General features: G+C 54.8%; 1 protein-coding gene across 2 annotated transcripts; it reads left to right on the top strand.

Annotated features, from left to right (window-relative positions):
* Positions 1-30,710: 30,710 nt before the first annotated feature.
* Positions 30,711-107,218, top strand: ETS1 (ETS proto-oncogene 1, transcription factor). 2 transcript variants are annotated; one of them, XM_010403971.4, is made up of 10 exons: positions 30,711-30,808; positions 37,554-37,636; positions 40,130-40,274; positions 82,813-82,932; positions 83,433-83,633; positions 86,864-86,941; positions 88,019-88,264; positions 92,199-92,459; positions 101,489-101,607; positions 102,507-107,218. In XM_010403971.4, exons 2-10 carry the CDS (start codon positions 37,565-37,567, stop codon positions 102,720-102,722), a joined length of 1,458 nt encoding a protein of 485 aa, XP_010402273.3. In that variant the 5' UTR covers positions 30,711-30,808; positions 37,554-37,564; the 3' UTR covers positions 102,723-107,218. The 2 variants fall into 2 exon arrangements, with proteins under 2 accessions (XP_010402273.3, XP_039420789.1); XM_039564855.1 differs by lacking the exons at positions 30,711-30,808; positions 37,554-37,636; positions 40,130-40,274 and adding an exon at positions 60,485-60,646 and having other exon boundaries at positions 102,507-102,722.
* The last annotated feature ends 26,614 nt before the right edge of the window (positions 107,219-133,832 follow it).

Here is a 133,832-nt window from a genome sequence, read left to right as displayed (position 1 = left end):
GCTTAAGGAAAAGGAAATGTGCCTGTGTGTGTTGGGGGGCAGCAGGAGGGGAGGGGGAAGAGGAAGGGAGCTGCTTCAGAGACCAAAGTGGGGCACACGAGAGGGAGGATTCATGGAGATTGATGAGGGAGGTTCAGCGAAGGTCCCGGTGCAACAGGCCCTTGGAAGCCCTGTGCTCCCGTTATCCTGCCCTGTTCCCAAACATCGGGCCATTCCCAAAGGGAGGGGATTCTGCAGCAGAGCCCTGGGATGAGCATCTCCCTCCAGGCTCTCCAGGGCCGGGTTTGGCTGGAGTGACACCCAGTTCCTCAAGCCTTGGGAAGGATTTTGGGCTGCACCCACATGAGAGGAGTTCTGCCAAGTCCTGTGGTGGGACTCGATCCCTAAACCAGTAAAAATTGCAGTGCAAACACATTTATACCCAGTGCTCAAACTGGGACGGTAGGAAACAGCTATCCCTGCAATCTGTCATCCATGATGAAAAATGCTCTTTATTCCATGTCCCTGCAGCGCTGGGTGATGCCTTGTCACTTGTTCTCATCAGCAGAATGGACTTATTTCACTTCCCAGGTCCAGAGCAGCTCAGGACTCACTGCAGGATTTGGGAAGCACAGGAGGAGCTCAGGACCCGTGATATCCTCATTTCCGTGGATCAGATAACAGCTCAGGGCCCGAGGCAGCCCAGGGCTGAAGGGAATGATAAAGGGAGTTGGTGAGCTCTGCATAGGAAGTGCTGGGTTAATTTATGGATTGATCTCCTGAAGGTGCTGAAGTCAACAAACCCCGCTGCTGTCTGCACTGGGTGCAAGTTTTAGACCCTTTTTGGGGATAAATTTGGAGATACAGATGGATATGTATTTCCTGAGAAGCTGGGATACAGCTGGGATGCAACCAGCACAGGGAAACCTGAGGGGCTGATCCTCCTCTCTGGACACACGTAAGATCCAGGCCTGAGGTGCAGGGAACACCCACATTTTACACAGCTTTGGAAACAACCAACCAGAAACGGGGAAATTATAATGGAATCCCAGAATCCCTGAATGGTTTGGGTTGGAAGAGACCTTAAAGCCCATCTCGTTCCAACCCCTGCCATGGGCAGCAACACCTTGCACACCTCATCCATTATGGGGCCTAAGAAAGCAAAGAAGAAATTGGGCTGGCCCTTGATGCCTTCCTTATCAATGGGCCGGGCACGCCTCATTTGGAAAACTCATTTCCTGGGATCAGAGAGGCTCTGATGAAGCTCTAGGAGCTGGGAGGCGGATGTGAGCTGCGGACTGAGCTGGCAACCATGCAGCAGCTCCTCAACCTGTGTGCAAAGGAAAGTCTGAACCTCTGGAAGCTGAGGGGTCCTGGTGGGACTGACAGAAGCCCCTGGATGCAGGGAATGGCTGTGGGAAGGAAGCGCTGATGTGCTTTGTCCCAGGCAGTTTTGGTTCTGCCTCACAGAATGTTCTGTCCCTCTGCAGACTGGAGATGAGAGCAGCGCTCCATTCCCGAATCCCTGTGGGTATAACTGTGCCCAGTGCCACGGCAAGCACAGCGGAGTGCTGCTGGATGTGGGAATGCTGAGGGCAGAGCTGGGAAAGGATGGAGGGAACAGCAGAGCCCCCCTGCTCTGTGCTTTCCCAGAGCAAGTGGCCAGGTCTCACACAGGGGGTGCCTGGAGCATCACCTGGCGTTATTTTAGGAAGGAAGAGCAGCTCAGACCATGGGGATTCTCTGCTCCATCACCTCCCCGCACCATCTCTGGCCTCCCCAGGAAAATCCTTCACCTGCTTGCGCTTCCACAGTGCCACTGAAGGAGAAGGGCAATGAGAACAGATGGCAGGTGCAAACTCCCAGCTTGTATGGCTGAGCCATCAAAAAATGGCCTCAAAAACCCCCAGGTGGAATTCTGAAGGGCTGGGGAGCTGCTGAAATACCACCCTGAGTCCCTGGGTGGGGACAGGTGAGGTCTGTCCGGGTTTCCCTGGCCCGACCCTCCGTGGCAGAGGGGTTCCAGCTCCTGTTCTCTGTCCTGGCCATTTCTTGCTCCCACTCCCACACTTTGATTCACGGTGCCCGGCCACCCGTGACCAGCCAGGGAAATGGGAGCTGGCCCAGGCAGCCAGGACCCATCATTGTCCCTGCAGGGGGAGGAACAGAGGCCACGATAACATCGCTTCATTTCAGCCACAGCCCATTTGTCACTGGCCCGTTCCCGAGTGATCCCTGCGGGAGGAGCTGCCACTGTCCCCAGCACGGTCAGCACCCAAACAGGGGGGAGAAGGGGCCCTCAGAGCCACCTTCCCTTGGCTGGACTCCCAGGTTCTTCCTGGGGATCAGGACATTCAGCTGTGCCAAAGACCTGTGCCTCAGTTTCTCCATCCCTGTTCATCGGGACCTTTGAGGTACAAAGAGTTTCCCGTTGTCTGAGCAGCCTTGCAGAGAGCTCCTCCTCAGCCTGGCACCAGCCAGGCTCTGTCCCACTTCCCACCCCACTACCCTCCTCATGCAAACGAGCTCTCCTCTGGCCCATTTCCCGATGTTTGGGTTTGGTTTGCTGCTGTAGTCCCCAGCAACGAGCAGCAGCCAGATGGCAAAGGCAGCCTGAGCCAGCTCTCTGAGGAATTTCCCCAGGAGCTTCCCAAGGTCCTGGCTAAGACCATGACACAATCGAGGACAAATAAACAGAACCAGAGGAGCTGAACATCAGCGAGAGCAGAGCCCCAGGGCATGGGAGCAGCAGGGCCCAGCCTGGATTTGGGATCAAAGAGGAGGATGCAGCCTGGTCCTGGTCCTTGCCCACCCCAGCTCCCGGCAGGAGATGCTTCAGGAAAGGGTTCCAGGAGTGCCCTGGAGAAATAGGAACAGCATTGCATGGCCATTGCTTTTTGGATTCTTTCTCTGTTACAGATGTTCTGTGGACAGTGAAATGAATAAAGCCTGTGTTCCTGTGGGATCATATTCCTTGTCCCCCACTAATCCCCTTCCTTCCACCACCCAGGGCTCAGCTGGCCCTGCTGAGCCAAGCACAGGGTGGCACACCAGAGCCCTGCCTGGCTCTCCCCTCCACCCAGCTGCTGATTTTTATAAAATTTCTAGAAATTTAATCATGACTGGGACAGACTTTCGAGTGTGGCTGGAGTCGGTCGAGGAGGTGGAGAGGAGGGGGAGTTAAAGCAGATGGGTGAGCAGGGAGATTGCTCGAGGTTCAGGAGCCCAACTTGGCTTCTGTGCAGCTCTGAAATGCCTCACAAATATCGCTCCATTTCAGACTTTCTTCCCAGTGTTTTCAAACCTGAGGTGTCCTGATTTGATAGGTGTCAAATGCTTATATTTTTATTTCCATCCTGAGAACCATTTGGTTTTAAAAAGTCCTTTAATTCCACGTCAAACGACACCACAGCTCAGGATTTAGGTGGTTTGAGTCTGTCAAAAATATTTTTATTTTCATGATTCCTTCCCTGCTTTATTTTTTTTTAAATCTGGGAAAGTCAAAGCTTCAAAACCACTGACGAATCAGAAAGTTCATTTTTCACCCTGCTTGGTGGAGCTGCCTGTCTGGAATTGGCCCGTGGCTGCTCCCTCTCCTGCTCCCAGGACCAGGACACATCCAGGTGTCAGGCAGCGGGGTCTGGAAGCTCAGGGATGGTGACACTGCTGCCACAAATACAAAGATTTACCAAATGTGCTTTGTTTCCGAGGCATCCTCGGTGTCAGAGGGCTTGGCAAGGGTTGGGGTGAGGGATGAGGTTTGCCTGGGGTGAGCCTCGGGCAGGGCAGGGCACTGTGGGCATCCTGTCTGCCTGGAAATTCTGGAATACAGCCCTGGTGTCAGCCAGGGTGGGCATTTGCGTCTGGCAGCAGGAGATTTCTCCTGGGCAGCACCACAGGGACGGGTCTGTGAGGGAAACCAGCATCTCCCACCCCACACCTCTCCTTTCCATTCCTCTCCAAAGCCAAGCCCCAGGTTTTGCCCTGGAATGAACCCAGATCCCCTGAGGGTTCATTCCCTACCTGCACCAGGAAAACAGGCACAGCTCCCAGCTGGGCTGACCTCGATGAGTGCCCCACTGAAACTGCAACACTTAAGGAAAAAAGTGACCCCTCCACTTTAGGGCTACCTCAAACCTATGAAAATCCAGATTTCCCAGCATCACTGGGATCACAGCTGTTTCCTTTTCAAGTTTCCCCACCCATTCATGCACTCTAAATTCAGATCCCCTGCCCAGGTTCACCCTCCCTGACGAGGCTGATCCCAGCTCCAGAGATGTTCCTGTCCCCGCACAGGGCCACAGCCAGCTCCTCTAGAATCAGATTTTTCTTCCTATTGACAGAAATTCAGTCACCACAAGCAGGGTTCTGCACTTGGTGATGTGTGGAAATACTGGGAAACGCCTTCAGTGAGGCCAGGAACTGGGGCTGATCCCTACCTTGGTCAGACTCCTGCTCCACTCGCGGCACTTCCACAGGAATCCCTTCCAGCTGCTGGAGGTTATTCACCGCACCCCAAACTGCCAGGGAAAGATGCACCCCGTGATATGTTCCACTTGGCTGGGCAGCATCAGATGGGCCTGGCTGGAGCTGAGGAGATGAGGAGAGGGATGTGAAACTCCCCACGTGGGGCAGGGACAGGACAGCAGCACCCAGAGGAAGAAATGTTCTTTGTGCCAAGAAGCCAATTTCTGCTTCCTGAACATCATAACTCTGATTTTCCTTATTTATTTTACCCAACCCCTCACTCCAGGGGACTTCAGTGATGCACAGAGGAGAGTTCTGACCAGGGCAGAGTGGCAAGGAAATCGGGTTTGCTGGGGCACAGAAATCTCTGTGCATTTCTGCCTGGGCCTTTTCAAATCCCTGTGCAGGAATGGGCAGGGCAGGCTCCAGAGGGGCTGGTGGGAAGGCTCCAGGGGAATACCTGGGTGTGCTTCGGCTGGAAGCAGCTCTGCTGTCACCTCTCCACTGCCCACTGAGGTCACCTGTGCAGCCTGCGACTCCTGGTGGCTCTGGTGTGTTGGGGAAGATGAAACAGGAAAGCCTTATAAATATGATTGCCTGACAAAAGATTTTGGGAATATGAAAACTACAGGCGACATCGAAATGAAAGCCACTTTTGAAATACCAAGTCTTAGTTACTGAACAACTAGAAAACAATGGTATGGCCGACTGAAGGTAATCCCCTCTTGATTGAACAATACCCTCTGCTTGCAGGCAGGTCCAAGGGTCAGAGCAGACCCTACTAGCTCAGCAGAAGGGGTCCAAAGAGTAGTTTTTAGAAGTTAAGATGTAACACTCTATGGTAATATAAGAACTCTTATAGGCTGTATGTAAATGCTATAGGATTTGTATCTTGTATTAGATTGGTTAGTGACAATTAGAATATTCAGTACAGAAGATGATTTATTGTATTGTAACCAAGATTCTATTCCATTCCACTCTCATACTCGCTCTCTCTCTCTCTCTCTCTCTTACCCGCTTGCTCTCTTGCTCTCCTGGGCCTGCTCCGAGCTGAGTCTGGCAGCTCTGAGCAGTGCCCCTGTACCCACGCCCTTTGCAATAAACCACATGTTCCAAGATCTGACTACAGAGATCTCCGTCCGTCCGAACCCACCAGAGTCCCTACACTGGTGCCCATGGGAGGGGTTTTGCTCGGCATCAGCAGGCCTTGGTCTATCCAGGAGAGCTGCTGGAAAGCCAGAGCAGAGCTCCACCTCTGCCAAAGGATCCATTTCTCCTGACTCCAGACATGAAATGCATTTACAGATGGATATTTACAGACGTCAAACCCACCACCACAGTGGCCGGGGGGTGTGAGTGTCCTGCTGTCCCCTGGCTCTGCTCCAGGGGTCCCAGTTCCCAGCCAGGGCTGCGATGGGGCTCCTGCTCCTGGGTTCAAATCCCAGCTGCGGCAGAGCTCAGCCCAAGCAAGACAAAACCTCCCCTCCCCTGCCCCCAGCCCTACGCACACAGAGCCCAACACCCACTGGGGTGTGAACATCAGGCAGGAGGATCCAGACCCTCCAAAGGCTTTTCCAATGTGAATGATTCCATGATTCCGTGAGTCTGTGACCCAACCCCAACCTTCCAGCTGTGGTTGCTGGGCTGTCTTTAACCAGCCCCGTGCCCTGACACGAAAACTGAGAGCAGAATCAGGCTCCTGAGGTGGCCAGGGGTGCTGTGAGCACACGGAGGCAGGGGCTGGATTGGGGTTTAATGTCCTGGGACTTGTTACTGGCTTGGGAAAAGATGGGAATTTTCCTATGGATTTACACCCAGATGGCTCAGGGACTGAGCTTAAATCGGTGAGTTTGAGCCAGGGCAGGAGCTGGGCTGGGGGTGAGGCTGGGAACAGGCCCCATTTCAGTAGGGCTGAGGTCACCTGGGGAGAGCACCAGGTCAGGATGTCCCCATGGGGGGGGACACCAGGTCAGGATGTCCCCAGAGAGGAGAGCACCAGCCCAGGGTGTCCCCACAGGGGATTGCCCCAGAGCTGGTGTCACCCAGCGTTGTTTTCCTCTCTGGGGCTGTGTCCTCCTGCCTCCAGATTGGGGTTTGTTGTTTTTAGGGCTGCCAAGGCAGCGGTGTTTCCCGGCGGGCTTGGGGACACCCGTGGTGTTGTCCTGTGCTCAGAGCATCCTGGATCATCCCAGCAGGACCCAAGGCTTGGCTGGACACTCCTGGTTTTCCATTCATCATGGGTGATCCTGGGCGAGGTTTGGGCCAGGGGCCACCAAGGCCCTGTTGATCCCCAAACGACATTTCCCTGGAGCAGCAGCGCTGAGCACGGGGCCTGTTTGCGCTTTGGGATCAGCCTGCAGGAGGGGATGAGGACACGTCCTCAGCCCAGGGTCGCTGTAAATCCAGACCTCATTATGGCATGTGCCCATGGAAGGGGCCCTGAGTGTCCATCCGGGACTCACAGGCAGCAGGAGGGATGCAGATCCCCATGGATGGTCCCAATCCCCCTGGAGGGACGCAGATCCCATGGATTGTCCCAATCCCCCTGGAGGGATGCAGATCCCATGGATGGTCCCAATCCCCCTGGAGGGACGCAGATCCCATGGATTGTCCCAATCCCCCTGGAGGGATGCAGATCCCATGGATGGTCCCAATCCCCCTGGAGGGATGCAGATCCCCATGGATTGTCCCAATCCCCCTGGAGGGACGCAGATCCCCATGGATGGTCCCAATCCCCCTGGAGGGACGCAGATCCCATGGATTGTCCCAATCCCCCTGGAGGGACGCAGATCCCCATGGATTGTCCCAATCCCCCTGGAGGGATGCAGATCCCCATGGAGCCACCCTCTGGAGTGTCCCAATCCCCCTGGACTCCATGGCCTGTCACAGGGCTGCAAGTGCTGTCCCTGGGAGCAGGGATGTCACTCCCAGCTGAGCTGTCGCTGTGCCACCAGCCTTTCCTGGGAAGCCCCAGCACGTCAGACACATCCTGCACCCTGCAGCATCCATGGATGCGCCTCCTTACCCCTTTTTTCCAGTTATTTGTTGTTGTTTTCGCTCTGTTGGGGCGAGCAGATGTTCTGCACATCTGGCCACAGCGTGCTTGCTCGGCAGGCTCGTCTGCGCTGGGCTGGAGACACAGCAGCAGGGGAAGGAGCAGGAATGGCTCTGCCACATCTCCTGCCGCACAACCCAGAGGTTTTGGTGCCTTTGCTGCTGCCCAGGGGTTAAACTGGGCAGCCTCCAGGATTCCCAGTGCCAGGCAGCCTGGCTTGGGGGTGTGCTACTGAATGATCAGTGTGGTGAGGGCTGAGGTTTGCTCTGAGGTGTCTCTCCAACTTGCCACGCACCAAAGCTGTGGCTGGAAGTTTTCCCTGAGGAAAGGTGATGATGAAATCCTCCTTTATTTTCTGAGTGCAAAGACTTCTCAGTCTCAGCTTCAGAATGGAAATATTACCAGGAAGCCCCAAATCAATAATTTTGGGTTGCTTAAAGAAAGAGATAAGTTGCTCTCTAACAAAAATAAATTAGGAGCAGACAGTAAAACATTTGGTTTTCCACTCTGGAACAGAGAAGTCCATTTTATGTGAGTGTGTGTGGAAAAAAGATCCATGTCTGAGCATCCCTGTGTGCCACAGGCCAGCCCTCGCTGGCAGCTCCAGCTGAGGCTTTGAACCTGTGGTGAGCAGGAAAGGAATTGTTCCACAGCCCCATTCCACAGCTCTCCTTTATGGAGACAGCATTGTCTGGAAGCAGTGTCTGCTCCCTTAAATATTCCCTGATAAAGCTGGGGCTCGCTGCTGCAGGAGTGAAACAGGAAATTTATCCAACACCTCTGTGGAGCTGTGGAAAGCAGAGTTCTGGGAGACTGGGAAATGTAAAAATCATGGCAAAGTACAAAAAGTCCTTGGCCTGGGCTCCAGGCTGTGCAAATTGAGTTCCTTGCTGACATCAATCCCGATTTGCTGCAGAGAGGTGAGGAATTTCGTGATTGCAAAGGCAAATTCCCAAGGAAAATTGTCCTCCTGTGCTGTGGTCTGGGCAATAAAGCTCCAAAGCAGCTGGCTGCCCTCAAAGCAAACAGGGATTTGGGTTTTTAGTGTATTATCCATCAGCTCCAATTATCTGCCTTATCCCTCTGGGTGGGAAAGGAGATCTGTGAAGCGAGAAAAAACAGGAATGGAATACATTTATTTATAGAAACAAAGGTGTTAATTGTCCCATCTCCACATCTCCGGGGGAATGGACAGAAAAGGGGATCAGGATCTTATTGGAGAGCTTTTGAGGGGTGCTGAGGGGTGTCCTGCAGCCCACTGCCGCTGTGGATGGAGCTGTCAAGGAGTCACAGAGGAATTGTGGAGCCCCGAGGGTTTCAGCTGCCGTGGACAGGTTCCTGCTCCCCCTTTCCCAGCAGAAGGGAGGGGCTGGGAAGGCCCACACGGGCTTTGGGATGTTTTTAGGATTAGGGGAATTACCCGAGGCTTGCAGGGGGCTGATGGTGAACAAGGGGGGTCAGCAGGTTATCGGCGTGAGGGAGGAGCTGTATTTCTTCCATGTCTTTCCACAGGAGGCAAAAAGCTCATCCGAGTTGGGAAAGCCCCGTCAGCTGCTCCTTCTCAGTGGCACTCTCAGGTTTAGGGACATCCAGGAGTTTTGTGACTCCTGAAGGAGAGCTGGGCCCACAAAGTCGTTCTTCTCCTGCTGGAGGTGGAGCAGGTGGGGCAGGAACAGAACTGAAAGAGAGCTGGGAGCTCCCCAGGGATAACTGCCAGGGATAACTGATACGAGAAAATGGGGAACTGCCTCCTTTGGCTCTCTCTGTTTGGGGAAGTGAGGGAAAACTCCCACTGCGAGTGCCTGGGGATGCTGAGGGAGAGGTCCAGAGCAGCACGTGCACGGTTCAGGAGGAGGAGGGGGAGGATTCCTTTGAGCCCCCAGGCTCAGGGTGTCCTTCCCTGCACCCCTGAACCCCGGGATGTGCCCCAGAACTGGGGAGCCAAGGGCTGGGCACCGCCAGGGAGCTGCAGAGCTGCTGAGCCTGCTCTGCCTGCAGCCCAGACAGCCACGGCTTCCACCTCCCAGGAGGGGGTTTTCCTCCATCTCCCGAGGTGCTTTCCTCCATCTCCCCGGGAAGATGTTTTCCCTCATGTTTCTCCCATGGAGATTCTCCCCTCACCTCCCACAAAAATCCTTTTCCTGCACCTCCAATGAAGGTTCTTCCCCCCACGTCCCACGGAGACGCTTCCCTCCACCTTCCCCATCCTCGTCCCCTCTCCCTGAGGAGCCGGAGGGGCACCGTGACATCCCGGGCGGAGCTGGAGGAGCAGAGGACTCTCCCGGAGCTGCGCTCCCTCCGCCCGGCTCGCGGCTCAGGAACTCTCTGAAATGCTGGCACCTTGTGGCAGCTTGGGAAAACAGCATTGCTGCCGAGGCCAGAGCTGCTGCTTTGAGAAATCCCTGATTGTTTCGGACCCCGATGGATGGGGAGGGAATTCTGGTCAGCAAAGAGAGAAACTGGGTGCATTTGTTGGGGGAGAAGAGGGGATGTGGCACTCCTGCTCCTCCCACCCCCCCATTTCTGCAGCAGCCCTGGCCCCTTCAGAGGATGTGGTTATCCAACATCGAAATTCCCAGATGGATTTTGACTCCCATTCTTCCTCCGTGCCATATTTTGCCCTGCCTGTGTTCTCTGGGCTGGGGGGTTGTGTCAATCAGCCGAGGAGCCGAGACCACATGAGATATTTTCCCTCATCCTGGAGGTCTCCCTCATCTGATTTTGGGAGATATGAGGGAGCTGAGATTTGGTGGCAGCTCCGTCCTCTCCAGCCAGAGCCAGAGAGGGGTGAAAAATCTCTGCGGGTTTGGCTCAGATCTTCCCCAACTCCTTTTGCCAGATGGACTCTCAGCCAAGCCCAGCTGCAGTGCTGGGAATCCTCATCCGGCAGGGGAAGGGTTCTTCAATCCATTGGAGGAAGGGAGTTCCCACAGCTGCCGTTTCAGGTGGATTCACCCAGGTGCTCAGTGGGTGCCAAATCCCCTCCCTCAGAGCTCTCCTGGACACACGGATTCTCATCTCAGAGCATGAAATCACCAAGAGCAGCTCCCACCCCTCCCTCCCTCCCGCTCCTGGCAGGGAGATGCTCTGGGATGCTCCAGGAGCTCCTGGGGCCCTCGCTGCTTTGAGAAATGTCTTGGGGACCTGAAGCGCTTTAATGAAACAGGAAACATCAATTATTCCAGGGATATAAATAACCCGGGAAAAGCGGGCTACGGGAACATCTGGTTCTGCATGGTCTGATGGCACCAGGACAGGAGCTGGGAGAGCTCCCGGCTCTGGTCCATAGCAGGACGCTTCAGGCTGTCAGCAGGGTCCTCTGGATTAGTCCAAGCACAATTCCCTGTCGGCTCCAACGGGAATCCAGGATTAAGGATGAGTCCAAGGCAGTAGCACAGCGAGAGGACACAGTCCCACTTGTCATCAGCTCTCCCAAACCCTTTTCCTGACCCTTTTCCTGCTGCCCCATGCTCAGCGTCCTGTCCAGGTGAGCTGAGCCATGGCCAGGGGCTGTCCCTCTCCGGTGCTGAGGGACGTGAGCTCAGAAAACCTGGAAAGGAGGGGGCAGACGCAGGTGTCCATGTCTGCCCTGATAACCCAGCGGGGCTGTGAGTGGTGGGCTCTTCCCTGCTCCTCCAGGAGGGTGGGAAAGGGCTGTGGATTCACAGGGACTGGGGGAGCCTTGGGGGTGTTTTCTGCAGAACTGCTGCTGCTCTGGCAGCCCGGGGGGGCTGGAAGGACCAGGGTGGCTGAAGGCTCCCGGGGAGGATTCCTTGTGTGCATTGGCAAAACGTGCTGGGATTTTTTCTCAGAGAAATAAGCAGCTTCTAAGGAACGTGCTGAGGGAATGTTTTCACAGCCACAGTGGGCTTCAGAAGATGATGCTTGTAGAGAGAAGACCAACTTAAGATACATCAGCTGCGACATTGGGGAGAACAGACACCCTTGGGGGCAAATCCTTCTTCCGTGAGTGCTCTGCGCCTTTATTTGAGGGGAGGCAGCCTGGGAGCCATCCCATACCCACAGAGGCTTCTGACATGCGAGCCCAGCTCTAAATTGCTTCCTCCTTTATTAGGAATAACCATTGGCACGAGCTGCCATGGGAAGTGATGGATTCTCCATCTCTTGAAGTCTTTAAATCAAGACCGGATGCTGTTCTGGAAGAGATGTGGAGCCAGGCAGGAATGCTCGGGCTCAGGGCAGGAATAAGGGGATGCACTCATCTGGCCTGCGTTAGATGGGAAGTCAGCCTGGATAATCTATGGTCCTCCCTGGCTCTGAGATGTGTGGAAGTTCAGATCTGCAGCCAAAGTGGGGGGCTCCTCACGTGTCTCTGACAGAGCAGCGCCCTGGGGTGCAGGAAAGCCTCTGAACTGCCTGGAAAGCTCCCAGTGCCTGTGGATTTATCCTTGCTGGCACCTGAGGCAGTGCCATGTTCCAGGAAGTCTCTTCTCTGGGCTTAACTTGGTTCATTCTACCCCAAAACCCTCCAAGTGTTCCCAGCTTCCTGCTGCCAGCTTGGGCACTCAAAGGTTCTCCACCATCCATCCCCTTCCCAGCTTTTCAGCACTTGGAGGTGGCTCTCCTTTGCCCTCTCATCCCAAGCAAACTCATGATAATTAAACTTGAGCTAATTACAGCAGCAGGGGAGGCCGGTGCAACTCCCCCAGCCCTGCAATAGAAGTGGCCAAAAGGAGCCAAGCTCAGAGAATTTATTTTTGGCTCCTTCTAGCGCTCTGGAGATGGATGTGGAAAACAAGCCAGGAAAGCCAGGAGAGAGGGAATCCTTTGAGCTCAAAATGAAGATGAAAAGCTCAGCCCAGGCCTGTTAACAGCGACTTTGTGCTCCAGGTCTTGTACGGGTGAAGTGAAAAGCACAGAGGCCCAAGTCTGGGAGTTTGGGAGATTTAACCCTTGGACATGTTTGCCATGATTTAATAGGAAAAAAGCGTCTCACTTGGGACTTCTGCCTCCCTGGAGGAGAAAAGGGGAGAGCAAAGGAGTCTTTATTCAGCCCCAAGACCGTCTGCACCTGCCAGACCTCGTGATGGAAGGTGGCTTGTGCTGTCCTTGGCTGGGCTCGCTCATCCCTGACCTTCCATGGGAGCGGGGGGCTCCATCCCCATCCCTGCCTTTCCTGGGAATTCGGGCTCCATCCCCACTCCTGCCCTTCCTGGGAATTCGGGCTCCATCCTCACCCCTGCCCTTATTGGGAATTCGGGCTCCATCCCCATCCCTGCCATTCCCCAGGAGCACGGGGCTCCATCCCCATCCCTGCCCTTCCCGGGAGTTCGGGCTCCAGCCCTGGCGCGCAGTGCGGCCGGACAGCGGCAGGCGGCTCCCAGGGGTGCTGCTGGATGCAGGCTTAAAACGAGCCCAGAAACACAGGGGAGCGGAGAGTGTTACTGAGAGAAAAGCAAAATGTGAAGTCTCTGCATACATTTAGCCCTGGAAAAAAAAGGAAAATACAGCAAAACGTAACGAGAGATGCCGGGAAATGCTGCAAGTGATGAGACGCACCCGGGGCGCTCCCGGCTTTGCCGCTGCTCTGAGGTTTTTCAGGTAGGATTAAGGCTTTTAAGTGAAGTCGACAGTTTAAAACTGCCTTAAAGAGCTCAGATCCACCTGAACCTCCCAAACAAGCTGCTCCATCAGCGGAGAAATGCCTCAACATTTCCTCCTCTCTTTCTGTTAATTTAAACAAAACCATAACTCTGTAAGGCAAGCGCTCGTGCTGATGGATGAGAGCTTGGAAGTGGCACTGACGGAATGTTGGGAACAAGGGGAAGTGAGAGGGGGTAAAATGTGTTCTTTCATTAGCCAGGCAGAGAGAAAAAGGGAGAAAGGGAGAAAGGGAGAAAGGGAGAAAGGGAGGGAGGGAGGGAGGGAGGAAGGAAGGGAGGAAGGAAGGGAGGAAGGAAGGGAGGAGGAAGGAAGGAAGGAAGGAAGGAAGGAAGGAAGGAAGGAAGGAAGGAAGGAAGGAAGGAAGGAAGGAAGGAAGGAAGGAAGGAAGGAAGGAAGGAAGGAAGGAAGGAAGGAAGGAAGGAAGGAAGGAAGGAAGGAAGGAAATGATTTTTAGGTGTAGGAATGGAGGGGCTTTGCTGTAACACCGGTGGGGATTTTATTTGCTCTTGCTTTGAGCTGGAAAATGGGCTTTTAACACAATTTAAGTAAATATCAGCAGTGTGTGTTTGCTGGAGGGGCAGCACTGGCAGCATCCTGCACTGAGCCTGGGGGGGTTTGCTGAGCTCAGGGAACTCAGCAGTGACTCTGCCAAGCAATGGGTGATGGTGGACAAAGCCTCCCTTTCCTTGTGCTCCAGTTTCCAGCTGAATAAAGGGGATAACAAAATCCATAAAGGAGCCGCTGGCCTGTGCTGGGGGTGAGAATTGGGCAGACCTGGGGCTTTGTCCTGCGCTGTCCCCATGGGTTCTGCTGTGGATGGATACCCTGCATGGGGCGGGTTGGTGACCCTGGCCAGGTCAGTGAATCCTGCTGCGGGGGGGATCCCTGGCAGTGTCCAAGGCCAGGCTGGACGGGGCTTGAAGCACCCTGGGACAGTGGAAGGTGTCCCTGCCCATGGCAGGAGGAATGAGATGGGCGTCAAGGTCTCTCCCAACCCAAACTCTTCTGGGACTCTGACCCCTCGATGTGCTGGGATGCTCCAGCGCTGCTCCCTGGAGGTGCCTGCCCTTGCACTGCTGGTTTCGGAGCCAGGCTCTTGACCTCTCCCTGCAGCTCAGCTCCCGACCTTCGCAAAGTCAATCTCCTCCTTTCCAACTTCCCTGCCCTACAGATGCGCTGCGGAGATAAACAGCCCGCAGGCTCTGAGCTTCTCCAGATGCTGCCAGGGGGACAAAAATAACTCAGCAGAGCGGGACAAACCCCACCTGGGCGCTCCCGACCCATCCCCGGGAGCACAAACCTCACGGCAGCACGGGATCGGCTTGGGCACAATAGACTTGTTCTGTCGGAGGAGTGCGGAGCCTCCTTGTTCGGCCCCGGGGAGCTCAGGGGGGGAAGCCTGGGCAAGGATCGCCTTCAGGAGGCGTCCTTGTGCTTCCCGAGCTGCTCGGGAGGCGCGGCGGGGACGCGATGATCGCTGCTGGTCGGAGCGAAGCCTCTGCCGAGCGCGGCAGCTGCGGCGTTCAGGGAGGCGCTGCGGCCCCGCCGCCGCGAATTCAGCTGAAGGAGCGCTTTTGGTGGGAGCTACAGAGGCTTGGGGCCTGGAAGATGCGAACCCAACTTTTAGGATGCCAAACTCCAGGCTGTCAATAACTGCACTGAGGGTCTGAGCTCGCTGCCTGTGGGGTGTGGGGTCCCCAAAAGCGTGTTCTTTCCTCATTGGGATGGAGGCTGAGGTCATGGGGTGGTTTGCAGGGCTGTGGGTCACTCTGGGTGCCCTCTCCTCACCTGCACCGTGGCCTCGGCAGCGGAGGGAACACCTGGTCTGAGTGGAGGGAGGGAGTGCCTGGGAAGGACTGAAGGAAAAATAAAAATAACTTGGCGAAAGTTTAAGTCTCAGCCCCAAATCCCCTTATTTCTTTCTCCAGGGCTGCATTCCTTCTTTGCATCCCCTTCTCCAGCCTGGGAAGCAGTTCTGCCAGTGCTGGGATCCATGCTTGAGACTTATAAATTTGTGATGTCTCTGAGCAGGACCATGGAATTCCAGAAAGATTTTGGTTGGAAGGGAATTAAAGCTCATCCAGTTTCACCCCCTGCCATGGGACAGGGGCAGGGATACCTCCCACTATCCCAGGCTGCTCCAAGCCCCATCCAGCCTGGCCTTGGACACTGCCAGGGATCCAAGGGCAGCCACAGCTGTTCTGGGCACCCTGTGCCAGGGCCTGCCCACCCTCCCAGGGAAGAATTTCCTCCTGATTTCCAATCTGAGCCTCCTCTCTCTCAGTTTCAGGATCACTGGAACCAGATGGAGCTGGGGGCACACGGCTCTGATTGGACTCTGCCCTTGATGAGGAGCAGTGGGGTTCTCACCCATGGGGCAGACTGAAAGCAGGGCCTCAGTGCTGGCTCCTCGTTATTAAATTGCTTTTGGTTCTCGGCAGTGACCCAAGGCCTGCCAGGGGCTGCGTCCATCACACAATAAAATCCCGGCCATCAGAATTAATAAACTCTAATGGGAAGGCACAGAAGCCAGAGCACAGGTGAAGGACAGGGGCACAGGAGCCTTTGAACATCCCCAGGACTCGCCCTTCACTGCCCTCAAAGCCAAATGCACCACAGGTATTTTCATAAAATCCAGGAATGGGCCTTAAATCCCATCCCACCACTGCCATGGGCAGGGACACCTTCCACTGTCCCAGGATGCTCCAAGCCACGTCCAACCTGGCCTTGGGCACTGCCAGGGATCCAGGGGCAGCCACAGCTGCTCTGGGCACCCTGTGCCAGGGCCTGCCCACCCTCCCAGGGAACAATTCCTTCCCAATTTCCCATCCAGCCCTGCCCTCTGGCACTGGGAAGCCATTCCCTGGGTCCTGTCCCTCCATGCCTTGTCCCCAGTCCCTCTGCAGCTCTCCTGGAGCCCCTTTAGGCCCTGCAAGGGGCTCTGAGCTCTCCCTGGAGCCTTTTCTTCTCCAGGCTGAGCAATTCTCTCAGCCTCTCCTTCCAGGAACACCATTCCACATTCCTGGCTTATCCCTTGCACTGCATCCCCACACAAACAGGGCAGCTGAGATTCCCAGGGCTGCCATGCTGGCAGCATCCACGGATTTGCTGTTCCAGGTTAGCCTGGAATGGGCCAAGATCCCACTGTGGTGCCAGGTTGTCCTCTCCTTTCCTACCAACCGCAGCCCAGAGCACCCCTGGCTTTGGTACCAGGGTGAACACGGCCAGAGGAGATGGGGAGGGTGGGAGGGCTGGTGGCCGCTGGGACTGGGAGAAAAGGGACATTCAGGGCACTGGAAATAACCCCAAATGCACAGTGAGTGTTATTGCAGCCGTGCCGGGTGAGGCCGGGGCTGTGTCCCTGGAGAGGAGCGCTGGCTGCCAGCGAAAATCCTCTTAACAACAATTAATGGCACCTAATTACTCTTTCTTTTGTCTTCTATTTAGCAGCGGGGCTCAGCCCGGGAAGCCCCAGCTTCCACTGCCACAGTGTTTTGACTCTGGGCTGCAAAGGGCTCATTTCTTGCACAAACAAGGTCCCCAAGCTCCTGCTGGTGCCCTCCTGTCCCCCAGGGGGTCACAGGGACATATCCTGCACTATCAGCACCCCCTCCACTGCCTCGTGTCTTGCCATGGAAAAATTCCCTGCCCAGATCCCTTTTTCCCAGAGGTCTGTGTCTATCCCAGGGAAGGAAGCCCCCAGCTCAGAAGTGTGCGGGGAAACGGTTCTGTTCAGCCAAACCAGTGGCTCCACTCTTGGCTCCTACTGGGAACCAGGGATAAAAGCAGGAGAAAAGGGCCTGATCCATCCCAGGGATCCTCTCCGAGCTCCAAGAGCCACAGCACTGGGATTTCCTGACCCAAAGCTCGTTTCTTTAGTAGCCCTGGGCAGCTTTCTCTTCCTTGAATTTCTTGAGCTGGTTCCTGGTCCCATGTCAGCCTTTCATCTCTCCCGGCAGTTTCCAGTGGCATCTGTTTTGTTGTCCTCCTGGGGTGGACAAACGGCCTCGTGGGCGGGATCCAGCCAGATCTGGCTCCTGGCTGCTGGCACAGCATCACTGCAGGTCAGGGATGAAGGACTGGGAGCAGAGGACCACAGGGATCTGTTAAAACTGCTCGGAAGTTTAGGCTGAGCATCAGTGCAGCTGGCACGAGCAGGAAGAGGTTTCAGGGATGCAGAAATGGGTTTTTTGGGAAATGGTGAGGGATAACCACAAGCCAATCCATTCCAGAGGAAAAGGCTGCAGGGGCTCCCCACGCCCGGCAGCGTGTGTGGAAAAGGGGACACGGGGCTTTGGGGTGAAGCCATGTTTGGGGAGGATGGGGGGGGCAGAATGGGGATGAAAACGCGGCCAAACTCTGCCCTGGAGCTGAGGGCAAGACGGTGACCCCTCCTCTGCCACGGACAGGGCATGGGAGGGGACCAGGGCAGGGCAGCGGCCACACGAGCCGGCAGGAAGAGGCAGCTAAAATAAGCAGAGGGGTGGAAAAAGGAGGAGAGAGTATCAGGGAGATAACAGAAAGGTTAGCGAGGAAAGGCAGAGGAAATGAGCTGAAAACAGCCCGAATGTCATGGAAAGGTGAAGCTGCGCCTCCCGCCCAGCGCCGTGATCAGCCCAGCCCTGTCGTGATGCTCGGGGCTGCGTCAGACGCACCGAAATCTGCCCTCTGCCCTCCCCCTCCCCCCGGCAGCGACCCGGGGGCACCTGGAAATCATCCGGGCTGTCCCCGGGGCTGCCGGGGGCAGGAGGCGGGCAGGGGCACCGCCTGTGCCGGGCAGGCTGCTCCTCTCCCGAGGGAATGCCTGTTTGCTCCCTCCAAAGGACACGCAGTGTGCCACTGGCATTTGGGAACGATTCCCAAATTAACGATTGGCTCCAATCCTTTCTGCGTGGGATGGTTTTTATTTCCACGGCTCATCCCGGTGTGGGAACAGAGCGGCTGCAAACTTTGCCGCTCCTTCCACCTGATCGTGAGCCAGTGAAATCCTCGGGGGGGATTTTGTGTTTCCAAATGCGGAGCAGGCTCAGGGCTCGGCCCCAGGTGCCATTACCTCATGGCTGTTTGCTCGGGCTGGGAATAACCCGGCAGATTTTGGCGTCAGAGCCCTGCCAGACACCTTTTCCCTGGCTGCGATCCCGGCAGCAGCACCCCAGCGCTGGGATGGAGGAGGGAGGAGGGAGAAGGGAGGACGGAGAAAGGAGGATGGAAGGAGAATGGAGGATGGAGGGTGGAGGATGGAGGATGGAGGGAGAAGGGAGGATGGAGGGAGAAGGGAGGATGGAGGGAGAAGGGAGGATGGAGGATGGAGGATGGAGGATGGAAAGTGGTGGACAGAGGATTGAGGGTGGAGAGTGGAGGGTGGAGGGTGGAGGATGGAGGGAGAAGGGAGGATGGAGGATGGAGGATGGAGGATGGAAAGTGGTGGACAGAGGATTGAGGGTGGAGAGTGGAGGATGGAGGGTGGAGGATGGAAGGAGAATGGAGGATGGAGGGAGAAGGGAGGATGGAGGATGGAGGATGGAGGATGGAAGGTGGAGGACAGAGGATTGAGGGTGGAGAGTGGAGGATGGAGGGTGGATGATGCTCTTTGGCCCCCATGCTTTACTCCCATTTCCTGGTTGCCAATCTTGATTTAACTCCTCATCACGACACGGCCGGGGGGGATGAGCCTCGTGAGCTCGGAGAGGGGCTGGAGCTGCAGCAGCTGGAGGGAAAGGAAGGGGAGAGATAAAGCCCCCTCCCCAGCAAGGCTGCGCTGCAGCTGATAAGAGCCCTGGCGGGCTGTAATGGGAGCCCTGGCTGGCTGCTTCCTCACAAAGTCATGACTCAGGGATAATGTTCACATCCTCCGAACGGCGAGGGAGCTAAAAATAAAGCCAGGAAAATGAGAATGAGCGAGCGAGCATGAATGAGAGCGTGAGTGAGAAATGCACTGGGGAAAAGAGAGAGGAAGCATGAATGAAAGAGCCTGGGAGAGGGAGAGGGAGGGAGAGAGTGAAAACAGCCGGAGCCGGCCAAGTTTCCAAGCTGCGAAGCTTTGCCTGCAATCAGCGCTCTGGCAGAGGCAGCGCGCGGGAATGGAAACCCAGCCCGGGAATTGCAACACTCCTGGCATCACCTCCCGAGGCCAGGGGCACGGGACACCCCACCCGATCCCGGGGGACACCCACGGGACCCCTCATGCCACCCACGCCCCAGCTTTGGGGTGTCCTGCCCGCTGGGGTGCCCTTGAAGACACAAGGACACATTTGTGTGTCCGTGCACAGATCCAAACTCGTGGCCAGTTCTCCCAGGGATCCTGGGTAGGTTCCTTGGGAAGCAGGGATGCACCTCTGCCCTCGCTGAGGCTCCTCAGTGGGGTGCGGGGGCCCTGGGGAGCCCCACTGCTCCCCCAGCCGTTTCTCCCTCAGTTCCTGTGGTTTTTCCCAATATTGCTGTGAGTCCCTGCCCTCCCCCTGTGCGAGCCCCAGCACCTGCACACAGCCCCGAGCTCATTGTCCTGGAAAGACAAATGATTTTGCCCCCCACCGCTGCCCTCTCATCTCACAGACATCCCTTTGGAGCTGAAATGTGTTTTACAGATTTATCCCGGTGCTGGGGTTCCACCACAGCCCCCCTGGCACGGGGCACTTGGCCCCATCCCCTAGAGCTCCCCTGTGGCAGAGCCACGGTGGATAAAGGGGCCTGGGAGCAGGTCTTTAGGGTCTGGAGACCCCTCTTGTCTGGAGGAGAAGGTGCATTCCGGAGCACGAGGATAAGAGGTGGTTCTGGGTGCTTGGGAAGTGCTGAAACGCTCTTTTCTCTCTGGTTTTGGTGGGATTGAGAGGAATCTCCTGGGGAAAGCTAAGCCCCTTCCATGCAGACTGAGGATTCAGTCACAGAGAGGTTTCTCCACCAAAATGCATTTTCTGGTGTCTCCCCTCCCTCACCCTCTCGTGGGCTGGGGCAGGGGAGTGGCTGCTCCTGCCTGCAGTGCCCGGAGAGAGCTGGAAGGGAATGTCCCCTGGCACATCCCATCCCCCGGCACGTGCCGGGGCCTTGTTCCAATTATTTCCTCCTGAGGATCCGGCTGATCCGACACAGGCCCTCGCCTGCCACTTCCCCACTCCGGGATTCTGTTCTGAGCTTCTTTTGTCCGAGGTTTCCTCGGCTGGGCTGGGCTGGGCTGGCAGAGGGATGCTGAGGGATGCTGCTGGATGGCGCTGGGAGCAGCGGCTGTGCAGAGCCCGGGGGAGGAGCCCAGGGTCTGCCCAGGATCTGCCAGAGCCACAGCCCTGATGGTGTTTGATACATCCCTGGGAGCAGCTCTGCAGTGTTGCAGGGCTGCTGGGATCAGGGGGCTAAAATACGGGGGAAAAGGCTCATGGCTGATGGGAACGTGTCACCCCAGTCCCTGGTGCTGCTACAGCGGCTTTGTGGCACAGCCCCTCAGGAAAGGACCAAATGTGAAAAGAAATCCCACGGGACAGGAGGGGCTCTGCCACCACCTCACTGGGATTTACCTTAAAGGAGCAAATCCAGCCCAGCCTGTGCTAAATCCATAAAAAAAGCGGAATTCTTGCCCCTCCTCCCCAGCCCGCGCAGGAATAGGGATGTATGCTCCCGAGCAGCTTTTTTAGGGGGATAAATAAAACGGGGGTGCTGGCTCCGGACTCACAGGGTTCCTACAGGCAGTGCAGGCTCCGGCCAGCGGGAAGTCGCTCCCGGCCGCTGTCCGGGCGCTGGATGCCCGCGGGTCACGGAGGGACGGGCACGGCCGGGTTAATCCAAGCCCGATCCCAGATGGGAAGCGAGATTAGCTCCTTCTCCGTCACCGCTGCCGGGCCCGGCGCTCCTGACAAAGGCCCGGGGGGTGAGCCTGGTGCTGATCCAAGGAGCCAATTTTAGAGCCCGCTCTCCGCAGACAATCTCCGATTGTTTGGGCTGGTTTGAAGCTTTTCCCAGCCGCGCCGTCATCGCATCCTGTGACTTGGCAGGAAGGGCCTCTGTGCACAGACCCCGCTGCCAAGGAGCCCGCGAGGTGTGACAGCGTGGGCTGCACGTCCCCCCGGGGGCTGCACGTCCCCGCCCGTGGGCTCTGTGTCCCCCCCGGGGGCTGCATGCCCCCTGGGGAAGGGGCTCCGTGGTCTCGGTGGAAAAGGGAAAAGCAGGGAACAGCAGGGAAGAGCGGGGAAGAGCAGGGAAAAGCAGGGAAGAGCAGGGAAAAGCAGGGAAGAGCAGGGAAAAGCGCGTTTCTCCAGGCAGGGATTGGCCTGAGACTGGCAGGGGCCCAAGCACAGATGTGGCAGCTCAGGGCCACCCACCCTGGTGCTGGCGATGCTGCAGGTGGGTGGAGGTGGCCGCAGCTGCGGGACACCCCGAGGAGCTCAGCTGGACCATGGGATGCTGGAAGGAGCAGGGAATTTTCTCCTGGGTGGGGGGGAAAAGCCAGCACATTCGAGCACAGCTCCTCTTTCTTCTTCCTGCTAAATAACTTTGGTTTTCCTCCTCCACGACTTCCCTGTGCACCCCCTTCTATCCCCCCTTCACCCAGGCAGATCCAGCCCTGCCCGTGGCTTTCCCTCGGCTGTCAGCTCCCTCTCGGAATGGGAAGCGGCCAAAGCAAGCAGAGATACCTGAACCTGCCATCCACCCACTCCTTGTCTGGACTCAAGATGTTTCAAAGCTCCCCCTTTCTATTTCTATCCTCATTGTCATCCTCCTTTGAGAGGAAGGTCTATTATTCCCCTCCTCCTTTTCTCTCTACAAAAATGGGACATTGTTTCTTCTTTCTTTGATTTAAAAGCCAAAAACAGTTATAGGAAACTGTTCAGCAGATGTTTTACAGTACGAACCTAGAGAAAAAAAAAATAAAGAAAAAATAAAAGCTCTCGGATTTTGCATGAGGGGCTAAATTTAGCCTAATGCTTCCTCCCATTCAGGGTTTGTGTTGGCACAGGCAAGGCATAGGTTTGAGCACTTTGATTGTAGCATTTATTTTATTTCTCTCATTTGCTGCATCCATGAAAAGCTGGAGCTAGTGAAGCTCACTGGGGAAGGAGGTGAATCCAGCCTGAGCTGGGGCTCAGCACGCAGGATGGGACTGAAACAAAATAATTCCTCATCCCGTTTGCACTGGGATAAGCAAGGCTGTGTCCTCCCCCATGGCAGTGTCCAGCAGGCCAAATGAGATAAAACTCCCAGCTGATGCTGATGAAGTCTCAGGGGGAGATTTCCAGGCACTGAAGGAGCTGGTGGTGGAGCCTGGGCTCGTCTCGGTGTGCTGGAAACGGCACTCGCTGATTTCTGGAAACAGCTCCAGTCAGCACAGCCACAACTCTCCCCACAAACCTGCCCCAGGCCGGGCTCCTGCTGACTGCAAAAGGGCCAGGACGGTTCCAGCTGAGCCCTTCTGGATAAGGACAAGGACAATGTCTCCAGCTGGGTGTGCTCCTCCTGCACCCAGGAGCAACGGGACAAACCTCGGCTCTGCACCCGGAGCTGGGGCTGTGGGTGGGACACAAAGCAGCCATCTGCTCCCTGCAGGGATGGGAAAGGCTGGCCGAGGACGGCATTTCCCCTGGGAAATCCTTTCCCTGCCATCCACGGGCACCACCATCCCCAGGGCTCACAGGGCCACTTGATGTGGCAGATCCAGTGGAAAAAGGGAGGAAAAGCAAGTCTGGATCTCTCCCACGGGACAGAGAGGAAGCTGATGCTGTGTTATCACTGCCTGGTGATGGCTGGGGCGTTTTCCAGCTGGGAAAAGCCTTTGGAGCAGGAGTGACAGCCCGGTGATGCTGCTCCATGGTTCTCTCCATCACCCTTCCTGTGAGCTGGGCTCCCCTTCTCGCCCACTCTCAGCCTGAACCAAAATTTCCATATCCTGCTGCAGGGCATCCAGCTGGAGCTGCTGACTGTGCCTGGGAACATCCAGGGAAAACCTGGGGAAAACCTGCAGGATTCCACAGGCTGGCACCCCGGATATGTGCCCAGGGGTTTGGGTTTGGGCAGAGAGCCTGCAGGCAGGGAAAGATGGATAAAGCTTTGGAGTTATGGATCAGGCTGCCCCATCCCTGGAAGTGTCCCAGGCCAGGCTGGACAGGGCTTGGAGCACCCTGGGACAGTGGAAGGTGTCCCTGTCCATGGCAGGGGATGGCTCTGGATGGGATTTAAGGTCCCTTCCATCCCAAACCATTCTGGGAGTCTGTGACTTGCCAGCAGAAGAAACCAGGGGTTATTCAAGGCACAGAGGATTCCTGTTAATGAAGATCCAGCAATTAGCCCAGAAATCCTCTGCAAACTCCCTTATCCCAGGGAGAGCCAAAAGGGGTCAAAAGCAAAGCCTGTGCTTGCTCCCTATTGGAAGTTTTCCATCAGGAAAAGGCACAGTGGGATCTCATTTGCAGAGCTGTGAGCCCGGAGTGTCTCCACTGGGATGGGAGGTGGAGGTGGGCAGGGAGGGATTAGTGAGCCCTGGGATGTGGGATTGAACATGGCACTGGGCATCCCGCAGGGATCTGAGCTGTGCATGGGGAGTGGGAACCCAGGCTGTGCTCCCAGACATTAATGGCTTGTTTGTTGTCTAAGAGGGTGGAAAACCAGAGAAAATCCGAGGCCCAAAGGACCTGTTTGATTGCAATAGGGCACTGTTGGTCCGGCCTGTGCTGGAGAGCCGGGCAATTACCAAGGGGAATTCTCCCAAATCCATGGGCTCGGCTCTGGGGGGCTGGCAGGATAAAGCTCCGATTCATGGGCACGTCTTTGGCTCCTTTCTTTGGGATCTCTGTACGTTGCACATGCAGACAAGCAGGAATGTCATTTTTTCCAGACTGCTTTTTGCATAAATTAGGATTGTTTGCTGTTCATCAGCTCACCCCGCCGTGACCCCTGCCTTCAGCCTTCAGCCTCCACCCTTCCCTGCTAGAACCCCACGGATCCACGCTGGCTCTGGGAAGTGGGGAAAGCAGCCTGGGGCATTCCCAGCTGGCTTTTTTGGGAGCTGCGCTGAGGATGGGCAGGTAAAGGGAGCACTCAGAGCAGGTTGTAGGACAACGGGAAGGGTTTTCCCTCTCCAGGGTGGGTGTGCCTGCCCCTGCCATCGCCGAGGATGGATCTGGGATAAGATCGTGCCCTTGGGGTTCTGCAGCACGGCCTGGGAGATGTGAAGTGCTCCATGAGGCAGCCTGGATCCAGGAAAGCTGCTCGGCCTCGGGAGCGCTGATAAATGGGATGCTGCTGCTTCCCCTCCCACCCACACACTTCCACTTTCACTTCACATGTGGGACCCAGCCCTGCAATTCCCAGCCCGGCCATAAATAACCCCCGCGGCACCAGGCAGCCACGGGGACAGTGTGGAACGTGCCTTATTTATCTCCTTTCTTCCTCTGGAGCTCTGGGTGTCCTTCACGGAGGGGACGTCACACTCTGGGGATGTCACCTGTGTCCTGTTATCCCTGACCACCGACAGAGGAGACAAAGGAGAATCTGTCCAAACACCCTTGGTGCAGCTCAGGAATCAAATATGAAAAGCCACAGCTGTTCCCAAAGCCTAATTCTTGTCACAGACAAACTTCCCTTGACCTGGAACCGTGTGGAAAATAAACAGAGAGGTAAAGGACACGTTAATAACTCATTTCCACAAAGCCCAGCCCCACTGCTCTGCTACTGGAATTTTTCCCTCTGCTGCTCGCTCCCGTAACAAAAAGTGTTTATTAAGGTATAGATCATTTTGCATTGGTTTAGATGTGCACATAAAGCATTGAAAAATGTCCTGTTCCACTGGGATCATCTCACACCTTCCCTGCCCTAGGGGAAAACCAGGATAACTTTTCCTTAGCTGAGCATGTCCCTGGCATTCCTGGCCCGATGGTGGGACCCAGGAGGGCTCAGCTCCCACCTCGGCCCTGCTGAGGCCATGGCACCAACCACGGAACCCTCACTGTCCCTTGTGCCCGTCAGCTGATGGAGAACACAAAGGTCACTTTGAGACTGGGAAAAGGCCTCGGGAAAAGGAGAATTTCCCAGGTTTATCAGCTCCCCGTGGAACCCAGAGCAGAGAAATCTCTTTGTTCCTACGTCATCCAAGTTCTTTCTCCTCCTCCCCCCTCACACTGCAGCATTTCTGATGGGAAGAGACCTGAGCTGTGGAAGGAGAGCCCAGGGATTCAAAGGATGAGCTGGGCTGGAGCTGAGCCACGAGTCCTGAAAAATGGAGATGGAACCTGGGATCACCCCTGGGGAGCAGGAGCTGGTTGATGGATCCAGCTGAGACCTGTGCTGGGCACTGCTTGGGGGTGTCCCTGTCCTGGGGGAAACAGACCCCACGAGGCCTCCAGGACCACCCTGAGTGGAGCCACGTGGAAAGCCTGGGCTCTGCCTTTGCAGCCCCTCCTCCAGAGGCTGCCCCAAGCCCCAGGCTCAGGGAATAACCGGATCATTTGGGGTGGAAAACTCTCTGAGACCATTGAGTCTGAGCGTTCCCCCAGCACTGCCAAGGCCACCACCGGCCTTGTCCCAGGTGCCACATCCACACTGTCAAATCCCTCCAGTGATGGGGCTCCATCCTTTGGAGCATTTTTGCCGCTCAACCCTTCCCCAATATTTTTGGAGACCCTCCTTGCCAGGAAGGAGGAATTCCAAGGCCAGGACACTGAAGCCACCACACTCTGCTGTCCAGGCAGGGCCACCTCCACCACAGACACCCCTGGGGACACGAAGCTTTGAGATTTCCAGTTATGTCCTCAGAGAACTGCCAGGAGAATTCCATCTTCCCATTCATTCCCATCCCAGCTCAACCATCACAAGCTGCTCATTATTTTCCCAGTTGGTTTTATGTGACATTCTCAGTGCGGTGCTAATCTCATTTTTTGAACAAGGAGCTGCAAAGGGAAGCAGTGAAATGATCTCAATTCACCCCCTGCATTTTTACACGGGCTTGAGAAGCAGTTGACTTTTTTAAAATGTCATGATTTTTTTCAAGGCTTTGAATTCCACCCCGGCAAGATGCAGGGAATATTTTAACAGATAAAAGAAAATAAAAATATCTCTTTTTTTATTTTTTTACCCCCAATGCTAATAGTAAGTTAAATAATAAAGAGCAAGTGATTAACTGGCTGCTGAATTGGTTTTGAAATCTGGCCAGATGTGTTCGAGCAGGAATTGTTGGCTGATAGCATTTTTATAAATCTGATCTCTATTTATGAGCCTGCCTGGGAAAAGAGCACTTCTGAAATCTGGCTTTATAGTCCTCGATTAAATGGTTCTGGATGAGGATTTTAATTTACAGTTTGAAGAGGGTGTGTGTGATGAAATCCTTGCTGGTTTTTTGTCTGAGTGTATCAGACTAATCAAAGATCCTTCTTCCACCTAAGAGGCCAAATTCTTCTTGCAATGGGAGAATTGTGAGTAAGGACTGATTTCCCAGTTAGCATTGCCATAAATGGTAATTAATTTACCTTGTTCCTGCGGCTTTCAGGACTTTGTTAATGGTGTGAGTGGGGCAGGCACCTGCACAGAGCAGTTTGCAATGAAAACATTCACACTGGCCTGCAGAAGAGGGATCAGTTTTTGTGCCAACAACGCAAAATCCACAAGTTTGCATCTCAAGGGCTCAGGCTGGAGATGTTCTGGTTGGAACTTCCCCAGAGATGTTGCTTCACAACAGAGTTAGAGCTGAGTGGAAATTTCTCACTTCCTCTTCCAGAGTGAAAACGTGACCGAATCACAGAATCCCAGAATGGATTGGGTGGGAAGGGACCTTAAATCCCATCCAGTCCCACCCCTGCCATGGCAGGGACACCTTCCCCTGGAGCACCCCATTGTGCTCCAAGCCCCGTCCAGCCTGGCCTTGGACATTTCCAGAGACGGCCACAGCTTCTCTGGGCACCCTCACAGGGAAGAAAATGTTGTTATTGGTGTGATTTTGGGTTTTCTCACCTCTGTACACATCCATGTATTTTTATCCATGTGGATGGAGATGAAAACGGAATTTTTCCCCACCTCGTTTCTCACCCAATCCTGACACCTTCAGATGTTTCCTGTTTAAAGCCCATTTTTACACGGATCTGGTCTCCCTTAGAAAAGTGGGATAAACCATGGATGAGCCAGTTTATCACAATTATCTTGGTCGACGTGGAGGAGATCCACGTGCAGCAGCTCCCAGCCTAAAGAGCATCACCAAAGTCACTTGTGGGGCAGTTTAAGTATTCAGGATGTTCCCGTACACCCCAAACTTTTCTGTTTTAGTGCATATCCTTCACATCCAAGGTGATGGACATCCAAGATCTGAGCTCCTGTCTGATCCAAGGGTAGAAAAAGCTCCTTCTCCTGCTTTGGAGGGCAGAAATTTCCCCTTAGCTCGGGCATTCGCTGTCCTTGGGCTCCATCCAGGCAGGAATTCATCGGGGTTGGTCCAGAGGGATGAGCTCTGGTGCTGTCCCCATTGGCTTTTGAGGCCAGGCAGCTCCAGAGGGTGCCAGCACCTGGATCCCAGATGTGCCCAGCTCTGGGACCACTGAACGTCTGGGCACAGGCTGTGAGCCACGCCTGGGTTCTGAGGAGGGGCAGAGGGAATGTTGGGGCAGCCTGGGCAGACCTGCCATGGATTTCCAGGCGCAGGCAGCTCCTGGTCCGGCTGTGTCACCTTCTCCCAGGGCAAACACCGGGAAGGTTCCTCCGACTCAGGAATCCCCATTTTTCTCCCTGGGGTAACACCAAAAGCAGGGATTCTGGTGTTCAGGATCCTTTTGTTGGTTCCTGCTCTGTTCCCAGAGTCAGATGGAAATGATGATCCGTGAAGGGCTCTGGAAGCTCCTTACCTGCAGCTTCTCCCCCTCAGTGGTTTGTGATCCACAGGCAGGAGCACAGGGATCTCTCCCTGGGGAGGAACCCGGGGGCTGTGAGGGAGTGGAACTGGGGTAGGCGACAGCCGGTGACACTCAGGACTGGGCTGAATTCTGCCCGAATGATCCTTTCTCACTGCCCAGCTCCAGCAGACAAACCAGGGCCGTCTCCAGCTGCAGCCACCTCCCAGTGATGCTGCTCTGAGCTCTCATCCCAAATGCTGACGAGGATTTCTGAGGTTATTGGGAAAGGGGCTGTTTCTGCCGACACCAATGTCCTGCACCTCTCAGCAGGAGCCTGAGTGCCCCCAAATTGAAGCAGAACCCGTGAAACATCCCCAAGACATCTCGGATTTGGTGAAACCATCAATAAGCCCTGTGGGGAAACATGAAGGGATTGCTTTATTTTTTATGAGCACAGAGCAAACCCAAAGCAGCTGCCATGGAAAGTGCAATGACTTTATGATCAATTCCATGAGCTGCCCGAAATTTAACCCAACTTTTTTGTTGCGAGCTGAAGCAACTGGTTTCGGGTGACTGATGTGACAGCAGCAACCCCGAAACCAGGCAACCACGTGGAACCTGGGGATCTTCACGGTCCCTTCCCACCCAAAGCATTCCATGACTCCGTGATTCCATTGCCACGCTCCCAGCCGGCTGCACAGCCGCTCCTCAGAGCTGTTAATGTCTGGATTGCTGCATCCCAACACCCTCCTGAGCGGAGCATCCAGGGAAGGACATCTTGCTCGCAGCTGCCAGCGGGGTTATCCCGGGAAGAGTTGCCCGGATAAAAATTGATTGCTGAACACATTCCACTCCCTCGGAGCTCAGATGTGACAGAGCCTTTGTAGCAAAGCCCAGGAGGCTGGAAACCTTCCTGGGGAGATGGAACCCTGTAAATCATTTCCTGTGTTAAAACGGCTACAAGAAGGAGCCGTGCCTGGCGAGGCCAGCAGGTAACGGATTTGGGCCACCTGGAGCTGTGTGTTCCTAAATTCAGGGCTAAAGGAGAGATTAATTCATTTTCTGGGAGCTGCTGGAGGACCTGGGAATAGTTTTATGTGCATAAATAATGTGGCTTTTTTGCTATTTGTCACTTTGTGCATTTCAGCAACCTCCTGGGCTGGGAGAGCGGAGCAGGAGGGACCTTTGTCCTGTGAGCACTCGTTCGGCACAGCTGATTTCTGCAGGGAACATTTGGCAGCAGGAGATGCCACAGGAGCCCTGTGCAGGCAGAAATTCCCCACGTGGGAGCAAACTCAGGCTTGGTTTGCACTTTGCAAATGTCCACTGTGCTGAGAGTGCTCAAAACACCCAGGGGTGTGCTGGGAAAGGGAATCTCCGGGAATTATTCCTCTCCTCACACGGATCCTGCAGCAGTGGCAGTGCTCAGACATACAGGCTGCTTTGCTTTTTGGTGAGGGTGCTGCCAAATTCCCTGGAAATCAACCCCTCCTGCAGATGCTCTGCAAGCAGAACTTTATGGTGTCGGTGCAGGGAGGCAGTGGGGGCTGAGCCCCCCGGCTGGGGGCTCTTTGTTGCTGTTGGGATCTCCAGGGAAAATCCCAGCAGCCGCTCCCAGGCTCCCATTTTGCCAAAATGTCCTGGAGCAGCACACACGGAACCCTTGGTACCTGGGCTTTGCTCCAGGGCTGCTCATGGAGACAACGGGATGGGATCCGTGCTGGAGCCGGGCAGGATTTCCAGCCGGGAGCCCTCTCCTGGAGGAAAACGCGGCTCTGCTGCCTGGAGAGCGAGACAGGGAGAGGCGGGATGGACACGTCCTCCTGCATCCGGGATTTGGGGGTGCCACTGGCGTTTGGAGGGCCCTGGCCAGGCTGTGAATGAGACAGGGCAAAGACCCTGAGAGAGACAACCCCAGATCCTGCTCTTCCAGAGCCTCTGGATAATGCACAGGGGCGTTAACGGAGTGAGACCACTGCAGGCTGTGTTTCTGCCCCACTCCCTTGTCCTGGCCGGCCGGGAATGTGCTCTCCTGCCCTTCTCCTGTGTGGAGAGGCCCCGGACACCTTCAGCACCTGCCTTGGGACCGGCCTTTGGGGAGATGTGGGTGGGGACCATCCCCCCCGCCAGAGCTGATCCAGTGGCTCCCAGTGCTGCCCGAGCAAATTCCCTCTCCGGCTCCTCATGGAAGGAGGATTCCTTCAGCCTTTAGGGTTTTGAAAGCAAGCTGCGGCCACCAGGGCGCTTTTCTGGTTCCAGAAGAACATGCCAGGGGTTTGCAGCAGGCTGGATCCTTCCCGGGGCAGGGGGAAGGCAGGAAGCAGAGCAGAGAGCCCTGGGACACCACGGGAGCAGGGAAGGAGAAGGTGCCAGGACCCGTCAGGAGGAAGGGATTTCTGCCACGAGGCACCTCCGGGCACGGGCGGCAGCTGGGCTGGGATTTGGGGACCAGGGCTGCACAAGCCTCACCTGGCCGTGCTCTGCGAGCCTTTGCTTCGATCCCTGGGCAGGAATAAACTCCACTCACGGGACTGGGGGGGCTGGAGCCTCGGATGGATTTCTAGGACACGGCACCCCAAGGCCACCCCACAGCGGGGCCGGCAGGACGCTGCTGTCCCCATCCCCACCTCCAAGCAGCCGCTGTTTTGCTTCCCCAGCGCCGTGACATCGGCCAGAGGTGGCTCTTTCCTGGCTGGCGGCGTTCGCAGCGCCCTGGGCGCGGGGCTGACCACTCCCCCTCCCTTTGAATAGGCAGCCCTGCCTCGAACACTATGGTATTTCCATCCTCCCCGGCTCCGGCGCGGAGAGCACCAGGTAGTTGGGAGGAGAGCGGACACAAGTGTGGGAAGCCGTGGAGGATACAAAGCTTTTCCCTGGGTCCTTCAGCTGAGCCGTAAGTGGCAGGGGGAGAGGCTCTGCGAACTCGTTCGGGGGTTGGAGGTACCTGGGAACATTTTCAGGACACCTCAGATTTGGTTTGTGGGGATTTACTTTTCCTCTCTCCATTTCCAGTCTCTCCCAGTGATAGATTTGTGTGTTTGCTGCTGCAGGATCTTCTCGAAATGTCTGGGGTGATGTTTCCCTTTAAAAATCTTTATAGATATGTATTTATATATTTGGTACATAATTTTATATGGACATTCAGGAGAACATTATTATTTTCCTCGCGGAGGTGGAAGGCTGTGCACTGGCATTAGTACAGTGAATTAAATTTGCAGTTCCTTTTCTGTTTTGAGTTGTAATTTGGTTTTGGTGTAATCAGGTTTGGTTTTGCTGGGAGGGAGGGGAGATCCAAAGTGCCTGAGGTCGGACAGACAGCCCCGGGGCTGATTCCTGCTTTGCAGGGATGATTGGAAGGATTTGCTGTGGCCCCTCCACGTGTTTTCCATGGCAATGGCCAGAGTGGCTAAAGGGCCCGGAGTGCCACAGGTGCCAGCGTGGGCCTGTGGGAGAAGCTGGAGTGTGACAGCTGCAGGGATGTGCTGCCGAGCCGCTGCCATTCCTTGGGAAGAGCAGAATCCTGCCCCCCGGCCCAGGCAGTGGGAATTGTGAGTCCCTGAGGGCCCAGGCCAGGCCTTCCCCCTTTCCCATTAGTCTGTAAATCATTGCTTTGCATGTGGCCACTCACTCGGCGTTAGAGCCACCATCAGCCTCCCATCCTGCGCTGTCAGCCGACACCTTGGGGGCTGCGGGCTGGGGCTGGGCCCTTTCCTGCTGCAGCCCATTCTCACTGCCTCCCATCCCGCTGGGTTTGCAGCTTTCTCCTGCCTGCCATGTCGATAATTTTCTGGCAAACCGGATTTTTTGGGGCATTTTCTCCTTGCCCAGGGGCTGGGGGTGTGTGGAAGCCTGAGGTGCTTTTTGTACCCCAACACTGGGATGTGTGTGTGTGTCCCTTGTCCTCAGAGCTTTGGGGGGGACCGTGTGCCCCTCGGGATCAGAAAATTCTTTCCCATCTGGCAAGGTGAGGGACAAAGAAACACGAGGTAACCCCAGCTGCCACAGTGGTTTGGAGCCCCGTGGAAGAGCGGGGCTCAGTGGGGTTTTCAGAGCGAGCTTGGGCAGGCTGGTCCAGCTGTCCTGCTGAAGGTCCCACAGGGATCCTGGAGCACCACACGGACTCCCAGCTGGGCTGTCCATCCTTGTGCCACGGGAGAGGCTGGGCTCTGCGGGATAGGTCAGGTCCTGCCCTGGGGCAGGGATCCCTCTCTGACACTGATCCCGTTCTTTCCCCCTTTGCTCTGCCCCAGCTGAGGGCCTGGCCCGTGGCATGGTGCTGTGAGTCCACTGCTTCACGGAGGCAAATTCGCGAGTGAAATAACAGCTGCCCTCATTAACCCTCCCTTCTCATCCTCCCGCAGTTGCCAGTGGCTGCCGTGGGCCGGGGCAGAGCAGGGTGATTTAATGGCAACAGCTCTGGCACCCCACCTAAACCCTAATCCCACCTGAACCCAGCTGTGCATCTGCTGGGGCTCCTGATGGGGCATTATTTTAGCTTAATTAGCAGCTGAGCAATGGATGAAGGAGCAGAGAGCAGGAAAATGTAGAGAAAAAGCAGTTTACTACAGGCACGGAGAGCGAGGGCTCTGCGAGTCTGGGCCAAGCTTTAACCATCCTGGCACTCTCCCACGGCCGCTGTCACCCATCCCAGCCAGAGTCTGTCCAGCCAAACGGGAAGGCTCTTGAGATCCCATCATATCTCCCTCGGATCTGACAGGCCCCGGGGGAGGGAAGAGCCAGGGATGCGCTGACGGGCGGCCCCTGCCCCATCCTTTGCGGCAAGCGCGAATCCCCGGCAATCAGCGCCCTGCGGCTCAGACAGTGGCCCGGGGGCTCACATCCTCGGCCTCGCCCCCTCACTTTCCCTGGGTGACCTCATCCCGGCCCTTTAACCTCCCGCAGTATTTACAGGGTGCAGGAGGGCCACTGCTACTCTATTTACCACCGCTACTCCATTGTTTACCGCAGCACCACTCAGTGCCCCGCCCGCCTTCCCTTCGGGAAACCGGGTGTGAACGCTCTAAAGTTATAAAATCATAAGAAATGTGGGATTTAGTGCGGCCAACCTGTTAAAAGGCATGGTCGTAAGTAAATAAAGCCCATTCCTGTCCACTGCTCCGCTGCTGCCTTAGGGATGCTCCTTTTGTCTGAGGGGCTGATGAATGGGAGGAGGTTTCTAAGATGCCAACAGATCAGCAACCCGTCCTTTGCCTGGAACGGAGCTGGCGGGCGGCCTGGAAAGTGCCCGGATCCCAAGGGTTAAAGCCTGGCGGAAGGATGTCATTTCCACCGGCCCTTTGCCCCACCCCCTCAAAGATGATAAATTAGTGCTGGATGCAAAAATGAAGTGGTTATCACTGAGCAGCTCTGGGTCAGAGGGTGGGGGTGTGGCAGGGGCTGCTGCAGGCTTTTAAAGCCTTGATTCACCTTCTCGAAGCCAGAAATACTTTAATGGGGTGGCTGATGCTGCCGCATCCTCCTGGCTTCCCATCTGACCCCATGGAAATTTCTCGGTTTATTGGGATGGAGGAAAGCACCTGAGTAGTGTTTGGTGGCTGTTCCTGGCGTGACACCTTCCCTGGGTGCCCAGCTGGGGCTGAGGGATGTGGGACAGAGCTGAGCGTGGTCCTGCAGCTCAGAACCTGGGGAACAGTCTGAGCCTCAGGACTTCACATCAGAGCCATGGATGGAGCATTAAAGTGGGAATCAGAGATGGGACTTGATTGGCTGCTGGGAAGCCACTGTGGCATCGCTCGACTTCCCTCCTCCTATCCTTAAAACAGCATAAAACTCAGACGTTACATGGAAATACTGTAAAGTGTCTTCATATAGCCAACAGACAGAGTTCACTTTATTCTAATATTCGTTTTTAACTCCTTCCCAGCTTCTGCAGGGGGGTTGTGTGTTAATCATGAGCACAAACAACTTTTCCCTTTTTAAACCAAGCTTGGTAATTGACTTAAAATTTTAAAAAAACCCCGACCTTGTAAAAGAGGAGGGATGGATGTTGAAATGAAATTAAAATTTTAATTTAGTTTAGAAGTGACCCAAGAGTGTAATAGCTTTGGCTGGTACTTGGTCAAGTCCCAGAATGAATGCTGCTTCTCCCACGCATGTTTTCACAATAGGATAGGAATAATAAGAGCAAACAATAAGGCTGAAGTCAAACTGTTAAGTCATTAAGGATTTTACCAAATGTTTCTGATTCCCCTCTATTTATTAACAGCTCTCAGGGAGCTGTGGCTCTGGATTATCTTGATGTAAATCTGCAGTGATTTCCTCAGTCTCAGCCAAGTTACCTGTCCCGGAGAGCTCCAGCCTGGAACGGAGCTCAGCTGAGCACCCTGACAGCATCCAGGGGAGGAGAGGAACTCTTTAGGCTCTTATTAGAGGAAGCTGCGGAGAAGCAAAATATCGCTCAGCCATCAGGGAAACTTGCTGACAGTGGGAGATGTTTTGGGCTGTGAAGTAGTTTCCTCCGGGAAGTGGTGGAAGTTCTGTTAAAATTAGCCTGGACAAAGCACAGCAGAGCTCTGTCTCTGCTGGCTCTGCCTCCTCTGCTCGCTTTTCCAGCGCACAATTATCCCAAGCACAGGATCTGCTCACCTGCCTTCTCCAGCAGGGTGTGTCACCTACTTGGGTGCCATCCCTGCCCATGGTGGGGGGTTGGAACGGTCCCTTCTGGGATTCCTTCATCGGGGATTCCATGATTCCAGGTCTTTTTCACGGCCTCAGGCCTGTGTTTCTCTGTCCTGTAACCGCTGTCACCCACAAAACCTGCATCAGGTCGGGGGACTGGTTTCATTTGCTTTTAACCAGGACTTGTCTTGAACCCACAGAGATGGGGATGCAAATTGCTGCGGAGCTTTGTGTTGTGTTTCTGCCCCTCTCTTGTGCTTTTTAACAGCTCAGCTTGGAGGGGAAGAGAAACCAGAAAGCAAAGAGGCTCTAAATGTCTTGGAGCTGCTGTCTAGAGATGATAATTCACCTCTTGCGGGCTGGGGAGGGGTTGCTCTGCAGCTCTGGTTAAATCCTATTGCTATTCCTTGTTGCAGGAAGCCTGTCCCGGCTGTCAGGACGGGTTTGGTGCTGCTGCTGCCAGTGCTCAGACGCGGCCTCGAGCAGCAGCGTGCGGTGCCTTGCTGGAAGGTTCAGCCTGAGAAAGATGCAAACGACACCCAGTGAGGCATGAACGCGGCTCTCGAGAGCTGCTGCGCGTGAGGTGTCTCGATCAAAGGGGAAAAAACCCCAAACCAAGCCCCAGCTGCCGCTGCACGAGCTGCAAAGCAGAGAGCAGGGCTGCTCGCGGGGACTGCTGTTTGACTGCTCTTGGGGCTGTGGCTCCTCACTCTGGGACACGTGGGTGTCACTGCGGCAGGTGAACAGCCCCCAGCTCTCTCTGGCTCCGTTTCACCCTGTCTTGCTCTGTTTGGCAGCATCAACCTTTGCTTTAGGGCAAGGTCAGCCCGCGTTTGCCTGAGATGGTTTATGTGCGCTGAAGGTTGGGGCCGGGTGTGCGATGGGCTGGGATCGAGCACCTTGCCCTGCATTAGGGGATGCCCTTCACACCGGGGATGTTCCGCCCTGGAAGTGCTCAGGGCCAGGTTGGACAGGGCTCAAAGCACCCTGGTGTCCTGGAAGGTGTCCCTGCTGCGTGGACCAGGATGAGCTTTAAGGTCCCTTCGAACCCAAATGTTCTGGGACCGCTCAGGTTGCAGCGATGGGCTCCACACACCATCCTCGTCTCGCCCAGCTGCAGCTGCCCCAGCTGCAGGGAGATTTAAGCCAAGGCGTTTTAACGCCTCGTTAGGGCAGGCTGGCAGGGCGTGCACAGATGCTGAGATTAGTTAAGGCTTCTGAGCCACACTAACTCGGCTCGGTGTGGTTTTGGGTACAGCACAGACAGAAACAGGCTCGTTGTTCTTCCACCGCGCAGGGGTAGTTTTCAGTCTTGTGAATTAAAAAAGAGAAGTTTGAAAAAAAAAAAAATCCTGCTGGTGTTAGAGGCAGAGTAAGTAATAACCAGCAGGAAATGATGATGATAATTTAATACCGTGCACATGCAGGTGGTTTGTGTTGGGCCATTACTCACAGGGCACGGGGGAGATGCTCTGGGGGTCCCTGTTTGCTGAGGTGCTGAGTGAGGCACAGCCAGAGCAGCTCTGCCCTTCCCTGGGGGTGGAGAACTGCAGCGAGCTCCGACAGCAGCAAAGCTCCAGGGAAGGAGCAGAGGAAAGGCTGGGAGAGGGTCCCAGGGCCTCCAGGAGATGGTCAAGGGTCCAGCGTAGAAGTGGAGGCTGGAGGTGATGTGGTTGTGCTGAGAAGAGCTGAGCACAAAAGGTGGGGAGCAGCTGAGGGAGCTGGAGGGGGGCACAGCCTGGAGAAAGGAGGCTCAGGGAGACCCTCTGGCTCTGCACCATTCCCTGACAGGTGGGGGCAGCTGGGGGGAGTTCAGCCTGTTCTCCCAGGGAACAAGTGATAGGAGTAAAGGAAACAGCCTCAGGTTGCACCAGGGGAGGTTTAGGTTGGCTATCAGGAAAATTTCTTCACTCAAGCACTGGCACAGCTGCCCAGGGCATGGTGCAGTCACCTTCCCTGGAAGTGTTCCAAAAATGCATCAAGTGGCACTCGGGATAGGGTGGGCCTGGCAGCTCCAGGTTAAGGGCTGGACCTGAAGGTTCTGGGATTTTGTTGTAAGATAACTCAGACCGGTGTTTGCTCCTGCAGCACTCACAGCCCAGGGCTCTGCAGGAATCCAGAGGTGCTCCCGAGGAGCCAGAGCTGTCCTCGGGGAGGTTAAAGCAGCTTCTCCTCATCACCAGGCTGGGAACAGCCATTCCCCTGGCTCCACGCCCCATCCTGCCCAGCCCAGGCTATTCCCCTTCCCTCTTTCCTCCCAGCACCTTGGAGTCGAATCCCTCAAAGCACAGACAGTGCATTCCCTGCGTTTTCCATGGGCACTGCAAGGAGAGAGGGAAAACATCCACACCTCTGATAACAGAGCCACGTTGCAGCTCCTCCACCTCAGCCACACAAATGGCTTCATTGGTGATTAAAAATCCCAGCTAACGAGCAGCTCTGGCAGGAGGACTTGCTCAGGAGAGTAAATCCCGTGTGAGGAATGCCGTGTGGGACTGCAAGGGAGACATTCAGCGAGGGAAGCCTAAGCTCATGGAAAACAGAGGATGTGTTGTGAAACGGCAAAGTTCTTTGTGCGACAGGCTGGGCCTGACAAAGCTTTCACAGGAAAGGTGTTGATCTCAACAACAAACTGCTTTTTTTTTTTTTTTTTTTTTCCTCTCTCAAAAGAAAAAAATTGGCAATGATTTCCCACCGATTCTCCAGCAAAGGAAATATGATCTCATCTTCCCTCAGAGCAGCTCCCTCACTTGCAGGTGATAACTCATTCCCCATTGTCAGGCCCTCCCCTGGTTCCACTCCTGCATCTGGGTGCTGCATTGTTGATACAACCCCTCTAATCACAATATTTCCTATTAATCCGGGTATTTTTCCTCTTAACTTTTGCAGCCTAAACTCGCTAAGGTGCTCCAAGGTTTATACAGCTGTGGGAAGCACAGGCTTAGTGGGGCTGTCAGTTTTTATGGCATGGAATCTAATGCCCCTCTCCATTGCTGCAGGCACCTCCAAGATGATGAGTTATTACATGGACACGGCCATCGGCAACGCAGCTCCTTATCCTTTGGCTCGGCCTGGGATGATGGTAAGGAACGGACAGGACAACGGGGAATGGCCTTGCACTGCACAAGGGTGGGCAGGGATTAGATTTTAGTCAGAAATTCTCCCCTGGGAGGGTGGGCAGGCCCTGGCACAGGGTGCCCAGAGCAGCTGTGGCTGCCCCTGGATCCCTGGCAGTGCCCAAGGCCAGGTTGGATGGGGCTTGGAGCCACCTGGGATAGTGGGAGGTGTCCCTGCCCACGGCAGGAATGAGACAGTCTCTAAGTTCCCTTCCAATCCAAATCATTCCATGACTCTATAAAAGACAGGAGTTGGGGTTGGTTTCCTACCCCAGCAGTTTTCTCTCAGGTTGCTGTGATTTCTCCAGCCCTGACCCAGCTCGGTGCCATCTCGTGAGTCCCTTAAGGGAGTCCAGAGCAGTCCTGAATTCCAAGCGTTTACCCAGAGCTTCTCTGTCCCTCTGGAGCCTGCAAACCTCCCCTGGAAATGGGATCCTGCATCGGATTTCCTGCGCTTGTGTTGGGAGGATTGTCAGGGGAAGCATTGTCCCGGTGCCTGCTCCCCCTGCTGCCCTTCACCTGGGATCAGCACGGAGCAGGGCAGCGTTTGGGAAAGGTTCCCGTGGTTTTCTGGGGTTTTGGGAGCGCTCCGGTGCTCCCTCTCCCGAGCCAGCTCTGCCTTGTTTGCAGCTGATGGGTGGTTGCGTATAATAAAGGTTGGGGTGTGATTCTGGGACAGGCTGGGCAGGGATTTGAGCCTTTTTTAGGAAAATCAGATCCATATTTAGGGAAATCTGATCCATGTTTAAATCAATCAGACCTATATTTAGAGAAATCAGACCTCCATTTAGAGAAATGATATTTGTAGTTGTTTTTCCAAAGAACTGCTGAGCGTTAGAGGTCAGATAAACCCTGGGCTGACACAGAACATGTGCTAAGAGCCAACATTTTCCCCAAATTGGGAAGAAAAGCCCACCCTGAGCCGTAAAATATTCCCAAGGCAGCTGCACAGCTTTCCTTTGAATGGTTCCGAGCAAACATTTGGCTTTTAAATATTGATTGGCCATCAAGGAAATCTATTCCCCCGCAGGGAAATGGTAACAATGATAAAAAATTCAAACTTCCTGCATTTATTTATAGGTACGTGCATGGTATTGTCCTCTCCTAGGGAGACAAACACTTAAATGCAACGTATTTATTATATGCTATATATATGTATATATGTCTGTGTACATGGTAAATATATATATTGTGTATAGATATTATTATTGCTTTTATATAATAGATATTATTATGTAATATAATGTAAATATATGTAATATATAATGTGTAAATATATAAAATGTCTATTATATAATATATAATAGATATAAAATACGCAATACATATAATATAATATAGATATTATAAAAATAATCAATACAGTGTGCACATATATATACACAAATATATAAGTATAAAATAAATAGGTGTGTACAAAATAAAATGAAAATTACATCCTGGGATCATTTATTAAAGTTTTTTTTTTTCCCCAACCTAAACAAATCTATGTTTCTAAGTACCTCTCTGTCTAATAAATATATTTTCTTTATAAAGTATAAATCTAGCTTCATATACAATAAAAATAAATGTGTAATTTCTATTGAGTTATGAGCTAGGATTGCATAGGTGTGGGGGTATAAATGCTTACGTCACACATAATCAGTACAAATATAATGTGTTGGGTGTTAACATATAATAATGCAGTATATTATGTAATGTACAGGTAATTATATTATCTAGAAATTATGTTATACATTATATTATTTATGTAAATTATGTTTAAATATTATATAAATATTTATTTAATTAATATAATTAAAATATATTTATGTATCTATTCAATTTATATAATTTATATTAAAATTGTGTTATATATTTTATGAATTCTACAAATTATACATTGTATTATATAAATTATATATATATATATACATTTCATAGGAGGTGTATATCTCACCCACCCATGTGTGCATACCACATGTATATACATGTCTGTGGACACAACAATAAAACCAATATAAACTTAAATAACCCAAATATAAAGGATATAATCCCAAATAAAATCCCTATGAATAGGAAGAAGAACATAAATATGACAGCTGGGACCAGGCTCTCCCCCAGTGCCTGGACAGGGCTGTGGTTCTGCACCCCCTGGTGACCCCCCCCCACATTTTGGGGGGGTTTTGGGATCTCCTGCTGCCAAAAAATGACATTCCCAGCTGGGGGGGTGGAACAAACTCTGCCACAGAGGGTGTCCCCTAACCCTGAAATCCTGCCGAGCTCAGCCCCACTCCGACCTTCACTTTTCTCCTCATATTGGTTTAAAAAAGGCCCCTTTTGGCCCTGTCCCAACACCCCTCAGCCGAACAAGCTGGGATCTCCCAGCGCAGGACTTGCTGCCTGATTTTGGGGGAAGCCCCACTGCCCCCTGCACATTTCGGGGTCCTGCCTCCCTGACCATTCCCTTCTCCTTCCAGAAACAAGGAGTCCCTGGTCCCTGCGAGGATCCCTGGGTGACGTGTGGCTTCCAGGCCTCCTGCTGCCAGCCCAGGCCGTGCTGCCCGCTGTGGGATGAACCCGCCACGCAGGAGGTGCCCACGGGGCTGGAGCACTATGGCACAGGTAGGACACGGGGGTGGCACGGGTGGGACACGGGGGTGGCACCTTCCCTGTGCTGGGCGGCTCGGAGCAGCCTCAGCTGGGAAAATGAGCCTGAATCCCCACCAGGCTCTGTTTGTTGTGTGTCCCCCTGGTCTCCTTCCAGATTTGCTTCCTGTCCCAGTCCTGCTCTCATTTATTGGGGATTTTGTCCTTAGTGCCTCCCTCAGGCACAGCATTGCCAGGCTTGATGGTGTCAAGGGTCTCCCTTCATGAAGATTGGCCCAGAAAGCAGAAAAAACCCTTAAATATATTTTTTGTATCTATTGTCCTCCAATTGAAGTGATGCTGAAGGGTGGGAGCTTCCTTCTTCCCTGCTATGGTGTGGGAGACCTCCTCTCCTCTTCCTGCTGTGCGTTTTGCTGGGTTTTGGAATTTTGAAGTCCTGGGTGCATCTCCCTTGCATTTAGGGGCAGCAGCCCTGCCTGCTGCTCCCTGGGGTGTCCAGGAGGATCCCATGGGCAGGGTGGACCTGCCAAGCTGCTGGTGGCATCCTCTGCATTTCTCCTGGCATTTGCAGGACTGATGTCCTGGCTCCTGGTGAGTGACTTTGGAAAGTGGCATCCATGGAGGTTTACAAGGAAATGGGGATGCCCAAATTTCCTTTCCGCTCTGGTGGAAATTTTGGGTCTCTTGTAACTCAGTGACTTGCACTGGCACAGGGTGCCCAGAGCAGCTGTGGCTGCCCCAGCCCTGGAAGAGTCCAAGGTTGGGACACTTGGAGCAACCTGGGGTAGTGGAAGGTGTCCCTGCCCTTGGCAGGGGGTGGCACTGGATGGGCTTTAAGGTCTCTTTCAACCCAGTTCTGGGATTTTATGATTCCTTGGGAGGGTGGTGGTCACCAGAGCCAGAGGTGAGGAGCCAGGCTGGGCCATCAGCTAAAGCAATCCCCAACCTGGCGTAGGGAATGTGCTCCCAGCCTGGCCTAGGGAATGTGCTCCCAGCCTGGCCTAGGGAATGTGTTCCCAGCCTGGCCTAGCTGATGTCTCCTCCCACACATCTCTAGTTTGGAAGTTGTTACAAAAGCACCGCTGTCTGGTTCTTGCCCCACGTGTGTTTCAACACATGAATTTTCATGCTGAGCTTGCGCTTTGGGCTGTTTCTTGTGGTGTGGAAGGTGGGGTGGAACGAGATGAGCTTTAAGGTCCCATCCAAGGTCCCAGACCATCCTGGGATTCCAGGACTCTTGTAGGAGCAGATGGTCTCTGGCCTGGGGTGGGTGAGGAGGGAGCAGCCCAGGGCTCAGGTACCCCCAGCACAGCCTGGCCACAGAACCAAGAGAAAGAGCTCAGGTTGCACAAAGGTGACCTTTGCCAAGGGCCAAGATGAAGTTTATGTTTCACTTCAGTCCCACATAAGCCAGTCCTGAAGGGCTCAAACCCCGTGCCAGCTTTCCTGTGGCATGTGCTGCTCTCCTGGGACCAGTTCCTGCTCATCAGTGGTGCTTGTTGGCCCCTGGGGGGGGAAAGCCCTGGTGCTCAGAGCTTTCTGCAGCTGAAGAGTTCAGCAGAACCAGCCACTGCTGCGGTCAAATGTACAGTCTGAAATCTCTCCTTGGCAAAGGTTCAGGCATTTGACTTTTTTCCTTTCTCCTTTGGTGAGCACTTGAGTGTGAGCAGGAGATGGACACATGGAGCTGTGCCTGTGGCCGGAGCAAAGCCCCTCTGCTATTCCCAGGCGTCCTTATTCCAGCTATTTGCTCAACTCCTGTGGGTGACCTCTCTCAGCATGATGTCAGCTCTGCTCTGATGAAATCTGCCCTGGCAGCATTTGGATTTGCTCAAACATTTTGCAAGTCTGTGCCTGGAAAGTTGTTTTAGGGTTTTTTTCCCCAACCGTCTCCCGTTCTCTGTGGAAGTGCTCTCTCCGGGGACCAACATATCTGCAGCCCAGCTCCTCCTCACCCCACACTGGCTCTGGGAGCTTGCTTGATACAGAGGCTGGAGCCTGCCTCCAACCTCAGTGAAGCCAGAGAAAGAAATCCAAGCTGTTGCTGTCTTCCACAGGTTTTGATCCAGATTTTAGTGAGTTGGGATGAGCAGGACAAGCCCCCGGCTCTCTTGCAATACCTAAGAATTACTTTTCAGTTCTTCCTGTTGCCATGCAAGGTGCTCTTTCTCTGATTTGTTTTTTAGTGTTGCTGGTTCTTCAGTCTAGAGCAGTTTCTAATTTTAAACGAGAGGAAACTCTTATTTGTATATGGGGCCAGGAACAGCCTTTCATTTCTCCTTTGTGTCTCGGCTGCACATGAAAACCATTTGTCATCTATTCTTCTGCTGCACCAGAGGCTATTTTGGTTTTCATGGTCTTGATGTTGGTGAAAGAAACAAGTCAACAAGGAAAATGCAAGTGTGAATATATCCTCCTGCAATAGAAACCCACAACATTTCGAAGAGTTTGAGGACTGCTTGCGTTTAGGGAAGATGCTTTGCCTTTGAAGTTTGGGCAAGTTTATTTACACTGTGCTTGAAGCTGATAAGATTATTCTGTGATATGGATAAAGGAAAGCCTGGTGTGGATTTAGCTCATAGATAAAGCAAGAAGGGGTGGAGTTTTTCTGGCTTTAAAAAGCCGACATTTGAAAGCGGGCTGGAGTCAGTTTCATTTGTTAGCTCGTGCCACAATGTGTGGTGCACATGTTGGGGATGTCACTGCCCAGGGATCGCCACAGCGAGGGGAAGGCCCAGCCCAGAGGTGGCAGAACAAAGCCACCCAGAGGGGAGTTGCCGGCTGCCCAGGGACAGGAGCTCTGCTCCCTGCACACGTGGCATCAGGACTGTAAGGGCACCATGGCTGCTCCATCTCCACCCACCTGCAGGTGCCCTGTGCCTGCCCAAAGCGTTGCTGGAAGGATGCTGAAAGCCACACTTGGCACCGTATGGCGAATCCATAAAGAAATAGGATCCTAATATTCCTCCACGGGCGTATTTTTTGGATGATACAAAGTTAGGTGTAAAACTGGAGTGGAAGGAAAGATTTGACATTGGAATTATCAAATTGTTGTGGGGCTCTGAGCAACCTGACCGAGGGGGTGGCATCCTGCCCGCGGTGCAGGGGTTGGAATGAGATGATCCTTGAGGTCCCTTCCTGCCCAAACCACTCCGGGATTCTGTGATTCCATTCCAGTTCCAGCATGGACACAGTGCTGGCTGTGCTGCCTTTAGGAGCCAAGGCCACTTGAACAGCCCCTTCCACTCAGAGCGGGTTTGTTTTCCTTACTGATAGGGGAGATAAAACTGTTGTTAATGGCAAGTGAGGGATGGAACGACTCCGACTGCAGCGGGAGAACTTTCTACAACTGTTGTGCTGAATTAGCATCCTTGGACCGACGGTATTCCCAGCCTTTTGGATACTTCTGGAGCATTTGGGGGAGTGCTCCTGCCTTCACTGAGAAGTGAATCACAGAATCCCCAAATGGGTTGGGTTGGAAGGAGCTTTAAGGATCATCTCATTCCAACCCCGTGCTACAGGCAGGGACACCTTCCACCAGAGCAGGTTGCTTTAAGCCTGGCCTTGAACAGTTCCAGGGATCTTCTGGAGAGCAAAAAGCAGAGCTGGTGCTTCATGGGCATCAAGTCCCTGCAGCCTGGGCTGCCCTGGTGTTGTGCTGGTTTGGGCAGGAGAGCCAAGCAAGCCCTCGCAGCTGGAGAAACTCCTGGGTGTGCTCTGACCCCACACAAAGCAGGGCTGGATGCTCCCTGTGCCCCCACCCTGCTGACCCTGTGATCCTCCTTCCAGCCCAGCTCCCAGCCCAGGGTCTCACGGGGCCGCCCGCCTCCGTGGCAAACCCTCCCAGCTTTTCCCCACATGTCCCCCTCCTTTGCCTGCTCTTCTCCCGATGGAGAACCCCGCAGGAAAGCGCTTTCTGTGAGCGCTTTCTGGGCCATCTTCCAGGCCCACGCTCAGAGGAAGGGGGCTTGGAGAGGAGGAGGAGAAGGGGGGAAGGTAAAGCTGACCAGGCTCAGCCCGATGGCTTCTCCAGCTGCAGAGCATTTTCCGAGCGCAGCTTTTTCTTTTTTTTTTTAAAATCTGCTATTTTTTTTTCATGTGCTTTTATCCTATTTTTAACTGTGGCCTCCTTCCTTTTCTCAGCCTCCTCCAACACTTCCCCCTCCCCTGTGCTGCGCTGCCTCCCCCGCACGCTCTCGCGGAGATGAATGGGCGCCTTCTCACAGGGCACGCACAGCTGCTGCTCCCGCCTGCAGGACAGCCAGGCTCATCCCTGGAGCAGCCAGGCTCTTCCCTGGGCCAGCCAGGCTCATCCCTGGGCCAGCCAGGCTCATCCCTGGAGCAGCCAGGCTCTTCCCTGGGCCAGCCAGGCTCATCCCTGGAGCAGCCAGGCTCATCCCTGGGCCAGCCAGGCTCATCCCTGGAGCAGCCAGGCTCTTCCCTGGGCCAGCCAGGCTCATCCCTGGGCCAGCCAGGCTCATCCCTGGAGCAGCCAGGCTCTTCCCTGGGCCAGCCAGGCTCATCCCTGGAGCAGCCAGGCTCATCCCTGGGCCAGCCAGGCTCATCCCTGGAGCAGCCAGGCTCATCCCTGGGCCAGCCAGGCTCATCCCTGGAGCAGCCAGGCTCATCCCTGGGCCAGCCAGGCTCATCCCTGGGCCAGCCAGGCTCTTCCCTGGAGCAGCCAGGCTCATCCCTGGAGCAGCCAGGCTCTTCCCTGGAGCAGCCAGGCTCTTCCCTGGGCCAGCCAGGCTCTTCCCTGGAGCAGCCAGGCTCTTCCCTGGAGCAGCCAGGCTCATCCCTGGAGCAGCCAGGCTCTCCTCACCCTCTTTAACAAACCGGGAGCAGCCAAGGGGGATGTGGAGGAAGGTGAAGGGAAGCAGGACGGGGGAAGATCGGGGTGAGCCCCCACGGGGAGGGATGCCCTGGATGGGAATTCATTCCGTGGCTCGGACAAAGCCCTGCACAAAACCCTGCCCCTTCCCAACCTGCTGCAGCATTCCCTGACCCACAGCTCTCCCTGGCTCGGGGGCTGAGTGAGGCTTCTGGGCTCTGTTGTCACCCTCTGGCCGCTGAGGTGGCACAGCCTCTCTGTGTCCGGAGCTGCTTCAGTTCTGGCTGGAATGGGGGTTTCTTTCACTTTTCCCCTGTGGACCTTGAGGGGTTCCATTGGCTCCAGGTAAAGGCCGGTCGCAGCTGCTGTGCTGGGACACTCTGGGCTGCTGAAGGACACAGATTGTTTTCTCTGTTAAGTGCACTTTCCAGTCTGTTGGTGGAGAGAAGAGATCCTTCTGTGCCTTGGGAATGAATTGCAGGGCTGTGGGATGCTGGGGGTGTGTTCGAATCTCCTGGGAAGGATGAGCAGTCCCTGCTTTGGGAGCTGGAGTGCTGATTCCTGTGAATCCTGTTGTTTCCCAGCTGAGGAAAACACACACAGGCGATCCCGTGGCACTCAGTGATGCTGGGACCTGCTGCAGCTCAGCACTTGGAGAGGATTTTTTGCACTGAGGCAACAGAATGCCAAAAATCCAGGCTTTCGCTTTTCCATTGGTTTCCTGTCTGACTCTGGAAAATTCTCTGTGTCACCTCTCCAAGCCAAAACCCCAGGGAGCTCCCTGTGCCTTGGTCATCAGCAGAGAATGAGCTCAGAGCTCTTTTCCCACTTGAGCTGCAGACTGGAGTCAGCTGGGGATGAGGGATCATGCTCGGAGCAGGGTGTTGGTCCCCGGGATGAGGCTGGGGGAAAGCTGGAACGTTGGTGTGTGTGGGTTTTGGAAGAAGCCTGGAGATTTGCTGGGGTTCTCAGGTGTAACAGAGGGGCGGGAGCTCAGCAAGAGGCAAAACTCAAGTTTGGGAACTGCAAAAAGGAGCAGTGGCACTGAGAGCTCCCATCTGGGAAAGGGATAACGGGATGTGGAGTCTGGAGCAAGGGGACTGAGACACAGCCTGTCCAGGGCTTCCCTGATGCCTTGAGGATGCCTGCAGGAGAGGTCTCGTTTTGGGGTGCCCTGGGAGCAGGACTGACGCCTCTGTAGGGATGGAGCGAGCTGTGGGTGTACCTGTTTGGTTTTCCAGAGGAGGAAACCATCCTACACCTCCAAACGCTTCAGACAGGCCACACAAAGCAGAACTGAAGCGGGTGGGGGGACGGTGTATGAGCTTTCCCAAGAAAATTCCTCACAACTGTAACCTGTGGGGACACTGGGCAGCAGAGCACCCTCTCCAGAGCAGCACTCAGCACTTAGGGGGGCTTTGCTGGGCTGGGGAGGAGCAGGGAGGGCAGCAGAAGTGAGGAGAGAGATTTGGAAGAGGCTTCGCAGGGAAGCGGGGGAATCCCTGTCCCTTGGAGTGTTCAAAAAATGTGTAAATGTGGCTCTGGGGGCCACAGTTCAGTGGTGGGCCTGGCGGTGCTGGGGGAATGGTTGAGCTGCCTGATCTTAGAGGGTTCCTTCACCCTTTAGGATGCTCTGATTGTGTTTTCTCCCAGGACGGACAATGGGCTGTGGGGAGCAGGGAATCCGGGACCCTGCAAACAGCCTGATCCTTTTAGCTGCTGGCAGCTTGGAGCACCTCTCTCCCCCTCCAGATGTTCCCTGTGTTTATGGCTGCTGGAGCAAGAGCCTGAACTCTCTCATTAATGCGTTTCTCTCTCTCTTCCTCACATCGAAGCCAGAAGTCTCAGCTCTGAGGCTGCAGCTGGGAAGGAGCTGGGGTGAGGGGTGGGAGAGGGGAGGGAGGTGTGCGCCAGCCTCCCGTCCCACTCAGCTCCCCCTCCGCTTCCCTCCCCCCGAATCCTCCCAAAATACACATGCCCCGCAAAAAGAAAAACACTGGCAGATTTTTTATTTCAGAAAGTAAACACTTAGGCCATGGGGGTCTGGAGGTTATGGGAAAAGAGGAAACCATTGGGCTAATCAGGCCGGGACACACTTCCCCTGCTGAAATAAAGCAGAAATCGCTGCCTCGCAGGGCGCCGCCGTGGTTAACCCTGGGGCTGCCAGTGCCATCCATGGAGCGTTTTCCCTCAATCCCTGGGATTTGGTGCCCCGTGGTTAACCCTGGGGCTGCCAGTGCCATCCATGGAGCGTTTTCCCTCAATCCCTGGGATTTGGTGCCCCGTGGTTAACCCTGGGGCTGCCAGTGCCATCCATGGAGCGTTTTCCCTCAATCCCTGGGATTTGGTGCCCCGTGGTTAACCCTGGGGCTGCCAGTGCCATCCATGGAGCGTTTTCACTCAGTCCCTAGGGTTTTTGGGGGGTCATGGTTAACCCTGAGGCTGCCAGTGCCATGGAGCTCTGGGAGCCCAGACCTGCCCACTCATTTTCCCTCTGTCCCTGGGATTTGGTGCCCGTGGTTAACCCCTGTGCTGCCAGTGCCATCCATGGAGCGTTTTCCCTCAGTCCCTGGGATTCGGTGCCCGTGGTTAACCCTGGGGCTGCAGAGCTCTGGGAGCCCAGACCTGCCCACACGTTTTCCCTCAATCCCAGTTTTGTGACCAGGGCGCGGGGTGGAAGGGGAGCCAGCGCTCCGCAGCAGTCCTGTGGCCCTTTGGGAATGAGCCATTGGGAATTTTGAGTAGGAAATGAATTTTTTTCTCTGGTTTATGAGCCATCCTATAGAATTTCATCGTTATTCTTGCCTGAGAACTCTGCCTGCCGGCTGCAAAGCTCTGCAGAGAGGAAATCTCTCTCTGCTTGGATCAGCGGGATTTCGGCAATTTCTGCAGAGCTTTGAAAGGTTTTCAGAAAGCTCCTTTTTCCCATCCTTGCCAGATTTGCATGAGGTGTATGAATGATTAGATTGTGGATTCTTTGCTCACAAACCCTCCAGGGAGGGATCCTTCCTGCTCTCTTTTACTCCTGTGTCTGTAGAGCACATGGAATATGGGATCTGGCTGGGAGATGGGAGACCCTCGGTGCTCCCACAGGACGAGGAATGGTCAGCCCAGGTGTGAGGGAGCCCAGGGGCCTTTGTGCCAACTTAAAGAGGTCTCAGTTATCCTTCTCTGAGCCTGGCCTTGGACTTCCCAGCTCCTTTCCCATCCTGAGCTGAGCGCTAGGAATGGATGCCACTGCCAGGTCTCACAGCTTTTGCAGCTCTGTCTTTTTGGAAAGGCTGGATCTCTAAGCAGGAATGTTTGTAAGTGAAGAGCAGAGCCTGGGGGAAGGTTCCACCAGACCTTGTCCCAGGGATTGCTGACTCCCTTTGCCCCCTGCCAGGCTGGGATTGTCAGAGAACCCGAAGAGATTTTGCACCCAGGAACCCCAAATCTTATCCTGATGCCCACACTGCTGCAGTCCCTGAGGGAATTCCCTGAGCTGTCCCACAAGCCTGGAATCGCTGAGCAAGACCCAGAAGCCAAAGCCAGCACGGAACAATCTCGAGCCAAGGGAAAGTGATCTTTCCATCAGAGCCGGGGAAGGTTTTCCCTCAGCCTTGGGGGTGGTGAAAGGTGCCGTCACCGGTTCCTTGAGCCATCAGCCCCGCTCTTGCGACATTCCCACCAGGAGGCAAATCCCAGATAGCCTCGATAGGGGAGCTGCAGACCTGCCGGGTCCCACCCTGCTATCTCAAGAATGCATTTGAACAGGAGCTGTTTCTGCAGCCTCTGGAGGTCAGGGCTTCAGATGGAAATCAAGCTCCAGAGACAGTCCCACGGGGCAAATTTCAGGAGTTTTGGAGTTGGTGTTCAGCTCAGATAAGCCCTTGAGAGTACAGATACTTTATCTGAGCCTTATCTGAGCTATTTGCATCACTTCAGCTTGAGAAACTGCTGTCAGACGTTTGGGGGGGGGGGGGGTCAATTAGGATGGTCTGTCTGTTCCTTTAATTGTTATTTCCAACACAGAGACAATTCCAGGAGGATGGGACTGTCCTGTGCCCCAGCACCGCTCCGGGAGTTCATCCAGGCTGGAGAGGGGAAGAGCAGGAGGAGGTGCCAGGCTTAAAGGACAGCATTAGGATGGACATTCCTTGAAAGCCCTGGAAGGGATTGCATCTCTCTGCTCTCCTAAAGTGGGATAGAAATCAGCCCCTGCTGTTAATTGGGAATGGGAATGATTCCTCCTTTTCTGAGCAGAGCCAGGACTGAGCTTTCCAAAGGAGCTCTCTGCACCTCATTTACCAGAACCTGCCTTGTGCCTCTTTCTCACCTTGCCTGGAGCTCCTGGGGGAAATACGGTGTCCCTGATCTCTGGCTGCTCTCCCAGATCCCTCTTCACCCCAGCTTTGCAGCAATCAGCTGTTGGACTGCAGGGACCCTGCAGGGCAACCTCCTCTTCCCAGGGCGTGAGGGGTCCATCCACCTGAGCTCCCAGTCCTGGTGACTCTTCCCAGCACCCATGGTCATGGAGTCAGAGAAGCCCAGAATGGTTTGGGCTGGGGGACCTCAAAGCTCATCTTGTCCCCTAGTCAGGAACACCTTCCACTGGGCCAGGCTGCTCCAAGCCCTGTCCAGCCTGGACCTGAGGCTTTTTATAGGAGAAGGGTTCCCAGGGATAAGATCTGGGAGACCAGGCTGAGTCTTACCGTGGGGGTTTTGGAAGACCTTGGCTCCGTCACTCACCAGAAAGTCTTTAGGCATCCAAACCCCACTGCCTTCCACTGGAGTGAGATCCCTAAATCCCTGCAGCCGCTCCCGTGAGCCCCTGCACAGCCGTTTCTCACGTTGGAGATGCAGATGATTAATTCAGTGCACATTTTATGGCCGTGCTTAATTCAGCGAGGTCAGGGGAGTGGCTGGGGTCCCTGGAGAGCGGGGCTGTGCGAGTGCTTCAGATTACACACAGAAAGAGATGTCTGAAGTGATCCTTGGCTGCCAGCATGGCCGGCCCTGGAGCTGCCTCCAGCCTCCCCAGCACGTGCTGGACTTTCCTGGCCCTCCGGATGGACCTTCCCCTGTGGGCTTTGGGATCAATAGGCTTTGGAAAAGCTGCACTGGGTCAGCTGTTGGCTGTTTGACCAGAGCTGGCATGTGGCTCCTCTGTGCAGCTGGTCCTGGGGAGGGACAGGCAGGGACAATGAGGTCCTGCGTGTGTTGGGGTGACGGTTTCCCTGTGGGACAGTCATGGGACACTCTCTCCCTGTCTCCAAGTGGCTTCAGCGAGGTGTGGGAACAGTTTGGGATGGAGGGTGACATTTGCACACGGGCTCATTTTCAGCTTCAGGCTCACCAAAGGAGCTTTTCCATGCTCTGGGAGCTGCTTTGGAGACCTCTGATCCCCTCTTAGAGCCAGGGCTTCTCTTGATGTTTTTCCTTCCCCTGTGATGCTTCAAGGGCAGGTTGGGATGCAAAGCCGGGATCTCCACAAATCCCGGGCAGGAGGGTGGAGCCCAGTGGGGGTTGGTCTTTTCTCATGGCTAAGAAGGGACTGGGCACGGGAAAACAGCCTCAAGCTGTGCCAGGGTTGGGTATTTAGGAGAAATGGAGAAAAGAAACTGCTCCACTGAAGGGGAGATTTGATTTCTAAGGAGATCCAGCCCAAACTCCTTCTCCTTAACTCAGCAGCAGTTCTTTTTCAGGAGTCAGGAATGCCTTTGTCCCTGGTCTGTGTGATTCACTCTCCACATCTGAGGTTCAGGCAGGGCCAGGGGGCTCTTGCTTTGGTCAAACTGATGTCAGCACTGAGGTAGAAAAGGACAAAAGGGAGAGATGCCCCAAGGGAGCCTGTTAATGGAAAAATTCTAATTTGGTCAGTTCCAGGCATTTTGCAGAAGAGTCAGCGCTTGGGAGATTTCAGCCCAGTTTTCCAGGCTCCAAAGACAGGACTAATTCTGGAAAGCAGTGATGGAAATAAAGCTGGCATCTCCTCCTGCCCTGGACCAGCTCCTCCCCACGAGCAACCTTGGGGTATCTGAGACATCTGCAGAGGTGTCCAGACCTCTGCTTTGCATGCAGCCCCTGCCTGACCCCAGGAGAGCAGAGGCCTCCTGTGTCCGGCAGCTCTGGCAGTGTTTCCATCCAGGCAAACAGCCACGCTGTGGAAGTGGGAGCAGTTTTCCTTGCTCGGCACTAATCATACTGACAGGATAACGAGGCAGCCCAGTAGCTTTGCTTCACCTTCCCCTTGTGCCGAGTCCCAGGCTGGGTGTCAGCTCAGTCCCCATATCTTGAGGAAAAACCTCTCTTTTTTTCCACTTTTCTCCTTGTTGCTGCCAAAAGTGACAGATTGTTGGGCGGCAATCATCAATATTTTGTCAAAACCAAATCCAAATATTTCCAGCCAAACCTCAGCATTTTCTGGTGCTGATGCAAAAACAAATCTCCGTGGGAAATGCCAGCAGGGAAAGCAGATGGAGCAGCGGGCTGGGGCGTTCTGCTGTCCTGGCTCTCTGGCTGGGATGTGCGGCCGAGGGGCTGCGAGGCACGGGGTGGTTGAACCCAAGAGCTAAATTTGGGCTGCTCTGTGTTTATTCAGTGTAAACAGCCGTGCTCTGCTGACCTGCACGAGCAGCCCGGCCTGGGCAGCTCATCCCACAGAGTCTGGAGCGCAGCAAGCACCGAAATTCCCTCCCTGCTTTCCAGGAGCAGGATGTGCTCCCTCACCCCAGCCACACTCTGAGCTCAGGGAATGATTTTAGGGGCTTCTCCCAGCTGCTCCTGCCCGGCTGTGGTCACCCTGCCCTTCTCCCCCCACATTTTCCCCTGCCCTTAGCAGAGCCATACTTCCACAACCATCTCTCTTCCCAAATCCCTTCCCAGGGGCCTCACAGCTCCAGAGGCACCGGATCATGGTGGGAGGACTTTCCCCTCCACACCCACCTGAAATCAGGGGTTTTGGGGCTCTCCCACGCCCGCCAAGAGCACCTTGCCCTGGCAGGCCGTCGCTGCCGCTCCTCACTTCATTAGTACCGGGGATGTTTATAAATGGCAGGATAATATTTTTCGTTTCCAGTTTGGGTTTCCAGGGCAGCCACTTTCTGAAGCACTTAGGAAGTTTAGAGAAGACGAGGTTATATAAACGGGTTTCCCCCCCTGGGCCCTTATTAATCAAGTGGCTGTGGAGCCATTCCCAGAGCTTTGGGATCGAGGGCACTGGCTGGGTGAGGGGAGGCAGCTTTTTCTTGGCTCCTGCCCTTTATTTGGGAGTTTGGGATGGATGGACTCTCAGACCTGGCTGTGGGGTTTGAGGACTGAGGAGGCTGCTCCAGGGTTGTGTTAAGCTGGGTTTGGGGCTGGGTTCTTGTGCAGCCCTTCTGGGCCTTCATGTGAGCCACGGCACATCTTTAAAGGACGTTTTTCCTGGCCCTGTGGACGCATCCCTGTAAAATTTGGTTATTTGGTGTAAAACCTTTGCATTTCCTGAGTGTGGGGTAAGTCTGATTTCAACAGCGATGTGCATCGAGTTGATCCCTGTGCTTTTCCAACGAAGCCCCATGGGTGTGCACATGCACTGATGCATAATTCCCCGATGCATTCCTAAAGCTCCCCAGCTTTTTCCCACCCAAGCTCCACCAGCAGCTGCTCCCCAGGGTGGGTTTGGAAAATAGGAGCCAGCTTTGGTCCCCATTAGAACCAAAGCAAGCTCTGCCTCCTCCTCTGTGTCCTTCCTCCTGCTGCCTCCCCCCACACGGGATGAGGAATGGAGGTTTGCTGTTTTCCTTGGGTGGATGGAGCTGTGCAGCAGCAGTGGGTCCACAGGAAATCAGCTCATTCATCTGCTGCCCCACCTTCCCAGTCCTCCAGCCAGGCTCCCTCGGTGTGAAAACGATGATTGAAATAGCCAGGAGTGGGAAATGATGATTTAAAGGGGGTATTTGCAACTGTTGCTGACTGGGGCCTTGACAGAAAGGAACTGAATTTCTTCTGGGTCTTGGGAGCCTGTGGGGAAAGGTGTCGAACATCTGGAGTGATTCAGGGGTTCTGAGCTGTTGTGCTGGAGCTCAGCCCAAGGAACTGGGCTGAGATGGGGAGAAAATCGTCCTGAGGCTTTGGGGTCGAGCTGGTGCAGGTTGGGTGCTCAGAAAGTGCTCGTCCACCTCCCGCAGGGATGGATGAGGGGCTGTGGTGGCCCCATCCATGACCCGAAACATGACATCCCAGGACATTTCAGGCAGCCTTGGGGTGTTTGATTCATCATCTGAGTGGATTTTCTTCCCTTCCCAGAACTCCTTTTCAGATTGGAAGGAAACCCCAAGCCCCAGAGGTTGTTTTGTTTCATCTCACAGAGCACAAATCGGCCTTCCCAGCCTCCCTTTTGCCTCATCCTCATCCTCAACCTTCCCCTCCCACAGAATCCTCAAAGAGGTGAACTAACTGGGTGAAAAGAGCTTGTTAACAAATTACTTTTAATAGGCCTTTTTTTTTTTTTTTCCATTTTGCAATTCCTTCCCATATTAAAAGTGCAAAAATAGAAAGTTTTAGCTCTGGTTGAATGACACAACATTTTCCTTGTTTATTTTCTTTTCACTGCTTTAACCCAATGAGAAGTGTGGGAAAAATAAAAAAAGACCCTGACAAGAAACTGGTCTGTATCAGCCAGGAACGTATTTGGAAAAAATATTTGCATCTGATTTTTTCAAAGCATGAAAAATAATAAATAAATAAATCATCTGTTTTCACGACTTTTGCTGCAGGCAGCTGGGAGGTTGGGATAGGGAAGCAGAGTGTGCTGAGCCCTCTTGGATCTCAGGATCTTTGTTCAACAGCTTCCTGAAAATGGGATGAGGAGGAATGGCTTCAGAGTGGAAGAGGGTGGGTTTAATGGGATACTGGGAAGGAATTAATCCCTGTGAGGGTGGGGAGGGCCTGGCACAGGGCAGCCGTGGCTGCCCCGTCCCTGGCAGTGTCCAAAGCCAGGTTGGACAGGGTTTGGAGCATCCTGGGACAGTGGAATGTGTCCCTGCCAAGGCAGGCGTGGCACTGGACGAGTTTTAAGGTACCTTAAACCCCCTGAAGTCACCCGTGGCTGTCGCGGGATGGCCGTGTCCCCTCCGGAGCCGCAATTCCCTGCCCAGCAGCTGTTCCCATTCACACCCGCAAGGATTTAGGACCTTGGGCGAGCTAATCAGGAGCCGCTCCCGGGGAGAGAGGCGTGTTATTTAATTAGCCGCACAATGGGCTGGCTGGGAGGCACGTGGTGGCTCTGATGGCAGCGGATAGATGTCCTTTTAGCCGGGCTAATTGTTGGGAAATAGCGGGGGCTTTGTTCAGCCCCAGCGTGGGCTCTGTGATCTCGCAGAGCCCGGGGGCTGCCCCGCTTTATAATTTTAGACAGATCCATTCAAGCCTGGCCTGCAGCGCGGGGCCGAACAAGCCGGGCATTGTTGCCGAGCCAGGGGCGGCGGCCAAGAAAACCACCCCGAAAAACCCAAACACGTGTAGGGAGGAATATTTCCCTGGCGTTTGGTCGCTGCCAGGCCAGGTTGCCAAGCGCGGACAATTGCGGGAGAGGAGGTTTTTCCTCTTTGAGCCGCCTTTGCAGGCGGATCCCTCATCCCAGGAGTGATGCTGGGGGTGTCTCTGCTGGCAGAGACTCTCTGGGCAGGGCAGTTCCACGGCTGTGGGTCTCATCCTGGAATTTCCGTGCTCCGGGATAATCGTGCCCATCCCGGAATTTTCTCCCCAGACTGGCTGTGTGCACCTGTCACCTCACGGCCGTGGCAGGGCAGTGGTTTGGGATGGAGGCACCTTGGTTGGTTGTGCCTCTCAGGGTCCTGTGCAACCAGGGATGGAAATCCCAGTTCTCTTTCCTGAGCTTTCCCCTCAAATCTCTCTCTGGAGAGACCCCATCACGGTCCCCCACCCCTGAGCTTTTCCTTTGGCACTGCTGAGCTCCCAGCTCCTTGGGAAGGGAGAAAGCACCACCAAAAAAAGGGATGGAAGCACAAAGGTGGAAATGCCGACCAGGAATTAAACTTCCATCACTTGAACCCCTCTGTCCTGGCCCCGGCATTAACCTGGGGGTCACCGCAGTCCTGGGGTTTATTTTCCTGGGCTGGTCACTTCCAGCTGGCTGCGAGCATGGGATTCTCCCGGTGGCTGCCACTTCTCAGGCTGTGGATTCTCTGCCAGAGCTTGGAGCCGGACTGACCTTCCTTGGGAGGTGCTTGTGTGGCTCTTGGACCTTGCTGAAGTGAAATGTGGCTGTCCCTCGGCGCTTGGTGAAGCACTGGGTGCTGTTTTGCTAGTGGTGGGTTTTGGAAAGATGGGAAGGGCAGAGAAGCATCAGTGATCAGAGCCTGGCTGTCAGGAGACCGTTTATGAGCAAGGCTCCCTTTGCCTCTCCTGCATAAACCCTCCGTGCGTCCCAGGGAAGGGAATTTCAAGGGCTGCCAGGGATCAGCTCAGTAAGAAGAGACTGGTGAATGCCGAGAGTGCAGCCACGAGCTGTGCTGCTTAAACCTGAGCTGGCTGGTGTTCGTGCTCTGAAGGAGAGAGATCTGAGGCCAGAGAGATCCGAGCAAAGGTGAGGGAGGGCGTCCTGCGGGGGAGATTCGATGTGTATCAGCTGCACATGCCCGGTGTAACTGTGAGTATCGGGAGTTCAACAGCAAAACCCCTCAGGGTGTGTTTACCAAGAGCTTGGTGCTGTGACTTGAGGGGAGAGGGAAAATGTCCGGAGAGCAAAGAGCGCTGCAGAGCAGCTTACGAGGGTTTTCCATCCAGCAGGGACACGAGTGAGTGACCGCACGCCCGCCAAGGAGATTCCCGTCAGGGTGGCATTGCCGGAGCCCAGAGCAGCTCCTCAGGTGCGGGATCAGCACCTCTGGGAGGCACTTGGAGGTGCTCGGGCAGCTCCTGAGGCTGGCTCGGGTGCCCCGGCGTGTGACGGGGCTGTGGCTCTGCGTGCCGAGCCTTGACCCCCGCTGGCCACAAAGCGGCTTTTGTGAGCCCTCCCCGCCGGGACTTAATGAGAGCAGGAGCCGCGGAGGCTCGGAGCCCGGGGACAGGCGGTCACAGGAGGGCATTGTGGCAGCGATGGCCCGGGGCTGGGCCGGCCCAGGGCTGGAGATCCCAGCGGGAGCACTGCCCTGGCTGGGGGACTCTCCGTGCCTCCAGCCCCGCAGCGAGGGCACCCCAGAGGCCACATCTGGGGCACGGTCAGCACCTCCGGGACCCCGGCGCTGGGTCTGGGAGCGGCCCGGCTCCCACAGCCCGCCCGGGGGCACATGCAGGATGTGCCACTAACGAGCTCTGCTGCCCTGCCCGAGCCAAAAGCGGGAGGCTGGGTCAGCAGGGCTACTCCAGCCTCCTCTTACCAAAATACTCCAATACTTCCCAGCTATTACGGCGCTTGAAAGAATTTCTCGTATCATTTTAAATTCCAGGAAGGGTATCTCCCAGGGGAACGGCCGTGGCAGCTGCCTGCTCTTTCCTCTCATTGCACAGGGCCACCTCCACGCCCAGGGCCACCTCCCTGCTCTTTCCTTTCTTGGAGTGGTGGCCGCTGCTCCTTCCAACAATGTCCCCGTTACGATAAATCCTTTCATGTCTCCCTTTCTCCCTGGAGTTGCAGGACAGTTTTTTGCTTTTTTGTTCTTTTTTTTCCTCTCCCCTTTGCTCCTGATTTTTGTCCCATGCCCTCTGGATATTGTTTACTTGACAAAACATCAAACCCAATCCCTGACCGCTCGCGATCATTAAAAATCCCATGGCAGTTTTGGGGAAGGCTCCAATTTGGCTAATTACGTTCTGCCATAAATATCCCCCTGCAGTTTTAATTGGATATGGTGTTCTTCATTTCCTGGCCATTACAGCTGGGTGGATGCTCCACGTTATTCCGTGGCCGTTGTATTTCACACCATGTTTTGGTAGCAGCAGTGCGCGGAAAAGCTCCTTCTCCAGACCAGAAGTCACACCTAATTCCTGCTGGGATGGGAATGGGGAAATGCAAGGGAAAGGAGAAGCTGTCCCAGCTCCATGGCATTTGAAGGAGAGCCAGCAGCTGCCCCGGGCTGGGACAGGAGTGAATTTGGCCATGGGGAAGTGAAAGAGCCACCCCAGCCAGGAGAGAGGTCATGGAAGGTTCGGAAATCACGGCAAAGTCTCTGCTCTCCTAATACCTTTCCTCAGTGCTAAATGAATAATAATTATTATTGTTCTGTTAACCCAAGGTTCGTCAGCGGCCGCGGGAACAATGGGGCATTACTGCCCGTCCTTTCTTTGTTCCCAGCGTTGCAAACAGCGGGGCGCTGCGGCGGGAGGGCAGAGGGTTATCGCCCATCTCTGGGCTGCAGGGCTGCTCTCCAGCCCCGCATCCTCCCTCCCCGGACAGAGCCTGAGTGGATATTAACGCTCAGTAACGACCCAGTGGAAAACGAGGGTGAGACTTGGATGGGGAAGAGGAAAGATTTCTCTAAAGCCTGCGAGCAGCAAATAGGAACCAGTTGCTGGGGCGAAGTCATGTTTGGCAGGTCTTGGACTCAGAATGGTCACATCCCAGCTGAAGAAACTAATCAATGGATTCCTTCCATGCCTTCTGCGAACACTGAGCCATTGAGCGGCTCAGCTGGAGCTCAGAGCCAGGGCTTTCATGTTGCAGCTCTGAAGTGAACACAAATTAAGGCGGCTGCTGGGATAGAGTTCGAAGGAGAGATTCAGCTGCCCTGGGAGGAAACCTCCGTCTGCAGCCACTCCGTTGTTTTCCTCCCCTTTGGGGATTTTTGCCCTGGTGCTACTTTTGGAAGCATTTCCAGTTTCCCTGTGTGTAGGGCTTGTCATGCATTGCACCAGCAAAATGGAACACAAGTTTGGGGAGGCGCAAGGGGATGAGGCAAAGCTCAGAGGTCCTCTGCAGCCATCCTGCCCCAAGCTGGGCTCGGTGTCATCGGCTGTGTGGGATCAGGGCCCAGCCAGGATGCCAGCAGAGTGTGGATCTCTCCTAATAAGAACCCCACAAGCTGTGAGAAAGGTCTTTATTAGCAGCTTTGTCGTGGTCCAGAAGAGAAGGATCTCCAGCACAGGTGCCCTGGAGTTCAGCCAGTCCTCGAGACTGTAACACTGCAGGAGAAGCCGAGCCAAAAGCATCGGCCCAGGGGAGCGAGGCTAAAGAAGAGACACCTCAGGGCCTCCTCTGTTGCTGCGTCTCAATCCCTGCAGCTCCATCCTCTGCCCAGGAGAGCCTTGTGCCGTGTGCCACCAAGAGCCTGTCCCAGTTTGTGTTTGGGCGAGTCCCGGTGACCTCGCCGCGCCTCCTCCTCCCCTGTTTCGGTCCGGGGGTTGTGGTTTGCTGCAGCCGCGCTCCGAGCGGGGCGAACGAGCTGCCCGGGGGGGTCATTTCCATACGGTTGGGACCGCAGGTGCTTTCTGCTGGCTCCGGCAGGCAGCTGCACAAACCGGCACCCCCGGCCAGCTCCCTCCTCTCCCTGCCGCGGGATCCCAGCCCGGCCGAGCGCGGGAAGGAAAGGACTGGGGGGCTCTGATAACTGCATCGGGTTTCTCTTCCCAAGCCTGCTCTGGAGGGATCAGAGATCAGGCAGCTGTTTCTCCTGAATCCCCTTTTGATTTTCAGCTAGAAACGGTCTGCTAAATCTCTGTAGTTTCTTCCTTCAATTGTTGCTGTAGGGGGAAGAAAGAAACCCAAACCGGGGGCAGGTGCAAGGACATGAGCCTGTCCTGGGGAGGGACCACATTTTATCCCTGCAGCCATCCTCTTCCCACCTTCGGATTTCCAGGTTCATTCCTGTGGTAGGTTCCAAACCACCAGCCGAGGTTTCCAACTCTGAGCATGGCTCAGGTTCTCCCGAGCCCTCGGGAATCAGTGGAGGAGGTTTTTCATCACAGCAAATCGCTGGTCCCGCTCCACTGCTGCAGGAATAGGTTGCCCAGGACTGAGCTTGCAAGTGAATTGGAAACAAGACTGCCTGTAAAACTGGGAATGGAGAGGTTGTCAGTGGGTGAGGAAGATGAACTTTGGGCCGGAGCTCCCTGCCGGGCTTTGCCAGCTCTCAGCCCTCCTGCTGCTCGATCTGCCTGCCTTGGCAAAGCCGTGCGTGCAGCCAGAGCCAGCTCTCCGCGTCTGCCCCAGCACCTCGCAGCTTCTTTCGGTTGCACAAATCTCCTGCTATAAATATGCCCGTGGTGGCTGAGACAGGCCCCGCTGCAGAAGCGAAATAACCTGAGCTGCAGCGTTTGAATCTGCAGCTCATCTTTCAGGGCCTTGGGAGGTTTCAGGGGTGTTTGCAAGCGGGACCCTGGTCCATCCCAAGGGCTGGGCAGTGCCATAACCCCAGGCCTGTGTTCACTTGAGCCCATCTTTGATGGGAGCAGCCTGATCTGCCCCAGAGAGTCGGAGGCTGTTACACACTTTCAGAGTGAGAGAACCACAAGAGCTGGTTGCTAATGACTTTTTTTCTCCGTGCCGGTAAGCTGACATCTGTGAGTCATTCTCTCCTTCTGCTCTGCCGTTTGTGGTCTGAAGTTTGTGCTACCTAAATACAATCAAATAGATTTCATGTGAAAACCGGTATTTTTCTGTTAACTCCATGCCGTGCTGGCATGATACTCATCTTGTATCTTCAAGATGCTTTTTATCCAGTCAGTTCCCAACTCCTTTTGGCCTCCCACCTCTACCAAGCAGGCCTGGGAACAGCCACCCCTGGCTGTCACCCACCAGGACACAATGTGCACAGCTCTGCCCTGGCTGTGCCCCTGAGTTCGAATGTGTGGGACAGGATCAGGCTGCTCCAGGCGGGATGGTGGGAATGTGAAGGGGTGATGGAAACGTGAGGAGATGAAGGGGTGATGGGAACTGAAGGGGTGAGTGTGGAAGGCAGCGGTTCATGTCGAGACAGGCGGGGTGAAGACAACTGGCCCAGTTTCAAGAACCACCGGTTTCAGGCAGTGGCTCCAGCCGGGGCGGCATTTTCCCGTGCTCAAACTCTCACTCCGCCGTGTTTGGGGGCCGGGATGCGAGCAGAGGTCGGGGCGGAGGCGCCCTGGATGCGCTGCCCCCCCTCCACGCCCGGACCCCCCGTTCCCCCGGCAGCGCCGGCTCCGCTCCCCGCGGCGCCGGGGGCCGGGGCCGCCTCCGGGGCGGGGCGGGGCGGGGCGGGTCCCTCCCGCCGCTGTCACCGCTCGGGGCCGGCCCAGCGCCCTCCCCTCGGCTCAGCCCGGCCGGGGCGGCGGCGGCGGGGACGGGCGAGGCGGAGCGGAGAGGAGCAGGGAGCGCAGCGCAGCCGGGAGCGGAGCGAGGGAGCGCGGAAGGAAGGAAGGAAGGAAGGAGGAGGAGGAGGAGAAGGAGAAGGAGGAGGAGGAAGAGCAGCGGGAGGAGGGAGGCAGCGCCGGCCCGCGCTGCCCCGGGCGCCCCGCTCCGCGCTCGGCGGGGCTCAGCCGCCGCCCCCGCTCCCGGCGCGACGCCCCCGCGGCGCTGCCCCAGCCATGAAGGCGGCGGTGGATCTGACCATCATCAAGACGGAGAAGGTGGACATCGAGCTCTTCCCGTCCCCCGGTGAGCGCCGTGTCCCCTCCGCGCAGCCCCGTCCCCTTCTCCCTGCGAGGGCGGCGGCGGGAGAGGTTTGGCCGGGGGGGGAGGGGGTGATCAGAGAGGTCGGTGTGGGCTTTTTGGGGGTGTCTTTGGGAAGGGAACACGGAGCGCACCCCAAGTCGCAGCGCAGCGGTGCCGCCCGGGCTCTGCCCGCTGCCGAAGGCCAATTGACTTTCCGAGCGCTTTTACGACTTTCAATCCCCCTCCTTCTCCTAAAAACCATCCCGCCGCCCCTCCAGCCTCCTTCCCTCATGCGCCTGGCATCCTTGCCGGGATGCAGGGAAGCCCGTCCGGCGGCAGAGACGCGCTCCCCGGGACTCCCCCGTCTCTAGTTGGGATGTGCGTTCCCCCATCCCTCGCTGAAAATGCCTTGAGTGGTCCAAGCACTCGTGGTATTTGGGAAACACCGCTCCAGCGGTAACTGCTCTGGATTTTGCACGTTTAATCCAGGAAAACCCGCCGCTTTGATTTTTTTTTTTTTCCTGCTTTCTGGAGCTGGATAAATGGGTGGAGAGAGCAACACGTTACTGAAGGGAGGCGAGAGGGGGTTTGTGTGTGCTGCAGCGGTGAGTTCAGCTGCTGCTGGCTGCGGTTACTGCTCCGAGCCGAGCCTTGACCAGAATAAGAGCTGCTGTTCACACACTGCTGGCGTCGGCTGCTCCTGACCCCGGGCGCTCAACTGCTCTCTGCCCTGCCCGGGCGAGGTGGAGGATGGAGCTTGGAGGGCCCACAGGAAAAAAAAAAACAAACCTCCTTTTTCTGCATAAAACGAGTCCTGTTGCTTCATCTCTCCCTGCTGTGATTCCCACTGGAAGTTTGCTGGATTTTGTGCAGGGCCAGTGCGGCGAAGAAAATCAAATTTAAGATTGAGCTGTACGTTTCTCTGCTGGTTAGGAAGTTTCTAGGAAAGCCAGAAAGGAGGCAGAGCTCCTGCAGGCATTGGAATTTTGGGCTGCATGTGGAAATAAAATGACAGCTGAGTGCTGGAGCCGCACAGGGGTTGGTGCTTAGACTTCAGTAGATGCTGGTGCAGCATCAGCTGGGCTGCAAAGAGCTCCAAAGTCAGCACCCACCTGGGCATCAGCCATCCGCGGGCTACGGAGTGTCCAGCGCAGGAGTGTCTCCCTTGGGATCCCTCCTCCCGTCCTCTGACCCTGTGCTGGTCAGAGCAGGGCCGGTGCTCCCTGCCCCGACAGCAGGGCTGCGCCTGGCTCGGGGTGTGGGCTGGGGGCACCAGGCTTCAAAATGCCCGAGGGACGCTGAGGATGCACCCACGCAGCTGAAATGAGAGGCTTGAGCGGAGCTGAGGATCCGCTTGTGCCTATTTCCTAAAACTTTGGTGAAGACTCACTCCTGCCCTTCAGCTCCTGAGGGCAGTTTGCTTTGTTGGAAGGGCAGAAAATGGGATAGGAATAAACACCTGGACCATCAGGGTGGGATGAGGTTCGCTTTTCACTCCAGAGTAAAGTATCTGTTTAAATTTGCACTCTCCTGGTGTGGGTGGGAGCTCTTACAGAGGCTCTGGGTGTCTGAGCCCTGGAGCAGTGGAATTCCCTGGTGCCCGAAGGGAGGACTGAGTTTCACCCTGCCTTAAGCTCATTTTTTTCCGTCCCTGAAAGCTCTGCTGCAGCTGATGTCAGCAAACAGTTCTTAGAGCCGACCCAAAGTTTAAACTCGGGCAGGAAGAGCGCTGAAAAACACAAACCCGAGAGGCAGAAAAGAGCTGCCCCCCCATCGGGCTCGGCTGCAGCCGCTCCTGTGCTGGTGGCTGCGCTCGCTGGGAGCCACAAAGGTCAGCGCTGTCAATTAGCTGGCTTAACCTCATTTCCCCTCCAGCTCGGGGAGAACGCGGCAGCTTTCTGGTTTGGTGGGATTGATGGTGAGGGAAGGAGTGAGGATGCTGCTGGGTTGTGTTCCTGGGATCCAACCATGCTGCGGGGAGGGAACATCACTTCTCTCTGCTCCTGGAGGACTCATCCGCTCCCTGACGGCTCCTTCAGCCCTGAATCTGCCACCAAGTGTTCCCATCGTCCTGAATTCCAAAATGGGCTGAGGACTCCAGCCCCTTGTCCCTTCACAAAGCAGCCGTGCCCGATGTGATCCCTGGGGTTAACCCTGGGCAGGGAGGATCCCTGCAGCCAGAGGATTTCAGTTGTGCAGGATGTTTGATGTGCCAGGTGCCCCATAAAACCACACCCCTGTCCCCTCTCACCCCCCAAACCAAGCACTGCTCCACCCCGCACCTCTGCCTGCAACACTTCGGGGGGATTTGTGGTGTGTCCGAAGGGTTTAAAAATTACCTGGAGGGGATGTGGAGTTGTAGGAAGCTTCCAAAGCCAAATTTCCCCCTCCACCCGTGCTATTATCAGCAGGAATGTGTGGGTGAGATGAGCAGAACCCCAAGGAGGTGGGTTCTCCTTTAATGTACCATTTTATGTGCATGGATATTTTTATGAGGCTCTGATGGAGAGGACAGTAACATCACTTGTGGTTGTACCTACATTGCCAATCCACCAATGGCTGGGTGGGGCGGTTTTTGAGACAGTAAAACCCCAAACCACGCAAAATTCAACCCCAAGGGGAACTTCACCTGGGGGCTGCTGAACGCTGCCCTCCACAAATCACTTTGTTTCCTGCACGCTCCGTTCGCTGGCTGTGGGCAGAGTGGGAAGCAGCTCCCGGAGCTGTGAGGTGTAGCTGGGGTTTCCAGGCACTCATCTCTTGCTAAGGAAGCTGCGGATTTGCTGCCCCCGAGGTCCCAGAGCAGGGTTGTAATCCCAGGTGTCGTTCCCGGTCATCCCAGGTGGAGCAGGGATGCTGAGCTCCCCATCCTGCATCCAGCTCTCCTTTTGCCTGCTTTCCCTGGAGGTGTGTTACAGGAGCAGGGGGGGATTTGTTCCTGGAAAAGGGATTTGCTCCGTGCACACGCAGCACAGAAATCCGGACTTTTCGGCTTTTCGGCTCTTCCCATGCCTACCCTGAGGACAGCTGGGACATGGACACGTTGTTTCCATTGGCCTGTGCGTGGGTGGCATCCCAGGGGTGTATTTTTATCTGGCAAGAGCCTTTCCCTCTGTTTAGGATTTGGGACGTCACTTGGGGCTGAAGCAAGATTTTCCCTTCCAACCCAAACCTCTGTAAGATTCTGGTTCTCCTGCTGTGGTGCTGCAGGGTACAGGAAAGCTCCTGCACAGCTTGCGTGCTGCTTTTGGGTGTAGGAGCTGCCTGAATCGTGCTTCTCCCCCTTCCCACAGCCAGGTCAGGCTTTGCTTTCACTTTCAGTGCAGACAAATACGGGAGTTTGCATTTAAAGCGAGCCTGGCAAATGCGGAGCCCCTCCACAGAGCCTCGCCGCGGGCGAGTGGCAGAGAAAATCGCTCTTCTTTAGGTTTCAGGAGGGGATCCTTCATTCTGCCCTCTGCCTTGTCTAGGCAGGACAAGTTTGCAGCCATCCCTGGCTCCCAGGTGTGCAGGGAACCGACTCACAGCTGGATCGGCCCATCCAGCGGGGCTCAGTTTGCTGAGCTGGTCGGGATAAAAGCGCTCAGGGACCTGGAACATTGCTCTCATCCAAAAAGAAGGGTTGGATCCTGCGTTATCTCCTCCAGCTGTGTCAGCTGCTGCGTGACTCAGTTTCCCTGCTGCTGACCCGAGTTGGCTCCTGCATGGCCACGTTTTCTTTCCATGCGGGATAAAACCCAGCAGAGAGCTCCAGCATTTCTCTCCCGGCTTTGGGATGTTCTCTGTCCCTCGCTCTGCCTCAGAGGTGCTGGGAGAGCGCCCACCTGTCCTCCCCGGGACACGCAGGATGCCAGAGCCTGGGGGAAGGAAAGCACTGATTGGTGATTCCAGGGATGCGGGGAATCGCATTCGGATCTTTTGGAATGCTCTGCTCTGCAGTGCAGCCAAGGTGAGAGCCGGGCTCGGCTGGGGATGCTCTGTGTGGGCTGGAATCATCAGCAGCGAGGCTGAGGCTCGGAAATGGAGGGCTTGGGGCTGCTCTCGCCTTTTCGGTGCTGATTGCCTGTGGAGGAGGTGAGAACTCAGCTGAAGAAGAGCAATTACCTCTGTATGCGCTGACAAAATGCCCATTACTGCGGTATCCAGCCGGGATGCGGGAATGAGAGGTTCCCAGGAGGGGGGACTGGCTGCACTTGGCTGCCACCAGCTCCAGCTTTTTTCGTGTCGACTTCACACCAGAGCTTTGAAAAGGTGTGGAAAAGGGCGACTGGAGGAGCTGTCCCTCAGGGACACATCCACCAAACGCATCCCTGGTTTTTAACCTGGGCACAGGGAGGGAGATTTCCAGGGAACAGGAGCAAACCCCCGTTCCTTCCACGTTTCCATCCCCAGCTCCCCAAAGCGCACACCAAGGGTGTAATTACAGCTTCGTTACGTGGAGTAGCCCCTAATTAGCCGTGTAATTACAGCGTGCCATGTTTTGATGGGCCTTATAGAATGTAGGGATAACGCTGGAATGCTGCGCTCCAGCTCTCCAGAGCGAGCTGCTGAGACATCCTAAAACTTCCTGCACTCCCAAATCCAGAGCAGATTGCTGGCAGGCCGGCAGCGAGGGGCTGGGACTCCAGCGGGTCTGGGGCTGAGCTTTGCCAGGGGATTATCACAGAATGCCAGAATGGTTTGGGTTGGAGTGGCCTTAAAGATCTTCTTGTTCCACCTGGGACACCTCCCACCAGCCCAGGCTGCTCCAAGCCCCGTCCAACCTGGCCTTGGACACATCTCTGGGAGGCAGCTCTGGATTTGCGGCTGTGGAAGTGCAGAGGCTGCACCCTCTGGAATGGATCCTGCTGTGTGAGGAGCTGGGAGCAGCTGGATCAGGCTTAGGGTGCAGAGGTTGTCCCATAGATTAAACCCTCGGGTGGGTGTGGGTAAGACCAGGCCGTCTGAATACACTTCGGGGATGTGAACTGGCAGATCTGTCACCCTAAATGGCTCTTTGTCAGCTGTGGCACCAGGATCTGCTGGGATTTTGGGGAAGGAGGGAACAAATCCAAGTAAATCTGTCCCAGATAAGGCAGGAGGGTGTTTTCCTCTTTGCACTGTCAGCTGGTCCTTGCATGGCACAAGATGAGCAAATCGCAGGATTTGGGACAGTCACTGCTGTCCCTGATTCCAAGGATGGAGCTCTGGCACCCTCCAGGCTGACAGATCCTGCTGGAGGAGCACCTGTGCAGGGTGGGGATGTGCCAGGACTGAGGAGGTGCACAAGGAGGGAAGGATCTGCTTTATTTGAGCACTGAAATTCCCCTGGAGCCAGGGCCTGACTGTGACTGGGGATCCTCGTGGGAATTGGGATATTCCTACAGGAGCAAGGTTGTGCCTCTGCAGGTCAGGCCCTGAGTCCCCAGTTGGCTTTTTGGCTGGGAGTTCCTGGTGGATTCCAGTGTCTCCAGTGCCTCCTGGTGCAGCTCCAAGCCCCATCCCAGCAGGAGCCAGTGGCACAATCTGCAGCTGATCGGAGCAGCACAGCTGCCTCACAGCCAAAAATCAGGCCTGCAGCCCTTTTTTGTAACCCCACGCCAGTTATCCCTCTCAGCTCTTTTGTTCCTCTTCCGTGACTAAGCTGCTCGCTGCCTGTGTTTCTTTTTTTTTTCCTTTCATTGTGTAGTTTATAATCTTCCAACGAGATACAGACGAAAATTTGTTTGCAGTGCTGGCCAAGAAGGCTCTCGTTTCCCTGGCACAGGGCCATGCTTACATCTCCAGTCAAAATACTGCTGGTTAAACAATAAATATTTATTGATTCTCCTACGAGCTCCTACATTTTTCCCAGGTGCAGTGGAATTTGGGGGGGGGGAAGCTCTTGAGTGCTGCCCATGGCAGAGCCGGGAGATGGCTCCAAGATAACGGGCCTGGAGTGGGGGATCTCCTCCTGCAAAGGTGACCCTTGGAAAGCTGGGCTGGGTCCTGCAGCTCAGCCCTGCAGAGCTGCTCTCAAACCTCCAGCCCAGCTTTTCCCAGGCTTGAGGATTCGTGCCCGCAGGCTTCCCTGGCAATTATGGGAAAATGTGGAAATCTACACGTTGTGCCTGGATATCTCCTGGAACAGGGGAGGGACAGTCTGGGGTGGGCACAGAGTTGGCAAAAAAAGAAATAAATCCCTGAATCCCAGAATGGTTTGGGTTGGATCTTAAAGCTCATCCAGTTCCACCCCTGCCATGGGCAGGGACACCTCCCACTGGCCCAGGTGGCTCAGGGCCCTGTTCAGCCTGGGCTCAGGCACTCCCAGGGTGGTTTCAGTTTGTGATTTGGTCTCAGGGCAGCCACCCCCGGCTCTGGAGCCATTCACAGGCTGCAAATGTTGCCTTGCAGAGCTGGAGACAGAGCCTTCGGTGCTGTGCTCAGAACTGCTCCAAGGTGTCCCATCCTTCTCCAGAGCGGTGGCCCCTGGATGGGGACAAACCCTGCTCTGTCACCACCATCTGTTTCTGAACTGAAACTCTGCATTTTTATGTTGAGGTTTTGGGGTTTTTTTCACTCAACTGCCAAAAATCCAAGACCTGATTTGCTCCTCTGCCCCATGAGCAGCACCAGCTCATGGCAGCAATGACCCTGAGCAGCACTGGGCAGGTGCCACGTTTTCCCCTGTCCCCTCCCTGGCCGTGCTGACCTTGTGCACTTTCCTGGCTCTCCAGGCCGTGTCCAGCTCTGGGCAGGGCAGGTGGAGCCGGTGTTTGCAGGGAAGCAGGAAGCTGGTGCAGCACAGCCCCTCAGCCCCACATCTGGTTCCTGGATAAATAGAACCTGCCAGAAAAACATCACAAACGCACCGAGAGACAGCGGCTTGCCTCCCCAGAGAGGAGAATCCCCTCCTTTGTGTGGCTCCCTCTGGGTTGGGAGTGAGGAAAATCCCCCCGTTTGTGTGGCTCCCTCTGGTTTGGGAATGAGGATTGGAGTCCTGGTGACAGCCACGGTTGTGGATTGGGATGTGCAAAGTCACAGGGCTCTGTCTGGGTCTGAACTGGGCTCTGGGGCTGTAATTCCCGTTCTTTCATCTCCCAGCTGGTGCTGGGCACAACAGCAATCCCTGCTCCAGCAATTCCCTGCTTTCCAGCCTTTTCCCTCGTGTTTAAACCTCTCCTATAAAGCCAGAAAAGACAGAGACCTCCAGCTCAGGTGGCTGGTGCAGGAACCCTGGGGTTATCTGGTCTGGAACAAATGTCCTGGGAGGGAGGGTGTGCCGGGAGCACTGCTCTCCTCTGGGATGGGGCCGTGTGTGGGATATCTTCTCACTGAATCCCAGTTTCTGGGATGGCTGTGGGGCTGCAGGCTGCCTCCTCACCCCAGCTGAGCATCCAGAGCTTGTTAATGAACAGAATGCATTTTCTTACACGGAGGGGATGCTAAATTGGCTCCACATGGATTCTGGAGGTTGTCGCACTTTCCCGGAGGGTGATGGCATGAGCAGGAATGTGGGATTGATGAAAGAAGCCAGACACTGAGTCAAAAGCTCCCCCTCTCCCATCGCCGTGCCCCCTCTCCCCCCATCCCATCCCGAATACTTGACGTGATTCCAAGGCATTCTTCACATGGCTGGTGGGGAGCGCGGGAGAAGCCAGCCCAGCACTGGGATTTTCTTTAAATGCAGCATTTTTGGTAAAGCTTTGGGGTCTCTGACCCCAAAAGTCATCGAGGAAAGGCTTGATGAGACCTTGTTTTTCAGGGAAACTGAGGCACGGTGCTCCCATTCCACCACATCAGTGAAGTGGGAGCATTCCCAGTCGGGTGCTCCAGGTCTCCCTCTGCTTGCAGGATTCCCATTTTCCATGGTCTGTGTTCCACTGCCCAGCTCCTCCCTGGCTCCTCCACAGCACCAGGCAGGCCGGACCCATCCATGTCCCCCAGAATTCCCAGTGTGGGGGTGCTGGGTGACTGGGGCAGGCGAGGGGCTCAGCATCCCTCGGGAACCAAGAGTCTGGCACGGCAGGATGGGGCTTGCTGGGATTCCCGCTGGGATGCTGCCCCTCCTGGGATGGCCCCGCAGGACAAAACTGCTGACTCAGGGAAGCTGCCACCACCACCAGCAGACCCCAAAAGCTGGAGCTGGACACCGGGCAGTGCTTTGGGGGTTGTTTTCTGTTGTTTTCCCCCCGTTGTCAGCACTTTTTATCACAATAATCAAACTGCGGCTTTTTGACCCACATGAAAGTTTTCTTCAGAGGTGCCTGTGTGTGTTTGTGCAAAGCCAGTGAATTTTGGTCACTGCTCTGGAAGCAGAAAAGGGGATTTTTGTTTTCTTACCTTTTAGTTTTGAGCAATTGTTTACCGAAACCTGAACCCTCTGAAGAAACAACTTGCAAAAGCTGAGTAGTCCTGGCTTTTTCCACTGGAAAATTAAAAAAAGATGGAGTGGAACACGTGAAATTTGGGTCTTTTTTTTCCCCCTTCTTTTTTTACCCATTATTGTTAGAAGCGGTTTGAAAATGCAGTGCCAAGAGCTTTCTCTTTTCAAGTGCTTGAGGCACGTTACCCAACTGCTCCGTCCCTCAGAGTGCTCCATGAGGTCAGCAAACGCAATTCCTCCTGGTCTGCAGCTGGAAATGAGGAAAAACTCCTTTGCTCAATCCCTGGCATCATCCCCAGGCAGCGGAGGAGCCCAGCAGGTTGGGAGCGGCATCGCGGTGCCCCGAGCCCGTGGCATTTCCCAACCCCATCCTTGTGAAGGGTTGCCAGGGAAGTTTGGGCTCTGGGAAGGCTGGGAAAGTTTTCCTTTCCAGCGGCAGCAGCGGGATTTGGGATTCGGAGCTGTCCCGGTAGCCGGGGCCGTTCCTCGCTGGGGCTCTTCCCATCCCTTTAAGCGGCTCCAGATTTGAATTTGGCTCCAAAGGCCGGGACATGAAAGGCCCCGGCCCTGCGCCTGTTTGCCTTCGAGCGGGATGACTCGCACCATCCCTGCTCCAGACAGCCGAGCCCGAGCGGCCGGGGCCATATGGATCCTGTAGAGTGACCCGGCTGCCCGGCGGGATGGGGAGGGAAGGGGGTCAGGAGAGGCTGCCCCGAGCTGTGTCACCCCCGGGCTGGACCCTCTCCCCCTCTGGCGTTTTCAAGGGCTTCTGCCTCCCGTGGCTTCCCAGGCACTCACTGAGAGCCACAGTTAGGCTGAAAGAAATTTAAAAAATAAAAGAAGAAAGAAAACGGGGGACAAAACCCCAGGGAAAAAGGAGGGCAGGGCAGGGCAGGGAAGGGAAGGGCAGGGGAGGATGATGTGCCTTTAAGCCGCGTGTGTAACTGCTCGCTAATCTGGTGACTAACTCCGCGCGCGGCTGCCAAGCCGGGCTCCATCCCCAGCCCAAGGCTCGGGAGTCATCGGGTCCCCTCCCTGCCCCATCCCGCGCCCCGCCGGGCGCCAGCCCCCCCCGGCCCCCCGCACTCCCCATGGCAATTTATGTACTCATCTGGAGGGCACAGCCCCGGCGGTCTCTTGACTCAGCAGTCCGGGGCCGATGGGAGCTGCGGGAGCAAATTCCAGGCAAGAAATAATCTCATGACTTGTCTCGGAAAAGATTGCTCCGCAAAGATCCCCTGACGGTCACGGAGCGCTCCGTGCCGGCCCTGCGGCACAGCCCGAGCAGGCTCCCGATTTCCCAACCTCGGGCAGCCGGGGCGGCCGGCCAAGGATCCCGCGGGGACTCGCGGCAGCTTTCTCCCTCGGAAAAACAGGGCTGGATTCGGGGATGGGCGATGGCACGGGGGCCTCGGAGCCGAAGCCTGCCCCCCCCGGGACACAGGGAGCGGGGAGCTGGAGCTGGACAGGGCAGGGAGCCCGGAGCTTGGGGCTATGTTGGTTTTTGGGGCATTCCTCCTTTTTCCCCTCCACTTTCCAGGGAGGGTTTAATCCCTTCCTTCATCCCAAGGCAATTTTGGTTCCTGCATCAGTGTTTTTGCCCAGGCACTGGCATCACCTCCGGCAGGGCTGGCACCAAGGATGACTTTCGAAGCACATTTATCCTTCTTTCTTTCTTTTTTTTTTTTTTTTTTTTTCCCTCCTGTTGGCTTTTTTTTCATCCTACATTTCACTCATCCTGGCCTTCTTTCCCCACCTCCTCCCCATCCAGAGGAACTGGAGCTCCATCCCTCTCTGAGGGCTCTTTGGGAGGTCTGGTCCCATGCCCGGTGCCTTCCCGTGGGCGCTGGGAATGGGGTGGGATTAAACCAAATTGGGAATGAAGGATTTTAGCAAACCTGCATTTTTCTGGGAGGAGAGCCTCGGGGGTGGGCAGGGCTGTTGGACTGACAGCTCCTGTGCCTCCTCCTCAGCTGGGATCAAGAGTTGGGATCACACAGCTCCTGGGGCCAATCCCACCTCCCTGGAACGGAGCTGGTCCAGTGCACTTGGAGATGGAGAGGAACCAGCCTTGGATCACTGAGGAGTCACTCCTGGAGTACCAGGAGCTCCCAAGGGCATCTCACACCCCTCCAACCACACATCCAAGTCCCTGCCAAAGCTCCTCCAGCCTCTTTAGGGTTGATGGAGGATTCCTGGAGTTCCTGGCAAGGGCTCCCAGCTCCCGAGTCACCAAATGCCGTCCCCTCCACCCCCTCCTCCACTGAGTCTCTCCTAAAGAGCCTCTTGGCCCGAGCAGCCGAATTCAATCAGCCCTTTCACCATCTGCTCCCAGGCACTTCTGCCGGGGAGGGCTTGGGGCCAGGGAGGCTGTAATTCCTTAATAGCTTCCGGATGCTGCGCGGGGTGGATGCGAGGCCTGGGAGTGCCTCAGCCTCTCTCCCCCAGCCCTCACCGAGGTTTCCAAGCTCAGGCTTCCTTTGGGCAGATCCGAGCACCTCCAGCCGCTCGGGTTTATCCCTGCCTGCCCTTCGCTCTTCCCGCCTGAGGCCAGGAGGTGACATAATCCCATCCTGGACAGCGCTTGGCTCTGGGATGGGGATGGCTGAGGCTGATGGGGCAGCCCAGCTCGCCTTTGGCCGCCTTCCCCAGCTCACTCCCACCTTCATCTTCCCAAGGCTTGGTCTGGCCCAGTCCCTGCCCTGGTCCCTTCCCTGGTGGGGAGTTTCCTAGAAGTAGGAGCTGTAAAAGGAGAGCTTCCTGGGGTCGATTGGGAAAACCCTCGCTGCTGTGCCTGAGCATACTGGGAACCTGGATGTTGTGTGGTGTGACACATCTGGGCAAAGCCCAGGAGCCCCGAGCTCAGCCTGGATGGAGAGGATTAATCCTGGGGCTCTCTTGGAAAATCCCCTTTGTTTGTATTCTTGTCTGCTTAAAAATGAAGAAAACCAGGAGAATTGTTCCTGGGAAGTTATGAAATGAAATTGCTTTGGCACTGCTGTTCCTGAGGCTGGCGTGGGCTGCAGAGCATTGGTTCCCAGGTTTCTCCCAGGCCCCTTCCTGGCCTCCATCACTGGGGGAGCTGAGCTTGGCCAGGGGACAGGGAGGTGAAATGGTCTAGGGCTGGCAGGAGCATCCAGGGATGGCCTTGTCCCTGGTTCCCTGCTGGTCCCGGATGGGAAGCTGACCCTGGTTCTCCTCTCGGTGATCCCTTGGCTTGCACAGCTTCCAGCCCAGCCAGGAAAAGGCTCCTGTCCCATTGTGGCTGCTGGGATCATCTGCTGCAGCGCAGAGCCTGTCCCGGGGCTGGGGGGTGTGCAGTGTGTGGGACACGAGTGGTGCCCGTGGAGGTGTCGTGGTGGCATCAGCAGAGTCACAGCCCGAGGAGAGCAGAGGAGATGGGGCTGGCTCAGGTGGCAAAGCAGAGGGAGCACCTTTTCCCTCTCCTGTCCAGCTGGTTCTCCCTCCCCTCTGGTGGGATGCTGCTGCACTGGGAGATGCAGCTTGGAAAGGAGCTTGGAGCGTGCAGTGAGTGCTGTGAGCTGCCCTGGGCTGGGTTTCAGCTGCAGAGTGGCTGCTGGGGGGATCTGTGTGTATTTGAGGGTGTGTTTGAGTGTGTGTTTGTGAGTCCTGGCAAGGGACACCCTCAGAGAGGAGGGGTCAAGGCACTTGCGAGGGCAAATCTTCAGGGGAGTAAATCCAGGGATGCAATGGAGTGAATCCATCAGCACACAGGGGAATCGGAGGTGTGTGGATTGTTACCTGCAACCCCCTGGCAGCTGCCAGCGGAGCTGACTGTTTGCTCTGAGGAGTTATAAGTAATTTTGTTGATTAAAATGATTGATTATCCTAGGTCTAATATTATTTAGGCAGAGCAAACAGTGCTGAGATTTACCAGCTGCTCTCTGACCTCCCAACCCTGATCTGTTTGCAGAAAGCCTGGGCAATTATTTGTTTGATTTCAAAGCTAAATATCCTAATCTTCCCTCTCCGCCTTTGGAAACTGCAACTGGCACCGGGACAGCTCGGGCTGATAAGGGAGGGTCCTCGTGAGCAGCGACACCTCCCTGGGCACAGAGGGCTGAGGGGGGACATGGCGAGCTGGTGGTCACAGGTGAGGACAGGGCTCCTCCTCCTCCTCTGCACACCCCCAGGGAGCCGAAGCACTCCCAGATGTGTGGAAAAAAGGGACGCTGGCAAAGCCTGAGCCAGAGCGAGGGCTGTCTGTGGGCAGGGCAGCCGTGATCCCTCTGCGAGCCGGGGGGACGCGATGCGCTGCGACTTGCAGCTGCCATTGAGCAATCCCGGCCGTCTGGCTGGCATTGCCCCGAGGGGAAGGGGTGGCCGGGAAGGCTGCGGAGGAGGGGGTGGGACAGGCAGGAATCTGCAGCTGCCGAGCGGTGCAGGGCTCGCCCAGCGCCCGGCGCCCGGGGCGGCGAGCGGAGGTGACCCGGAGCTGCCGAGCCTCCCTGCCTCGTCATCCTCTGATCCTTCCGCATCACCGCCTTCGTGCTGGCAGCATCCCGTGGGGATGTTCTGGGCTTGAGGAAGCCGCAGGACCATCCCTAGGGACCTTCCGCTCGTGACTGCACGGACGCCACCAGCGCGTCCCTCCCTCGCAGCTCTGACAAACATTCCCGGGGCAGGAATGGGAGCTGGGGAGCGAAGCAGAGCGGCTGTGATGTGGCCGGACGTATCCGGGGGGTTGGACATCACTGCAGCCCCAGGGCACTGCCACTGTCCTGCCATGTGCTGCCCTCGTGTCTGGCGTGACTCGGCCCTGGCTCAGCCCGGGGGCAGGAGCTGGGGCAGGGACACAGAGGGATCAGTCTGTGCAGGGAAACCAGGGGAAGGCTGGGGAATTCCTTGGGACAGACAGACGGGAGGTGTTTGGCTGAGCATCTCCGTGTCTAATCCCTTCCCAAGGCACGGATAAGTGGGGCTCCTGTTAGGACCAGTGATTTCCCAGCAGCAGGGACATCTCTGGAATCCATCTGCCCCAGAAATGTCTCGTGTCCTGGTGACGGGCAGCACAAATGATGGGGTTCTATCCAGGGCATGGAGTCACTGCACATGGATCATGGGGACTGTGGGGTGAAAACATCCCCAGCTGTGAGGTCACGCACGGCTGCTCACAAAGTGTGCTGGCACAGTTTGTTCTTCAGGTGTGTTTGAGCCGGCTCAGAGGGTTGGGATCCTTTTGTGGGTGATGAAAGAGCTCAGCTTGAGTGAAGGTTCCTTGGCCTTTCTCCTGCTGCGAGGGGACAGCCCTGCCAAGAGATCTCAGCCTTCCCTTTTCACACTTCCCATCCTGACAGCATCTTCCCCACACGATGTTCTGCCAATTATCCTCAACCTGGCCTTGCTGCATCCCTGCTCTCCCTTGCTGGGAGACTCTGGCGCGTGGTTTGGCAGCCCCAGCCTGCAGCAGCAGCTGGAGGTGTTGGAGCTGAATCCCCTTTGTGTCTGTCCCTATTCCTGGACGATGATGAAGGAGAGGGAGAAGAGTCTGAGGCTTTGTTTGGATGGATGGAAAAATGCTCCATCTGAGCTGCCCGGGGGTGATCACAGCAGTACCCTGGGGGCATCCTGCGGGTGCTTCTGCAACCCGGGAAAAATCCGTGTCAGGGTTCTGGGATGGGTTCATCCTTCTCTTGTGACAAATCCTCCAGTGCCATTCCTTGTTCATCGAAGATGCCAGAAATGGCATCATCAGTGAGACTTGAGGAGAGAAGAGCAGAATTCCCAGGTTTAACCTGGCTGGAAGGGAACGTGAACTCTCAGGGACGCTGGGTGTGGATGACCTGGAGCACCGGGTCCTCCCTGAGCGCCGGAGCCCAGCCTGGGATTGCTCTGGGAGGGCTCAGGCTGAGCTCCTGCAGCCCTGGAAGCCTCCGGGGGCACGGCTGGGACTGAGGGGAGACCAGCGGCTTCTGGTCGCAGGCGTGAGCCCCGTGAACGCCTCGGGCTCTGTGCCAGCGGCGTGGGGATCTCTCGGTTGTTTGCTCGGCGCCGAGCACTGGGGCTTGGCAGAGTTTCTTCCCCTTTTTCCCCCGTTGCTGTTGAGCAATCCGAGCTCTGCGGGGTGCGAGGAGCTGGGTTTGGTTGAAAGGAGCATCTCCTGGAGGTGGAGCAGCGCCACGGGCATGACCTGGGCTGGCTGGTTACACTTGACCTGCTTCCAGCAGGGCTGGGTGTCCATTACAGGCTTTTCCAAGCTCCGGGAGCGCGCGTGTGCCCGTGCCCAGGGATTAGAGCTCTTTAGCGGCGTGGTTAGCAGGGATTAGGGCGATTATCCTGCGGGAAGCGTGGCTCACAGGTTTGCGCCAGGCTGGGAGCGTCCTCCCAGCCCTGCTGAGGAGCGATCCCGGCCCTGGAAGTGAGGTGCTAATCCCGGCTCCAGAGGGGACGCCGCTCCTGTGATATTCCATTGGGAAAGAGGGAGGGAAGGGCTGGATGGCTGCGAGAAGAGGCCTCCTGAGCAGGAGAGGTTTGGGAGGGGTTTGGGCAGGTGGAGGTTGCTCCTCCTGGCCCGGCTGTCTCCAGCCTGGAGCCTCCACGGGGGTTTAATTAACCCAGACTCTGCCCCCAGGCCAGCGGGCTCGGGAGAGGCTGGTGGGAGTTTTAGGTCGTGGTGCTGTCGAATCTAAAGGGACTTCAGAGGCCGCTTAGAGCTGATCCAAGAGTGGGAGGGTCTCATGCTGAGCTGATGGTGGTGCTGGAGCTGAACCACTCCGGCCTTGTAGCATCTCGTCCTAGAACCCTCGAATGGGTTGGGTTGGGTTGGGAGGGACCTCAAAGCTCATCTCATTCCATGGGCACCTCCCACTATCCCAGGTGGCTCCAAGCCCCGTCCAACCTGGCCTTGGACACTCCCAGGGATGGGGCAGCCACAGCTTCTCTGGGCACCAATGATGGGATTTTATTTATGACCAATCTTGTTTCTGACTGCTTTGATGGTTCCAACGAGCGCTGTTAAACCATGGCTGCGTTCCCCAGGCTCAGAGGTGGCTGAATCTCCCCAGGGTTTGCTTTATCCATCTGTGCTCTTTCCAGCAGCTGAAATGGGGAGGATGGAGTGAATCCCCAGCCGAGGGAAGCCCCTGAGCTGCTGCAGGAAGAGGAGCCGTGGCCCCTGGGCCTGCTGAGCTGCGGGAGCTTTCCCGTAATTGCAGTGAGCGTTGACTCAGGGGCTGTGGTTTAGCTCGGCTTTGGCCCTGGCCTTTCTCTAGCACTTCATTCCCTCTTCTGTCCCACAAAAGCCAAGGACGGAGTGAGCTCCTCATCAGGCTGCTCCCCTGTGAGCTCCTGGGACTCCCAAGGATGCTGCTTTCCCAGGACTGCCATCCAACACCCACACTGTAAAGCAGGGAGAGGGAGGGAGGAGAAGGAGCAGGAGCCTGAGCAGGGTGGGCTGTGACTGAGGATGGCCACAGAACCCTTTCCCTGGGCCCGGTTCCTCACAGCTGCCAGAGCCCCAGAGCCAATCCCAGCCCTCCCTCACCTGGGGGCTGCTCTGTGTCCAGTTTTGCTCATGACACACAGGGCTGAACCCCAAATCCCGAGGCTGAGCAGAGCATCCCAACACCTCACCTGCAGCTGCACCTTCCCCTCTGCTGCTCCAAGTGCTGAGAGCCCAGACTTGGGAAGAAATGCTTTTATCTGCATTTAGGGAGGGCAGTGTTCAGGCTGTTTTTTCGGGGAAGAGCTGGCCCCCATGGCACACCACATCTCCCTAAGAAAGCTGCTGAGGGCCGGAAAAAAGCCGGCTTTGTTGGGCTTTCTGCAGCGCTAAGCAGTGTGGGCTTTCGGTTTCCTCTCTTGTTTTTCTCTTGAAGCCCAGCTTTCATCTCACAGTATTTATTTTTCACTGCTTGAAGGAGGAAAAAAAAAATACTCATTTTTCTTTTTTTTTTTTTTGAAGAAATATATTTATTTTAAATTAAAATAGCAAATGTCTGCACCTTTTGTGCCATCCTTGCAGAGGGAAGCAGGGCTGGTCTCTGGCGAGTTGCTGCAGGAAGGGGACCCAAATTTCCCCTTCTCTTCTCCCATCCCATCCCCACAGCCCCAGCAAACACCTCTCATTGTGCTCAGCCCTGCTCCCCACCCAGATTTCCTTCTGGTCCCTTTTTTCCAGCTTTCTGTCCCACTTTCCCTTTCCCCCCCTCGGATCGCGCTGCCCTTTGGGTCCGAGGAGCCCTAATTGGAACAGGCCGGCTCCTCTCCTGCTTCCTGCGTGGGAGTGAGAGGCAACGCTTGTGAAAACAGTTCAAAAGTGCACACAAATTTTTGCCTAATCCTGCCTAAATAACAGGGGGCTCAGCCAGGGTTGTTTGCCCTGCTCTGGGGCGGGGGGCACCTGGGAAAAGCAGAGCTGCCCGAGGGGCTGGAGGTGCCTGGGGGTGCTGGAAACCCGAGCTGGGGACGTGGTGGGGACGTGGTGGGGACGTGGTGGGGACGTGGTGGGGACGTGGCGGCTCCGCGGTGCCTGGGCGGCCTCGCTGGGGAGCGTGGGAAGGGTCTCGGCTCCAGGCCCCCTTCTCCTCAGTCTCCTCTGATCCTGGGAAAGGTTCTCGGCTGCTGAACCCTCCCAGCTGGGGGACGTTGGGAAATCTGTGCTCCAACTCTGCCCTGGTTTGGATCCTGGGGAAGGCTGGGCCAGAGGGGGCTCAGGGGGATGAGCTCGGTGTGAGCTGGAGGGGGGAATCGTGGGCTCAGTGGCCACGGACTCGCTGTGGGCACATGGGAAGAGGGTGGGAGAGTGAAGTGAACCCCTGTCACCCCTTGAAGAGCCTCTGGGAAACTCCTGCTCCATCCTCATCCAGCAGTGGGGGGACACTGGAGCATGGGCAGCTGCAGAAGGATGGGATGGGGGCTCCAGGGGGATCTCAGCAGGCTCAGGGCTCAAGGATTTGAGGGACACAGGCATGAATTCGTGGAGCCCTTGGATGCACAGTCCCTGCAAATGAGCTTGTTTGAAACCAGATTTCATCATGGCTCCTGGAATGGTTTGGGTTGGGAGGGAACTTAATGCTCATCTGTTTCCACCCCTGGCATGGGCAGGGACACCTCCCACTATCCCAGGGTGCTTCAAACCCTGTCCAACCTGGCCTTGGACATTTCCAGGAATGGGGCGGCCACAGCTTCTCTGGGCACCCTGTGCCAGGGCCTCCCCACCCTCACAGGGAACAATTTCCTCCTAAAACCTAATTGAAATCTAATCTAAATCTCCTCCATTTCATTTTAAAGCCTTTCCCCCTTGTCCCTGTGCCTCTGCCAAGCCACCCAAAGGCCTGGAATCTCCATGGCATCCATGTGCTCCAGGCCTGGGAAGGGAAGGCTGAGGAGATCTTGGTGTCCTGCCCTCCATCCATCCATCCATCCATCCATCAGGGCAGGGACGGGAGGTGGCTGGGGGGTCAGATGGCTCCGCTCTGACCCTCCCCACATCCATTTCCAGCAGCTACTGGGTGAAACCCCACACAGGGACATGCTGTAGCTCTGATGGAAAAAAAGTGAGTGGCCGAGGGGAGCTAGGAGGAGTCACTGACCCCGAGTGGAAACTCGGCTGAAAAATGACTTTGCTCCCGTCCTTCTGCTCGGAGCATCCCTTCCTTCTTCTCTGCCATTTATTTTCCTTCTGCAATCAGCTGCGAGTGCTTTGGCGTGCAGAGGAGTTCTGTGCGTTTTAAGGTCAAAATCCCTAAAGTTTGTAAATCTGAGTCCTTTAAAAAGATCAGATGTGTGGAAATAGTTTACACATGCAGGGCCTGGTGGGAGCAGAGTGGGAATTCGGCTAGGAGATGAACTTGGTGATCTTGGCCTCTTTGCTCCTGGTTTTCTCTCAGGCTCCACGTGCCCCTGGCTGGGGGGATCTGGGCAGGTCCCCCTTAGCACAGAACCTGTGTGATGTCAGGGTGTTTTATCCTCTTGTCTCTCTGAAATCCCATCTCCAGGGATGTCACGGAGCTGAAGGGGCCTGGTTTGGAGAAGCCATGGAGCCCCCAGATCTCTCTTTGCCTTGGAAAGCTGCAGCCAGATAAAAGCTGTCCCCATGCGAGGCAAATTCCACATCTCTGCTCTACAGATGCTGCTGACACGATTCTCCAGGGCGACTGCAACTCCTGGCACTGTTTAAAAATCCAACCATAACTCCCTGCCTGCTGTCCCAGGAGGGAAATCAAAGGCGGCTCCATCGGCGCAGGACGAGGACAGGGCACCCGCGCAGCCCACTGCACGTGGCAGCCGCATCGGGGGGGCTCCGATGGGCTCGTAAAACCCAGCCAGGAATCCCAGTCTGGCCCCTGCTGCTGAGCTTGCTTTTGGGATTAAAGCCCTGGCATTGCTAAGCTGGGTTTAGGTGGAACAGCTGGGCCTGGTGCTGGCTCCCGGCCCGGTCCCTGCACGCGGCCCTGTGCTCTGTGGGCAGCACTGAAGGAGAGGTTTTATTGGTGCGAGGTTTGATTAAAATCGTGCAAACAGGTTTCAGATGGCACTGAAAGCTGATACGAGGGCAGCTAAGCCAGGCTTGTTGCTTTTGTTCCTGAAATCCTGCTCAGCTCTGACCTTTAGGTGTCCCAGATGGGAGGCGAAGGGCTGCAGGACATTGCCAGCGCTGGGTTTGCCTCCATGGGAAGGAATTTCCCTGTGCCCAGCAAAGTTCATAGAGTTCTGGGATATTCCAGCTTGGAAGGGGTTTACAGGGATCGCTGAGTCTGACTCCTGGCCCTGCACAGAGCTGGGTGAAGCCCACCATGCTCCCTGCACATAAACCCCCCAATATTTAAATAAATATTTAATTATTCAAATGCTTTCAGTATCCCCAAAGCAGCAGAATTTAGGGTAAGAACTGTCCCTCCACCCCATCTTTCTCGAGTCACCCAGCCAAGCCTTGTCCCCAAACACGTCTGCAGAACTTCACACGTCCATTCAACTTTCCCTGGGTGAGTTTTCCCCAGCTCTGGGACACTGCCAACCCAACCGAGGCTTCTGCAGGTTTGGGGCTTTGGGGCTGCTTTGTCCTCGGCAGAAACATGAACAAGTGGCTGCGACCTCGCAGGAAACAAAGCAGGTGATGCTTCAGTCCTAAATCTGCCAAGCACAACATATTTTGCAGAAGCCTTGAAATGCACACATGGGCTGATTTGGGTGTTTAAATGGAAACCCTCCTCTGGCATGGGGTTTTTTTTTTATTTGGGAACCAACTGTTTGCTTCCCTGTGACCTCTCCCTGGGAATCACTTTTAAGCCTCCCCTGTTTTGACAGGTTGTTTGTGCAGAGCTCAGCATTCACCTTCCTAAACCGAAACTTTATCCCCCCGCTACCGAAAAATTGATTCGCTGCGTTTGTGCAAAGCCAACCCCACGGATGCTGCAGGATGAAAGAGCAGGATCAGGGATGGGCCCCTGCTGTTGCAGAGATAAAAATACCATTTTTCACCCCGCTCTTGGTGTCTGGCCTAAGGAGGGCACCTCCACACGGGTTTTCACAGGTGGTGCAGTGTTAAAACTGGGGTTAGAACCGTTTTCTCAGCCTGGGTCTGACTCATCTTCCCAGAGCAGGCGGGAGCTGCCGTTGAGGCAGGCGGAGGGAGCGGATTCCTGGGTGGTCCCTGTGACCACAGAGCAGGGAGAGCAGAGCATTCAAATGTAACTTGAGGATGAAGGGAAAGGGGCACGGAGCCACTTTCTCCCGGTGTTATCTCAAGCAGCAGATGGAGAGCAGAGATAGCGACGGTGGCTGCTCATTTTCCGTGCCCTCTCCAGCCAAACCCAGTAAATAATGAAGTGTAATTTGCCAAATAGCCCTCGGAGGTGGGATTTGCTTTCGAAGTTCCTGATCCTGCCACTGTGGAGGCAACCCTGGATTTGTGTGGTGGGCTGAGGGCAGGAATTGTGTCCCGAGAGATTCCATGTTGGGAGTTTTGCTGCTCCTACCTGAGCCAAGGGTCTGCAAATCATTTCTTGAGAGCCCTGGGGGCTTGGCTGGAGGAGATGCAAAGGGAAGGGGGAATTTTTGAAGGGGCTGAGGGGTGGAAGGGGCAGAAGTGGGGACAGAGGCATTGCTCTGTTTGGCTTAGCAGTGGAATTGCATTGGGAGCATCCAGCAGATGATTTGGGGATGCTTTGCAGCATTGTCACCCTCACCCTGTGCTACAGAGCTGCATGTGGAGCTTTATCCATGGAACCACAGGACTGTTTAGGTTGGAAAAGCCTTCCAAGATCATGGAGTCCAACCATTCCCCAGCACTGCCAGGCCACCACCAACCCATGTCCCCAGGAGCCACATCCACACGTTTCTTAAACACTTCCAGGGATGGTGACTCCACCACTGCCCTGGAATTCTACTGGCCCAAGCCCCAGACTCCCTCTTGGAAAAAAACCCCAGTGTTGGGTTGTTTGGCCTTTAAATGATGCCCATGAGCTTGGCTGGGGAGGAGTTGAGTGGAGCAGGAATTCCAGACTGGGGCAGACTGGGAAGCAGCTGGGCTGGCTGTTCCCAGTGGCTGCAGCGCTGTTTCCATCCCTGACTCCAGGTTTTATCAGGAATACACCAGCGCTGCCTGGAACAAGCCCTCAGCAGCATTTTGCAGGTGTAAAGGTTTATTCAATCAGGAGCTTAACGAACTTGGAGCGACGGGAAACCACGGTGGCCGAGTTTCCACCAGACAGGGAATTCTTTGATTTTTGATGTCTGCATCCAGATATTCATGAGAACACCAAAGACTTTGCCCACGGGGTCATTTTTCCACTGAGTTTTCATGGAAAATTTCCACTAGGTTGCAGTGCTGAACCAAGCTCAGGTGGAAGGTTTCCATGGGAGGCCGACCAAGTGCAGGTTTTGGGATGGTGGCTGTTCAAGGCTTTCCTTCTCCATCAAAGACGTTTTTCAGGAATACTGAAAGTACAGGAAAAAGAGCCAAACCTTGACTCACATATTTTGCCTCAAATGGTTGCTTTTATTTGTGAGACTCTTTGGCTACAAAGATTCGCCTCCTTCCAAATAAATTAGAAAAAGGCATTAAAAAAAGGAAAGGAAGAGGTTTGCTCCTCGTCAGGATTGACTCCAGGCCTGGCTCTTGGCTTGGCCTCTCTGTCCCATGGGATGCTGGCGTTTTCAGTGACTCACCCGCCGCTCCGTGCCATGGATGTGCATGACGTAACTCTGGACTAATGTGGGATTTTCCAGCTCTTTGTTTTCCTTCCCCCCTCAAATGGGTTTTCTGCCGCTTCCCCATCCTCTCTCAGCCTGCTGTCAGCTCACTTTTTCGTGGGGTCATAGAATCTCAGGATGGTTTGGGATGGAAGGGACCTTAAAGCCCATCCCTTTCCACCCCCTGGGCAGAGACACCTTCCACTGTCCCAGGTTGCTCCAAACCTGGCCTTGGACACTTCCAGGGATCCAGGGGCAGCCACAGCTTCTCTGGGCACCCTGTGCCAGGGCCTGCCCACCCCCAGAGGGAAGAGTTTCCTAGGATAAAGAATCTTCTAGGATTCTTTCATTTTCTCCTTGCTTTTCCTTGGACTGGGATGAGAGAGTGGTAATTCAGGGATGCTTTTCTCCCTCTTCTTTGCTCACCCTGGTGTGGGACTCTTGGCCTTCCTCAGTGCCTGGAGCTGCTGAGCCATTTCCCAGGCTCCAGAGCTCCAGACACACCTGGAGTGCTGGAGCCCAGCAGGCTGATGTCTGGAAAGGCCTTGATATCCTCATCCAGCAGCACATTCCAGGAGCACGGGGACGCCACGTGCACTCGGCTGCCATTCCCTGCCATCTTTCCCAGTCCCGTGTCCTCACAGCCGTGTTTCTCCCCTGCTTCTTTCAGACATGGAATGTGCGGATGTGCCTTTACTAACCCCCAGCAGCAAGGAAATGATGTCCCAGGCACTGAAAGCCACGTTCAGTGGCTTTGCCAAGGAGCAGCAGCGGCTGGGGATTCCCAAAGGTAAGACATGACTTCCCATGACTACAGCATCCACAGGGATTGCATCCTCCTGCCAGGCTGCCCAGAATTCTCCCTGTTTGCCATCTCCTCTGCTGGTTCCCCTCAGGTGCTATTGCCTTTGGAATACCACTTGAAGCTTCTGGGAAGCTTCAGCTGGAAAAACGTGGAGAAATCATCTCCACTAAACAGAGGAGCAGCAGGGACCCTTTAGCAGAGGCTGGTGACAGGGAGAAGCCAAGAAAATTGGAGAAAAGGGTGGGAGAAGGGGATGAGAGAAGTGATGGGATTTTTAGAAGTCCCAAACAAATCCAAGGCTCGTTCCTTGGATGAAATGCATCCGCGTTAAGGCTGATCCAGACTGGGCGTGGTGTTCCTCACACCCTGGTGCCAGTGGGCTGCCAATCTCCATGGATGGGGCTGTGCTAGTGCTGGAGCACTCTCTGTGTCTGGTTTTCCTGGGAAAACCGCCTGTGGATGCTCACTGCCAGCTCCCTCTGCAGACCCCCAGCAGTGGACGGAGACGCACGTGCGGGACTGGGTGATGTGGGCAGTGAACGAGTTCAGCCTGAAGGAAGTGGATTTCCAGAAGTTCTGCATGAACGGAGCTGCCCTCTGTGCCCTGGGCAAGGAGTGCTTCCTGGAGCTGGCGCCTGACTTTGTGGGAGACATCCTTTGGGAACATCTGGAGATCCTGCAGAAAGGTGAGTCCTGGAGTGTCCTGGCTGAACGATCCATGGCATCCTGGCCCATCTGGTTTTGGGGCTTTCCATTCACCTTGAGCTTTAACCCCAGGAAAAGCATCTTCCAAAGCCCAGCTTTTCAGCAGGATTCCAAACGGGCATCCCGACGGCAGTGGGCAAGGCGAACCCTGGCAGTGCCTCAAAGAGGCAGAGTGTTTGTGCCAGCTGCTTGGCAGGGATCCCCCGTGGGCAGGGACGCGCTGTCTGCCTGGAATCCATGCTGGGATTTTCCAAAGCGTTTTTCCTCAGCCTGTTCAGCTCCTGTTGTGAATTTTACTATTTCCTCCACTGGAGCTGGGTACAGGAATACAGCCAAAATCTTACCCAAATTTCCCAGTGGCGATTGGAAGCTGCTTTGCTTTGTTCCATGTCCAAAAAAGGGGTGTTTCATGTCCCCAAAACCAGCGTTTCTGGGAGGAGAAGCCATCTGTGCCATTCCCTGCACAACAGCATCCGAAGGCATTAACTTTTAGTGGCTGGGGACATGCACTTTGATTTTGGGTGTTGATTTCCCCTGTCTGGATGTCCAGGACCACTGGGATGGTTTCTGAGGAGCAGGTGAGGAGCTGAGCACCTCTACCTGAGCCCCAAGCAGGAGCTGCAGCACACCTGGGCTCTTTTTGCAGCTCCTTTCCCTGCAGAGCTATTTGCTTTCCTGGAATGTCCCCTGTGCTGTCCTACTGACCCTGGTGGCAGGAAGGGGAGGGGGAGCACAGTTATTCCTTCCAGGAAACCATTGACAAATGGATGTTAATTGCCCATTACTAATTTTACTGCTACCTGTGGTTTGCAGAAGGTAAACACAGCCCTTCCCGGGCTCTGGGCTGTTTTCCTGCTCTTGGGCTCTAAATCTGGTCCATCCCTTTTGTTTTGCATATTTTCCACGGAGTGCTTGGATCAACATCGAGCAGTTTAACCAAACAAAGCCAAACCTTGTGGTCAGCCCAGTTTCTCCTTGCAATGAGCCATTGCTTGCACCTTCCCACAGCCCTTCTTCCTTGGTGTCCCTGCCCATGGATGGGAATAGGTGACATTCAAGGTCCTTTCCAACCCAACCCACCCTGAGATTCTGTAATTCGGAGATTTTTTTGGGCTGTACAGGAATAATTTTGGCTGTATTCCTCACCACTGGAGAGGGTGGGATGTGCTGCAGGTACTGGCTGAGGCAGCAGGGCTGGGTTTGCACCTCCTTCCTGCAGATGCCCCACATGTGGAGATGGACTTGATGCCGTAGATTTATTGCCGAGCAGGAATCGTAATTTCAGGCAGCACTGGCACACATGGGTGCTCAGACACTGCAGCACTGATGGCACAAAAGGTCTGGGACAGGGAGGAGCTTTTACAAAGAGGCTGGAAATCTTTGTGTCTGCTGCAACTCTTCTTCAGAAAGGTTGAAAACGAATACAGCTGAATTTCTGTGTCTTCACACTGTTGGTGTTGCCCTGGGAACCAAGAAGTCTCCGTTCCCTGTCTGGTTTCACTGGTGACTTTGTCATTCGTGCACAAGCTGGGCCCTGGCTCCTCTGGTGGGCTCTGAACACATTTCCCAGTGAAGTATTTGGAGAGTAACAAAGAGCTTCCAAGGAACAACCAACCTCCTCCAGGACTGGTTTCTGTTCCCTGTAAGTCCTGGGGCTGAGCTGGGAGCTCATCTGCAGCCCTGACCAGAGCTGGGCTGTGCTGCTGCTGTACAGACAGAACAGAGCTGTCCCTGCCACGTCCCTGCCTGTGTGGGAGGAGCTGGGGGTCTCCCCCTGCGCCTGGATGTGAGGTGGGAAGAGATCCAGGTGTCTCCAGGCTCCAGCTTGTCTCTCCACCTTCCCCACCACCATCACTGGGCTGTTGGTTCTTAACCCTGAAGTGTCCGGCCTGACCCGTGCTGCTGGCCCGGGGTCGTGCCGGGACAGGCTGTGACCCCGCTGTCCCCTGCGCTGACACCGTCCCCGGTGAGCACAGAGTGACTCACGTACCACAGGCTGCTCAGGGTTTAAAAACAGCACATGGGCGCCTTTTCCCCGCATGGATTTGGGTATTTTCAGGCTTATTTTTCCAAATTTCTTCCCAAAATAACCTCCTCGGTCACCAGCAGTCAGCAGTGCCCTGCATCTGGCTGTAAGCGCGACCCGAGGTTCTGCCCTGCTCTGTGGTCACCCCCTGCCCCTTGGCAGGCACCGTGGGGAGAGGAGCAGAGCGTTTCTCATTAGTCCTCTGTGTTTGCACAACCCCTCCTTTTGTTAGGGAATATTTTCCAGCCTGCAATCCCCAGGGGAGAGGGCCAGATTTAGGCTCCTCGAAGGCGAACGGAGCCTCCCAGAAACAAACCCAGCCTCGAGCTGCCCGGGGGCGCTGCTTTGGTTAAAGGGAAGAGAATCTCCCATCCTGGTATCCCTGCCCAGAATGCCATGCTGGAATGAGTCAGGTGTTCCTGGAAAAACTGCTCAGGGTAGGGGCAGGGTGGCTTTTGCATGGGAAAGCAGATTCAGCCCAGCCAGGAGGAGTAAAGCACTTGGAGAAGGCCATGGGAAGCAGGGAATCCATGCTTTGGTGGGCTCCATTTTGAGTTATGCCCATGGAAAGGCTGAAATTTGGCATTTTGCCCATATATACACAGAGGAGTCTGTGTCAGGAGTGGGGTCAGGGACAGTGGAGATTTTGAACATGGAATGTTCTGCCTGCACCAGGGGCTGCACTGGCTGGGAATTCGCACAGATTTGGGGTTAGCGGAGCTGGGTTTGGGGTGTTGTCCCCACTCCTACTGCTGGTCTAAAAATAGAGCTTTTCCAGGAGAACAACTGTCCCTGGGTGGGGAAATTTTCCAGGAGCTCACCCATGGAAGTGTGCTCAGCAACCTCCAGGAGAACAAGGGGTGACAAAGCCTGAGGCAAGTGAGGAAATGATGCAGCTGGGAGCTCAGAGCCTCCCAGGGACCTGACTGAGAAAGGTGCTGCTGTTTGGGTAGGGTTGGTTTTGTTTACATTTGGCCATACCTGCAGTAGGAATTCCCAAAGTACCCCGTGAGCCGCAGGTTTCTGTGGGATTTCAGCTCTGAATTCATTCCTGCTGCTCAGAACGTCCTGGTTTAACCCAGGCAGGAGATTTTGGGAAGTTCAGGGTGCTCTGCGTCACAGCAAGCCTTGCACAGCTCCGTGTGCCTTCGGATGGGTGACATTTCCTTCCTTTCCTCTTTGCAGAAGAGGTGAAACCGTACCCAGCAAACGGAGTGAACACCACGTACCCCGAGTCCCGCTACACCTCAGATTACTTCATTAGTAAGTCTCAATTAGCAGGGTCAATTAGCACCATTGTCATGCCTGGAAGCACCTCTGAGCAGAGATTTGTCTGCACCACAATAGGGCTGCACCATGCAAAGGGAGATGTTGTTTTTCCAAGGGTTTGGGGTTTATTTGGAAGCCTCCTGTACTTTTTGGTGGCTGCTTTGTGTGCCAAAATCTGATTTTTTCAAGCACTATTTGTCTGAAGCTGTAGCTCAGCAGGCCTTGAAAGCAGTCTCAGCACACCTGAGTATTGGGAATTGTGAAAAATTTGTTTAAAAAGGGCAGGAATGGGGGAAGAAGGCTGAATTCTGGATTGTCAGGGAGGAGCCTAGCAAGGAGAGGGATGAGTCTCCATCTGCACTCCTGCACTTCCCATTGCCACTGCTTTGGAGATATTCTTTAAGGGCATTGGAAATCTGGGAGATATTTCATGAACCAGCAAAAAACCAAACTGACCTGAAGAGGAGAGATTTAGATCAGGTGTGAGGGAGAAATCCTTTGCTCTGAGGGTGGGCAGGCCCTGGCACAGGGTGCCCAGAGCAGCTGTGGCTGCCCCTGGATCCCTGGCAGTGCCCAAGGCCAGGCTGGATGGGGCTTGGAGCAGCCTGGGATAGTGGAAGGTGTCCCTGCCCATGGCAGGGGGTGGGACTGGATGAGCTTTAGGCTCCCTTCCAACCCAAACCCTTCTGGGATTCCCTGATTTCCTGATTCCCTGATTCTGTGCTTCTGTGGATTGGGATGCCAGGCTCTAGCACTGAGGAGAGGTGGCTGTAGCAGGGACTCACCTTTCCCAATCAGCAGTGAAGCATTTTTGCCCTGTTTCTCCTTTGCTGAGGCTCCACTCCCCAGGATTTTCCAGCTTTTTCCCTCCCTTGGGATGAATTTGGTGCAACGCACATTGAAGATGCTTGGGGGTATCTAATTTGGCTGAATTGCTGCGTTTTTCAGACCCCATCTCTGCTGCTCTTGGAACCCTTGCCCAAACCAGAGCCTCAGGGTGGGCATGGGGGATACTCTGGTCCCTTGGGGCTGCTTTTGGGGTGGGCTCTGACGCTCCCGTTGTGCCCCCAGGTTACGGCATCGAGCACGCCCAGTGCGTGCCCCCCTCCGAGTTCTCCGAGCCCAGCTTCATCACTGAGTCCTACCAGACCCTGCACCCCATCAGCTCGGAGGAGCTGCTGTCCCTCAAGTACGAGAGCGATTACCCCTCGGTGCTGCTGCGGGAGCCGGCGCAGGACTCGCTGCAGACCGACTACTTCTCCATCAAGCAGGAGGTGGTGACGCCGGACAACATGTGCATGGGCCGTGCCAGCCGAGGTAAAGCCGGGCTTAAACCCGGGATGGGCGTGGATTCCTGCTGTTCTCACCTTCCCTCCCGTGGGAATGTGCTCCCAAGGCCACCAGGGAGCTGTGCAGTGCTAGCACAGCCCTCTCCCAACACACGCTGGATTCCCTGGTGGCTTTGAGCCCTCCCTGCCTTTCTCTCCAGGGGAAACTTGAGGAAGGTCTTTCTTTCCTCTCCTCCACTGCCTGTTTCACATCTGCAGAAACGTAGCAATTCTGGTGCTGTGCTTTGATGTCGGACCTGAGTGGAATTGAAATGAGCTTTTGTGTCATCAGGGAGGAAAAACTGCTGGGTGCTTGTAGAAATCCCATTTTGTAGGAGCCCAGGCAAAGCCCCACAAATTCTTCACATGTTCTCATCAGGAATTGCTATGCAAGGTTTGCACCCTGTGATCCAAAGCCTTTGTCCATTATCCCCAGGGATTTTGATGGCTGCTTGTTCGAAATATTCTCCTGTAGCCAATTCCTGAGCTCTGTTAGGAGGGGCAGTGTCGGGGGCTGAGGCAGCAGCAGAGCTGAAGGACCCCCAAGTGCTCCTCTCCAAAGAGTTGTAGGGACATGGTTCCTGTTTGGGATGGTGGGATTTAAACACCTGAACACTTTGGAAGATCTGAGCCCAAATACCTTCCCAATTAATGTTATGAATTTGGGAACACCTGGGGCCCACGTGCCCGAGTGCTCTGTGATCACATCAGTGATGCCAGGTTGCGGATGTGGCTCTGCCTCCGCTCAAAGCAAAGGTTTAATCCACAGAGCTCAAAGCCCCTCACAAAGAGCATCATTATCTCCTGATTCCAGGCAGGGAACCCGAGGCACGGGCAAGAGATGTGACCCTCGTGCCATCCCCCCTGAGCAGAAGCCAGGTGTCCCCAGGCCCAGAAGGCGTTTCGGTGGCGCATTGCTGTGAGCCAGGTTTGATGTGGAGCAGTGAAACCCATTGATCCGGAGAGCTGAGGATGAGCTGCCCTCCCGGGAAAGCCAGAGCTGCTTTCCAGCGCCCATGCAGCTCATCTGAACTTTCTCACTCTTTTTCCAAGCTGGGAAAGCTAATTACAGGGAAGTTATTAATTGTGTTATTGCCTCTCCCTCGGAGAGAGGTGACCTGAGCCAGAAGGGCAGCAGGGTTTTAATTTGGGGCAAACTTCTTCTTTTGGGGTTGTTTTTCTGCCTCTGTTTCAGCAGTGCCTTTCGCTTTTCATGACCTTTTCTTTAGCACAGGTGATTTCATCATTCTCACAGTGCAATAGTGCAGGAAGGCTTTCGCAACTGTGCCTCGAGCCTGTTCTCAGTGGCAAGCCTAAAAATGGTTTCAGGGGAGGGAAGAGAGAGCCCTTGATGCTGCTGTTAGCAAAGACATGAACCCTGCAAGAGGCTGTGCTCACACCAGTGCTGCATTTCAGCCCTGGGGGGACACAGATCCTCCCAGAGGTGGGGGGAAAGTATAATTTTATAAGATTTTATAATATAATATTTTTAATATGAAGCAGAGGCCAATTAATTTGTATTTATGTTCCTCTTTACCTTGCCCTGTCTTACAAGGTTAGTCTGATACAAAGTCAAGCCCTTCAGCATCACCTCAGGGTGAAGGTTTTCCAGACAGTCGCCTTGTCTGGGGCCTTTAGGAGGGAATTTTGGGGTCCCACAGGAGCTGTTTCCCTCTGCCCTGTCAGTAAGGGCGTCAGGTTGAGAAGTGGAGCTGCCAAACTCATTTCAGCTTCTCTTGAGTAAGTGCAGGGCGTGATTGTTCCAGCTAGGCAGAATTTGGGTGAATTTTCAATGGATTGACACAAATCACATCTCTGTCAGGTTTTAATTCCTTTTGTGAACGAGCCTGTGCTGCAGGACCGCTCAGGGAATTGGTTATGCCAATTAATGTACAGCAGCGCTGTGTTCCCCTCACAGCACTCAGGGAAGGATGGGAGTGTGAAATCCTCAACAAACTAAAAGAACAAAGAGTTTGAAACAGGGTTGTCCCAGCAGAATGAAGCCAATGGATCCCAACTCCCAATGGTTCCGGGCCAGCAGTCAGGGCAGGGCCTGCAGTAGTTGAGCCTTTCCACAGCAAGTGCTCTTCAAGCTACAACACAACAAATATTTGGGGGTGTGTGCCAGCGCCCTTCCACGTTCCCCTTCCCCCGGGACTTGCTCTCTGGGCCCAGGCTGTGGGTAGCTCTGCCAATGGAAATTTCTCCAGGAGCTCTTGCACAATCCCAGCAGCTGTTTTTAGCCGGGTTTGGGAAATCAGTGAACTTGAATGATCCTGTTACGCTCGTAGCTTGTCAGGAAAGATGTTGAGCAATCGGCAGCGTAGGGAGATCAGAGGCAGCAATTTCAGTTTGTTCTTTGGGTCCTTTTTTAGCTCTGTTCCAGTGCAGAGGCTGCACGGGCCGGCTCTGGGGGTGTAAATCAGCATTGCTGAGGATCTGGCCTCTCATGTTCTGGCTTCGGCTAAAAATACCCCAGAGAGCGACTTTGACACAAGCCAGCTGTGCTCACCTCACCAGGGCTGGAGAAAGCTGCTGGAGCTCTCAGCTATTCACTCTCCTTCTCCATCAAACCTGCTGCTGCTTGGGGATGTGGGGCTGGCTGGAACAGATGGCAGGAAAAAAAGTTTGGGAGGCAACATCCAAATTAAAGGAGCTGGGTGTGCCCAAGCAGTGTTTGAATAGGGCTGGCAGATGTAATGGGGGATTTATTGGGGACCCCCAATGTCCTTCAGCAGCAAGAGAATCACAGAAATCAGAGAATCATAGAAAGGTTTGACTTGGGAGGGACCTTAAAGTTGGTTCCACCCCCTGCCATGGGCAGGGACACCTCCCACTGTCCCAGGCTGCTCCAAGCCCAGTCCAACCTGGCCTTGGGCACTGCCAGGGATCCAGGGGCAGCCACAGCTGCTCTGGGCACCCTGTGCCAGGGCCTGCCCACACTCTGAATAAAGAGGTCCTGGAGTGCCCATGTTTAGGCTCCTGAGCTCAGCCTTGGGTATCTCAAGTGAACGCTGTCTCTGACACTGCCTTTTGGAAATGAGGGACCACTTCCAGTCAGCCCCAGGCACCAGTCTTGGGTAAAAAGGCCAGATTTGGGTTTTTCCCCGTCTCTCTCTGCCTGAAGTTTTCCAGGGCTCAGCCCTGCTCTGAATGACAAAGGTAAAAGTATCCCAGGCCTGGGCTGTGCTTACTTTGGAGATGGGATGGAAAGGGACAGCATCAGTTTCCCTGAGCCTGCACAGTGCGCAGGTGAGGCACCCCGTGCTGGCCAGGGGAGGCACCCCGTGCTGGCCAGGGGAGGCACCCTGTGCTGGCCAGGGGAGGCATCCTGTGCTGGCCAGGTGAAGCACCCTGTGCTGGCCAGGTGAAGCACCCCGTGCTGGCCAGGTGAAGCACCCTGTGCTGGCCAGGTGAAGCACCCTGTGCTGGCCAGGTGAGGCACCCTGTGCTGGCCAGGTGAGGCACCCCGTGCTGGCCAGGGGAGGCACCCCGTGCTGGCCAGGGGAGGCACCCCGTGCTGGCCAGGGGAGGCACCCCGTGCTGGCCAGGTGAGGCACCCTGTGCTGGCCAGGTGAAGCACCCCGTGCTGGCCAGGGGAGGCACCCCGTGCTGGCCAGGTGAGGCACCCTGTGCTGGCCAGGGGAGGCACCCCGTGCTGGCCAGGGGAGGCACCCTGTGCTGGCCAGTGAAGCACCCTGTGCTGGCCAGGTGAAGCACCCTGTGCTGGCCAGGTGAGGCACCCCGTGCTGGCCAGGGGAGGCACCCTGTGCTGGCCAGTGAAGCACCCTGTGCTGGCCAGGTGAAGCACCCTGTGCTGGCCAGGTGAGGCACCCCGTGCTGGCCAGGTGAAGCACCCTGTGCTGGCCAGGGGAGGCACCCTGTGCTGGCCAGGCCCGTCTCACCAGCTCTGCCTCCTCCAGGTAAGCTGGGAGGCCAGGACTCCTTCGAGAGCATTGAGAGCTACGACAGCTGCGACCGCCTGACGCAGTCCTGGAGCAGCCAGTCCTCCTTCCAGAGCCTGCAGCGCGTCCCCTCCTACGACAGCTTTGACTCCGAGGACTACCCTGCCACCCTGCCCAGCCACAAGCCCAAGGGCACCTTCAAGGACTATGTGCGGGACCGGGCCGACATGAACAAGGACAAGCCTGTCATTCCTGCTGCTGCCCTGGCTGGCTACACAGGTAGGGAACCCTCGATCCTGGAGAACCCCTCTGGGGCCCCCAGCACCTCGGGGAGCACCTCCCCATCCCCGGGGGCAGAGCCTCGGGGTGCTCTGAGCTGCCCCAGCTCGGCGTGGCTGGTGCAGGGAAGGTTTTTGGGGTGTCTCTGGGGTCAGCCCAGGGCTGCATCTCCTTCGAGTGTGGCCATCCCACACACCCCACACCTCATGGGGGATGAGGGACCTGGCTGACCTCCAGCTGTGGCCTCAGCTGGCTCTGGTTTGGTTCCTGTACACGAGGTGCAGCAGAGCCCCCAGCCCCCTGTGGCACTGCCAGGTGACCGGTGGCCATCTGGGGCAGGAGCAGCCACATCCCCAGCCCTGCTGTGCGTGGGGACTGCTCCTGTCCCCTCTGGCAAGAGGAGGCCCTGGCTGTGCTCCGTACCTCGGTGTGAGGCAGGGACGGGGCGCTGCCAAAGCCATCCCAAACGTTTTCCATTCCTTGTGCTGGGAGAGATGAGAAGGTGATAGGCCATGGAAACTCTGGCTCTTTGTGACAGCCCTTCAGCAATCTGGCATCTCCAAGGAGAGAAACTTGGTGGGATGGGGCTTCCAGCTAAAGCTGAGCTAATCCTTTCCAACCCTTCCGTGCCATGGCTTTTCCCTGTGCTCTGAGGAAAACTCTGGGGCAGCCTCCTGCCAGCTCCCCTGGCTCTGCACACTCGGGTCTGTCCTGCCCCAGCTGGGAGCAGCTGGTGGAAAGAGTTTGTGCAGATAAAGATCATCCTCAGGTTCAGAGCAGATCCTGAGCTGCGACTGTCCCTGAGTGTCCTCCCACGCACGGCTCATCTCATCTCATCTCGGGGCTGATACCGAGCTTTTGTGAGGGTGGGGAGAGGTGCAGGAGGGAGGAAAGCTGGGGAGATAATTTTAGGAGTGTAAAAAAGGAAGTGGTTTGTTGCTATAGCTTTAGTTAGAAAGAGAGCTCAGCCCTGCCTGCTGAGTGAGACTCCACCAAGTCCATACAAAACAGGAGTGTGCTCTGCATTCCTGTAGGGATTGGGGCTTGGGGAGGGAGAGGAGGGACCACAGCCCGGGGGCTCATTCTCTGCTGTGCCATGGAAATCGATGTTCCTGAGAAAAGAAACCACTGAGCACAACTTGCTCTTTTCATTCCTATTTTCATTCCTATTTTCTCCTGACAATGCCTTTCCCTTCAGCACCTGGAAGTGCTTTGGGTACGCAGTGCCTGGCCAGGAGCCCGGGATGCGTTTGAACAGCTGGGGAAACTGAGGCACCGAGGTGCTGGCAAAACCAGGAGCATTCTTTCCTAAGCTGGATATTTCCCTCCACGTTTGCTCCACGTAGCTCGTGGAAAAGAGCGCAAAAGAACCACCCCCGGAGAGAGGCGAGGAGCTGAAGCCAGCGGCCGGGCCCTGTGTTTTTCCAAGGAATATTAGCACCCCAAAGGCTGTCCTTGGAGCTGTGCCTTTGGGAAGGGGAGACTTGGGTTCACGCAATGCCAGAGCACAATTCCAAACACTTTGCTCTGCATAACATTTTCCCTCACCTCATTTCCAACCCCTCTTGGAGCTGGGAAGAGAATCCCTTGGCCCAGGCACTTTGGTGGGATCAATAAGCGGGAACGCCTGGCTTTTTTTATTTATTTTTGCATTGCTTCACTTGAGAGGCTTTAAATGTGGAGAGGAAAATCTGGAATCACTGGGAAATCCTTGAGCTGGAGCTCTGTTTGCCCGCTCCAAAGGCTGCTGAGCAACATTCAGTGCTCAAGCCAGCAGAGGCAGCTTTTGCCATTGGGAATGGGCTCTGGACAGGTGATCCTGGCAGGCAGTGACCCCAGAGATGTCCTCAGAGCCCTTTTAAAGCCCCCAGACCTTCAGCAGTGGCTTTTCTGAGCAAAGGGAGCCGGAGCTGGGTCGCTGTGAGAGCAGATCCTGGGAAGAGCGAGTAGAACGTGTTGGGTTTCAAACTGGAGCAGAACTGGGCGCTCTCCACTCTCTGGGTTTGTGTCAGTGCAAAAAGCCCCACTCAGGCTGTGCACTGAGAAGTGCTGGAGGTCTGGCCTGGGCCAGCTGAGCTCTGAGTGGGGACTGAGGCAGAACTCAGGCGTTGTTGTGCTTTGCTGTGCTTTACTCTCGCTTTACTCGGGGGAGGAAGTGCTGTCTGGCAGCCAGAGGAGGGGAACTCAGAGTCTGAGCTCTGCCTGTGGCTCAGCCGAGGAGGTGGAGCCTCCCAAGGACCAGAGCAGGGCTCTGCCAGCCCAGGAGCCCAAAACACCCAGACCTTGGGGTTCCATTTCCCCCCGAGGACACAGCCAGCACCCACCAGGCACCTTGAGGTGGCCCCACTAGATCTGGCAGGGTGAAGAGGGACGTCACATCCCTCATCCCCAGGACTTTCTCTGCTGACTTTAAGATCTGAGAGTCCTGTTCAGGTTCTGTTACCTCCGTGCTGCCCAGGGAGGTGGCCCCAGCACATCTCTGATGGTATCTGCCCCAGAGGCACGTTCTGGGGTGAGAAGGTGCATTTTGGAGAAGCTCTGTTTGCGTTTGATGTATTCTTCACCCAGCTCCGAGCGGCCTTTCAGAGCTGCCTTATCTGCCCCCACATCTTGACCTATTTTAACGAGTTGCCATGGTTGCTCACAGAGAGGTTGATGCAATTTTCTTATCTTTTTTTTTTTTTGAAGGAGAAATGTAATTGCTCAGGAGTTGGTGAACTTCAGTTTCCATCGCTGCAGGGAGGGCCAGCCCTGGACTCCTGGATTTGGAGCTCACTCAAATCTTGGCCAGCTTGAATTTTACCTGAAAAAATGGCTGGACCTGTGTCAGGGGAGGGTTAGGCTGGATTTTGGGAAAAGGTTCTTCCCCCCGAGGGTGCTGGGCACTGCCCAGGCTCCCCAGGGAATGGTCCTGGCCCCGAGGCTGCCAGAGCTCCAGGAGCGTTTGGACAGCGCTGCCAGGGATGCCCAGGGTGGGATTTGGGGGTGTCTGTGCAGGGCCAGGAGCTGCACTGGATGATCCTGTGGGTCCTTCCTGGCTCAGGAGATTCTGTGATTCTGAGATTTTACATTTTCTTTGCCGTGACAGTGCATCCATGGTATCCAGGCAGGGGATGGCTCAGGATGTGTGCTCACTGCTGGCTCAGCTGAGCTCACTCTGAGCTCCCTGGTTCAGCAGCAGAGCCGTGCTTGGTGTGAGTGGGCAGAGATCCCTCCATGCCTGAGCCCAGCTGGGCTAAAGTGAGCTCAGCTCTGCCTCCACATCCCCTGGGGCTGTGCCATAGCTGGATCCTGCAGCCTCTGATGCTTCCCACGGCCACCAAGCATCCTGCAGGAGCCCTGGCACCGGGTAGATAAACTCAGCTGGAGCTTTGTGCCCTGTGTTGGTGTTTGCAGCCCGTGCTGCCGCTCCCCTGGTGTTGCAGGGCCACAGGAGGCTCAAACCTCTCTGGTTCGATGTAGCTGTTCAGCACTGAGCTGGTTTTGGGTTCCCTTGAGCAGCTGTGTGGGTTGGTAGCCAAGTTATGGCGTTTGTTTGCTCGGTGGTGGGCAGGACCGACACCCCGGGGCTTTCCATCCACGGTGTTGGTGCTACCACAGCCCAGAGCCGCTGCTCCACACCACTGAGCACACAGCAGGGCCATCCCCTCGTGCTCCACGGGGGAGGGGAGGAGGGAGGGATGGGAGAGGCGAGTGCTCCCCAGGCGCTGATCCCGCAGCTGCCAGGCTGCGTTGGTGTGGGTGCTGCTGCCTGTCCTCCCCTCTGGGCCTGCTTAGGGAGGTGCTGATCCCTTCAAAGCCAGTCCCAGCACTCCAGGGGTTAATGCCCCTTCCCAGCTGATGTTGCCCATGACCAGAGTGTCCCTCTCAGAGCGGTGCCATCCTCCTCCTCGTTATCCTGATGCCCATCAGGAATCCAGGAGGCAGTGCAGGAACGCTCACAGACGTTATCTCCTCTCACAGACGTTATCTCCTCTCACAGATGTTATCTCACCCGGAGCCCTCTCTGTGCCCAGGCCAGAGCCCGCCCTGCCCCTCGCTGTCAGGGCTCACAGGGCTGTGTCCGGGGGCCTCCCAGCCCCTCTGCTGTGTGTGAGCGGCCTCCCTCGCACAGCCCGAAGCCTCCCCAGCCTCTGTTTGTGAGCGATTCTTATCTGTGAGCCGGCAGTGAAAGCACAGCTGCTGTTTTGCAAGAAAGCCGAGGCGGTGCCAAGGAAAGTGGGTCTCTTTCAGGACAGTCCAGGTGCTGCTGCCCCTTCCCCGGTGCTGTGCTGCTGCTCTGAAGCCTCCACAGGCGACATCCCCCCTGTGCTGTGCTCATCGGCACCCAAAAATCCTCCAGCAGCTCCCTTCCCGTCCCCTCTCCCGCTGCACTCCAGTGGTCTGGCTGTCCTTGCCATCCCGAGCATTGCTGGGATCATCAGCATCCTGCGTGCCTGCACTGCTGGAGCAGAGTGTCCGTGTGGGCATCTGCAGCCACGGAGCAGGAGTGTGGGAGTGCAGGCACCCCTCTGGCCCTGCTGGGACGCAGGGGATGGTGTCACCCTGCTCCTTCTGGGTCACGCCCTTCACCTGCCCTTGCAGGTGACTTCAGGGTGGCCACCCAGCAGCTCCTGCCCGCTTTTGCCTCAGGCAGGGCCCAGTGGGCTCAGGGCCCTTCTGGCCTCCCCAGGGTGGCGACTCGAGGGTGGGAGTGGGGCCGGTTCAGTGGCTCCTGCCCCACCTGCCAGACGTGCAAACGAGAGCAAAGCCAGCCCCACGCGCCGCTGCCCAACCGTGGCAGAGCTCAGCTCTCCCCAGGGCTCCTCCAGCCCGGGGAGGGGGCGGTGGGGGGCAGCAGCTCTGGCTGTATCTCCTCCAGACACCCAGCTGGTGTTGCTCAGCAGCTCGTGGACAGCAGGAGCACCCTCAAGGGGGTGTGGAGCTCACAAAATCCCTGGAGCTTTCCCAGGTGCCTCTGGAGTCAGCCTCTGGCTTCAGGGACAACGCTCTCAGGCACAGGGTGGGATTCTTGGGGCTGTCCCGTGCAGGGCCAGGAGCTGGAGTTGATCTCTGTGGGTCCCTTCCCACTCACGAAATTCTACCAGATCAGTCCTCCCAACACCTCCTTCCTGAGAGCAGAGGAGCTGTAGCAGGGAAGCAGCTCTGGCCCGGATTGGCCCTCCTGCCTGCAATCATGGCCGTGTTGTCCCTAAGGAAGGGCCTTCCTGGGTCCTCTCCTGCTTTTTCTTTGGAGATGCCTCCATCCAAGCTCCACCACCTTGCAGTGTCTGACTCCTCCGCCAGCCTGGGCAGGAGCTGGGGAGGAGCTGTGGGAACTGGGCTGACTTTGGGGGATTTGGGGACTGTGGTGCCATCAAAGGGGTGGGCAGGGTGGGCAGGTGAGCAGGGCAGGGGCTGTTTTGGAGACGTTGCCAGGGCCGATTGTTCTGTGGGGTTGGAACCACAAACCGCAGCACGCCAGGCAAAGGTGGGGGGTGGGTAGGTGGGGTTTTTTTGTCTTCTTGTCTTGTTTGAACGAAGGGAAACAAAACAGAGGCCGTTGGGAGGGGTGAATGTGTAAAACCCTCCCGAGAGAGATGACGGGGTTGTGCCTGTCTGCCCCAGCTGGGCCGTGCCACCGTCACCGCGCCACTGGAACGGCCCCATCCGGCAGAGTTTGGTATCCCAGTGGTTGGGAATGGGCTGGGGGACCATTCCTGACTGAGGAAGGGTGGCACAGGGGTGGTGTGGCACCAAATCCTTCGCTCTGGGGACACCATCGGGGGCTGGTGCTGAGGAAGCCCCACTCGGCCAGCAGTTCCCAGCTTTCCCACTATTCCCACTGCCATCCGGCTCAAGAGGAATATTTTCCCCCTGACGCCGCAGAATTCCTGTGGTGTGACAGTCCCTGCTGAAGGACCCTGTTCAGTGCCACCAAGGCCAGACAGGGCCCCCATTGTGGGCGCTATTTTTAGCTGTCCTGCGGGTGCCGGAGGTGGCGGCGGGGCGGGAGGACACCCCCACCCCTCTGAGTCCTCCCCTTGTCTCTTGTGGAGCAGGGGCTGCCCCCATCCCCAGCCAGGGCTGGGATGGCTCTGGGAAGCCCCTGGATGTGTGTGGAGGGAGCAATGCCATAACAGCTGCCTTGTGCCCCTCCAAACCTCACGCTCGGAGCTGCATCCCAGTCCAGGCTGCGGGAACAGGTGGTTGTTTTGGGATAACCACGGCAGCGGATGCACCCGCTGGCCTTGGGACAGCCTGGCTGTGTGTGCTTGTACCATGGAGTGATCCCAGCCTGGCATCCTGGTGGGGATTTCCAGCCCTGGCTGGGATGAGAGGAAGGGTTGCAGCAGAAGGGATGGAAAATGGGCACTGCTCCTGTGGATGAGGAGGTTTGGGGTGCAGGGACAAGCCTGGCAGCTTCCTGCTTGCCCTGTGACATCAAGGGGAGCGGCTTTGCTGCATGAGCCACCTGGAAATCCCATGGGAAGAGATCCCCTGCTCCTTGCTGCCCGCAGAGCGGCTCATTTGTGAAGATGGCCCTCCAGCACTAATTACAGCTGCAGCAGATGATGCCCTGACCTCCAGCACTGCTCCCTGCTCCGTTCTCCTCCCTGCCAGCGCTGATTTGGGGCACAGGCCCGGGCATGTGCCGGGGTTTGGCTCCTGCCACCTCACTGCCATCTCGGAGCAGTGCCACATCTGCCAGGCTCGGCTGCCTCCCCCTCGGGCAGGGAGGGGGCGTTTACAGGAGCTGGGACATGCCTGGAGCCCTGCATAAACACATTCCTCACATAATTGCCTGTCCAGCGAGAGGAATTTGGGGTTTTACGTGCGCGTCCCGCAGGCAGCTCGGAATAGACCTCGGGAATCCCTGTTCCAAGGATGACACCTCTTCCTTGGAAATCCCAAAATACCCAGCAGAGCGGCACTGGGAGCGGTGGCAGGAGCCCTACCTTGCTTGCCAGAGAGAGGGCAAGAATTCCTGTGTTTCCCGACACCTCTCCCTGCCAGCTGGCAACCAAACGGGAATGGCACCGGCCATTGGCTCAGGGTTAGTGAGGCTGGAACCTCCAAAGATCCTGTAGGGCCAGGATAGCCCAGGGGTGTTTTGAGGGCAGCTCCTCACCCAAGAACCTGGCACCCGTCTTATTTCGGGGAAGGAATCAACTAAAAATCCTTATTCTTCAGCTGCGCAGGAGAGAAATCGATGGGAGGGGGTGGACTTGGCCTTGGACTCCTTGGGCTGCGTCTCTGTTAACCTGATCTGGGTGTTGGATGCTCCCTGGTCCTGTGTGGGAAGTTGGTGTAAGGTCAGGTGGGCCAAGAGGACTCATCCCCTTGGGAATTCACCTCTGCAAGACCTCAGGCAGCCACCAAAACCTTTTTCCCAGGGTTTTCTCTGCATTTAGAGCTCACTGCTATAAATAGGCCTGAGCCTGGAGGTGTGGTGGCATTTCAGGCCGAGCTTTTGGCTCTTCCCTTTCAATGAGAGGCAAAGGCGTCATCTGAATTCCCTCCCTCATTTTGGAGTGCATAATCCAGCTCCATCCCTACTGCAGAGTGCGGCTGTGGAGTCAACATCTTGGCAAGCTCCAGAGGAGCGACGGGCTGGAGCCTTTCCCTGCCGAGTCCTTTCCCATTTCCAGCAGAGTGAGCTGGGAGCTCCCTGCCTTGCCCTGCCTGTGGCTGTGATAACCCCCAGGCCTGGCGCCGACAAAGCCCTGGAGCAGTTCCACAGGGATAACAGGAGGGAAACAATTTGGGAAGGGCTGGATGGGACACGGCCATTCCCGTGTCCTGGAGCCAGCTCTCTCATTTCCTCCTCCCCAGCAGCTTTTGAGTCATTTTAAACTCTGTGGAGAAGGAGAGCAGCCTTCCCTTCCCTCCCCTCCATGGGTTATCCTGCAGCCACAGCTCAGACAGCAGCCATTGTCATTCCTGGAAACAGGCTGGGCTCCATCTCTTTTCATTTTTTCCCTGCTTGAAACTTTGCTCAGGGCTGTCAGCACTGGGATTACCCCAGCCTAATCCAGCCTGTACAACTCCCTGTGAGATAAATCATTTCCTCTCTCCCCAGGCTGTCTTGTTATAATTATTGTCATTATTAGTGATCTATTCCAAGGTGGGTTTAAACCACGCCAGGGTCTCTCCCAAAACACCTTGCCCACAGCTAAGTGCAATATTTGGGCCGTGGCTGCATTTGGAAGTTGCTCATCAAAAAGATTTTGGCTCCAGGGCTTCTCCTCTACCTTGGATTGGGACACAAGCCCAAGGAAGAGATAAATATTTCCAAACTTCTCCACGACTGAAGCCAAAACCAACCGCAGGCTCTCGCTGGGTGCACTGGGACAAATTCCTGATGGCCAAAATGAGCGATTGGAGGGAAGATGGAGACCGGGTGTGGAAGGAGAGGTGGAATGCCCATGGCATGGGATGCTCCAGCTCACCTTGTGCCTCCCCAGCTGGGTCAGGGGGTTCCTTATGGATTTGCTGAGGCTGTGCCAAGGTGGTGGCGAGGAGATCCTGGGCTGGGGAGCTCTGTGTGCTCCCGCCCTCCCCACGAGCCAGCAGAGCCCATTCCTGCAGTGACACGCCCTGGAAAGAGGCCAAGGAATTCTCATACCTGGGTCCCCCTTATCTCGATCAACAGCACGGAGCAAAGAGTCAAGGTCGGGAAGCGGAGTCTGCCGGAGTTCAGCCGTGGCTGGCGGCTCTTTGGCACGGAGGGATTGGTGCTGCTCCGGTGCCAAGGCAGTGACTCCTCCTGTCTGTGTGCCAGAAAAATAATCCTATTTATGTAACTCCGCATGAAGCATTCCAGGGCATGAATATCCAGCTCTTCCTGCAGATAGGAAGCTCTGTTACTTGTAGGGTTGAACTCCCAGCTCAGCTCCTGCCCTGTGGCTGCTGGTGGCTCTTTTTGACAGGAGAGGGCTTTATTTTATTCAGTGAGCACCTTTTGCATGGGAATTTTTCCCCCTCTGGGGTAGAAGAAGCTGTGCTTTTCCTGGCATTGATATCCTGTGTTTCCTTTGTCTTTCTAGGCAGTGGGCCCATCCAACTGTGGCAATTCCTGCTGGAACTGCTCACCGACAAGTCCTGTCAATCCTTCATCAGCTGGACAGGCGATGGCTGGGAATTCAAACTTTCTGACCCAGACGAGGTAAAGTGTCCTGGAATTAAGTGCACAACCCAAATTCCTCAGAAATATTGGTGGGAATAAGCCTCTCCTGCTCCCTTTGGGCAGCCGCTTTGTTCTGGTCTTGGATATGTTGTGGGGAACCAAGAAATCCGAGTCCGGCTGAAAATTTGCTAAAAACTGGGATGCAGTCACCCCTTGGAAGCAAGGATTTGTACCCAAAGTCGGTGGGAAGTGGCTGGGACGCTGTAGGGAGAGGAGAATTGGTAAAGCTCTTCAGAAAGGCCAGGTACAGGCGAGGGGGGACTGTCCCTGGTGTGGGGAGCAGATGGGATCTTTGTCCCCTTCCCTGGCTGGAAGGTGGGGTCAGTCTCTCCTGCCAAGTACAAGTGACAGCACAAGAGGAAGTTGCACGAGGGGAGGTTCAGGTTGGATATTAGGGAATATTTCTTCATGGGAAGGGCTGTCAAGCCCTGGCCCAGCTGCCCAGGGAGTCCCCACCCCTGAAGTGTAGATGTGGCACTTGGAGACATGGGTCAGAGCTGGGGAACAGTTGGACTCCATGATGGGAGGGCTTTTCCAACCTAAATAACTCCATGAGTGACCAGAGCCTTCCAAAGTGCAGAAGTGACCGCCACCGGGCCATTGCGTGTTGGTGTCCTCTGGTTTCGAACTGGCAGAAGGTGGAGGAGGAACCTTGGGAAAGGGGTGAAGCACTGGGGATACGAGGATATATCAGAGGTAGCACACGGGGTTATCCAGGTAAATCCTCATGGAACACTCTGCCATGTTCTGCCTCTGCACAGAGGCTGCTTTTCCCCAGCGCCAATTCTTGTGTCCACCTTAGCGACAAAGAGACTCCTCCACACGGACATCCCAACCGAGCCAGGCTGACTTTCCCTCCCTCTCCCCGCTCCCCACAGGTGGCCCGGCGATGGGGCAAGAGGAAAAACAAGCCCAAGATGAACTACGAGAAGCTGAGCCGCGGGCTGCGCTATTACTACGACAAGAACATCATCCACAAGACGGCCGGCAAGCGCTACGTGTACCGCTTCGTGTGCGACCTGCAGAGCCTGCTGGGCTACACCCCCGAGGAGCTGCACGCCATGCTCGACGTCAAACCCGACGCCGACGAGTGACAGGGACGCGGCGACACCGCAGTCCTCGGGGAGAGCCGGCGGGACTCATTCGGTGGTTCTTTTTTATCGATTTTCGCTGTTCTTCTGCTCATTTTTTTTTCGAGGGCCACTCGGATTCGAGGCTTTGAGGATGTCGGGGGAGAGGGGGGAGGAAGAGGTAAACTTTTGGGAAGGATGGGCTTTTTGGTGATTTCCTGAAAGCTCCAAGACAGGCTTTTCTGGGGGGAAATTTGGAGTTTTAAGAAAGCCAGAAAAATGTAGCTCACTTAAAAAAACCAACAATCCCCTCCCCACCCTTGGCTGTTTAGGAAAAAATGCGATCGAATGGATCCCTTTGGTTGCTCACACACAAACTGACAGGTCAGGAATGACAATATTCCCGAGGATTTGAGGAATTTAAACTCTTTTTCTTTTGGAAAACCAAAATGGGTGAATATTCTTGCTTCGGGGAGGGGCAATACAGGGAAAAGCCAAGAATGGTTGTTCTTGTCCCATCACCTTTCTGTCCATCGTCGTCTTTTCTTCAGGAGACAGAATTTTTCCTAGGAGGGATCAAGACTCTTTTTTATTTTTTTTTTTAAAGTTTTATTTTATTAAATTTTGTGCCAGTATTTGTTTTTTTTTTTCCTAAATAGTCTTAAGCTCTAAGATGGTCTCAGTATTGCAATATTGTGTGTGTTTGTTTCTGTTCTGCCAGCAGAGAGTTTTATCCCAGGGAGGAAGAAGAGAAAAAGAGGAATTAGTTTATGTAGACCCCACTGGAGAATTGGAATGCTGGGACTGGGATGGGAAGGAAAATGAGCTCCAGAGTGGCTCCTGGTGATGCTGGCTGGGGGTGCCACTCTTGTTTCCAGCCCCACACGCTGCGCTGATAATGCTGGTTGAAATCCCTGCTTTTTTAATTTTTTTTATGTCTGGCTGCACAAAACCTCTCAAAATTTCCATGGAAAATGGCTTTTTTCGCATTTTCCAAATCACTTCTTTTGCTCAAGGAACACTTTGGTGCTTACAGAAAAGCTTTTGGGGGAGGGGGGAAGGGGAGAAATTCCCATATTTTTGATGTGGTAAATGGAAAATATGCAAGTTAATTGAGGGGGAAAATCAGGAAAAAGTTCAAAACCCAAAGGGAAATGGTTTTTCCTTCCTGTTTCCAGCAGCTCTGTCTTTATGGCCGTGTGTGGGCACAGCAGAAAGGAAATTGTCCCTGCAAATGGGATCTTTATGGCTCCTGGGCAGCTGCTGCCACCAATCCTGGCGGGGTGTGAGTGACACGAAGCACGGCTGGTGTCACCGGGGGTGCCTTTGGGATCAGTCCCAGGGGAGCTGCTCCCTCTGGCCTCCAAACCTTTCCTGCAGCCGCTTTTCTCTGGAGGGGTCACTCCTGCTGTGCCCAGTGCTGCCAGGATGCTCTGGGCAGGCTGAGGACCATGTCCCACCGCCCTTGGGGTGCGCTTGGTGGGAGTTGGAGGGTCAGGGGTGCGTTCCCATGTCTCGATACAATCCCAGCCAGCGCCAGATCCCCGCAGATCTGGCTGCCCAAGGGAATCTTTCACCCCCCTGGGTGTTTGCATTTAAAGGCAGCATTTTGTACTTTACCAAAATCCCTTCTGCATGTGTCTTTGGGACACAGAGTTCATTCCAGAGGCACTGTGGGATAGCACTGGGGTCAGGGGGGCAGAGCCTTTCCAGAGGTGATTCCTGCCTTATCCCAATGGATCAGGTGGCAGGACAGGAATCTGTGTTAAAGAGCCAGAATATTCAGGCACAAACACCCCTGCAGAGGGGCAGAGCTGGAGGGGACCCCGATCCTAAAGGTGCCCAGAGGTGCTGGGCTCTCCTCCTTTCCTCTGCATACCTCTGTATCCTAAAATTGGTCATTTCAGGGCAAGTCAGCCCCAGAACTGCTGTGTCCTTATAAGGGGTGGTGTTGGAGGGGAAATGGGAAGGCCAGGAGGGAGTGGAAGCAGAGAGGGGGTCCAGGAAGGGAGGCTGTTAGACCCAGGGGCTGCGGGTTGTCTGAAGGGAAGGGTGGGATGGATGGAAAGGAGGGAAGAGGGGATGAATGGAGGGTGAAGAGAGCCCCAAAGGAGGAAAGGGACGCTGCCCACTGAGAAGTGAAACGTGGGCTCATCTCCTCGGGCAGGCAGGGAGGAGAAGGATGGAGGCAGCCTGGCCAAGCTGGAGGGAGGAAAGGAAAATCGGGATATTGTGGATGAGAGCCCCACAGATGAGGCTCTGGGACAGATCCAGCCTCAGGCTGGACAGCTGGACAGGGAGCCAAGAGAGGTGTGAGGGCACAGAGAGCACAGGGAGCAGCTGCTGAAGAGCATCCCAACAGGAAGGGTTGGATTTCCAGCAGTCAGAGGGGTTTGTGGGATGTTCAGGGTTGCTGCAGAGTGCCCTGAACTCACCCATCATGGGTCACTTAAATCCCCCTTCCACCCTAAGAAAGGGGCTCCCAAACATCCCAGCTCCTGCCCCTGGCATGGGCTGTGTCCCAGGACCTCCCTCCTGCTTTGCTCGGCTGCTCCAGCTGAAAAAGGAAAAGAATGGGATGAAATTCCGCTACAACAGAAGGAATTGCAGGTTTGGGTAGAACCCCTCCCCCTGCCAGGCTAAATCCCTCATCCACTGGGCTTATTCCAGGTTTCCAAGCTGGGCCTGTGCATTCCCACTGATTCTGGAGAGATGCTTAAAGGTTAGGAAGGGTGAGCCATGGGAAGCAGCTCTGGATTTTCGGAAGTAGCCCCTGGCTGAAGTTTCTCCACCGTTTCTCCTGGCCCTTTGCCCTCCCAGCTCGCAGCCTGTGAGCAGTCCCAGACACATCAGTGCCATCATTTCCTCTTTTCCTTTGCTTTTATTCCCGTTCTAGAGGCCATCCCAGAGATGGGTGCTGTTTATACACTGGAAATGTGTGGATTTCTCTTTGTTTCTTTTGCTTTGGTTCCTTTCTCCTTCTGCTTTTCATCACTGGCCTTTGGCGAGGGCTGTGCTGAGCCAGACGAGCTCAACCCAAACCCTCTGAGCTCCTTCAGGTCCACGAAAATGTGGTGAATTCCCACCTGCTGGCCCAGAAGGATGGATCTGAGAGGGATGATGGAGATCTGCCCGGGCTGGGACTCCCTCCTGTGCTGCTTTCTCCAGGCAGGAGTGAATTCCTCCTCGCAGATCCTGTTGGAAACAGGGTCGTTTTGTCTTGGTTTGGAATTCTCAGGTGCTCTGGGTGAGTTTTTTGGGATATTTTCTTTGTCCTGCTCATTTTCTGCTGTTTCCATGTGGGTTGGTGTCCCCTTGGCCCCTCTGGCAGAGCCTGAGCCCTACTTGCAAACAGCTTCGGGGGCCTTGACAGTTGATATTTGGGACCTCAAAAATAAAGGAAAAAACCCCAATAACGATAAAAACCATGCCAATAATGATAAAAACCACCCCAATAATGATAAAAACCACAAGCACTTTCCTGCTGCCTGTCCCTCTCCATCTCCACATGTGGAATCACTATAATCCTTGGACACTGGTGTGTGTCCAAGTGGAGATCCATGTTATTCCCACCATCCTGATCCAGATGTGACCGTTTGGGGGGAGAAATAACCAAACAGGACAAAAAAATAAAGAATAATGTAAAATTTCACTTTCTCCTGTCTTCCCAAACCACCACCTCCTCCAAAAAACGGTCCCAAAAAGCACCAATAAATCCAGATGCTGCAGGAAATATCTCCACCTTCTGAGTTTTGCTTTTTTTGGAGGGGTTTTCTCCGAGGTTTTAGGATTTAATTGCTGGTTCCTCGTGGACATTGGAAAACTGGGATGCCTTGGTGTGCTCTGCTCCCTGGTAAGGTCTGTGTAACACCCAGGAGCTGTTGTCTACATTCCAAAGAGGTTTAAATAAAGGATAAATCTATGTATACATATATGTTATAATGGAATATCTCCAGGAATTAACTGCCTCAGTAAAAAAAAAAAAAACAAACAAACAAAAAAAACCAACAAAAAAAGGAAGTCTTTTTTTGTTTATTTTGGTTTTACACATTTTTTTTAAGCTGATAAACTTAGAAGAAGTAAAAAAAGAAAAAAAAAGAGATTGTTATATTGTGCTGTTCGACTATTTTCCAACGTGTATTTTCATATAATTTATATTTTTTAAAAGCGGGGGGAAAAAAAAGTTTAAAAGTGAGATTTAAAAAAAAAAAAACAAAAAAAAAAAACCAAGGAAAAAGCAGGTGCTTTTTAAAAAAAAAACTGAGCTGAGGTAGCTTAGAGATGTAGCGACGTGTGTGTGTGTCCGTGTGTTGTGTCTGGTTCCGTTTGGTTTTTTTTAAAGGATTCAAATAAAAAAATAAAAATCCCTCCTCCATTGAATTCCTGGGGAAGGAGGGGATTGGTTTTGTTTTAATTGCTGATGCTGGCACATCATTTTGCTGGAGAGTTTTTTATATACTGTAGCCTTATTTCATATCGTATTTTAAACCATGTGAAATTAAAAGAAGAATAATTCCTAACCCTCGGTGTCCGCGTGATTATTCCTTGCCTTTCCTCTTTAGATTTGGGGCGGAAAGTGGGAAAACAATGCAAAACTGTGGAAATTCCAGCAATTTCTCTGTTTTTCCCATGATGGAAATTGGGGTTTTATGGGAATGAAGGGCCTGCCCGACATCGCAGCTCATGGCAGGGTGATGCTCCCCATGGCTCCCTCTCACTTTGGGATCGTGGATCCACATTCCAGGCTTTCCAAATCCTCTTTCATCCCAAATCCTCACTGGGAGCATGGGGTATCTGTGGTTCAGCAGCCCAAATGAACTTTGAGAGCAGCAGGGTCTTGGGGAATGGGTGTGGCCAACTTCCAGAACCCGTGGCCACCAGCAGGAAGATGTGCTGGGAATTCTCTTTCCTCCTGGAGATCTTGGGCTGTGGCCCATCAGGAGGAGAAATCCACCTCTGCACTCTCCAAATCCTTCGCCATTGTGCTTCAGATCCTGGAAAAATGCACATTTGAATCCGTTGTGGAATATCCTGAGTTGGAAGGACTCAGAACGAGTCCAGTTCCTGGGCCTGCATGGGAGTTAGGATGTTTTTTCCAGGGAATTTTATGCTGGCTCTCGTGTGTCCTTGTCCTCACCAAGCCAGGAGGAAAACTCTGCTGTGCCCAACTGGATGGGGCTCGACTGGAGCCCGAGGCTCTGGAAGTGGTGATTAATGAATCCGGCATCTGGGAGAAGTCCACGGAGCAGGAGCTGATGCTTTTCCATAGGAGTTTGCGTGATGGGAAATTCCCACGGGACACCACCAGTGACGCTGCATTGACGGAGTCAGCACGAAGGGGATCAGACCCGTTGTCCTGGAATGTGATGCTGGGATTTGTTGGATACCAGGAAGAGTGGACAAGTCACGGGTGGATCCAGGACAAGGAATTCTCTCCATTTACAGCAGCCCGTAGCCACGCAGGGAACAACATCCCGGGATGCTGAGGGATGAGGGTGGAGAACCCTGACGGTCCTCAGGGCAGCCGGAGCGTGGTCCCGGGCCATCGCTGCATTCCCGAGGCTCTGCCGATCCCTGAGCTCGAGGGAGAGAGAGGCTGGGGGGGCCCAAAGCGGGGACAGCCCTGGGGACAGCGCCCAGCCCGCTCCATCCTTTCCCTGGAGCAGCGGAGCTCCAAGCGGGAGCGGGACTCGCCTTTTCCTTCTCCGCTGGAGCGGCCGCGGGCCCTTGATCCTGCCGAGGCTTTTTCATCGCAGCGGGAGCCGCCGGGGCTCGTGCTCGGCTATCCCGGGAAAATAAACATCCAGCGGCTCCTTTCGGCTCCTTTCCGCTCCTTTCCCAGCGCCGCTTCCAAGGGCTCCGGCTCTGGCTGGGGGGGAGCAGCCAAACCCCAGAGGGCTGAAGGTGCCCCGGCTCTCGGGGGTTTTCGCTCCTTGCAGAACCTGAGGATGCCGCAGGTCCCCGCAGCCCGGATCCCGCATTCCCCAGGGATTGCAGCCTGTGGAACACTCCCACTAGAAACACCCGCGCACCTGGAGCTCCACGGGAAGTGACGCCCATTAACGGCCCCGCGTTAATTATTAATCCCATTAACCGCCCTGCTCCCCAGAGGAGGCACAGGGGGGCACATTTGCCCCCCTTGTTGCCCCTGCCCTGTCCCCACACTTCCTTGTCCCGAGGGTGTCCGTGCCACCAGCAGTCAGAGTAAGATTTGGGATGGGGAAATGGAGTTTGGGAATGGAGCCAGAGATTTTCCCATGGAAAAAACCATCCCAGCCACAGCTCTGCACCCCCAAAATCCATCCCCTTTGCAGCATCCTGCAACTAAGTTGGTAATAAAAATCCATGGGAATCTGGAATCACAGAACGTAATTACCCAGGTTGGAATTCAGGCAGCTCCGAGATCCCTGAGTCCAACCGTTTTGTAGAAAATCATGGAATAAATGAGCTCCATGATGGAATTGAGCTGAGAGGAAGGGGTTTGCTGGGAGCGATGTCCTCCCCAGCAGGAAAATCCTGCCCGTGTTGGGAATTGCACCTGCAGGAGGATTTTCCCGGTGTGTCGGCCCCGGGTGCTGCTGTGTGGCTGCTCAGGTGTGGGATTGAACAGAGCCAGAGGAGACAGAAGGGATTTCCCAGGCTCCAGCATGTGATTTGCCAGGGATGCACACATCCAGCAGTGCCGTGGAGCAGGAGGCAGCGTATCCCGAGGGATGCCTGCGGGGTGGAGGGGGGTTCTGTGCTCAAAACCTGCTGGAAACACCATGAGCTGCTGCTCCAAGGAGAGACCAGCGAGGAAAAGGGACTTCTCCAGGTCGGTGTCTTGAAATGAGACATTGAAACTGGTGTTTGAGGGAAATTGAGGTCGAAACAGGAACGGGAATCACTGAAGGCTGAACTGAGGGAAGGGCTCTCTGGAAATCCCTGAGACCCCATGGAGGTGGAAGGAGGCGGTGAAAGAGGAGAAGGATGAATTTAAGGGCAGGCAGTAGAGGGATGCAGGGGCGGAAGGAGGAGGATGAGGTGCTGAGCAGCAGCAGGTGATTGGAAGGAGCTCGGCTCCTTCCTGGGTGATATTTTCTGGATGATCTTTAAGATCCCTTCCAAGCCAAACCATTCCGCGATTCCATGTGGGATGCGCACACCCTTCCACACATCCCGCTGATGGCTCCCGGGCACAGCGAGCACCTTACACCAAGAAAACGGAGATTTAGGGCTGGCGGGAGGCACCGGGACACTTTCGGTGCCCGTTCCCCCTCCCGGGCTGGGATGCCGGGGATGCCTTTCGGAGTCAGCACTTTCCGCTGTTTGCTTTCCTCCCCCTCCCGCCGAGCCCCGGCCTCTGAACCTCGTCCAATAGCAACTTTCCGTCTCTTCCAGCGGCCTTTCCCCGCTGCCGGGAGCGCGGCCGCTCCCTGGCCTCGCTTGAAAGGCGCTCCCACAATGCGCCTTTGTGCCAGGCTGCTCCGGAGGGCAGGAATTCGGGATTGCCGGGACACGGGGCCAAGAAGGCTGCGGCGGGGGCTGAGAGCCTCGTGGGGAGCCCAGGGGTGCTGCCCCAAACTCTGCATCCCTGGGTGGGGATGCTCCCCAAAGCGTGGCAAGAGGATGGTTCCCAAGAGTCCCTGGGATGCTCCCCAAAATTCTGCATCCATCAAAGAGGGATGGTCCCCAAAAACTTCATTCCTGGAGTGAGGGTACTCCCAAAGGTGCTGCATTCCTGGGGTGAGAATTTTCCCCAAAATTCTGCATCCATCAAAGAAGGATGCTTCCTAAAATTCTGCATCCCTGCGGTGGGGGTACTCCCCAAAATGCTGCATCCTTGGGGTGAGAATGCTCCCCAAAATCTTCATCCTTGGGGTTAGGATACTCCCTGAGCTGATGCATCCCTGGGTGAGGATACTCCCCAAAATTCTGTATCCCTGAGGTGGGGATGCTCCCCAGATGCTGCATCCCCCTCCTGCCCGCAGCATCCTTTTGGGAAGGGAACAGGGCACTCCTGGCACGGTCATGCTGAACTGAGCTTATCTTTCCTTAAGACAGGGCTGTCTTTCCATGGGGTAAATTTCCCAATTTCCCATTCCCTGGGCATGACTTGCCCTTGATGGACCGAGGAGAGCCTCTCCCTCCTCCTCCATGCCCAGTCCTTAACTGCCTTCCCACATTCCCCTTCTCCTCCACCCCTCCCGCCATCCCAAACCCCCCACCCTCCTCCCAGGCTCATCCCTGGCACCCTCCATCCCACATCCTCCTGCTCCAGCTCCGGCACAGTGGCAAAGGCATGGCAGGAACGGTGCCGTGGATTCTCAGCTCCGATTTCCCAGCTGGAAAGCTCGAGGTGAAGCCGGAGCCACGCACGGCCTTGGCTTGGGGCAGACCACCAATGTGCCCACCACAGACCTCCGGCAAGCCCGCGGCTCCGAGCCCAAATCCAGGGGCTTGGAGGGAGCTGGGAACAGGCTGGGAAGGCTGGAGGGGAGAGCAGAGTCTGCTCAGCTCCAACCCTGCCAGAGAAGGGGTTTCTTTTGGAGCAGGGAATCGTCCACTCCAAGGAAAATGAAAACTAAAATCCCCACGTTGAGGTTTTTCTTTGGGGTTTTTATGTTTCTCCCCTTCCCTGGCCTGGTTGCTCCTGCAGAATTCCCAGCTGGTGCTGGCATTGCTGTCCTCGCGCTGGGGGCTCTGCTCCAGGGGGATCTGGCAGCAGGAAAAGGTTTTGCTTCCTGTCTGAAGGGCAGGAGGGGCTGGCAGGGATCCCCCAGAGGAGGTTTGGGATTCAGGATCTGTGACTTGGGGAGCTCTTGGGAAGTTTGGCCTCTTTCACCATCTTTGCCTCAGTTTCCCCAAGTGCAATCCCAGATCCCAAACCTTCCCTGCCTGCCTTAAACACACGAACATTGGGGGTCCCTGCTTGGGAGTGGGATGGGATGGGATGGGATGGGATGGGATGGGATGGGATGGGATGAGATGGAATGCCATGGCATGGGATGGCATGGGATGGCATGGCATGGGATGGAATGGGATGGCATGGCATGGCATGGCTGCTCCTTCCAGCCCCACCACCACTGTGATGTTTCATTTTTCCAATCCCCTGAATCCTCAGCCTGGATCAACCCAGCACGCCAGAATAAACCCATTCCTACCTTGCTGCCACATTTCCCCACCTCCATCCCAGATATTTTCCCGGAAAGTGGGATGGGGAACACGGGGGGACAAGGTTTGTGGTTTCCTGGGGATCCCCATCTCCACCCCAAATACCTTCCTGGAAAGTGGGATGGGGGACACTGGGGGATGTTATTTGGGGTTTCCCCAGTGACACCACACCCAAAACCTGGGAGCTGGGACCGTCCCCATGGGGACCAGGATCCTGTGGGAAGCCTGGTTGGATGCTCTGCCCAAACAGCCCAGGACATTTGTGTCCTGTGAGCCGCCCCTGCAAGCGGTTCTGTGTTCCCAAACACATCCCAAGTGCTTTCCTAGGAACATGGGGAACAGCTGAGACATCAACACAGAGGATTAAAAATTAACCTGGCTCATCTTGGACCTTAATGAGGTGCAAAACTCTGCAGAGCCTCTTCCAGCTGGATCCATCCTGCTCTTTCGGGTTGGAGCTCAGGGATGCTGGAAATGGGGTTGGTGACAGTGGCTGCACTTTGGGGACAGTGAAGGCACCTGGAGGCACCGTGTCCCCATCCCGTGCCCCAAACCCTGGGATAAAGTGACCCTTTCGGGCCTGGGTTGAAGGTGTTTTGCAGCATCTGTTCCCAATTCCCTGCCAGCTCCTCTTCCCTCGGCACTCCCCAGTCTGGCCAAGTGGAAAGTCCTCGCTGGAGGAGAACTCCTCATAAATCACAGGGACCTGCATCACCTTGATGGGTTTTCATCGCGAAATCCCCCCCAAAAAATAGCAAGTGGGGGAAATCTCACACTCAGCACGAAGCTGGCAAAGCCCTGGTTTGGCTTTTCCCTCCTCCACGAGATCCAGCCCTGGCCCAGCTGCTGGCGTAGGGTGAGATGGATGTTTATTTTCTCCCCTTTTTGGATGTTTATTTTTCCCTCTCCCCTTTTTGGGATCCTGGGGTTGCTCCTGTGAGGTCCCACTTTCAAGGCAGAGCCAATTCCCGACGATAAAAATAGAAGGCAAGGGCTTCCTGCCAGTGAGGGAAAGAGGAGAAAGAGGGGATGAAATGCCAGATAAATGGAGAAAAGTGAGTGAGTGGCACTTGTGGAGCTGCAGGAGGATTTGAGGATCCAAGGAGCTTCTGGCTGGGTGGAATCAACACAGGAAAAAGGATCAAATGGAATGATTTTGTCACCATCCTCGGGTGACGCAGGGGAAAACCCCTTTGCTGGTGTGAAGCAGTGGATTTATGCCCTCCAGCGTGAATCCAAACCCTCCAGCCCCTTTCCCAGCCGGATTTGGAAATCTCTGTCACTGCTGAGCTATTTAAAGGCAGTGCCAAACTCGGGTCTGGGATGTGCCCAAGGGTTTGGATCCCACGGTGTCGGGGCTGTTGTGGTGTCTGTGGGATGCCAGCAGCTTCCCAAGGTCCCCTGGGACCCCCGGCACCCACAGGTGTCTTTCCAAAGGGTAGGATGAGAGAGGTGAGGTTCTGTTTGGTGCTGCCCTGGGGTTTGCCAGGTTTTGGGAAGATCTGTCATGGAATCCTTGAGAGTTTGGGTTGGGAGGGACCTTGAAGCTCACCCCATTCCACCCCCTGCACCTTCCACTAGCCCAGGTTGCTCCAAACCCTGTCCAACCTGGCCTTGGACACTTCTGGGGGTTATTAAACCATGCATCCTTATCTCCCCAGTAAAACAGGGATAATCACCAAAAAATGGTGCCTGGTCTCACAGCTCTGCTGATATGAGTCTGATTCTGGGGTGAAAAAGCAGGGAATGTGAACCGGGAGCAGCAGGAGCATCCCAGAGCTGTGACAGCTTTTGGGCTCCAACAGCACCAATATTTACAGCCCAAGTGGAGGAGCTGTAAAAATTGGCAGCAGTTCAGGAGAGAGCGAGGAAAATTATTGGAATGAGGCTCTGGGAGCTCCACTTCTCTCCCTGTGTGTCGGAAAGGATTTATCCAACTCACAGGATCCCTTCCTCCACAGGGAAGGGGAATTTGGCCGTGGAGGGTTGAGAGGCGAAAACTGATCACAAATAGAGAGTAGCAACGAGGAAGGTGTTAATTGGTGAGGTTCGTTAACCTCTGGAAGGGTTTGCTCAGGAATGCTGTGGGTTATATGGAGCCTGGGGCTCGTTTTTGCTCCTCACCCCCCCAAATGTGTTCTGTAGCCCAAAGAAATCATTCCTTGCAGCAGGGACACAGCAGCTCCTTGCAGGGATCCCGTCTGGATGCCAAGGCTGAGGTGCTGATAACAACCCTGGGATTTTCGCACAAATTTTCAGAGAGTTTCTGCAGCTGAACCTCATTTTGAGCTGGAAATGTACCTCGGTGCCAACGGCAAATCCATCCTGGAGTGCTGTGTCCGGCTCAGGAGCCCAACATCAGATGTGGAGCTGCTGGAGAGAGTCCAGAGAGGCCATGGAGATGCTCCCTGGGCTGGAGCCCCTCTGCTCTGGAGCCAGGCTGGGAGAGCTGGGGGTGCTCACCTGGAGAGGAGAAGGCTCCAGGGAGAGCTCAGAGTCCCTTGCAGGGCCTAAAGGGGCTCCAGGAGAGCTGCAGAGGGACTGGGACAAGGCATGGAGGGGCAGGGCTGGATGGGAGATTGGGCAGGAATTGTTGCCTGGGAGGGTGGGCAGGCCCTGGCACAGGGTGCCCAGAGCAGCTGGGGCTGCCCCTGGATCCCTGGCAGTGCCCAAGGCCAGGCTGGACATTGGGGCTTGGAGCAGCCTGGGACAGTGGGAGGTGTCCCACTGGAATGAGCTGAGCTTTAAGGTCCCTTCCAACCCAAATCACTCAGATTCCATGACCCCTTCCTAATCCCAGGATTTCCACATTGTAGCAGTAGCAAAATGGGATTTTGAGTGTTTCCCTTCCCAACCACCTCATGCTGCACCAACCCAACCCAAATCTGGTCCCCATCTCCAAAACCTCCCAACCTAAACCCAAAATTCCCGTCACAACCAGACAGGCCGGGAAGAGCTGGATCCGTCTTTGCCTGGTCACGGTGAATCATCGGCGGTGGGGCTGTGCCAGCTGCTTGCTCAGCCACCAGCAAGGAGGGAAAAACTCCAAACAAACCCAACAGCTCAACAAAAATCCATCTGCAGTTCCTCTCAGGAAGAGCCACTCCGTGTACGCACAACACTGGCAGGAAAACACGATGCTCTTTCCATAGGAGCATTCCTGATGTCAGCCCTTCTCCGATAAAATTAGCAACGAGGAATGTGCAATTCCTGCTGGGGTGGTTTATGGAAATGATAAACAGAAACAGAACAAATCCAGGTTTGATGGGTGGATTTAGAAATCTCGGCAGCTGCAGCGCTGGATTCCCTCTCCATGAGCTTCAGGACTGCGGGAGAGGGGGAAACTGGAGCGCAGGCTGCTTCCAGAAGTGGCACATTTGAGTGAAATTGGTTTAATAAACAATTTGAGTTGTGATTCAGACTTGTTTAACCATACAAGAAAAGCTGAGAGGAATCACTTGGGGGCTGGTTTGTGCTCGCCCAGGGCTTGCACAGATCTGCCAGAGGGGTGTCCCTCCCCAGAGTGGAGATGGAGATGATGCCTTGGAGATAAGGGCTGGATTAGCTCAGGGATCTCGGTACAAGAAGAATTTGAAGGATTTAGCCCCAAGTCATGCCTTGGCCATGACCAAAATGAGGTGGCACAGGACAGAAACCAGCACAGAGCAGGTGATTGTCCTCCAGCCCTGCATTTTGAGAGCACCCACATCCCTCCCTCCGGAGAGCCCATCCCACCCAGCCTCCCAGCCCCGCTGACAATTTTCTCAGACATTCCTTCCCAGCCCTAACACTCCTCGTTTGGGGTTGCTGTGACTCCAGAAATAAACACAGGAGGTTCTGCTGGGGGATAAAAATGCTGTGTGGTTTTTGCTGCCCGACTTCTGTGCACTCGGCTTCCAGATGCTCCGGAAGGGTCAGCTTTGGGGAGAGCAGCGGTGACGTGGCCTGGGAAAAGCTGGGCTGCTTAAAGCCAGCCAGTAGGGTCCCAAAATTCCCAGACTGGCTTTAGGAGCAGGAGCTGATGGAGCTGTGGAGAGTGGGGGTGGGCTTGGCAATGTGAAGTTGCAATGGGAAGGAATTCTGGTGTTCCATGGTCTTTCCTTGTGGTTGATGAAGGTTTTCTGCAAGGGTGGATTTGTTCCAAAAGCACCAAGTCGGGATAATTCACATCCTAAGAGAGATCAGGAGGGCTGACAAACACGAGCTCAGTTTTGCCTTTCCTGCTTGCCCCACAGAACACTGGGAGTCACTGGAGATCGCTCAGTTCCCGTTTGCTTTCCTTGTCATGCTCTGATGACATGGACAGGTCCAACCCAGGCGTGTCCTGGTTTTTGCGGGACAAACCCTGTCCAGGAGCTCCATCTCACCCATGTGTAGCCACCAAAATCACTGGCATGGTCTCTGACTCGATCCTGAAGCCCCAACACCGGGATGGGATGGATCTTGGGGGACTTCAGCCCTGGGTGTCCAGATGAGGAGTCCCACAGTGGGGAATGGAATCTCAACCTCCAGTAAATGAGTTTTTGAGAACATCCCTCAGAAAACCAGCCGGGGAGGAGACCAATAGATCCTCGGGAAAAGCAAAGCCTGGAGCAGGAAAGCTGGTGACCAATGAATGCGAGTCCAGCACTGGGCCTCTGAGCTGGGAAGATCCCAGCCTGCCAGCGGGGCTGCCTAACCCAATCCAGATTTCCATAGGAAATAACTCCAGGACATTTCCACCACAAACTATGCGCTGCTGCTGCTTGGACGAGTCCGTACACCGTCATCCTGGGCTGTTTTTTCCCCATCCTCCCTTCCAAGCATTGTTCCAAGGCCGAGGCCGCTGCTGCAGCCAGCTGGGTGCCCTGGGAAAGAACTTTCCCAGCACTTTCCCTCTCCCCGGGAAGGACACGGCGGGAAGCAGACAAGAGGTCTCGCCGAAGCCAGCGGGAAGCACACGGAGGGTGTGGGGTTATTCAGGAATGTGGTTCCGAGGAGGGAATGCTGCCTCTGCGTCGCCGTCACCAGAGGGACAAAGCTGGGATCCACTTGGTTGCTCAGGCTCCAGACACGGAAGTGTGGGGTGGGCTGGGAAGCCAAAGCCTGGCATGGAATCCAGGATGGGGAAAATAATATCCATGTGCTTTCCAGGAATGAGGATGAACGTGAGGGACCATGACTTCCAGCAGGGCTGAACAGGCCAAGGCAGCCCCAGCTTGTTCTCCTCTTCCCAGCCGGATGCTGGGAGCTGTGGGATGTGTGCCCTGGGAATGCCACAGCTCTGGCAGCCCCTGGGGCACATGAGCTGCCACATGAAAGGAAAGCCTGAAAAAAATCCTTCCTGGAAAAGGCAATAATCCCTTAATTAGAGAATTTTCCAGGTGCAGAATGGGATTCCTGATAAGCTGCTTTCCATGGAAATGCCATGTGATTGGCATCACAAAAGAGGGGAAGGAATTAGAACAGAAATACAAACTGTGTGGGAGTAAAGGGGGAGAGTTCTGCTTTCAGCTGAAAATATCAATTTTCTGGGGGTGGAGAGAAAACAAATGAAATCAAACCACGTTTTGATCAACTCTCCGAAGAATTCCAGGATCTTTTTCTCCCAAAGGCAGCTGATATTGGAGTCTGTAACTCAAGGAGATTGAGCAGCGCGGCACAAGGGCTCTGGAGACACCCAGAGGGATGGATGGAGGGATGGATGGAGGGATGGAGGGATGGAGGGATGGATGGAGGGATGGAGGGATGGAGGGATGGAGGGATGGATGGAGGGATGGAGGGATGGAGGGATGGAGGGATGGATGGATGGATGGATGGAGGGATGGATGGAGGGATGGATGGATGGATGGATGGATGGATGGATGGATGGATGGATGGAGATGGATGGAGGGATGGAGGGATGGAGGGATGGATGGAGGGATGGATGGATGGATGGATGGAGGGATGGATGGATGGATGGATGGATGGATGGATGGATGGAGGGATGGATGGATCTCCCTGGGAAGAGAGGGGAGACCCAACCAACCTGACCAGGTCTTGGTGGAGCAGGGCGGGGCCATCAGCACATCCCAAGTAATCCATGCACTTCCAGGGCCACCTTGTTTCTGTGGACAAGGAGAAATCCTGTTTCCAGGAGCTGCAAGCAGGGCAATCCCATGGGATCCTAAGGCACTTGGAGGCTTTTCCTGGCTGGGGTGAAGGCAGCAGGAACGAACTCCCTGAGCATCCCTCAGCCCCTCAGCAGCAGCTGCCTTGGCCCAGAGCCCGGGAAAGGATTTATAGGGACAAGAGCAAAGGATAAATTTCACCTCTGGATCGCTGACAGCTGGAGCTACCTGGAGGAGGAAACTTCCTTTTTAATGTGCTGTTGTTGCAACATCTGTTGGAGAAGGAGTTTGGGGAGGAGAAGTTTGGGGAGCCTGGGCATTTCCTCCTGGGGCCGATCCAATGAATCCAGCACTGGGAAAACTGTGAGCACAACCAGGATAACTGTGGGGTGGCTCTAGGGTGCCTTTAGTGAGGGTGGTGGAGGGTTTAGCCTTCCCAGGGGAGCTTTGGCTTGGATTGCTTTCATTCCAGCTTTCCTGATTCCTCCTGAAATCCCCCATCACCCAGGATTTGGGAGCAGCCAGCTGTGGTCTTTGCAATGGGAATGAAGGAAAGCAAATAAAAGTATAAGGAATAAAGTAGAGTTGTATTTAGTGATGCTTTTCCCGGGAAGGAATTGAAGTCAGCTGGGAATCACTGGGAGTGAGGAAGATGCTGGTCCTGGTGGTGGCTTCCTGGGATGTCTCCAGGATTTTATCGGCACACGGGGAAGGAGGAAAATGCTCTGACCCGCTTTGCTTTGCCTTTGCCATCACAAACCTCTCACTCCCAGCCCTCCCCCTATCCCAGCAGGGGGTTTCCCACGGAAGAACCTGGAACCTGAGCATGGAGAAATCCTCAGCAGAGAGCAGGGAAAACCAGACTTGAGCATGGAGGAAGGCTCTGCTCTGCCCTGCCCTGCTCCCAAGCTCCTGGAGAACCGACTTCCAAACTCCTGCTGGAAACGTGACCCCAGCTGCCCCGCAGGAATGAAGGGCTTCGCCAGAGCTGGTACCAAAATTCCCCAAATCCCTGAGCAGCATGGAAGGCCTGGGATCTGAGCGTGGTCCCTGGCATCAATCACTGTAATAGAAACCAGAGCTGGCTCTGGGCCCACTGAGTCCAGGCAGCCCCTGCCGAGGCGTTGGGAAATTCACAGGCTGAGAACGGGCAGGGAAAGAAATTCCAGGCAGGGCTTTGACTTTTTTTTTTTTTTAATGGTGTGGAAGTTCAAAATTGGAAAAACATAAAGAGAGTAAAAATAAAAACAGCAACAACAAAACCCTCAGTGAGCTGCTGGGCCTGAACCTTCCTCCTCTTCCTCCTCTACCACCCCTTTTCACCTCCCTGGATTCCACTTCCCACTCCCCACACAAAGTTCAACTGGGATGGTGGGAGCAGGGAGGAGAAAAGGACAGGTGGGACAGGGCTTGGAGCTACCTGGGATAGGGGAAGGTGTCCCTGCCCATGGCAGGGGGTGGGACTGGATGAGCTTTAAGGTCCCTTCCCACCCAAACCATTCTGGAATTCCATGATTCCACGAAAAGCCTCTTCTGATCCAGCTGAGGAGGGGTTTCATGGCTCTGGGGATCAAAGGGGGTTGGGTGGTGTCAGAGCCAAACCACCCTACAAGACTTCAGGGAGTCCCACTGTGATTTATGGTTGGACTCGATGACCTTGGAGGTCTTTTCCAACCAAAGTTTTTCCATGATCCTGTGATTTCAGGTGAACAAACATCTCATCCCAACCATTTTGTCAGGAGAAGCAGAGATGTCACCCAGGGCAACAGGACTGGGTCTAAATCCTTGCTCCTGACCCTTCTCCATCCCTGGGCTCTTCACATTTGGACTTCTCCCACTTCTCCAGCTGTGTCAGGTGGGATGAGCTCAGGTAAAGATTGCTACAAGTGCAGGGATCACAGGAAAACCTAGGAGAGAAGGATTCTCAAAACACTTAATGAGGTTTCATTTAATTATCTCCTCTCCCCTCTCGCTAGGAATTGGTTGGAAGATGATGGGGAGAGAAATCTCTCCAGAATTTTATTGGATGGTGCCAAAAAGTGAAAGGGTTTTTTTCAAATCTGTGTCCAGAATCATTCGGAGTCACTGGGATGTTTTGGAGCACCAGGGCTTGACATCCAGCCAAAGAAAATGGCAGTCAGGGAAAAAAAAATCTACCCCAGCTCCCCCATCCTCCCTCCTGCAGCTTTTTCCCACCAGAAGAAAACTTGGATGTTTTATAGAACTGTTTAATAACGTGATGACAATCCCAGCCCCTGCTGCAGCCTCAGGCTTCTCTCTGGGGGATGCTGAACTCCAACCGGCTCCAAACAACCTGGTCCCTCCTCCTGGAGGAGTTTTCCATGTGGAGTGGGGGCATTTTCCCTTTTTCCTTTACATTCCTGCTGCTTGGACATCACACGTGGGGGTGGCGCATGGAGATGTTACCTTAAACATTGGGATTTTTGTTCTCAGAAATTCCCCTGCCTGCTCATCTGGGCAGAAAGTTTTAGCATGTCCCGAAGATAAACAGGGAAACTGAGGCTCACAGTGCCCATATTCCCAGTGATGCTCCCGGGGAAAAAAGGAAGAGGGATTTCCCCTCTTTTTGCCTTCATCATCGCCCTCTTTTTCCCAAGAATATGACAAAAAGAGGATGAAAATCATCTGTTTAATCAGAGCTTCATTCTTAAAGCCACCCTGAAAGCACAACCTCGTGTGTTTGCCTTATCCCAGCATCCCAGAGCCTCTCCAGGGACGGGGCCGTGTTTATCTGGGATCTGAGAGGAAAAATGGGGCAAAACCCAACAATTTCTGCCCACGCACGGTGGCGTTGAAAGAGATCCTCCATCCCAGATGGATGCAATTAGGGGCAGGCAGCGAGAGAAAATATTCCACAGGTGCTGAAGGACCTTTGTGGAAACTTCAGATGCTGCTTTTCCCAGTGCTCCCAATCCCAACGTCCTGAATTATGGCTGTGCACAGCCCAGCCCGGGGGTATAGGAAACACTCGGACGGTGCTGGAGGAGATTCTATCTTTTTTTTGTCTTTTGCTGCTTTTCCCAATTTTATGCCCAGCTCCATCCCAAAAATGTGGTTTTCTCGGATTCTTCCTGATTTTCACAGGTTTGATCCCAGATGTGCAGCCAAGCACCTCCCTCTCACTACCTTGAATTCCTTTCTCTGTCACTTCTCTCTCCTCATGGCTTGGAAATAAGCCCATTTTGCCCCAGTTATCCCACATGGATAAAAAATCACAGGTTTTTCCAAGGAAAGCTCTGCAGGGAGGCTCCGGTCACTGCTGACCGTGAGAACTTTTAGGAGGAGTTTTGGACTCGGTTTGTTTGATTTATTTTCCCTTCAGTGGATGCAAAGTGAGTGGGGCAGCCTTGCTCCATGTGGAGAGCAGCCCGTGTGTCCATGGGCAGCAGCTTTGATTTTGGCCAGGATTGCGTGAAAACTTCCATGAAATTCCTGTCTCATTCCCAGGGCACGAGGGGGAAGGCAGAACCCACCCCTGCTCCGTGCCTCAGTTTCCCCACCTTAAAAATTATATCACTAATAGCTTTCCAGTGGGGTTTTTTTTTTGGCAGAGGGGATCCCCATGTCCTTCATTTCAGGTCCAGGCCTCAGAGATGAACAGCACCAGTGGAAAGGATGGAGGAATGGGGAAAAAACTGCCAACAAAAGCAGGGACAGTTTTTTCCGTGGCCGTGTGAACAGCGCAGCAAATTCCCAAATTTGCAGGGCCAGGAGGAGCCCGTTCTTGTCCCTCCCGGTATTTTTAGCAGCTGCTGCCCCCAGTCACTCAGCCCCATGTCCTGTTAAGGACTTTCAGGGACAATGCATCTTCCCCGGGGTCATTTCCTGCAGGCAGCGCCCCAACACCGGGAGCTTCTGTTTCCCATTCCCGCTCCTCCCTTTGGGTCAGTGGCGCTGCTCCCCTTTCACCTGGGCAGCAGGGACAGGGAGCAGCCTCCCCTCCCGTTCCCCCATTGCTGCCCCGACGCTCCCATGAGGAGTTTTGGTGTCAGGATGAATTCCCAGCCCCCACGGGGGCACATTTGGTGACCTTTGATCCATTGATCCCAAAGATCCCAAAGAAAGCGGCTTTGCCCATCAGTGTGAGTGAGGCATCATCACTCCAGTGCTTGGCTGAGCCTGGTGGCATCCACCTTTCCTCCAGGAATTTGGAGTCCAGCAGCCAAATTGATCCTGAGTGTGGAGATGTCGGGCTGCAGCACGAGCTCAGCCCCTAAAAAGCCATCAGAGAATCTCCACGGCAGCTTCCAGGAGCCCGTAGGAAACTCTATGGATCTTTTCCCGTAAAATGCAGGGTTTGGCTTCCTGTTAAGAGTGATCAGGTTTCCTCTTTCCAATAAAATGGTTTTGGCAGCAGGATAAGGGAATCTGCTCCTCAAAGGAGCCGTGGGGATGGAGATTCAGCAGCAGCAAAGTTCATGGCCCCGGAGCTTTGGGGTTTTTACATGAAACCACCCCAAAATGTCAGGAAAACTTCTTCCCCCTTGTCCAGTGTGTGGAGTTCACCTCCTGACTTGTTGAGGATGCCCAGGTCAGGACAATCAGGTCCCCGCAGGCACCTCCAGGCTCAGGCAGGAGAATGGAGCATCCCTGGGAAATCCAACGCGTGGTTTTAATTTTCCTCCTGCTCTGGAGAGAAAAGGAAGCCCAGAAGATTTATGGGCTCCCTGTTCTTCCTGCAGGTTTATAAATAGCCTTTCTCAGGTGCTGGGCACATGGGGGCTTCGGGGGAACGCCGAGAGGGATCAAAAGCAGAGTTGGGTCCCTCCCCCTCTCCCCTCTCCACGTGTCTGATCCCTGCTCCCATTTCCAAAGGGCCGCAGCAACCTCTCTGCTTCCAGCTGGAGATTCACAGGGATGATTTTGCTGCCTGAAATCCTGGAATCCCAAACGGAGCCCCCTTTGGAGCACCAGGAGTCCCCCTGGCTTTGATGTTTGCCCTGGGAGGTTCAGGTTATCCCATTGCTGTGGGGGAGAGGGAGAAGCTCCAGGACCCCCCAGGAGGGGACTCCACCTCCACAATGCTCACACTGCTAAAAAGGTCTTTGGGTTTTAGCATCAATTTTCACTTGAAACAAAATTTATCATTTCTACCGAGCCATTTTCCCAATATTTTTTTTTTTAACTGAAAGTTTTTAGTTCTAAAAGACAAGTTTAATTTGATAATGGAAAGTTGAACCACACTCACAACCAACTGCTCCAGGAGAGGAAAGGGAAGAGCTGGAGAAGGCAGAGGTGGCAAAGAGGGGAAAAGGGTTTGGAAAAAGTGAGAAAAATGATTTCTGTGTTTTTGTTCATTCCTCTTTTACCTGAATCTCTGTGTCCTCAATTACAGCACCCACCTTCTTTGGGAGGCTGGAAGGCAACACGTGACTTTTCCAAGGAGCTGTTGAAGCGAATTCCCAGGAAAGGGAAAAGCAGATTATTGATACCAAGAAGTAAAAGCCTCTAAGGGCCCTTTATAGAGAGAAAATAACTTTAAACTGCACAGAGCTCAGGTTTGAAGTGACATTTCTAACTCTGGCTTTGAAACAGCCCCCAGTTCCCCCAAAACGCTCAGGGTCACCAGGACAAACCTGGCGGAGATGCCACCTTTTGGTGAAGCCACCGCCCCACCAACTGCAACCCACGGGTGGGGACAAAACTCCCGAAAATCCTCTTTGGGAAAAGTCCCGGCTGCCTCTGGAAGGTGCCAGAAAAAAGCTCAGTGATTGTCTTCTGCCGACTTTTTAATGCTTTTTAGGGAACAAGGAGTTTTCGCCCAATGCCTTTTAGGGAAAGGGGAGTTTTCCCCCAGTTCTTTTTAGGGAAAATAGAGTTTCTCCCCAAGGCTGGAGCTGTAACCGGGAATATTTCTCCTTCCCTGCTCCCAGCAATTATCACACGATCCTTATCTCCCACCATTGCCGGGAGTTCCGGAGCAAACACAGCTCGGGGCTAATCCCCGTCCTGCCCTACAGCACCCAGGGACACCCCAGCCCAACCCAAGATAACATTTTCCATGGGGAAGCAGCTTCCAGAACAGCTGATGGTAAAATTGTGCCAGGATTAACCTTTCCAGACCCCTCTTGGAGTTTGGAAAGTGGTTGGGTGTTTTTTTTCTCGGAGATGTCAGGCCCAGGAATAAATAGATGAGAGAAGTTTTCCAGCACTCGATGATTCAAATCTCCTTCCCTTCCGCTCACAAAGGGGTTTTTTGGGTTTGTTTCTGCTGATGCCTTTCCTGATTTCAGAGCAGATTTGCAGCAGAGGGGCTGTAAATGGAGGATTAAAACTCTTCAGTAAACAACGCTGCTCCACGCACGCTGGGAGAAGATTTCCAGGTGATTTAACTCCACCAGCGTCAGCAGGGATGGACACGAGGATGGAAAATCCTCGTCAATAGAGTTGCAAAACGAGCAGCTGCTGGTTTAAAGTCTCTGTTTTACTACCGAATGATGAAACAATGGCTTTTTAACTAATTAATGTGGTTTAAATCTGGCTTTAAAACCTTTTTATTTGCCCGAGCACCGGCGTCTGAGCCATCCTGGCAGCCGTCCCTACGGGGCTGGTTTGGATGGGCAGGGGCACCTTTTGGGCTCACAGATGAAGGAATCCCAGACTTCCCAGGGGAAACAGGCTCCTACACCCACCGGACCTCCCGCTCCTCGGAGCACTGACCTCGTGGCCAGCTGGACTTAAGGGATTTGAGCTCGACTCCCGCCAGGCCCCACGGCCTCTGCCCGCGCTCTTTGGGGCGGTGTCTCCTGTGTTTAGCAGAGACCTTTTCCAGGCTGACATTATCCCTGGGAATGGCCATTCCCACCATTCCCACCATTCCCACCACTCCCACCACTCCCACCATGCCGGGTGCCCCAGGAATGGGCAGATCCCCTGACCCTGCTACCAAAGGCCCTCCCCAGAGCTCATCCGTGTGTTTGACCCCACCTCGGCAGAGCCAAGGAACGGCCCCTGGGAGCAGCTCCAGCCCTGCCCACCCATCCAGGAGCTCCAAGGTGTCCCCAGCAGCAGCTTTGGGCTGCTCAACCTCGCCCTGAGGAGCTCCCTGGAATTCCAACCCCCCGGAGCCACGGTGTGGGAATAGAGATTTGATCTGGGGGTTGTGTTTAATGCCTCGGCAGGGATTAGGCTGGAGCAGAGCTAAGCCCAGCCTGGCAGGGGTGATGGAAAGCAGATGCCGCCCTCATCAGCTCTCTGGTTCTGGCCTGCTGGGAAAAGCAGGATCAGAAGCAGCTCCTGGAGGTTTTGTGGTGGGAGAGCATCCATGGAAGCTGGAGAGGAGAGGGGGAAGGCAGAACCCCCAGGAAGCAGGAGGGAAGCAGACGGGGAAAGGGAAATAGAGAGAGAAGAGCACGGAATGGTGGGGATGAGGCACCAGGATGAGGCACCAGCTCCTCCACAAAACAGGCCAATGGAGCAGCACTTTCCTTGTTGGGAGCAAAAACTTCCGAAATAAATCAGTGTTTTCATGATCTTCCCTGTTTCCCTTCCAAAAATGATGAGTTTCCATCTAACCCCAAAGCCAAACTCCTTCCCCACAGAGCACGTGTAGTAAACAGGGCCCTTTGTAGGATAATTCTTATTTAATCTGAGCATCTTGTTTTGCTTTTTAAGTCCAAAAATAATTTTACAAAAATGTGCTTTAGGTAAATGGCTTAAAAAAAGTCATGGAAAGGGTTGTATATTCTGCATAATTTTCTGTGTTGCCAGTTTTTTCTGTCTTCCAGGATAAAGTCAGGAATCAGGGAGCTCCTGCCTATTTCCACCCCCTGCCTGTCTCCAGCCCCAGTGAATGAACACTGATTTATCCCGGCAGGAGACCCGGATTGCAGCCTGGGAATGGGGGATGGAGCAGCTCTGGCCCCACAAAGGTGAGCAGGGAAAAGCTCAGCTCCTTCTCCTGGCACTCCCACAGCTGCAGTTGTCTCTGTGCAAGGTCTGGGTGATCTATTAAACCTCTCAAACCAGGATTTAATTTAGTTTTAATAAGACAGTTTGGGAGATGTTAATTAAATTGAGTTATTAAAGCCACATGGGCTGGACTTGGCTGATACGTTTCCTTCTTTATTAAGTCCATTAAAAAATAAGGGAAGATAGAAGGGGGCAAAAAAAACCCGTTTGGATGCAGCAGCACATTCAAAGAGTTTCTTTTTCCTTTGCTGAATTAAACATGTGGAGATGAATAAACACCAAAAACCAGGCAGGTGAGCTTGAATCTGCCCAAGATCAGCAAAGCTTGGCTTAAGCATGAAGCCAAAATGATGAATTCCCTTGAACCCAAGTGTCCAACAGATCTCTGCACCCTTAATCCCAACATTTCCTCTGAATTCCATCCCCACTGCTGGGTTACCAACGGGAGGGATGCTGGAGCGATGCAGCCACGCTGCATTTCCATCCATCCCCACTCCAGCAGGGAAAACTACAGGAATGCACCTTTTTATCATCTTACCTAATCAGATTTTTCTTACCTCTGGCAAAAAATGCTTCTGGGAATGTCTTCAGTTGCAGGAATTGTCAGGGTGATTGGGTTAAGCTGAAGAAAAACTCCCATGTGCCCCAGAAATGACAAATATTTTATTAGCTGGAAGTGTAAGCAGCTCTAATTAGCTGAGCAGGCCTGAGTTAATTGATTTATAAGCTTTGGAGGATGTAAGGCACTGGTGAGACAATCCAAAGGGTCCTGGGGAGGAAATCCATCCTGCACTTCCCAAATTATCCTCTTCTTTGTGTCTGGGCTGAGCACAGAGAGCTCCTGGTCCTGCCCCGAGGGCTGCAGAGGATGGGGAACCCACCAAGGCTTTATCCCAGCTCTCTCCTGCTTTACTCCAGAATTTCTCTGGAATTTCTTCCTTTTCCAAAGCCCCTTTGGCTGTTTTTTATGGTGTATCAATACTGGCAGCTCACGTCCCCTCCTGGTTGGTGCTGGTCCTTCTCCACCCTTTTCTGCTCAGAGCATGGGTGGAGAGGGATTAACAGCACCAGGGGAAAATCTTGGGGATCTTTATATCCAGCAAAGATGGAAAACACAAGGAAAAGATGGAAAATAACCCAAGACCCCCTTCTTTCCATGCCTGTTCCCTAAAAAGAGCTTTGTGCTGGATTTCTGATGGCTCCCAGTGCAGACCCCCCTGCTGGCCCCTTCTTACGAGGATTAAGCTCGAAAAAGCCAGAATTGTATTAAAAGTGGCATTGAGGAAATGTCTCCCTTGTGCCACGCAGCTGCTCACTCTTCCAGGGTGGACAAGATCCTTAATCCCAATGGAATTGATGGGGAAATGGAGGCAGGAATGGGACAAGCTCTGTGCATGCTCCTCATGCCTGGTGGCACCGAGATATGAGGGATGTGCTCCCAAGGACGCTGGATTTAAGCTGAACATCTCCAGAGCCAGGTTTTGCAGGAGCAGCTGGAATTCCACAGCCTTAAGCCGGACTTTTTCCAACCTGCCCAGAGCCACCAAGGGCTCGATGTCCCTGCTCCCTGTGGATAATGGGGAGATGCCACTCCCCTGTGTGCATCCCCTCCTCCCATCCCAACAACGTTCTGGTTCCTCAGCGCCTGGATGATCCCAGAGGGAATAAAGGGGGAAAGGCTCAGGGCTTGGGGAACTTCCTGAGAGAGCTGGTGAGGAAAGGGCTTGGATTTTCTCAGTGTGGGGAGAGGGACGTTCCAACATCACTGGAAATGAGAGGGTTTGGGAAATCTGAGGAGGGATTTTCTCTGGAATCTCAGAGATTTCCAGGGGACTTGTTTCCTTCCTCACCAATTAAGAAAAAAAAAGGAATTTTTTTTGTTTTTAATCCCTAACTGTAAATTTCTGCCCAAATTCCCCCGTTGCAGGGAGCCCCTGAGCGCCCAGGCTTTGCAGCCTTGTTCGGCAGCTTTGGAGTTCCACAAATCCTCCTCGTCCCATCCCAGCCAATACCAGGGACCCCTTTCCCTCTTCCAACTCTTCTTGCTCTTCCTTCCCCCATCCCAGGCACAGGGAGCCACCACCACCTCTCCTTTGGGGTGGAATGAAGGATATTTTATGGGAATCTTGGAATGCTGAGCTGCTTTTGGTCCAGAGCGGCTTCCAGCTGAGGAATGGAAAAAGGAATCTTACAGGGGAAAACCATGGATGGGTACTTGTGGGATTTATCCACCAATATCCCAGCTTTGAAATGTCCACAAATCCACGTCCCTGGCTTCCTCCCCTCTTTGCTGTTCAGTTCTCCTGTTTGTCCTCATCCCATGTGCTCAGATCTCTCCTGCTCCTCTCAATCCCTTGGCAAGAAGGAAAACCCATCCTGTAAATGACACATCCTTCCCTATCATGGGTAAAAATCACCCCTCAGAAAACCCCTGCAGAAGCTGATCGCCTCTAAATCCCTTTTCCCATGAAATCCCTGCAGCGATCCTGTTTACCCTGGAACTTCATCCTGGCTTGGAGGGCAGCAGAGCTGAGTTCGGGACCTTTTTATAGGAAGAAAAACCATCCCATAAATGATCCCTCTTCGCCTACCATGGGGAAAAGAAATCACTGGTCCTGGAAACATTCTGTGGAGCCGTCTGGAAACATCTGTCGTGGATTCTCCAGGTGTTTCTTGCTGAAGACACCTTTGCAAGTGCTGGAGCACGATCCTAAGCATTCATAATTGATGTTTAAAACAAATTGGTGCTCTCAGGGAGCAGGAGTTGCAGGGCCAAATGGGGGGAGGCTGGGGCTGGGCAGGTGTTCCTCACAAAGCTTGGATGGGGGCATGGAGGTGATGCAGGGTGGGATTTGTGCTGGCAGAGCTCAGTTTGCAGCGCCTGGAGCAGCTCTGAATCCCAGCCCCGAGGAGCTCCAGCCCATGCTGGCACAGGCCGTGGGTGGGATGTTTGGATGGGGTTCACCAGCTCCACTTCACAGACAGTGACAGCCAGACGTGGGCTTTCCATGGAAAATATTTTGCTTCAGAGTTAAAATAAAATTAAAAAGTGAAAACTAAAATCTCTTTTTTATTTTTTTTAATATTTGTTTTTCTTAGGAGTTCTCGTTCTGCCAAAACCAACACATCCAAAACTATTCCAGGAGCTGTTTGATCCATCCCTCCCAGGGATCAGGGAAACCTGTGGAGTGCATGCACCAGCCTTCAGCTGGGTTTCCATCCTGGTGCCCTTCCCAGCAAAGGGAATTCAGATCCTTACATGAAGGCTGGTGCGATCTCACCGCCTCTTTTACATGGGATTATTCCTGTTATCCATCCCTCTGCCCATAAATAATGTTATCAGTGACTTAATAAATTAGACAGCACATGGGATTTTATTTTTATATTAAATATTGACTAACAGGAGCAGCATGGAAATTAAAAAAAATTTTTTTCCTATTTTGGGGAAAAAAAATCAACATTTGCGGGCAGCTGCTGTCTCCAGATGTCCCAGTGCCAGGAGAGCCCAGCAAACACTGAACAACCCAAAACAACACTGAAAAACCCCAAAACCTTGGGCTGGGCTCCGGGCTAGGAAACATCTGGAATTCTGTTTGCCTGGCCTGTCAGGGGCAGATAAAGGATAAATGCGGAGTGGCAGCCGCGGGCTCTGCACATCTGCCAGGGCTGCAGGTGGGATTTGGGGGGAATTCTCCCTGGACAGGCTGGGAGCAGGAAAAACCCCCACAAACCTTGCAGCTCCGTGAGTCAGGGCCATTGTTTGTTTGCACGTCCGAGGGGAAAACGCGCCTCGAGTTCCTCCAGGGATGGATCGAGGCCACGAGTGACGTCCCCACCTGGAGCGGGGGCTGAGGGCTGGGGACAGGAGGCAGAGCTAATGATTTATCCAGTTTGGATTAATGAATGGCCTGCACTGGGGGTTTCCTGCAGGGCTGGCTCCACCCGGCTCGTGCAAGGGGAGATGAAGGCTGGCAGGGCTCGTGTTTGCCTTTGCTCAACTCCCGGGGCAGCGCTGGCTCCGCGCTCTGGGGGCTGCCCAGGGCGGTGGCACGGGGTAGGGTTTGGCCTGGGGTAACCTCTGCAGACTGAGGGGTTAATGATGGCTCTGCTCAGCAAAAAAGTGGGAAAACGGGAATCAGTCATCACCTGTGCAGTGCAGCGAGGACGAGGGTGGGGATGGGCCACCCTTCTCCCCACCCTGCTGGTCACACCCTGCACAGAGAAAATCCAGGGGTTGGTTTGCCTGTTTTTTGCAATTTTACCCTTTTTCTGCCCACCCTGCAGGTCACACCCTGTTCAGAAAAACCCCAGGAGTGGGTTTGCCTCCTTGGTGCAATTTTTCCTCTTTCTGGCAAGAGGAAAACACCTTTTCCCTCTGCCTTGGCTCTCCCTCTGCCGGGACAGCACCACAGTGAGGGCTGGGGAACCCGCCCGAGCCAGAGCAACTGGAACCGGGGTCGGGTCTGATTTTCTTGCCACACCTTTTCCCATTAAACACCGAGTTCTTTTTTGTCAGCCTGAGCTGAAGCCCTGCAGCAGAGAGGAGCCCAAAGCCCATCCTGTTGTGGCCCAGCTCTGTCACAAAGGTCACCATGAGCTCTTGGCAGCCCCAGCTCTGCCCTTTGCCAGCACTGATTTACCTCCCCCAACAAAAAAAAACTATCTGGGAAAAAGGTCCCTGCTGCTGGAATTCCACACACAGGATCAGCACAGAATGGAGAGTTTTTTCCACTTTTGAAAATATTAAACACGTCCAAGACTTGCCTGTGCCAAGGCATGGCCATGGCCTGCTGAGCAACAACACTGCCTGTTCTAGGAGACAAAAAAATCCATTTGGGGCCCATATCTGAGCCTGGACGTTGTTTTAGGGTCACAAAGTGTTTCAGGGAGGTAGAAGAACTTGAGACAGCCCAGATTTTATTGCCTGAGCAGTTCCAGGACAAACTCCGCAGGGTTTGAACCTGACTCGGTGGCAATAGCGATAGGGCACCTTACAGCTCATCCTGGGTTAACCAACTATTCCCAAACTTCAGGGGCTTTATGGATTCGCTGGACCCATCCCAAGCCACCGTCTGTGTCCCCGCTGGAAGGAGAAGCAGAATCGTGTGGAGGTCTCTGAGGAGGGGCCGGGCCTGGCTCCGCCCGAGCGCCGTAAACAGGAAAGCGCGGAAGCGAGGAGCAGAGCCCGGCTCATCCAGGGCTCCGGCACACAATGCCGGCCCGGAAAGGGGGATTATAAATACCCGGGGTCAGGGCCGGGCTGCGGGAACAATGGGGAGAGGGAGGGTGGAAAAGGCTGGAGGGGACGAGCACAGGGCCAAGGCCACCCTGTCGGGCGGTGACGTGGCTCAGCCTCGGGGGTTTGGGGGTGCAGCTGGTCCCTGAAGGGTGCTGGGCCTTGTGGGCTGATGGTGTTCCCAAACCACATGGTGAATCCCCAAAAAATCATGGAATCCTGGAATAGTTTGGGTTGGAAGGGCCCTTTAAAGGCTGGGCTCTCCGTAGGGTTGGTGTGAGCTGGGAGTTTGGCAGTTGCATCTCCCTGCTGCCAGATTTGGGGTTCCCACTCCCCAGAAAGGGCTGCATCCATCCATGGATGCTGGTTTGCTGTGGAAGGGGCTCAGGGGCCCTAGTGCCCGGCTGGGTTTAAGATCCCACCAAGGTTTAACTCTGAACATCCCAACGGGCTGGGGAGGAAGGGTCACACCTCCTGCTCCACCCTGAGCCTCCCAGCACTTCACAGGGACACCCTAAATTTATCCAGGATCTCCATTCCTGGGAGTGCCCAAGGCCAGGCTGGATGGGGCTTGGAGCAGCCTGGGACAGTGGGAGGTGTCCCTGGCCATGGCAGGGGTGGCACTGGATGGGCTTTGAGGTCGCTCCAACTCGAACCATTCCTGGATTCTCTAGGACCTTACATCAGTAGAGGGGTTTGGGAGCTGCTCATGGATGAGGTGGACAATGGAATTTGCTCTTCCCAAATGGACTTTTCTTTTCCCAAGCATCCCATGGGATTATCTGAGCCCATTATGGACACGGGAAGCTGCGATGCTCCCCCGCTGCCTCCTCCAGCCCCCGGAGCCACCTCTGCTCTGTGCTGATCCAAAGACGTCAAAGGAAGCAAAATCCAGGGACAGATAAACCCCAGACAGGGGAACGCTGCAGCCCGGGCTCGGGGGGAAGGCCAGCGATAGCCCAGCAGCAGCACCTCGATAACCAGGTCAGGGCCAGCAAGAATTCCAGGAAACATCTTGGCTGCTCGGGAGCATCGGGCTGGCTCTGGAAGGGAGCCCGGCCCGGCACGGTCCCGGCACGGGGATGCTCAGGAAGCTGCTCCGCTGCGAGCTGCCTCCCGTGGCTGGAATTCCTGCGTGTGCGTGGATTTCCCACTCCGGGAGTGTCAGCATCCCCTGGGATTCGCACTCCGGCTGGAAGGGCTCCTTAACCCTGGGTGTGACGTGGTTGGAGCATCGCTGGGAGCAGTGCAGGGACCTCCGTGAATTTGGCCCTGGCAATCCCCAAATTTAGGTCAGAAACAGGGCTGGGGTTTGTTCTGCTCTCTGGATTTGCCCTCCCCCCGTCACTGCTCCCATAAATATCCCATTTCCCATCTCCAATCCTTAATGATGTCCCCAAGGAGACGCCTGAGCTCTTAGTGCTGTCCCCTGGGAATGCCCAGGGACGGCTCGGGAGGGGCAGAGGCTGCCGCAGGCACAGACATCACTCGGGAGTGACAGATAATGGCTGGGATAACATCTCCCGACATCCCTCCTCGGAAACAGCCCTGTTCTGGGGTCTGGAGCACCCCCAGCCCACTCCTGGATGGCCTTCCCTCCCTGTTTGCTAAGCTGAAACCCAAATATCCAAGAGAAGAACGGCAGGAAATGCTGCTCCCTTCCTCATTTCATGGAAAAACAGTTTAAAAAATCCCAGGAGAAAGGATTATCCCTGTTCAGCCCCAGCTGCCAGGAGGGTCCTGCAGCCCCCGGGAATTATCCATGGCAGGAGGGTCACTGAGAGCTGAATTCCAGCCTGGGAAGGGGAATGACATCCATACGAGTTGTATTGATCCCAAATAACTTCACACAGGTACAAATGTGCCCAAAATATGGACTGTAAATAAAATAATGCTGTTGGCAGGTGCAAATGAGCTGAAATGTGTGAGATTTGCGGTTGTAGGAGACTTGGAGGAGCCTCTACATAAAAATCCTCCCAAATAACCAGTGGGACTTCTTTTTTTTTTTAATTATTATTATTTTGCAAGAGATTGGGGGATGCACAAGAGATTTTTAGGGCACTGGGTATCGTGATAAGCTCAGCAAGGAAAGCACCAGCATTGCTTGAAGCACTTCCTGGGCCCTCTAGCGGTGCTGGCTGTGCTGAGGGTCAGCTCTGCTTCCCAAAATAACCCCCCAAATCCCGGCTTTAACACTTGCCTCAAATCTATCTTCCCTCAAATAAGGATAAAAAGAAAAAAGGCCAAATGGCTCCTTTTCCCTTCTTTTCTTAAAGCACGGGAGAGCTGTGAATCCGACAGGCTGGGATCTTTTTCCTGCACTTTTTGGACCAAAACCAGGGAGTGAAACTCATTTTAAAACTGAAAAAAACCCTTTGGAAAAGCTGAAGGAGGAGAGATGCAGCGGGAGGGAAAGCTGGGCTATGCAGGACTGGCCCCTTTTCCCAACCTTTACTTTCCCCACTTCCCACTTCAAAGGAAAATGATGTTCCCGGGAGCTTTGGAAGCTCCGAGGGATGAGGGATTTATGAGTTTCTTTCCAAGCCATGTTTCTAAAATAAACAAAAGTTGAGTTTGGCTGAAAGGGGCAAAAGATTTGAGTTTTATTTCCTGCCTGGAAGCTGCAACCGGTTTAACAAAGGGGAGGGTGGGAAAAGGTGACTTGGAAAACACCTTCCTTGGAGATTTGGGAGTTAAATAGATGATAGATATTAAATAGATGAG

This window comes from Corvus cornix, chromosome 24 (assembly GCF_000738735.6).
Source record: "Corvus cornix cornix isolate S_Up_H32 chromosome 24, ASM73873v5, whole genome shotgun sequence".
In the NCBI taxonomy this organism is placed as follows: Eukaryota; Metazoa; Chordata; class Aves; order Passeriformes; family Corvidae; genus Corvus; species Corvus cornix.
The sequence above is the reverse complement of the archived record's forward strand: the minus strand, read 5'-3'. Positions and strand labels throughout refer to the sequence as shown.

What these genes read in the sequence shown, in the direction of transcription:
- ETS1 (XM_010403971.4), top strand. Translation starts at nt 37,565, where the DNA reads ATGATGAGTTATTACATGGACACGGCCATCGGCAACGCAGCTCCTTAT. An exon ending in GCTGGAGCACTATGGCACAG is followed by an intron (nt 40,275 to 82,812) that starts GTAGGACACGGG and finishes TGCTTCTTTCAG; the next exon opens with ACATGGAATGTGCGGATGTG. An exon ending in TGCCCTGGCTGGCTACACAG is followed by an intron (nt 92,460 to 101,488) that starts GTAGGGAACCCT and finishes TTGTCTTTCTAG; the next exon opens with GCAGTGGGCCCATCCAACTG.